Source organism: Homarus americanus, unplaced genomic scaffold, assembly GCF_018991925.1.
Source record: "Homarus americanus isolate GMGI-L3 unplaced genomic scaffold, GMGI_Hamer_2.0 scaffold24922, whole genome shotgun sequence".
Classification (NCBI taxonomy): Eukaryota; Metazoa; Arthropoda; class Malacostraca; order Decapoda; family Nephropidae; genus Homarus; species Homarus americanus.
The window spans coordinates 5131778-5253923 of NW_024722610.1; the positions used below are offsets into that span (position 1 = coordinate 5131778).

At 36.8% G+C, this 122146-nt stretch overlaps 7 protein-coding genes and 1 long non-coding RNA gene across 23 annotated transcripts in view; 6 read left to right on the forward strand and 2 right to left on the reverse strand.

Moving 5' to 3' along the window:
* Positions 1 to 771, forward strand: part of LOC121862923 (transient receptor potential cation channel subfamily A member 1-like) — a 16264-nt gene extending 15493 nt beyond the window's left edge. For both annotated transcript variants that reach the window (XM_042361350.1, XM_042361349.1), the window contains exon 9: positions 1 to 771. This exon is cut by the window's left edge and continues 1735 nt beyond it. The gene's annotated coding sequence lies outside the window, so the exon portion shown is untranslated.
* Positions 772 to 4315: 3544 nt separating this feature from the next.
* On the forward strand, positions 4316 to 11681 carry LOC121862924 (elongator complex protein 3). The gene is made up of 11 exons (XM_042361351.1): positions 4316 to 4518; positions 4764 to 5005; positions 5498 to 5701; positions 6243 to 6429; positions 6867 to 6996; positions 7333 to 7459; positions 7927 to 8144; positions 9042 to 9174; positions 9507 to 9634; positions 9834 to 10015; positions 10863 to 11681. Exons 1-11 carry the CDS (start codon positions 4497 to 4499, stop codon positions 10937 to 10939), a joined length of 1650 nt encoding a protein of 549 aa, XP_042217285.1. The 5' UTR covers positions 4316 to 4496; the 3' UTR covers positions 10940 to 11681.
* A 2567-nt stretch (positions 11682 to 14248) lies between these two features.
* On the forward strand, positions 14249 to 35238 carry LOC121862925 (ero1-like protein). Of its 4 annotated transcripts, none has more exons than XM_042361355.1 (14): positions 14249 to 14272; positions 21310 to 21429; positions 22342 to 22425; positions 24523 to 24630; positions 27187 to 27323; positions 27687 to 27881; positions 28230 to 28276; positions 29961 to 29978; positions 31853 to 31945; positions 32326 to 32463; positions 33101 to 33218; positions 33503 to 33656; positions 34022 to 34170; positions 34584 to 35238. In XM_042361355.1, exons 1-14 carry the CDS (start codon positions 14264 to 14266, stop codon positions 34636 to 34638), a joined length of 1425 nt encoding a protein of 474 aa, XP_042217289.1. In that variant the 5' UTR covers positions 14249 to 14263; the 3' UTR covers positions 34639 to 35238. The 4 variants fall into 4 exon arrangements, with proteins under 4 accessions (XP_042217289.1, XP_042217286.1, XP_042217287.1 ...); XM_042361352.1 differs by lacking the exon at positions 14249 to 14272 and adding an exon at positions 15876 to 16401; XM_042361353.1 differs by lacking the exons at positions 14249 to 14272; positions 29961 to 29978 and adding an exon at positions 15876 to 16401.
* An 11130-nt stretch (positions 35239 to 46368) lies between these two features.
* Positions 46369 to 50183, reverse strand: LOC121862928 (WD repeat-containing protein 89-like). Its single transcript, XM_042361357.1, has 3 exons — positions 50165 to 50183; positions 49967 to 50007; positions 46369 to 48542 (listed from the first exon to the last, which is right to left on the reverse strand). The coding sequence occupies exons 2-3, from the start codon at positions 49986 to 49988 to the stop codon at positions 47413 to 47415; spliced, it is 1152 nt and encodes a 383-aa protein (XP_042217291.1). The 5' UTR covers positions 49989 to 50007; positions 50165 to 50183; the 3' UTR covers positions 46369 to 47412.
* A 144-nt stretch (positions 50184 to 50327) lies between these two features.
* Positions 50328 to 83333, forward strand: LOC121862926. Its single transcript, XM_042361356.1, has 15 exons — positions 50328 to 50374; positions 52180 to 52368; positions 52745 to 52911; positions 53926 to 54079; positions 57816 to 62850; positions 66343 to 67084; positions 67928 to 68021; positions 68862 to 69092; positions 69261 to 70814; positions 75402 to 75547; positions 76092 to 76203; positions 76820 to 76999; positions 77470 to 77562; positions 78237 to 78380; positions 78897 to 83333. Exons 2-15 carry the CDS (start codon positions 52189 to 52191, stop codon positions 78975 to 78977), a joined length of 8913 nt encoding a protein of 2970 aa, XP_042217290.1. The 5' UTR covers positions 50328 to 50374; positions 52180 to 52188; the 3' UTR covers positions 78978 to 83333.
* Positions 83330 to 88163, reverse strand: LOC121862929 (dimethyladenosine transferase 2, mitochondrial-like). Its single transcript, XM_042361358.1, has 5 exons — positions 88066 to 88163; positions 85671 to 85675; positions 84643 to 84833; positions 84256 to 84381; positions 83330 to 83881 (listed from the first exon to the last, which is right to left on the reverse strand). The coding sequence occupies exons 3-5, from the start codon at positions 84757 to 84759 to the stop codon at positions 83660 to 83662; spliced, it is 465 nt and encodes a 154-aa protein (XP_042217292.1). The 5' UTR covers positions 84760 to 84833; positions 85671 to 85675; positions 88066 to 88163; the 3' UTR covers positions 83330 to 83659.
* Positions 88164 to 89017: 854 nt separating this feature from the next.
* Positions 89018 to 119385, forward strand: LOC121862930 (cathepsin F-like). 12 transcript variants are annotated; one of them, XM_042361359.1, is made up of 22 exons: positions 89018 to 89216; positions 90022 to 90063; positions 90588 to 90635; positions 91267 to 91311; positions 92808 to 93104; positions 93648 to 93692; positions 95714 to 95749; positions 95920 to 95961; positions 96313 to 96357; positions 97067 to 97108; positions 97799 to 97843; positions 100672 to 100713; positions 103099 to 103131; positions 103536 to 103580; positions 107808 to 108012; positions 108563 to 108711; positions 110532 to 110628; positions 111154 to 111305; positions 112039 to 112152; positions 112568 to 112661; positions 113941 to 114014; positions 118557 to 119385. In XM_042361359.1, exons 1-22 carry the CDS (start codon positions 89142 to 89144, stop codon positions 118629 to 118631), a joined length of 1842 nt encoding a protein of 613 aa, XP_042217293.1. In that variant the 5' UTR covers positions 89018 to 89141; the 3' UTR covers positions 118632 to 119385. The 12 variants fall into 12 exon arrangements, with proteins under 12 accessions (XP_042217293.1, XP_042217294.1, XP_042217299.1 ...); XM_042361360.1 differs by lacking the exon at positions 113941 to 114014 and adding an exon at positions 114596 to 114669; XM_042361365.1 differs by lacking the exon at positions 95920 to 95961.
* LOC121862932 lies at positions 114676 to 115551 on the forward strand. Its single transcript, XR_006088295.1, has 2 exons — positions 114676 to 115416; positions 115510 to 115551. It is a non-coding gene; the product is annotated as an uncharacterized LOC121862932 (long non-coding RNA).
* Positions 119386 to 122146: the final 2761 nt, after the last annotated feature.

Here is a 122146-nt window from a genome sequence, read left to right on the forward strand (position 1 = left end):
AAACTGTACACAGTGTTGTACTCTCACGGCCCATGTGTACCATATACTGTACCTACATTTTCTATATTCAAGCTGCACAGCATAATTTATAAACATGCCTATGCAATTGTAAACCTGTTTGACAACTTTACTGAATAATTATTATTATTATTCTCCAGTATGCCTTTTTTTTTTTTAATACTGTACACTTACTTTAATTGACATTCAATTATAAGAGCTCATTCATAATTACCTTCCCCAAGTCTCATAAATTGTGTGTTAAAAATCAAACTTTGAATCGGCAATTTCTTTTTCTGATTAAAAATCTTAACAGTGAATCTGCAAATATTTTTTTAATAGTCTTAATGCTAATTTAGTAATTTACCATACAGCAGAAAAAGAAAATGGTGAGAGCAGTAGAATTAATGTACCTGAATAGTTAGGTGAGGTTGCAGGTAATAAATACTCTTGAGATCATCACTGGTGTAAGAGAAGGTGGAGCACTGAAGAATGGTTAAACACAGGGGAACCAGACAAAACTAATGCATTCACAGGGAGGAGAAGTGCTGAAGCTATGATTGACAGCAAACTATTGATAATCTTGGGTCAGTTTTAACACTAATGCAGTGTATTTTTTACCGATGAATTTATGTATTGAACAAGTTGAAAATGTTATGTACTTTTTAGTGGTGATTCATTGTACTTATAATTTATGATTCATTGTACTTTTTAGTGATGATTCATTGTACCTTTTATTGGTGATCTAATACAGTATACTTTTTGTGAAATGTACTGTTTATTTTATTGACTCCAGAAGCACTAGAAGAGGAATATTAACCCTTTCATTTTGCAACTTTTCCATTTTTATATTGAGTAAATATGTTCCCACCACAGAAGAAGTTTAGTAAAATAGTTGGTTACAGGTATTAGGAGACTGTTGTATAGTATTACCCTGATCTTAATACGTGCAGCGTCTATATAGGGGGCCCCCCCAAATTCTCGGATTTTTATTTCGAGGTCCTCTATTATTTGCAGATGACACCCTGGATGTACCTAAGAATGTCTGTTGGTAGTTTTAAAGTTGCCGGCATTTTCGTGGCTGGGACAGAGCCATTCGTTCTAGAGACAGTAATTTCCTAAACCTGTATTGTATATATGTGTGTGTGTGTGTGGACACACACACACACACAAAACACATCCAAATAAATAATATTGGGGAAATTCTCTCACAAATAATCATTAACAAATTTATTAAAATGCAACAGGTTACCCTCAAGTCCGTGCTTTATTAATAAAGCACGGACTTGGGTAGACTCACATTTTAATAAATTTGTTAATGATTATTTGTGAGAAATTTTTCCCAATATTATTTATTTGTATGTGCTTTGTGTGTGTGTCCACACACACACACACACACACATATTATATACACTACAGGTAAAAGAAATAATTGTCCTAGGGGCAAACACATAAATTGAATACACATTTCTTTGTACACAAGTAAAAATGTAAACCCCCCTCCCCCCGGTCAGCAAATACTTGCGAATTTAGTGATTCGCGGGCATTTTGAGAACCTAACCCCCACGAATTTGGGGCCCCCCATGTATATAAGTTAACTGTAAACTTCTATAATGAAATTAATTAATATCTACCCAGATGCTCATTCTAGTACCTACAAGTGCTATACATACAGTGCTTATATTTACTCTACATATATAGACACCTACTTTACCGAGTTTTTCAGGCATTTAAACTTTGAGGACCACAATATAAATACATAAGAATGGAGGAAACTGCAGCGGGCCTATTGGCCCATACTGGGCAGTTCCGTGTAGTGGATTTCTCCCCTACAAACGCTGTTTGTCGCTGCCTAGCCGACCCCACCAATTCCCCAGTGTATGCCTCGTGGTCTAGGTCAACCAGCGCCGCCATACACCACGGAGCGGGGGTCAACTGCTAAGCCACGCCTACCCCCGCTATTTAAGACCTGACCTCGTGGTGACCTCCCTCTTTCTACCTACAGCCGCTGCCTGGCGGCCTTCCTCATCCTCCTCCGCCTGCCTGGCGGTCCTCTCTCCCGCCGGCGAGCATGGCGACCCACAAGCTGTCCTCCTGTGAGCATCCTCACCAACCAGCTCTCTACATCACGCTTGTAACCATGCTGCCTTCCCAGCACCAAGCTGCATTGTACATCCAATACAACATGTATATAGAGAGCACATTGTGAGTTTCCTTTCTCCATTCCATCCTGAGTGTGAACCAAATATCCTGAACCCCACACCCGTTTACACCCAACCCCTATTGCTCATATGAGCATCCAACCTATGTTTGAAGCAATTCAGCGTATTCGAGTTAATGTTGATATTTGGTAACTTGTTCCATTCATCCACTACTGTTTCCAAACCAGTGTTTACCTATTTCACGCCTAAATCTAAATTTGTCTAATTTAAAACCATTGTTACGAGTTCGCTCCTGGTTGGATAGTTTGAGTACCTTTGTAATGTCCCCTTTGTTTAGCCCTGCCTTCCACTTATACACCTCTATCAGGTCGCCCCTCGCTCTACGTCTCTCAAGGGAGTGCAAATTAAGATGCTTTAACCTGTCTCTATACTCAAGGTTCCTAATGCCCGGGATTAGTCTTGTCATTCTCCAATGAATTCTTTCCAAGGATTCTATATCCATTCTGTGTACGGTGACCAGAACTGAACTGCGTAATCCAGGTGTGGTCTCACAAGAGCAAGATACAGTTTTAGGATGACCTCGCTAGTCTTGTAACTCTCACTCCTTTGTATGAACCCAAGTACTTTATTAGCCTTGTTACGAGCAAAAACACATTGTTTACTTGGCTTAAGGTTCCTACTTATCATTACTCCTAAATCTCTCTCGCAGTCGGATTTCTCTATGGCATCGTTGTTCATCTGTTATCTGGTTTCCCTGTTTACATCTCCTATACTGAGTACTTTACATTTGTCCACGTTGAATTTCATCTGCCATTTTTCAGACCATTCGAAAAATTTGTTTAGATCTTCCTGTAGTTTTGTGGAGTCCTCGTCAGATTTAATAACACGTCCTATTTTAGTGTCATCAGCAAATTTACTTATGTTGCTGTCAATCCTTGTGCTATACTCGTAGCTCTATTATATTATATACTATATAATAAACGCTTACTTGTATCTGTAGTATATACCCACAAAGTATTTTTATTATACATGCGATTAATTCCCAATAAAGTATATAAATCAGTGGAATCCGGTTCTTTAAAGTTCCTTCTGGCGGCATGTTTGGGGACTACTACCAGCTTAAAATAATGATATTGTTAATAATAATAAAATTACGATCGTTTTCAATACAGTATTCTAATACTACTAAAAGCTGTTAATAAATGAAGTACATGATATATATAGTAAAACAAATTAAAATATTAATACAAATACTCATTTACGTCTTGGTTTATTATTCCAATGTTGATGTTTCCTTTATAATCAATCGGTGAAAACATTGGGGACAACAAGCCTTCAGTCTGAGTGTATTAGCTGAGAGTGTTTACCTTCCTGGTGTTGTTCGTTCAGTCTGAGTGTATTAGCTGAGAGTGTTTACCTTCCTGGTGTTGTTCGTTCAGTCTGAGTGTATTAGCTGAGAGTGTTTACCTTCCTGGTGTTGTTCCTTCAGTCTGAGTGTATTAGCTGAGAGTGTTTACCTTCCTGGTGTTGTTCGTTCAGTCTGAGTGTATTAGCTGAGAGTGTTTACCTCCTGGTGTTGTTCGTTCAGTCTGAGTGTATTAGCTGAGAGTGTTTACCTTCCTGGTGTTGTTCGTTCAGTCTGAGTGTATTAGCTGGGAGTGTTTACCTTCCTGGTGTTGTTCGAGTCAGTTGTTTACCTTCCTGGTGTTGTTCGTTCAGTCTGAGTGTATTAGCTGAGAGTGTTTACCTTCCTGGTGTTGTTCGTTCAGTCTGAGTGTATTAGCTGAGAGTGTTTACCTTCCTGGTGTTGTTCGTTCAGTCTGAGTGTATTAGCTGAGAGTGTTTACCTTCCTGGTGTTGTTCGTTCAGTCTGAGTGTATTAGCTGAGAGTGTTTACCTTCCTGGTGTTGTTCGCTACATAGAGTTCGCTGTTTATTATCGGGGAGAATATTTTCCTTTATTTATATATATATCCGCCTCACTTATTGGTTATTAATATAGTTTATATAACAACTCGCATTAAAAATATAAAAAGTGTAACTCACCTAAGTTTATTAATAAATTTATATATATAATTTTCCTATAATAGCTGTATAGGTTTATATTATTATTAAATATGGCTTAAAAATATTGTCAATGCAATCCGGAATTATTGATATTTTTAGTAGTGATTGTTGTAGAAATGTGAGGAAGTTCCCCAGAAGAAACTATGAAAAATAGAAAAAATAAGACGAACAATGAATAACATGGACTATAAAAGGTTTCTGTAATAATACGAGACAGAAACCTTGATTTAAAGTGTATATATTACTAAAGAAGACAATAATCGCCTTAAGTATGGGACAAAATAGGAAAAAGGGTAAGTTTTGACTGGTGTCATTCTCGAGTGTGTAAAGCTTTATGGGGTCAAGTGGAGGCTATAGTTATCTTTGTTTTTATCATAATGGTTAAAATATTACTTCAGTTAACTGTTAGGTAAAGGTGGAAGAGATGGTTAGCACCAGAAGGACAATGCCGCTTCAAAAAAATTGCATTCTCTGGTACCTGCAGACTTCTTAATTTTAACATTGAAATAATATTGAATGATTGAAATTTTTTTCATAGGGCCAGCGCTGTCCAAAGAGGAGCTGCGCATGCTTACTGTGGGTGAGATTGTACAAGAACTGATAAAAGCACAGAAGGAACAGCGTGATGTAAACCTCAACAAGCTGAAGACACGTATATCCTCTAAGTATGGCCTCCAGTCCTCGCCTAGACTCGTGGACATCATAGCTGCTGTGCCACAACAACACAAGAAGGTTCTCCTTCCCAAACTTCGTGCTAAACCTGTCCGTACAGCTTCTGGGGTAAGACGATAGTTATAAACTGACGTGTGTTGTAATGGAAGCAGGTCATTTTGTCTCAGGTTCATTGTATCTTCTGTCTAGGCAATGTATTCTCTTGCTTAGTTTAAATAGATGTTTGGGTTGACGGTTCATAAAGAATGTGAAGAGACTAGAAATCATGGGATCCTTAAATCCATGACTTTTGTGTAGAAGTCATAAAATGAGCAGAGTAAATTTGTTGTAACTCTTTGTGATGAAGTGAACACAAATGTGTTTAGAGATTAAGTAGTCGCATTGATAGTTTTCCTGCTCTCAGATAAATGAAGAGTTTGTTCCAGAAACAATATGAACTAGCCCATGTGTGGCTGGTAGCTACCAGCCAATTTCACCATTAACCACTTGGGTATAGGGTCTGCTCTGTGCTGAATCAAATCTTTTGGGGATAACCAAATAAAATAGTAATAGTAGCATCCCTATTATTAACCAGATGATAATGGATAATACTTTCAACAGATCGCAGTCGTGGCTGTGATGTGTAAACCTCACCGCTGTCCTCACATTAATATGACGGGCAATATCTGCGTCTACTGTCCAGGTGGACCTGATTCTGATTTTGAGTACTCGACTCAGAGCTACACTGGGTATGAGCCAACGTCCATGAGAGCCATCAGGGCCAGATACAATCCATATTTACAAACCCGACACAGAGTAGAGCAGGTAAGTTGTAAACATTTATCAGCCATTTTTTATTTTATCCTTTTTACATTCAAACTTTAAAGGTATGTTTTTTATTATATTATAATAATTCTTAAGGCTAAGGTTTTATAAGACTATCAGGTACCGTACAATATTTGTAAATGCTGTAAGTGATTCATAATATTCCACAAACTTTGACAAAAGAAATACTGTACAGGTACACAAATTTGAAATAAGTCACAAGTCACATTTAATCATCCCATTCTAAAGGTAAGTAGCAAGCAGTAGAGTCAAATGCAAATTATATTCCTCTATATTTTGAGGTAGCTATACTGTATTATGAACATAATAAATAGATTATAATGGATTTTGATAAGACTTGTTGCTGTACTGTACAGTATAATACTTTGATATAACACAAGATCTTGAGGGAGTTAAGTGATCAGTATTTTCTCTCCATTTCTATGGAAGCTTTGATTCATTATACTATACTGTATGTCTTCTTGACAAGAGGGGATTCTGGTTCCTAGATTGGCATGTAATAATTTGTGTAACCTTTCAGCTACAGCAGTTGGGTCACAATGTTGACAAAGTAGAATTTATAGTGATGGGTGGGACATTTATGGCTCTCCCGGAGGACTATAGAGATTACTTTATCCGCAACCTGCACGACGCACTGTCTGGTCACACATCCACAAATGTTGCTGAAGCTGTCAAGTACTCAGAACGCAGCAACACCAAGTGTATAGGTAAGAGTTTCACAAGAAGGGTTTCATACATTCTTATGATACTGACTTCTTTTATGATTACTTTATTACTACCCATGGGGAAAAATATTTGTTTTAAATTTAAATACAGTAAGTAGTTCTATTTTTCAGTGAATGAAATGCAAACACTGTTCTGTAACTTATCTTTTGCTTCAAGCTGTGGAAGTCTTTACAACAAGATGTGATATGGTTTTAGTTACTTTACCCAGTAAATATTTTTTATATCATTTTACTGACTGTAAATTAAGAATAGTACTTTTGGTAAAAATAATTTGTCATATTAATGATCAACTTAAACATTTGTTATTAACTGGAACATGTGATTTATTCATGTATTGATAGTACAGTATTTATCTTACTGTAGCGTACTTTTAACGCTCCATCGCTGTTGCAAATACTTACCACGTTTTCTGATCCAGGAATTACCATAGAAACACGTCCTGACTACTGCTTGAAGCGCCACCTCTCTGACATGCTCAAGTATGGCTGCACGAGATTGGAGATTGGTGTTCAGTCTGTGTATGAAGATGTTGCCAGGGATACAAACAGGTGAATTTTATGTGTGTGTAAAGCCCACGCTGCTTATAGGCTACACAGACTAGCGGTCTTAAAATTCCTAACCTGCGACTTTGCTGGGTTTATCCGTCCCCCACCTCACGAAATATACAGACCAGGTGTACAAGAACTTATAAAAGCACAGAAGGAAAAGCGTAAAGTCAATACTTACCCTCAAATACATTAGCATGGATAAATAACTTATAAAATATATATTCCTGTATATATATATTTTTTTTAAACCTATCCTGATATAGACTTAATGTAATGCACCTCTTGACCTAATTTTATAATACTGTATTTTAATACCTGGTTCTCTTTCACCTGTAGGGGACACACTGTGAGGGCAGTGAGTGAGAGTTTCCACTATTCCAAAGATGCTGGCTTTAAGGTGGTGTCTCACATGATGCCAGACTTACCCAATGTTGATTATGAGAGAGACGTGGAACAGTTTATTGTAAGTGCAGTATATATTGAAAATCCTTCTTCTGTTTTTGTTATGAGTATTACAGTTTATAAATATATTTTTTTTGTATGAGCTTTAGTGGGTGTGTGAGAGTGTAAAGTAAGATATCCCATGGTTGAAAGATAAGGATGGAATACCATAGGAAAAAAAAAAGGTAACTAGTATATGTGAAGGTTTGATTAATTGTTTCTTCATATGCAGGTTGAGGATATGATCAAGTACTGTACAGAACTGTACTGTATGTGTACAGTATACAGTACCTATATTTGTTATCTTAGCACCTACCTGTCACATCCTAGACACATCTTTCATCATTCCTGTAATTCCCTCTTTTATTTGATACTTTTTGTTATCCCTTGGTTCACCTCTCAAGCATGGAAGAGGAGTAAAGATAATAGAAGAATGACAGAAATCACCTGTATCATATATTTCATTACCATTTTTTTCTCTATTTTCAGGAATTCTTTGAAAATCCAGCCTTTAGACCAGATGGGCTGAAAATCTACCCAACTCTGGTTATTCGTGGCACTGGTCTCTACGAGCTGTGGAAGACAGGACGATACAAGAGTTACCCTCCTAATACCTTGGTCGACTTGGTGGCCACAATACTCTCACTTGTGCCTCCTTGGGTCCGTGTTTACAGAGTTCAGAGGGACATTCCGATGCCTCTGGTTAGGTGAGGTTCCCACATAATTGCAGGCTTCTAAGATAGCTTGATATTTTTTATGTAAAATTGTCACTCGAGTTTACATTTTATTCAGCAGATAGATATATAGACATTACAAGTATATGCAGTTCAGCATATATATAAACAATGCAGGTAAATAGTTCAGCATGTATATAGACAATGTAAGTATACAAGGAACAGGTATACAATTTATGTACTGTGCCTAGACATAGCAGGTATACAAACAATGGTAAACTGTAAGGTAATTCAACCGAGGATAACCAACAAAGCCATCAGATATTTATATCCAGTAGAGATCTTTACTTGGGCTTGGTTACTAATCAGTACAGTAATAGTAAATCTATAGGAATAAAATCGAAAATATGTGGATAAATGTAACAAGCATTACATTGTGGGTTTTTCTATGTAACAGGAGGGGGACTGGAAATACCCTGTACTGTATGAGTGTGTCAGGTGTGAAAAGAATATTTTGAAGAAATTTGAAGCAGAATTTTGATATTTGGCTCACTGCTCCCTTGTGCTGTCATCTTGGTTAAATTCAGTTATTATTATATTCCTTTATTTTGTGAAGTTATGGCCAAGTTGTAGTGAGTTAGCTGTTTTATCTCGTGGATCATAGTGATGGGATACGTACGTGGATTGATTGGATCTTGTATACTGTACAGTACTATAATTTGTCTTAATGATACAGATATCTTACAAGGGAAGAATATAAGTGGAAGAATGCATTGTGTAGGTGATGTATGTTACAGCAAAAAATCCTGTTACTGGAGCGATCCATCTTCTCTATCCTCAACTTGTACACACAATACAGTATGTAAAGTGAACCCCTGGTACTGCACTCCTCTAACCTAATTTATTTTTATTTTTTTTAATACTCAACAGTTCTGGAGTAGAGCATGGAAACCTAAGGGAACTTGCTTTGGCCCGCATGAAGGATCTTGGTACGGAGTGTCGAGATGTACGCACCCGTGAAGTTGGCATCCAAGAAATCCACCACAAAGTCCGTCCTTACGAGGTGAGCCAATTTATAGTCAAGTCTTTGTGTATTGACTTTACTTATGTTATTTTTTTATATTTTGTGTTCAGAATAGAGTATCTAGTGATTTAATTTAATTTCCTAATGCTTAAGAAATTTTGTCAGTTTGTGCTCTTGTGTGTAATAATTGCAAGACATTTATGGAGCAAAGCATTGAGATTACCTCACCTCCTAATTGGCCAAAGTGGAGACCTCCTCACATGTATGTCTCTCAGATAAAAAATGCATAAATTATGTCTTCTTTATGTGTTCTTTGAGTGGCTCTTGAAGTTATTATATTCACTATTTACAACTGCTCTTCCAATCCTCAGGTAGAGTTCATCCGACGTGATTATGTAGCTAATGGGGGATGGGAGACTTTTCTAGCTTATGAAGATCCAGAACAAGACATCTTGGTTGGATTGCTCCGCTTAAGGAAATGCACGGATCAGATTTTCAGGTTGGTGCTTTAATTAAATTGTGGCAGATTTTAGAGATTATACATTAGTATATGAGATATATATTTATTGATTTATTCTTTTTACTAATTGAAGCTTTTCCCACTACAGTACAGTATTTTACTATAGTACTGTATTCCCTTTGTACAAGATAGCTCAAATTCACAGACGCATAACTGAACCACTTCTTTGTTTCTTTAGGCCGGAGTTGGTGGGTGGAGTGTCAATAGTACGAGAGCTTCATGTCTATGGGTCAGTCGTGCCGGTGAGTTCTCGTGACCCAACCAAGTTTCAGCATCAGGGCTTTGGCATGTTGCTAATGGAGGAAGCAGAGAGGATTGCCAAGGAAGAACATGGATCCCACAAGATTTCTGTAATCTCAGGTGGGTTTGTGGTAATATTTATATTTATTTACTTATTTATTTTTTATTCCTTGCTGCTCCAGCATGGCAATATAAAGTATGTGGGTGGTGACCAGTGATGTAATGGTTAGCATGCTCAACTTGCAAGAGAGTGGTCCTGGGTCTGATCCCAGGCAGGGTGAAACAATAGGCAAGTTTCTTTATGTCATTTGCCTCTGTCTACCGAGCCTGTAATTGGGAACCTGGATGTTAATTGATTTGCAGATCGTGTTCCGGGGTAATGGTTAGCAAGTACAGTTGGCAAGTTGTTTGGTCTTTTCGTATTATTCCTTGACACTGGGGCATACAACTCATTAACTTAGGGTGTGGTTGCTGTGTCAGAGACAGCTTTTTCACCTTAAACAAATTCATGCTTTGGTGGCTCTAGGGCCAGCCATCTTCAAACATGATAGGCAACCAGTATGTGTACAGTATATATGAATGTGCATGTGTCAATCTTAAACAATAACCAGGTATCTAATGGATTAAAATTAAACTTGGTTTGCAGGTACTGTACTGTATATCACAACAATATCTCAGAAATAATCATTTATCAATATTTTCCATCTTTATTAATCAGTGTTAGGATGGTTAGGTTAGGTTAGGTTAAGGATTAATAAGCTAAGAAGAAAAATATAATATTTTATATATTGCTCAGTGTACAGTGTTGTTCATGTACAGTACTGTTCTCCAAGGACAAATATTTGTTCTTGATAATTACTTTCGGCTTACTTTTTCTGGTGAGGTGATAGTAATGTATAACATTTTTAATAATATAAATTACTTTTTTAATTACAGTAGTTTTTTATTTATTTATTTATTTTTACAGGTGTCGGCACTCGCAACTATTACCGGAAGCTTGGGTATGAACTAGAGGGACCATACATGTCAAAATTCCTTGTCTGATTACAAATTAAAATGTACAGTGATATAATGATTATAATAATAATAAATTATCTTTGGGGGTAGAAATGCAAAATATAACTTGAGTAATTTATATACCATTTTTATTAGAGAAACTCTTTCCTTTAATCTAAATATTTGACCCTGGACACAACAATGGTTTTATGGGATTTAATTTTTTAATACTCAAGCTGTAATGACAATTTATTATAAACCATCTAGGATTACTAATTCATTATTATCAATGTTGTGAAACCATCAAGTTCTGAAAATTTGGGTCATAATCTATGCTTATTTCTACTTCAATTTCATCTGAAGTTTGATGGTATATTCACTTGAAAGAATATGTTTAGATTAAGTTGGAGATAGATATGAACTCAGCTTTACATCCAACAGCTTACTGAACACCCTCTGGGTACTGAACTGTAAAAAACAGGAGGAAGAACAGAATCTCAATATTGAGTTTACTGTATAATCTTCTTAGCATTTTTATGATATGATTGTCATGCTGGGTTGTTGGAAGTGACAGAGATACATTAGATGGACACTTGGAGCCTTGTTGAGGGAAAGGGAAAACCCCAGGTGAGCACCTTATTATGTTATGGCAATTAAAGGGATTGAATGACACTAAATAAATAGAGTTTGTGTTACATTTTATTCCTGTTACAGTATCCAGTTTCATAACCTTATGGATTGTTCAAGCACAGAAATATAGCTAAATAAAAACAAAAACATTGCAATTGTTCTTAGTCTTTTATTTCTGTGATTCAATAACTAAGATCTTCAGGCAGATATGCCATCAACTTGGTAATCAGATCATGCAGTGAATGTGAGCACTCATTTAGCAGCAGGAACACTACCATCGGTGCCATAAGAATTGTCTTGGCACCAGTACTACATCACTCCTGCTCTTTATTAAACTGACTGGTTTTCAATCCTGAACCTGAAGAGAAGCCAAGGGGATCCAAAAGGCCTGGATTAAAAGCAATCGCGCTATTTCAAGATATATCATTAATCTATGTTGAACAGTTCCCGGTCACTACATAGTACAGTACAGTACAGTACAATACAGTACTGTGTATGTAATGTGCGCTAAAACAGACATCTTCAGTTGCTAAGTCAGATTCACCTCCAGACATCTGATATTTATAAAGCACATCTTGAACATTGATTATTTTTTTTATATAGAATAATGAAAGACTGCCATAAACCTGTTATCACTAAGCATTATCAAGAATGTTTATCTGTGTTATCTGTGTGTACGTGGGGTGATCTAGGATTAAAAAGATATTGACAGACCTGTTTGTTAGATCGAACGATATATTCCACTTTTGGATTATAATATACTGTATTGGTAACCATTATTAGATGCTAAATGTGTCTTAAAATCGTGTATCCAACAAACTCATAATAGTACTGTGTATTCAAATAAACTACCAATGTGTATAAATGGTCTTAAATACGATGCATACAGTACTGAAATCGATAGAAAATTGCCTGGTTGAAGCCTTTCCCAAGTCCTTGAATCCTCAACTACATTTCTGGGTGGTTTATGGTTGAGTCTGTCATACTTAAATGTGATGATACAAGAGTGGATCCAGGAATATCAAAAGGGGGGGTCCAAGAAGTTTTGGGTGGGGGGGGGAGACATAGCGAGCCTATCTAGCCGGAGGGTTTGGGGGGCACTGTAAACGTATAATTTTTTTTTTTAAATCTGATCAATATCATGGGCATTTTGAAGCCTTGTGCACTTGATATTAGGAGATATTCTGAGGTCAATAGTAATTACTTTTTACTATACAAAAATAAATGGATACAATACTGCATTAAAAAGTATAGGAATTTTTGGGTGAAAAGGGGAGGTCCGGACCCCCCTGGATCTGCCCTTGCGATAATGAAACGAGACGAATATGAAGTGAGGCAGAATTAATGAAACTATCAAGATGCCAGATGGTCCTATCAATTACTTACTCCCAGCCAGCCGCTTCTACCTAATAACTGAATAATAGATATGATCCATTGAAAACTCTGAGACATTTGGATCAGAATATTTCCTACAATTTTTATGTTAATTCATTTTACTGAGGGGAAACAGGAATGAGGCAAACCTAGATCAGTAAACATGTCGAAAGATAACAAACAACCTACCACTGTAACTGAATTTCGATTTATTTATCTTGAAGGTATATAAAATGTACTACAGGCACTTGAAATATGTTGATCTATCTACTGTATCTATCGATCTAATGTTTGTCTAATACAGTATGTATGTAAGCTAAAAATCAGCCTTCCTCGACTGTCATTACGCTGCTACAGGACGAACATTGGGTGCTACTATAGCGTGCGGACTACACAATGTTTAGGGTGGTTAGGTTAGATAAGTCAGATTGGGTTAAGTCTGGTTTGATTAGATCAGGTCAGGTCAGATTCGGTTATGTTAGACTTAAAAGATATCTTTGTAAACTGCACGCTATAGTAGCACCACCTGCACTATATTTATATTCCTGCACTGCCTAACCACATATTGAACCAATGAGAACCTACAGTATATGACAATTTTACTGAATATATACATATTTATAAATAAAATAAATATGGGATAAATAACTTTTTTTTCTCTGGGATACCTTAAATTAATTTGGAGTATCCTCATCACAGCAGCTGCTTTGATAGTTTGCTTTAAAGAATGTGCAAGCATTTTCCTGGTGTGAAGGTTGGCGTCATCCTATGTGGAGTGGAGTGAGTGGCTGCTTGTCGAGGCTTACTAGTCGTGCTCTGCAAGTTAAATTTAATCCACAAGTACAGGATGTTGGGAAATACCTAATGTGAGTACCATAACCACCGTGAATATTATTATCCTTATCATTATTTATATTATATTCGTGATAAGAACTTCCCACACTTATATTTATTTATAATTTGCTCCACGATTTATCAGCTGACTCTAACTCTTAATACTTAGGTGAATTATTTAGACTTCTGCGTTATACATTTAACTAAACGACTTGTAGTATCTTCCGACCACATTTTAATATAAACTGATGAAAATGCTTTTTGGTTTAACTTAAATGCATCGAGCAGCCACTATAATGTACCGCAGTCCACAGCCGCCAAAGTTTAACCTCGTAAGTGTTTCTTCTCCATTGACTTGTATTTATTTAGGTGTTGATTCTCTGGTCATATTAACGTAATTCATCTTGTTGGTAATCTTATTATATTATTCGCTTTTCTAGTTCACACCCGTGGCCGTCTGTACCTACGTGAGGTCAAAGAATAGAAGATACACTGCATGAGGTGACTGTACGTGACGCTGTCATCCTCTCCGTGATGGCTCTAGTAAGATATTTATTCAGTGTAATCAGTGATATCGCCATAAAAGTTTACATTTGTTAAGCATGCAGATAGATTGATAGATAGATGTAGGTATTTATTCAGTAACATCATAGTTTCACGCGGGTTCTGTATGTCCCTAGACAGTACAGATTATTGTACTCACACTGTACAGACAGTGCACTGAGTGCAGGTATACCGCTGTAAACAATATGTCAAATGAACCAAGGACAGCCCTAGTTAGACTTTGAGCCCAAGATAGTTGTGGGAAGCTACGGTGATAAGACGCACTTTTGCAGTAGGCGCCGTGCAGCGTTAATCATAGCAATAATTAAGTTATACTGTATGTGATAAAGTTTATCGTGACGAAATTAATTTGTAAAAATAAATGCGAGTTAAGACTACGTGCGTGAAGACACGCAGTACAGTGGTACCACTTGACATTGACAACCTCCACGTCAGCATATTGCTGCCACCGGTGTCACTGTAATATTGTATTTACTATATCTGGGCTATATTTAGCATTGTGTAAGATCAGATTTTAGTTTTAAGTTTAGATAGAGAATATAATATGAAATAAACCCTTCGAGCAAGCCAAATACAGATATATTATAAAGCGTGCGGTAGTGTTCGAGATCCAGACGAACCTGCTGGAACAATCTGCTGGAGTGGGAGGTGAGGAGTGACGCAGTAACGCCTCTTATAATGTTTACCTATATCACCTCCTTTCTCCTCAATATTACGATTAGTTGGGGAAATTTTTCAAAATATGATTTTAAGTCTTGCGACACGGAAATTAAATATGTGAATTAAAGCTCTGCGTGTACAACTTCTTGTGAAATTGTCTCAAACCCTATGATGACGATGGTTTAACCCTTTAATGACGATGATAAACTTATAATGATAAGATTTAAAACCCTTTAAAGCCGATGATTTAACCCTTTAAGTAAAGATGGCTTTTAAACCTCTCAGGGTGATGTTTTTAGCAGTTTGATGGCAATAATTTAACCATTGATGATTATAGTTCTACCCTCCGAGGATGATGATTGATCTTTTTGAAGACAATTAACCCTCTGAGGACGATTCACCCATTTTGTTCTCAGTGGGTTAATCAATGTTATGATATATTACTCACTGCCCTTCAACAACTAATGACCATCGTAATTATTCATTCACTGTACATCAATTAAGAGACCGGCGCTCTCGATAGATAGAACTTTTACTTTTATCCTCTTCACCACTGATCAGCTCGTTAGCCGCCTGGGCGCTCGGTCACGTCTCTGTTAGTAATTGTGTTGTGTATGGAAATTATTAGTGTATATGGTTAATGAATGTCGAAGGACACTATAAAGACAGGGAGATAGATAGGCACATAAATAGATATACAGTATACACCCTGACGAAAATTCAAGTTAAGTGTCCCGGGTTCACTACATGACTTGGTACACGTCAGTCATCGCCTACTACACATATTTCTCCGCTTATATCTATCATTAACCACATAAAAATACTTAATTTAAAACACACTTAAATATCAAGAAAATTAAACTGATTTAATAATTATTCTTTATATTAAATAGAAGGTAATGTTGTTTACACGTGAAGAGTTGTGCGGTAGGTTCCTCACCACAGCTGACGCAAGGTGGTGGAGGAGAGGCAGGAAGGAATGTTTTTACCCTCACACACACACTATCCCTCTCACTCATTACCGGTGTAGCTCCAGTCCAGTGAACACCTAGTACATGGGTGCTCTCTCACTATAAAGCCATTTGCCTAAGGAACGTTTGTCGACAACTATCACCTGAAGAAATATTTGATAGTAACAAGTATAGAATAATTTATTGTATCATTCACGGGAAGAATATTTATTATACCGGTGACATAAAGAAACAAGAAGCAATTAATATTATTTTAAAGTATTTATTATCATCAGTTGATTTTTATTATTATTTACTCAAGTTCGTCTTTGTGTTGTCAGTGAGAGTAAAAAAAAATACGAAATCAAAATGTGGTGGAGGACTTGTGTTTGTGTGGTGTTGGTGGTGGTTGTACACACCTCAAGAGCACAGTGGTTTGGTGGACAACAGAAAGCTTCAAAAGGAGACACAGCTGCTGGCGAGAGATGCTTCTGTCAGGTGAGGTGGAGGAACAGCTGTGATATGAGTTACTATGGAAGGGAGGTGGGCTAAGGTAGATGAAGACCCTGGTAAATTTTTTTTTTTTTTTCATGATTCTCTTGGGCTGAGTTTGCTGTACATTGAGTAATTATTAGGGAAAGGCAAGTAAATGATAAGAACTAGGTACTGTAATATTTATAGTGATAATATTTTTACACAAGGAAAGATTTGTGTTTTGGTAATACAGTAGTAAACTTTCTTGGGATAATATAAGACAATATTGCACGTTATCCAGTAACTTGAGGAAATTTTTCAATAGAAGGAAGGTAAATGCTTTCTTACCTCATGAAAATCCCAGTAAATTTTGAAAGAACTTTATTATTTCCCATTTTTTTTCTGTTTTGAACACTGCTCTTCCATGTCCATGCATTATACCATCATATCCACCCTTTTTATATTTATTTTAGGTCGTTTTGGTTCATTCACAGGAATTATTTGATTTATTGGTTATAAAATTAACCAACTTAACCTGATGTAACTCCTCTGTCTACAGTATATATCAGGTTACGTAGGTTGAGTTAGGTAGATTAATTTTGTTCATTTTATCGGTAATGGTGGAGGAGATGGCTAACACAAGAAGCAGTTGCATGATTTCTTTAAATTTTTCCACAGATGTTGTTTGGACGATAATTAGTAATGAAAAGATAACAATTGACAGAACCTGACCTAAGCAACCAAATTTTATTGTTTTCTTATCAATTAAGAGTTAACATCTCGATCAGGAAAAATACTTTGAAACTATTTGTCTCTTGTGTGCAGCTAATTGTGTCTACAACAATATCTGTTAAAGTTAATAAAAGTTGTTTGTTACTCTCAGCCAGTATTGAAAAGTTTTAAATGAATACATTATATTATTTCTAGATACAATTTTGTTCATATGGCTGATAAATTATAGAGGAGTGTTATTAGTGGTTTAGTTCCACCATCATAAGAATAATTTATATGTTGCAGGTGGCAGTGATCACAAGCTTTCTCACTATACTTGTACTGTATTTCTTTTCAACAAATTGTCTCCTAAAAATACAAGTTCTTAGTGAATTGTTATTAAGTGGTAAGTGTTAAATTATTATGGTAAGCCATATATTAAATATAACCTAAACCAACCCCTCTTAACCTAACCTAATCATCTGACAGCTTTGTCGGTTAACCTTGGTCAAATTACCTTACTATTTACCATTTTACTGTATAATGTACATGTATGTACACCATTTACCTACATTGTCTATACCAGTGGTTCTCAACCTAGGGGCCAAGGTCCCCAAGGGAGCCACGGCGAGCTGTTATATATTGTATGTTTTCAAATAATGTTGGGAATCTGAATTAAACAAAACGTGTATTACTTATTTTGACTTGGCAGAAGAGAATTTTCATAATTTTTTTTGTCATTTTGTTTAATCATAACGACAATAAAATTTTAATATTTACATACTCTGGTGCTAATTTTTTTTTATTTTTTACGGATTATTTAAGATTTCACAGGTCCAGTCCCTGTCTGTGTGACAGGCGCTGGACCGAGCTGCTGAACTGACTTGTTCAGTACGTGTCCGTGTGTCATCCCTTTGCAAGTGGTGATAGGACCGAATGATCTCAGTCTGGCCTGGGATACCATCACGAAAACAGTGGAGTGTATTGTCTCTGAACCATATATACAGTAGAAGTCCAAAAATCCGGACTGCTTGGGGATTGGGTCGGTCCGGATTTTCGGATTTTCCGGATTCTCAGGCAGTACTTTTAAAATTCAAATTTAAGGAAGAATAAAGAAGAGATGAACAGGTACATTTTGATAATTTATTCATTAGCAAATATAGCATGCTTCAAAATGAGCAGTTTTAAAGAAAAAGCTTTGAATTCTAGAATTTTATTCTTTGTCTTTTTTATATGATAAATTGCAGACTTTCCAATGTGGTATGTTTCCATTACAACAGTATTGCTCACACCACATTCTAGTTTCTTAATTATTTCAAGTTTGTCACTCAATTTCAACGTGTTCTTCTTTCTCTTCACACAACGAAGTTTATCTACTTTAGGAGCCATTATTATGGGCTTGTACTCTGTACATGGAAAGAGTAGGACTCAAAATTACACATGTTGTCACAGTTTGATTGCTCGTTTTAAAGTGGCAACTACGTGGTCGCTTGTAGTCGCTGTGCAGCTGTGGCGCTCACGCAGGCGCACATACACACAAAAGCCCGCTAAAAAAAAAAGTTTTTGTTTTCGAAAAGTCCGGATTCTCGGGTGGTCCGGATTTCTGGCATCCGGATTTTGGGACTTTTACTGTATATATATATATATATATATATACAGTTGTACCCCCACTTAACGCGGTCAATTGAACCCAGAGGGTCCCGCGTTAAGTGAAATCCGCGTTAAGTGAACAACAGAACATATGGGATTAATTCCAATAGAAACCGGCCCGACCCCCAAACTCCACTTTTTGAAGGCACATACCTATGTTGTAGTAAAAATAACATCTTAATTTTATGATGGTACATGCACACAATTAATACTTAAGAGAAATAGAGAAATACAGTCGCCAAGTTAATGTCCATTCAAATAATGGACTCAACTCCCTCCCCCTCTCACACTACACTGCCGGCTCTTCCCTCTCAGAGAAATTTTTGGGGAAAACCACTAAATTTTAATAAATAATACCTCAAACTAAAGTTAGGATAATACAATTGACATTGCTGGATTCCTTGTAAGACCAGGAATATTTTGAATATAAATGTCATATATTTTGCACAAAAGATAACATAGTTACCTAGAGAAAAATTTTTATCTAAAATTTGTATGTTTAATGCAAAATATATGATGTTTATATTCAAAATGATCACCAAATTATAAGAATTCCAGCAATGTAAATTATATTCTGACCGGGTAATTTGTATGAATTTTATGAGCTAAAACAAATATCTTCAGTTAATAAAAAAAAAATAATCTTCAGGACACTATCTGTCAATCAAAGTACCCCACCTTGCCTCCCCCCCTCTTCCAACCGCGCGGTCAGTCCCAACCCTCCCCCCCCCCCCACCAATCCTCCCTTCCAGAGTTTTTAACATTTAGTATTAAATAATACCTCAGATTAAAGTTAGGATAATATAATTGACATTGCTGGATTCCTTGTAAGACCAGGAATATTTTGAATATAAATGTCATATATTTTGCACAAAAGATAACATAGTTAATTTGAGAAAAATTTTTATCTAAAATTTGTATGTCTAATGCAAAATATATGATGTTTATATTCAAAATGATCATCAAATTATAAGAATTCCAGCAATGTAAATTATATTCAGACCGGGTAATTTGTATGAATTTTATGAGCTAAAACAAATATCTTCAGTTAATAAAAAAAAAAATAATTCTTCACTGGGTAACAGATGGTCGGTCGGTCCCTCCCTCCCCCCCACCCCCCACCAACCGTCCCAAGGAGATGTGTGGGATAACCACTAAATTTTAATAAATAATACCTCAAACTAAAGTTAGGATAATATAATTGACATTGCTGGATTCCTTGTAAGACCAGGAATATTTTGAATATAAATGTCATATATTTTGCACAAAAGATAACATAGTTACTCTGAGAAAAATTTTTATCTAAAATTTGTATGTCTAATGCAAAATATATGATGTTTATATTCAAAATGATCACCAAATTATAAGAATTCCAGCAATGTAAATTATATTCTGGCCGGGTAATTTGTATGAATTTTATGAGCTAAAACAGGCAGTCAGGCAGGGTGGCGGGTGGGGCAAATCTAAAAATAGCGTCTCGAGCCGGACACTCACCGCGTATATGTGGAAAAAATCCGTGTTAAGTGAAAGTTCAGCTCTGGCGAGGCACCGCGTATATGATAAAACGCGTTAAGTGAAACCGCGTTAGGCGGGGTAATACTGTATATTATTATTTTTTCATTTATTGGGCACCCCTCTACATCCTTGTGTAAAATGAAGCGCAAAAGCGTTTACAGCGTCCAACAGGGAAGCATGCTAAGTTCATGCTTGCCTTATGTCTCATGAATTAAGGGCGTAGAAGCCTGAAGAGTCGAGGGCGTAAAAGCCTGAAGAGTCAATGGTTTATGTCTAAGCAAGTTATTGGAAGTTCCAACAACTTGTCCCTGAATACGAATTCGCAACTTTCCTGAACCATATATTGTGTTTGAGCTTGATTTGAGCATAATATACTCCGTAATTGGTGTTACCTCTACTTATTTTGTTTCATAATTCATGTGGTCGCTGCTTTACGTGGGTGAAATATTTGTACACTTCCTTTATTAATTATTTCCTTATTTGTTGGTGCCGTTGTTGTTCATACTCTTTCTTTACTTATATAATCCTACCAATTTTAGTGCTAAATTGGTATGACTCACTATTCTTTTCATTCTTCCAAGTTGGGCAGTGCTTGTCAAAGGAGGCGTGTTCTTGCTTACAAGAAGTACACTTCAGCTTGCTAGTTTGAGTGTGAATGTTTACCTGTGTGCATGTTTGTGTATGACTGCATGTGTGAATGCATGGGCGTGTTATGTATGTGAATGTGTGTGTGTGTGTGTTTGCCATTCTAACTCTTGTTCTATTTATCTGTCCTTCTTTATCATTCTTTAGTATTTATCACTTGTCTGTTCTGGGAGAAAAATGAAGGAGGCCACGAGGATGTTGAAAATTCCTCAAGGGGGGAATGGAGTGAAAAAGGTTGAGAACCACTGGTCTATACTGTACAAGTATGTACTGTATTAATGCTGAACTGTATACTGTACAGTACTGTACCTGCCTAGTTTACATAGCTGCATGCTTACCCAATTTTAAACCTGTATGACAATTTTACTGAGTAAATATTATTATTTTTACCCTTTTTCCTTCCCCCCCCAGCTGAAAGGTGCTATAGACGATTGCTCCTGTTCTGTCGAGACAATTGACAGTTTCAACAACCTCAGAATTTATCCCCGGCTCAACAGCCTCCTACAGAAGAACTTCTTCAGGTACTGGAAGGTAAGTTGGTGGTGTTACAGCAGTAACAAAATGTATCTTATCTCTCTACTGTGTCTTGGGTTCAATCCCCGCCTGGAACAGATACAAGAAGGGTGTCATCCTGTGAGACACTAGCAAGCATGGCAGGTTTTCTCTGCATACTGTACTATAGTTTCCTCCTGTGCTACCATTGGCTCTTGGAGGGCATAACAAAGAACATGCAGTATCTCAACTGCTTGAACAGCTATTACAGTAAACTGGTGAACTGATAAATAACTAAAGGATAGTTGCTTGTGCCAAGGTCGGCCTGTGACAGGATGTTGGAGTGGTAGGAAGTGCAGATTAATTATTAGAGATTTTTTATTGTACAAATGATTTCCATCTCTATATCAGCTCATTTCCTGTTTAGGCTGTCAGTTTGCTACGTTGTTATGGCGATCATTGTCTCGTAGGATATGTTTGGAGCCAAGTTATGTGTTCCTGTGTACATTATTAGGCCTGTTTATTCCTACATTTTTTTATGTACAATCAAAGACAAAAGTCGTGTCGCGGTTTTGTTCAAGGCAGAGCGCACCAAAGGTTTAGCCCTTCGGCATATGTTTTCACCAAATTTCACAACACAACGTTTGTCTTTCAATGTACAGTGCAGTACTTTGTTTTATTGGATAATATCATGCAGTTTTGGAAATGTCTTGATTATCACATAATACTTTACAGGTACAGTACTGTGCAGGCATTTTATTTTTCTCTGGGTACTGTACAGATCTGTATTTGTCTTGTACTGTATAATTATCATCACCATCATGAACGTTTTTACTGTCATTTTCCATGGTTGAGTGGGTTACCATACACTACTATTACACTGTTACACTTGTCTTATCAAATGCTGGTACCTGTATATACAGTGCAGTAATGGCAAATCTTTCTCAACAGGTCAACTTGAACAAGAAGTGTCCATTCTGGGAGGATGACAGCAGATGCGCAATTCGCTACTGCAGTGTAAAGCCGTGCACTGATGTAAGTGATTCATCTTTCCATTTACAGTACAGTGTTAAGTCTAGAAATGAAATGATACAGGGAATAACTATCCTAAGCCAGAGGACTTACAACTGTCTTATACCATAGATATTAGTGTAGATATGCTGCTTTACATGTTAGATATGGAAAGATGTTCAATGATGATAATGTAAGAATACTGTAATCCAATCTACCGTCGAGAACTGTAACACTTCATTCCCCCTCAAGACATCACTAAGGGGTGGCCTCGTGTATAATCTTCCCACCTAAATATTTGCTGACAGTCTCTTCATCATTACATGTTATAAAATTCTCAGCATTGATACTTGAAATATCTTTGTTTAGATATTTTGTTGGTTGATTTGGCCGAGATGTGTTTGTATGTGTGTATGTACTGTATGTTTGTATGTGTGTGTACAGTATTTATACATGTTACAAGTGACATACCAAACATGTTTGGGTTAGGGATTAGTGAGGATTAAAAAATAAGAGAATTTATTCATAAAATGCATTTGGAAATCCTCTTATTACCTTACCCTAAAGACCCAGTATTATGAATAAATACTTTATCTTGAACATAATCCTAACTGAGCCTTCACACTGCCACATTTGGTACCATTTATACGTACTGCTGCGTACTGTAAATATATTGTATAGATCTAAGGGATGGGCAGATGGATAAGTCAGTCTAAACATTCATCTGTAAGTTTGAATCATTAACTCCTACACCAGTTTTTGATGGAAGTGTGAAGGCCAGTGTCATGATGGTTAGGTTAGGTTGAATAAAACTTAAGAAATTCGAATTATTCAAGTTATTTTTTTGAATTTGGTTTGGGGTGAACAGGAGTTATACCACAGTGATCAGAAACTATAAGTCAGGTATGAACACTGGTGGCAGGTGTTACACAGGTGTGATGTGAGAGAACATAACACAGGTGTTCAATAAATGGCAGGTGTGCCACAGGTTTCAGATATGAAAAGGTCTTTTTTTCACATGTAATATTTTGTAAAGTATTCTGAAGCAAATACAAACAAGATTTATTGTTTTTCTCTTGGTTTCTAATTTTATATACAGTACAATTTTTCAATATTTCAAGAGACTTTTTGGTTGAAGGTCATATAAACCTCACTTCTGCTGGTCCTAAATGTATCATTAACACTGGCCCTCTTAAGGTTTTTTTTTTAACATCTGAACTACACGACTTTATTCTTTGTACAGCACAGTACTTCTCCTTCTTCATCTGTCTAAAATAGTGTCTTTTTTTATACTTTCTCATCAATAAATGTCACCTGGAACACCTATCACCTCTCCCTACACTATTGTATCGTCTTATGAGAAACCTTAATATTCTCTTCTGATGATTTATTTGATTGTTCATTCAGCAGATGAGTCGTTGCAAACCATGTAGGTAACATTTGCTAATTTAATGTATAAATGGAATACTACAGAACTTACCCTGCCCTGCTGTGCTCCCCCATACTCATACTGTACTGTATTGTAAACTTTGTACTGTACAGGTGTCCCTCGGGTTACGGAAGGTTTACGGTCCTAAAAAATTCCTTGAATTTCTGTAACTCGAAGGACCCCTCTACAGTACTAAACATTTGCTCTTCTTTCAGTTCATTTGTCCATGACCTCCTTTATATGGTTAGATGCATAATTAAATATAATACAGTACCCATCGCCAACTGTAAAAGGAGGTTGTTGATAAGAAAGATATAAAAAAAGGCAGGAATTGAAACTTATTGAAACATTGCAAGTTAAACACTAGCTGGTGGATCTAGGCTAATACAGTATACTATGACAAAATAATGAAAAGAAGGATGCATGACTATATATATTTTTTCCAGCATTTCAGAATCTGTTTGTACATAAAATCAGCTGCAGGAAGGTTGTTGCTGGGTATACCTTAGTCAGCTCACCCAATGGCAGTCTTCTTTTGACAGCTTTACATGATGTATAAGATACTTTTTTTTTTTTTTTACTTAGGTATATTGTCTCTTGTGTTTTGTGAGTGTACTGTCGGCTTTTCTTTAGTTTTGTGCTATTATGTATTTTAAGTTTTATTTACATGCTTTCTGTACTTTACATTGTAGCAAGAGGACTCGGTAAATCCAACCAGGAACAAAGACAATCCTCAAAGCTTGGCAAGTAAAAGGACAAGTATGAATTTAAGTATTAGTGAAGGTGTGGATCCAGAAAAGGTTAATATGGGTGATAGTGTGAGAGAAATTCTACCCTGGTAATCAACTTCTTTCCATTGGTTATTTTCTTTTTTAAACTGGGCATTGGTTATTTGTCTCTATATTTAGTGAAATTGATCATTGTATTTTGAGAAAAGTTAAATTCATTACTGGGTTTTTGTCTGTGATTGTGAGGCCATTTGTCACTTTTATGGAACATTTAATTTGCAGTTTAAGTATTGTAAATATGAAATGAACTTTAGTCTATGTAATAAAGAGACTTTTTTGAAGGGAATAGTAAGAGTGTCAGAGATCATCCGTCATTAACGAGAACTACCTGTAGCTGTGTCGCTGCACTAAAAATGAGAGAATAAGTAATCATTGCCCTTTACAATATACACAGAGAGCACTTTTGTTTATTTGATGATACTGCACTGGACTTGAGATTTATTTTAGTGGTTGCACATAAAAATAAATTACAGTATTTTCTTTCAGTTCTTCATTTATTATGTTTTATACAGTATCTTTGTCTCTTATGTTATATCTGTATATGGAACATTGTATAGTTCCTTTCATTCCTTAATTTTTATGTTTCAGTTCTTTTTTTATTTTTTTATTTTATGTATCAAGTTTCTCCAGTAAATCCTTTCTTAAAAAAACACATTTATTTTCAGATTTTTGTTAGCACTTGTTTTGTTTTTTTAATAACCCGATCTTAACGTTTGATTACTGTACGTATTGTGATTTATTTTTCAGAGTCTTAGGCTATGATAAGAACCTTTGTTTATACAGGAAGATGACACAGTATAGTTAGGATCACATGAATCTCCACCCCAGTTTATTTCATCACCTTAAGATTATAACCACCTTAATACTATTAGGGGAGGGGGGGGGGGGTAGGTTAATGTTAGGGTGGTTAATCTTTAGGTGATGAAATAACCCAAGGTGGAGATTCTTCGGGTGATTCATTATTTATCTCGGTGTTCATTATGAAGTACAACTCGCTGACCTTACTGTGTGTGGGGGAGGAACTTGTTTGAATAGTGTTTATATATGATGTCTACAGTTCTTTTAATTTGTTTTCTAATTACCTGGTTAATTTAAGTATCTCTCTAGATTATATTAGAAAGATTAGTTAGGAATACTGTATAACGATAAGTTTTTGTGTACGGTATGTTGTTGTTTGATGTTAATATAAAATAGGGGAAAGTCTTACAAAAGTATTTAGTACAGTAGTAACTTGGCTAATAGAGAACTGTGTATTCAACATTCCTACTTCCTGGTTGTGGGACTTTTTAGAAATATGTCGTGGGATTGTGGCCTCGACTAACACTTACAGTCAACCCTCACTTTACGCGGTCCCACATTCCGCGTTTCCAAGTTTACACTTCCAAGTTTACACGTGCCCTGCCAGAACCCAGGATGCTCACATTCCGCGGCGGGTGTACCCCTTTACACGGGTGAAGTATAATTTTTTTATTTAGCTCATAAAATTCATACAAATTATCCGACCAGAATATAATTTACATTGCTGGAATTCTTACAATTTGATGATCATTTTGAATATAAACATCATAGATTTTGCATTAGACATACAAATTTTAGATATAATGTTTACTCTGAGTAAATATGTTATCTTTTGTGCAAAATATGACATTTATATTCAAAATATTCCTGGTCTTACAAGGAATCCAGCAATGTCAATTATATTATCCTAACTTTAGTCTGATTTATTATTTATTACTAAAAAGGTAAACAGTCTGGTATTCCCACACATTCATCTGGTAGGGAGGGTTTGGTAGGGAGGGACCGGCGACCGACCACCTGGCACCACGGTGTGAAGAATATATTTTTTTTTTATTAACTGAAGATATTTGTTTTAGCTCATAAAATTCATACAAATTACCCGGCCAGAATATAATTTACATTGCTGGAATTCTTACAATTTGATGATCATTTTGAATATAAACATCATAGATTTTGCATTAGACATACAAATTTTAGATATAATGTTTACTCTGAGTAAATATGTTATCTTTTGTGCAAAATATATGACATTTGTATTCAAAATATTCCTGGTCTTACAAGGAAACCAGCAATGTCAATTATATTATCCTAACTTTAGTTTGAGGTATTATTTATTACTATACCTGGTTTTCCCCCAAAAATTTCTGAGAGGGAAGAGCCAGCGAGTGTAGTGTGAGAAGAGGGGGTAGGGAGTTGAGTCCATTATTTGAATGGACATTAACTTGGCGACTGTATTTCTCTATTTCTCTTAAGTATTAATTGTGTGCATGTACCATCATAAAATTAAGATGTTATTTTTACTAGAACATAGGTATTATGTTGAAAAAAGTGGAGTTTGGGGGTCAGCTGGTCTCTATTTCATTTAATCCCATATGTTATGTTATTCACTTTACGAGTTTCTCACTTTCCGTGGTACCCTGTGGGTTACATTAACCGCGTAAAGTGAGGGTTGACTGTATTTTGTATTTTAATATATTTTGTTATGTTTTGATAACTGTGCTGTATATAAAAAAAAAATCTTGATCTGCATCGGGAATATAATGATTTCAGATCCCAGAAGGCATCAAAGGAACCGTCAGTCCCAATGGAAACGATGGCTCACACATGTTGAAGAAGAAGACCTCCCACACCAGTACACCAGACTGTGATGCCGAGAAGGCCCTGGGTTACCTCAACATGACTCTCAGGTACTGTGTAGGCTCCTTACAGTGTCTCTTTGCTTTGGTTCATTTGCTCAAAGTAAGTAGTAAATGTTAGCTATTAGTGTGTGGAGGAGGGGTTGCGTTTGTGTATTTTTCCATAACCGTTTGGCTATACTTATCATGGTGACAAAAGTGAAAATGGAAAATTGTCTTTATTTGGTTTTGCACATATTGTTTTTATTAAATGTTTGTTTTTCAAGTAGAATGTATAAATAAACATAGAGAATATTATATGCAAATTTTAGGGTGTACAGTGTTGTTGTTGTTGTTTTTTATTTATTGATGAAATATTTGTTTCATCTGTCCCATCTTGTAATTCTTTCATTTGATAATAATATATAATTGCAGCAAGGAGTCAATTGATGAGTTTGAGCGCTGGGCGGCCCACGACAGCGCTCAGGACAGCTTCTGTGATCTAGAAGACGAATCTTCTGTAGACAGCGAATATGTTGACCTCCTCCTGAACCCTGAGAGATACACAGGTTATGTTGGACCCTCAACTCACCGTATCTGGAGAAGCATCTATCAGGAAAATTGTTTTAAGTGAGTAGTACTGTACTTTATCTTGTGTTTGTTGTGATATTATACAGTACTGACATTTTCTAATATACTGTAACATTATATTCTGTCTTGACATAGTGGGTTTGGATGAGTTTTTATTGGTGTTTTGAAGTTTAAGGGATGACATATACTTTGGTGGTGCATATAGTAAGGTATATAGGCCATTGTACTGGGTGACTCACTCGCTCATGTAGCTTATATAATAGTGTTTTGTGTGTTTTCATGTGGTGATGGAATCACCCTGTATAAGCTAACTAGTGTGCTGATATAATTACTGTATAAAGTGTTGCTCTAAGGAGAACTCACCATCTATGTCCTTGTTGTTGGCAGACCTACGGGGCGTGTTCAGTCATACATGGACTTCAGTAATATTGGAGGTGAGTGAAAGGACCGAAACTGTAGTATTTAAGGTATTCTGTTGTGCTTTGTTTAAGTCTCTTATTAATATTATAATTTTTTCCATCAACTGACTAACCAACTGAAGTACAATACAGCTTTTTCAACAACTCTTGTACCACCAGTTGAAGTCCCTGATCTCTCGACCATGGGAATTGGAACTACTGTAATAAACCAGGCCAAATCCTTCCCATCATAACCAAATCCCTTTAAAAAAAAGACTTGGGTGTTGACAAGACTCTTCAGTGGCAGCTGTGTTTGATGTTTGACTAAATATTACTCATTGACCTCTCAAGAACTCCAACTTCGTGTGATTTCTAGCTAAAAGTGTTTTTAAAACTCTCTATCACTTCACTTGTGGACTATCAACTTGTAACTCTTACTTGTAGCATTTGTAGGTCTCAAGTCCCTCTCAATTCATGATAGTTTTGGGGCTTTGATATTATTATAGTACACTAACAATATTTCCTGTTATTAAGCATTTGGTAAATAATTGGAGTGATGAAATACTTATATTATGTCACTAAATTCATGGGATATAATTACGGTAGTACAACTAAATTTATGTGATATTATTAGATCATAAATTTATAAACATCACTAGCTCCTACCTTCTGTCATGTACAGTAGTGGACAATAACAGCTGGCAGGCAGGGACGGAGAGAGGTGGTGTAAGGGTTGGTGGAGACATGGCAATGTTGCATAGGGGTGGTGATGAAAAGTCTTTGATTTTCTTTACACACAACGAATTGATAATTTTTTTTTCAGTTTAATTATGAGACAGGCACGGTTTACATTCCCTGCCACAGAATTCTTTTTGTTCGCAACTGTACATGACTGTTAGGTCATTATTTCTACTTGTCCTGATCAATTACTGCTGCACTCTCACATCCTGCACATGTTTTACACTTCTCTTTCTATTATTTTCTCCTTTTTTGGGGTTGATTCTCTGTCCTTTGATTCATCACATGTGGGAGTAGGTTAATGAACCAATTTGTCTTTCACCTGAAGAATCTCCAGCCTAGCTTATTTCACCTAAAGGTTTACAATCCTAATTCTATCCTAACCTAACCAACCTTTCCTAACCTCATCCCTCAAACAGTGTCAGGCTGGTTAATCTTTAGGTGAAATAATCTGGGATGGAAGTTCTTTTAGTGATCCATCTTTTGAAATATTATAAGATTTTTCTTTTCAGATTCAAATGTATGTATGATTTTGGATATACAGTACAGTGTAATTGGTTTTAATATATAAGTCATTAGAGTGTAATATAGTGTGTCCTTGAATTGTCAGACCCATTTTAAAGTATAATAACCTCAAAAGTATTACAGAGAGAACAATACAGTTTTATACTAGACGGCCAACTCATTTGTTCTTTCTGTTTGTTTTAGTAGATCTTTGGGTGTACTGCACTGTGTTCTGTCTGTGGTATTATTGAAGTTCTTAAGTTTCAAAGTGGGTTAGAGTATTTATGGACACCTTGTAGCATATATATACATCTCTTTTAGCAAACAATTATAACATTTAGAGAGATTTTAGTACTTAGATTTTGATAATTTTGTCTTTAGAATCTAATTAAAAGTCATGAGAGAGCAAAAAAAAAAAGCAACTGTATCTTAGATTATCCACGCCCATTCTCACCCATGTTACCTCTTCTCTCTCCAGCTGATGATTTTCTGAAAGGTAAGATTGTTTTCTGTGGGTAGCAGGTAGTGTCTTGCCTGTCAGGGTTAGCTAAAGGGTGATTCACTCGGCAGTAACCCTGGTGTGTGGAGCTTATACAGGGTGGTCGAGAGGTAGCTGACGACAAGCATTAAACTTAGCGTAGAATTCTGTCGTTATTATCCTACGTCATACACCACAGCTACTTAACATACATCATACATACTACATAATATACTGTACATCATTAATGCTACACATACACTGATTTCTCGCCCACCCTATACCTGTACATATAACCTAACCATCGCCATTGGCTTTGTGTTACGGTCATGTGAGAGGGTTTTTTGTGGGTCGTCTTCGTGTGGGTTTATAAATAACTAACATTTTAGCATTACTCTGGGGGCTATTTGTGAGTGAATCGCCCTTTGGATCTAAACCCTGAACTCTCTTAAAATGTCAACTTTTCCACTACACTCTGTATTATAAGTTCTTTCCCATTTTGGTGCAAGGTGGCTGGAGGTAACAACAATGCCAAAAAATTTCCCTAATGACACCACGAATTCCCTCTTCACTTGGTGTCATTTACAGTATTCTCTTTGTCATGCCTGGTACAGTATTGTCTTTTGTTATTGACTCTGTATCATCAAGTAGCCTTTTTCACAACTAAATCTTTATCCTGCTATGGTGTACGCTGGGATCAAGAGCATTCAGTTATGTCACATCTACCTACTATTCTTGGAGCATTATTTTAACATTCATTCCAATCTTCATCATCTCTTGACCCTGTTACTTTGTTGTTCAAGCCAGACGATTTTATTCAGCTCAGAGGGGACCCTATACACAGGGTTCATTTTCCCTAAGGTGACTACTGCACTGGTATTATTTTCAACTCAAGGTGTTAGGGGAAATCTCAGGAGAGTTTGAGGGAATGCATGGTCAGGTCAGAGGCATTTACAGTACTTCATTGTGTCCCTTATAAATGGAACCTAATGGGATAGGGTTAGGGGTGAGTGAGGATTAGGAAATAGGAGAATTTATTTATTATTTTTTTAATTCTCTTATTTCCTAACTCTTAGTCAACTCTAAACAGCATGTATATATGGATAGTATCTCTTATTCCTAAATGGTCATCACTGTATTGAGTTGAATCTCTGGATAGTTCAGGAGTGAGGAATGCATAGACTAAATCCTTTTCTTTATTCATGTACACACATAACACTGACCTTGTTTTGTCCACTGAGTTGGGGTTCAAAGGTTAACGCATGTGTCTGTGAAGGTCAAAGCGTTCCCATTATCCTCATTGTGCATATGGTTAGTTAGCTTTAGTCTGAGACACTGGCACAGCATGTGACCAGTTGAACATGCACTACACCAAGTAAAAGCTCTACCAACCCTGCTGACTGACCATGGAAATGAACCTTTGTTGCTTGGGTTGGAAGTTGACTAGCCATGGTGCCAGTTATCCACACGAAGAGTCTCAAACTATTGTATATAGTAGATAATTATTGTAATCATTTAAAGATCCTTTCTAAGTGATGTCCATTCTTTGAATACATACTAAAGGAAGAATCCCTGCTTCCTCTTATGAGAAGTTAGACCAAAATGTTGGATATTTTGCAAAGTTGTAATGAAGCTGACATGATGCTAAATGGTGGATAATGTTATTTGCTGTGCATCAGTCATGCTGTGCCAACAACACAAAAACTCTCAGAAACATTATCATCATAAAGATTTGATTTACCTTCACATAGAAACAGTTGGAATATGATCAATATTAATATAAAGTCAGTCATGAGTATAACCTTTTGATATGAAGAACAACTTGCTGTGATTGTAACGCAGCTCACATGTATGATCAAATTCACCATCTATAAATTGTGCTACATTTTCAGAACTGTGTCTGGAGAAAAGGGCATTTTACCGAGCTGTGTCTGGCCTCCACAGCAGCATCAACATTCATCTTGCAGCTCGTTATCTACTGTCGGGTAATGGTTGTTAATTACTGCATTATGACTTATCCATCCAGAGAAATACTGTACTGTAATTGATAAGTTAGTAGTGAGTTGTACACTTTATAAATGTACTAAGTTACTTAATATAATACAGTAATTGATGTTTGTGCTAACTCTTGAGAGCCATCAGGTTATGGGCTCCACTAGATGATGGAACAACTGGATCAGTATCAATCTTCTATTTTTACAGCAACCTCAACTTAAGCTAGAGCAGAATCCTCTATGAGGTCCAGTTTTTGGCAAATCCACGCTTGATGGAGTTTAGTTTACTTTAGAATAAATGGTTGCATAAGAGTTATTATTATTGGTAAAGTATATGTTTTAGTATTTCAGTCTTTTCATTCCATCAACAGATAAGAATGGTTTCGCAGAGGCCAATGATGGAGTTTGGGGTCACAACGTTGAGGAATTCCAGCGCAGGTTTGACCCGGAGTTGACTGGGGGAGAAGGACCGCTTCGTCTCAAAAATTTGTATTTTCTCTACTTGTTAGGTAAGTAGTCAATATTAATGCTCTTCCTTGTTTAGGTCATATAGTATAGTACAATACAGTAATCTTCCCATTAGCCAGAATAATTGGTGCAGACCAGTTTCAGGTTAGAGAGATTTCCAGGCATGGAGATGAATTTTATAATTCCGGAATTTTTCAGGTACTGGTGAAAGTTTTCTGGGGGTCTAAATTATGCATTTCGCACATAGCGACTTAACTGTAGTTAGATACAGAGCTGTATTTGTTTATGCAAGCACATGTACATGTACAATGCGGTATGTTGCCAATAAACAAAATATACTACTGTACAGTACAGTATAATATAGTGTAGTATAGTATAGTATTTTATAAGTATATGACCCATCTAGATAGATAATGTTTAGGCTTCAAAAAAATTATTCACCACTCATTGCCTTACAGGTTTTCTTGGCAGTCATGTTAATGGTTGTATTACAACAGTAACATTCTCCTCACTTGTTGATGTGGGTCTGAGAATGATCACTGAACACTTAAAGGGATATGATTGTCCTCGCTTGTTGATGTTTGTTGTTGGAAGGAGTCTTAAAGGTCACTCGGTTCTTACGTTCAAGTTATAAAATGGGATTTTATACTTTAGACCTTAATTTTTGTTCTCTTCCAGAACTCCGAGCCTTGGCCAAAGCTGCACCATATTTGGAGAGTCTGGAGTTTTACACAGGGAATGATGTTGAAGACAGTGAAGTGCGGAAAGCGGTTAGAGATCTGGTGACTATAGTGAAGTAAGTTTTGTATTTGTAAACCTTTTTATGATACAGATGTTCAGTATGTAGTACCTGTACTGTACTTTATGGTAAATACAAAGGTTAATCTATCAGCTTTCGGATAAACATAGTCATTTCACTTTCCTTAGCGATGTTTAGTGCAAAGACAGTGCAAATACTTCATGAAAAATTGTATTGGTATATAATAAAAAAAAGAGAAAAAATATATTGTAGAGAAACTATGGATGGAGGTTGAGGGGGCTTTGGGAAATCTAACCTTTGTGTATCCCATTCTTTCCCAGGAGCTTCCAGGAACACTTTGATGAAGGCACGATGTTCACAGGAGGATTCCAGGCCACCAAGCTGAAGACAGAATTCCGGGATCACTTCCGCAACATCACTCGCATTATGGACTGTGTGGGCTGTGATAAGTGTCGGCTGTGGGGAAAACTGCAGGTAGGAAAATAGCCTGAAGAGAGAGTGTCAGTCTGCTTTCCCTCATTCCTTTATTAACTCCCTTTGTTACAGCAGCAGTACTTGAATACTAACCTTCAAGAACCTGCTTTATCACGTCACAATACAGTATACTCTACCAGTTTCATTCACCATACAGTTGAGTTGTTTGAAAGAGTTGTTGTGGTCAATACATGTTTCACAGTGGTTTTAAAATCATACCGAGACACATGTAGTGTTACTTGCATATACAGCATGTGGTGCAGGTGTGACAGTGCTGACAATGGCAACTAAAGTGTTCTTAACACTACATTTTATTATTAACCTGCCTCTTGCATTAGTCATTTACAAAAGGTTGGATATTACAGATTACTGGCTTGGGGACGGCCCTGAAGATCTTGTTCTCTGGTAACTTTGACCAGCCCCTGGATCAGCAGCTGGACTTATCTACGGTGAGGCAGACCAGGTTCCAGCTGTCACGTGGAGAAATTGTTTCCCTCTTCAATGCATTTGGAAGGTGAGTCATATGCTGCTGTGGTTCTTTCTTCTCCCCCCTCACCACTACCATCACCACTAGCACCATCACTACCAACACCATTATTACCCCCATCACTCCCACCACCATTATTACCACCATCACCACAGGTTTTTCAACATATTGTCATAGAAAAATGCACCATATTTATTAGAGAAAAAATAGAAATACTAAATTATGTAAAAAAAAAACTTTGATGTGAATGATATATTGACAGATACAAAGATACTGCATACGATTTCATTAGTACAGTATACAGCTTACAGCTGATCAAGGTATCCAATGTATGTATCTTATAGGTTTTTTATTGTGGGGAAGTACAGTACAGTATACTGTATAGTATAGGGGAAAATCTTATTAATTCATGCAGTTGATGTGAAAAACTTGTCTTCCAGGTTGTCAAGCAGCATCATGGAACTAGAAAACTTTCGCCACAAGAGCTTAAGATGATGAGTCAGTTTGGGGTGAATATTTCTGTGATATATATATATATATATATATATATATATATATATATATATATATATATATATATATATATATATATATATATATATATATATATATATATATATATATATATATATATATATATATTAGTTTAATTTCTTATCTTGTTACGATGATGGTAAATGTGGGAAGTGATTAAATATATCGAGCTGTTATATAGTTATCAAAATTCAGTTATCCTACATTGTTGTTGTCCTCTTGAATTAGAAAGAAAGCGGTGAAATTCAGAGATATGAAGCAAATTTTTGTAAAATGTTAAAATAGTACTTTTTTTTAGTTTAAGTTAATATTTTCTTCAGTGATCTGGTTTAGTTGTTAGTACTGTACAATGTTTGCCACAAAATGTCAAATAAATTTCTCTGATCAAGTGTAGGTTTATGTGGTTTTGTTCAGGCCTCTGGAAAAGGCTTCAAACATCAGCAACATGAACACGAATACAGGTGTAAACTTACATAGACAAATCAAATGACCGCCTTTTATTGTATTGTCCATCTTACCAGGAAGGAGATGTATTTGGATTTAATAAATATTCACACATTTCCCAAGAGTTCTTCAATGGGTTCTTGTGGTAGCTCAAGAATGAGATGAAAGTTTGGGAACTGTAGAACCTAGGCATACAACAAGCCTTCTTTGTTTCAGTCTGTATTTGGTATAGTTACTACATTAACTAAGTGACAATCATAAGTTTTTGTTTGCTTGCAGGGATAACGAAGGAAGTCTTGGTTTTTTGGTCCAAATTACCCCAAAAAATGGTTTGTAAAAAATGGACAGATGGGTTCCTGATTGCACTGCGATTTTTAATGTTATTCATGTAAATGTAATAAGTTATTGATTTAAGGACGTCAACTTGTTTAACAATAAGAAATTATTTGAATTTTTTTTTTATTTTGAGTACAAAAAGATGATGGGTTTTGATTATTTGTGTAAATGTAATAAGTTGTTGATTTTCTTTGTAGATTTAAGGACGTCAACTTGTTTAATAATGATAAATTAATTGATGATTTTTTATTTTGTGTACAAAAAGACGAGTTATGATTAATATATTTGTTTTCTTTGTTATGCATAATAGTGAGACAGGGAGCATGTTATTGTACTGTAATATGAAGTACAGTAGTGAGGGCAACATGCTGAGTCATAATATTTATGTTGTATGAGAAATTTACAATGATGTCAGGTTGCGGAGATTCCTCTGTGGTTGAGGAAACATATTTATTAATATTGTAATACTTAAATGTTTGAACAAACTGTAATTACTAAAACTTTTTCACTGATGTGGCAAGTTAGTACAGGTTGTACCTCTCTAGTCCGGCAACCTCGGGACCTGACCGGTGCCGGACCATGGAAATTCACCCTTTTCCTGGATAGATAGTGACTTGTGCTTATGCTTGGAAGCAGTAGCATCAATTTCTCTGCATCATGGTCTCTTTGAAGACATATTGAAGGGTTAAATGTCGTATAGTAGCTTCTCAAATTTTGCGAGTTTTTAATTCAACGTATTTTATTGAAACACACACAAAAAAAAAATAAATACAAATTTTGACGGCGGAAACTTGAATTTCGACGGGTTTGAACGGCCCGCCAACGTGCAGACGACGTGCATAATCGTGTAAACAGCGTCGTTTCTCTTATGTACAAAAGATTCATTATTATTTACTATTGAATGTCTTTTTTTATTGAATTAATGTTTATGTGTGCAAAATGAGCAATACAATTCATTAATAATACGTAGAATATTAAAACGCACGAGGAAATGACTCGGCAATGTTTTCGTTGATTACAAAACCAGTGACTGACTGGTTCTACATATAAAACTGAAGAAAATAAAACTTTGGTTGTAGCTGTAGTAAAATTAATATGGTTGTTTTAAGTATTGTTATTTAATATTAATAAATGGAACAATAGAAGTAGCTAACGATAATGGTAAAGAAAAAAGAGAGATCGCGTATGTAAGTGCACACACGTGAAAACATATCGTCATTACTTTACATAAGAATATGAAAGCAACACTTATTTACTGATCATATATATTGAAGGGTTAAATGTTGTACTCTGTATAGACAAGCAGAGAGAGAGAGAGAGCAGCCGAATTGCCGGATGTAAACAAACCTTAATTTCCTGCGGCTTTGTTGTTGTTTTTTTACGGGGATTAGCCCACCCGGGCATAGGTCACTGACCCACATTGGGGCCTGAGGGGCAAAAATTTAATAATCCTGTAATAATAATAATAATTCAGGTAAGTAAAAAAAAAATGCCCATCTACCTATTGGACAAACTAAAATCGTTCCGGACCACAGAATGCCGGACTAGAGAGGTACAACCTGTAGTACAGTACTGTACTGTATCTGCTTCTAGCATACCTACTTACAGTAACTTATGTCAGGAGCCAAGTTGTAATTGTTTACTTCATCAGAATTATATTTCTCTTATTTATGTAAAAAGAAATGCTGTTTAGGGATGTGTTGACCATATATTGATGTAACATTAAATCAATGCCTTAGTGACCCACACAAATAGTGCTGCTCAATTCCCTAATTATCCACAGCTTGGCTAATTTTACTAGTGATGCGCATGGATGTGATTTTTGTGTGTGTACGTCCACTATAAAGTTCCAAACAACAAAAATGGAACGACTTTCTATGTTCCACCAAATTATTGAAAGTAAACTGTCCTTTATTTTATTTTGGCCTTGTTCTGTCGTTTCTTAGTACTGATTGCCACACAATAACTACAATTCTTTTACAGTATATATCTACTGTACCCGTGTTATTTAGGGTTATTTTGCACATTGAAACCACCAGAAAATTAAAATTTTGGAAGACATACAATATCTTAAAGCTTTGGTACAGATGGTGGTGGTCCATGTAGACAATATGTGATACAGGAGACACAGGGTTGCTACCCTCCTCAATCTTGTATTGGCCCAACTGGTAACCTGACTAACGTGATATAAGGATGGTGTCTGCCTGGGCACCTCACATCCATGTTCCCAGTCCTTTGTACACAATTATTCCATCAACACATCATGTTTGTTTGTGTCATTTCTACTCGCCTGCAATTTGTACTGTTTAATTTAGATGTGATTTTGTATTAGTTTAAGTGCTCTAGCAATGGCTTTTGGTGGTGATTCTCGCAAGTCATTTTAGAATAGCTGAAAATAAGTAGATGCAGCAGAACGTAGGACCCTGCACACCCCCTCATCCAAATGCACATCATATCGTTCCTATGTCCACACTTGTTCCATCAACTTATTGTTCTTGTATGGTGTCAGCTTGGCTACAAATTTTAATATTCACTCTTTAAAATATGTATTTTTTGCCACTGGTATTAACCTCCAGTAGTGGGTGTGTAGGGTCCTAACAGGATGCTTCAGAAAAAAAAAAGAAGGCTGAACTTAGAGTACAGTGGTCCCTCGGTTAACGAATTATCTTCCATAAGAATCTTCAATTCGGTTAACGAAAACAAAATTGATTAACGAAATCCTTATGAAAATCACATTTTGTTTTGAACATCAGCTGATAAGCTGAGGAGGTACTCAGCCAATTCAGGGATCTCTTCTATGTTTACATTCAAACTAATCACTATCTTATAAAAATTCCAGCAATGCAAATTAAATTCACCCCGGTCACTTCTATTAAATTTTATGAGCAAAAAACAAAAACTCAATCTAAAAGAAAAAAAATAAACTAACAATTAAATACTTCACACCACAGGCGCCAACTGTCAAACATGTTCACTGTCACCCCTCCCTCCCTACCCCCCACCTTCCTGAGAAACGTTTGGGGAAAAGGACTAGGTTTACAGGTTTAAAAATAAATAAAACCTCAGACTAAAGTTAGGATAATATAATTTGCATTGCTGAAATCCTTACAAGACAGGGAATAATTTGAATATAAATGTCATATTTTGCACAAAAGATAAAATTTTTGCTCTCCCTAATAAAATTCTTAAATTAGATGTAAAATTTGTGTGTAATGCAAATTTTAGCTTGTTTATATTCAAATTAATCACTATCCTATAAGAATTCCAGCAATGTAAATTATATTCTGGCTTTACTTTGTATATACTTTTCTGTGAGCTGGAACCAATTACCCAATATCCCATTGAAACACTGGTTTCGGTTAACGGACGACCTTCTGGAACGAATTGTGCTTGTTAACCGAGGGACCACTGTACTACTATACAATTTTGCCTTGGTTTTGGCAAAAAAAAGTTAGGTCAGGGTACAGTACTTCTGGATTTTAATTTCTGATTTATCTTGTGTTGTAGATAATGAAGAAAGCAGTAACTTGTACTGTACATGGGACAGGTATGGTGTTAATAGTCTTGCATGCTGATCAAAACGGGTTCTTAAGGTGCAGAATACAGTATTTACTTTTTGGGACGAGCCTACCCCAATTAGTCCAAAGGTGAGTGTTTATGTACTGTACCAGGTTTCTTTGATGCTAAACCACTTGCTTATTGCTGTACTATTAAGTCTTACTAAAAGCAACTGGCAGTCCAGATCATATTAAAAATGTAAGACCTAGGTACAGTATTATACACTCGCATTTAGTTTATTTCTATGTTATAAAAGGAAAATAAAGAACATTAATTTCATAGAAAACACTAATAGAGGGAGAGGGTAAAAGACAAACGAATGACCCTGTAAACTTTTTGAAGGGCATTTGGGTATGTTTGATGAAGTGTCAGTATGACCCAGAGACGGACCATCTCACTCTATTACCTTTGATGGATATGTACTTGGAGTGTTAAAATTTAATGACAGGAGTAATCGGTGTTATAGGAATGTAGAGCTGAGGCACAACACTGGTCTCAAGAATTACACTTGATATGCTAATTAAATTCTTCATTAAAAAGAGAGAAATGTATGCCGCCAAGCACAACATTTAATGACGTTTGGGGTGCAAGATAAATGACTTATTTATTGTATATTTTAGATATACTGTACCAGATTTAAATGTTTCAAAATCCATAGATGGAGACTTAATGTTTTCAGTGATCAAATTTTCGAGTGTTGTCACTGGTTCAAGTCCAGGGCACCACCAGGTAACCCAGCTGTGAATGGGTATCTACCGGTAACTTTACAGTTGGGTAAATGAAGGCAGTTGAGTATAGTGCTAACCACACTGCCTCCTTGTGCACCAAAGGCATTATATACAGTGTACAGTAGGGGGCAGGGAAAAAACACTTTTATTTGAGTTGCAGGCTGCACTTTTCAGGCATCGTTTGTATGGCTGTAACAAACACCTGTGCAAAATTTCATGCCATTTCATGCATACTTACCCTGCCGCATCACGAACGACTTTTTGTCAACTTTTAGTGTATACCAAAAATTAGGTGTCATTTAATGTTTTCCAGGATAATGATAAATTTTACATGGGTGACATCGATTTAATTCACATGTTATTTTACAGGTACACCGTATAGAAAATCATTACAAGTTCATATTATTCTTTTTTGTGCGGAACCTTGGCATCATTTTCCTAGACAATAATCTTTGCCTAATATATCCATCTCTCGATTCGTATCCCGTCACTTCAGTGCAAGCTTCAGTCATCACTTTTATGCCTCTCTCGACCGCCTGAGTGCTGTTTGGCCACTTGGGCACCACTAATGGTGTCTCAAGAATGTCATTAACCTGTAGATTTGACAGAGAAGCAATGTAAGGAGGCTCAGTCTTGAGTTCATTCCTCCAGTTAATCATGGAATGATAGTTTTTGCTTGCCACTTTAGTTTCGGAGTCACCACCTTTCTCATGTTGACTACAGGAGGCACATCCTCATTCCCATCTCCATCTTTACCCTCCTCATCAGTATAGTTTAACAAATTCTCGTCAACAGCAGCATCAGAATCTTCCTCCTCCTCTTCAGATCTGCCAGTGCATTCTTCCTTTTGCTGATTCTCCTCTCTAATTTTTCTTATCATTGAGACAGCTTTTTCTCTAACAGTCATGTCCTCATCTGCACACATACCAAGAAGAAGTTGATCTGTGTGGGCGAAGTATGCATTTCTCTGGACAGCCTTCTTCACTATCGTCTCCTCCTCACTATTCAGGTGTTTCATATATAGCAGGGACTGGAATACGTTCCTTGAGCCGTGTGTTACGTAAGGGTGTATCTTGATGTAAAACCACATTGGAGCACTGAACTTTATTATTGTAATGACAATTCTTTTCAACTCATGGCTGGGTCTTGATGTTGCTACATACAGCCTGAGGATTCTACTCCATAAGGTGTTCCACCTTGACACACAGGGAGGACCTGGCTCAATAGCAGCCAAGTCATCTTCAACAACACCTGTGATAACTCCTTTACAAATCCTATACAGGTATTTCTGATCCCAGGACAGATCTTTCTCCACTTCATCATTAAACACAGGGAAATCAGGGAAACTGACTGGCTGGAAGGCGACAACTGGAAGCTCAGACAAAGACTCCTTGATCTGCTTTCCAATGGGACCACGCCAATGCTCAGGACCACTTGGTTTACCATCATAGTGATAAAAAACTGCGCGGAAAGGCAGCTCATTTCCGTGAAGCTGACATATGAAATAATGGAGCGGGTGACCAAGTAACATTTCAAGATGATGAATGACTCCATTTTCTGATCCTACATTTACATTGGTTCCATCACAACCAACACACACAATGGGCTGCTGGGTTAGATTTTTCTCCACCAGAAACTCGTGAATAGTTTTGGCAATCTGCTTTCCGTGTCCAGTCTTGGGAGTCACATGTGTGAGATATTCATTGCCAGGCTCAACCATGATGACATAATGATCTTTCACCATCATCCTCGAACTCCATTTCTCGGTCTTCTCATTCTTTATCATCACACGAGTGGCAGTCTTCTTACCATCAAAATAGAGTGACGTCAAATTATCTAAACTAGCCATCTAATTTCTTGCCTCTTAAATCGGTATTTTTGTCTCGCATCCCGCAGCTTATGTGGTCCAATAACCTGACTCTTGTCATCCTTTGTGATAATGCCATAGTCAGTTAAGGTGGCAGTAGCAATGGCAGCTCCAGCATAATCACTAATCAAGTATCGGTCACAAGCGGCAGCCAGTGTAGGGAGTCTTGTCCGGTTCTGTGAACTGGTGTCTGTCAGAGCCCTTGGATCAGGGACAAAATCAGCATCAGTATTGACGAGAGGAATATCTCTTGAATCATCTGAATTATCCTCAACATAAGGAATATCTCCAGCTACCAGATATCTATGTTTTTGCTCAAGCTGTCTCCTAACTCTGTCCGCATCATGCTTCTCTATTGCCGTCACTCTGTCCCACATCTTCGTCACTTTCATGTCAACCCCTGCAATCTTCATCTTCCTATCACCTCGCTGGTCAAGGAGAAACTGCACCTCACGTTTGGGAACTTTTATAACACAATTACATGCCAGGTGATATCCGTCACACTCCTTAACTATGCACCTCGCATCCTGACAGGAGGCAAGGGGACAATAGCACCATACTCATCTGCAACAAGACAACTTAAATGAAATAAGAGATATGAAAAAAAAGTTGATTAACACTGAACAGAACATTGCACCGCCACAGCGGCTGTTTGGCTAGTACTGTAGGTAAATTTAAAAATTTCAGTAGAAAATGCGGCAGACTAAACCTCGACATATCAGCTTCAAATTTGGCATGGAGTCTTAGATATGTATAAGGAACAATGCCTGAACAGTGCAGCTTTGAGCAAAATTTCACTGCCCCCTAGTGTACAGTGACCCCTCCATTAACGAACTCAATCCGTTCCAGAAGGTCGTTCGTTAACCGAAACCATTGTTTCAATGGGTTTTTGGGTAATTGGTTCCAGCTCACCGAAAATTTCCTAAATTCAACAAAAAATGGTAGAAAAGTTCACTTACTTTGAGGTGTGTATGTAGAAGGCTCCTGGATGATGATGATGATGGGAATTAGAATGGGGGTGGAGGAGAAGGAAGAAGAAAAGGCATTGGGGTGGAAGAGAAGTCACCCCATGGCACCATTTCATCCATAAAATTTTAGTTCTCTTGGTGTATTTCAAGATTATTTTCTTTAAATCAACACTGCACTGCATTATATATTGTCAATATGTAAAATATATTTCAAAATGACCAATAATTTGCTTGGAAACAGAAAAAAAGCGTTTAGTTGAAGAGAGTCTCAAGCAAGATGTTACCTCCAGTGAAAACAGAGAGAGACTAACTCCTGTTTGCTGTGTTAAGAGGCTGGATGCCGCGCATTAAACTAGTCACTTTACCTTCAATTATGTTCAATAATTGTTAAAATGACTAAAAAATTGAACATTAAACTTTTAAAATTATTGAATAGTATAAACTTCTTGATATTTACTAAAATAGTAAGGAATTTAAGCCCTAGAACCAATTAATGTATTGGCGGACTGATACTAAAGCTGGTTGCCCGGTCAGTGCAAGCGAAAACATATTGAGGTCGGTTCGTAAGAACTTCGTTAATCGAATTTTTTTTCGTTAACCGAATTGAAGATCCTTATGGAAGGCAGTTCGTTAATCGAAATTACGTTAACCGAGGTGTTCGTGAAACGAGGGGTCACTGTATTGTATTTGCACTAAACAGGCCATCAGGTCTCTGGGGTCCACACTCGCGTATTGTTCTGGATGTGGTCATTATTTTATCATAATTGCCGTGTCTGTTCACGAATCCTAGTCCTATGCAAAGTGAATCACACAACACGAGCACCATAAGAGAACACAAATCTTGTGTCACCAGTCTGATGTACTGTATTGTTCATGTCCAGTATTGGGTTCATCAAAATATCTTATAAATAAGGTTCATAAAGGAAGAGACTATAGGCCAGCAGTTCTTAACCTGGAGAGTGCCTCATTCAGATTGACATTGGCTGGTATAGGTCCTGGGAAAGGACTTTAGATTAGATCAGCTGGAGCCATCATCCTCAAAAAGGAGTGATCTATTACCTAGTTTTACCACCACAGCCATTAGTGTGGAGGTTCTACCAGGAATGCCATTTTCCCACTTCCCCGGGTGACAGCTGTGGTTGATACACACTCAAGACTTTACCTGAGCCTTCAGCTTCTTCATATTTCAAACATATGCAACATGGAGGAGAATTTATTGAGGTAATTGATGAGGCATTTATCACAGTGTAACAACAAGTGCAGGGGTGAATCCATGTGGTTATACTGTACAGAAAGTGTCATTGTTTATGGCCACATTCATTAATAACCTCTGGGCAGTTGCATTTATTTGGTCATCCAGAGTATAAAGGAATCTTTAATTCTTATTTTTGCCCTGGATCTGCCCCTTGCTAGTTTGGTTTTGCACATAGGTGTCACGGCCTTTACACTAAAAGAACAATATTAAGCAGAACTAGTGAATACAAACAAACATATTTACACATGTATGCTACAGTTGACTCTTCACATCTTCATTAACTTTACAATGATTTCATCTCAAAATCTGAGGGAAAATATTTAGAAAGGAAGCTAAAATAATGTTAATTCTTACTTTGTATATTGTACTGTACTGTATGCTGTTAATATATTATTGGTAATTGGAATGTACTGTAATGAGAATTTGAGATACTGATTAGTGAACCAATTTGCTTTGACAAATATATCTCAAAGTATTTTATACCTTCAGTGTTTTTCTCTCAACACCACACGCAGTAGCTAATGTGACTCTTGCGAAGTCATTTTGATATGTACTGTAATCACTTGTGAAATACTGTACTGTACTTTATATTTATACATGAACTAGAGATGTATATTGCCATTTAGAGAATAAATATCCATTGTTTGACTACATTATCCATGATTCATACAGTCAAGGCTTTCTCATATAGATTACACTAAACACTTGCTTATATGCAAGGTTGCAACCCAAAGGGGTTAATGTTAACATGAAATTGCATAATCAAATACAGGGTGTCGTCCATAAATTTTTTCACTCATTTAAAACTTAACCTTGGAAGTACAGTCAGTTCTCCCATAACGTGGTAGTTGCGTTCCTGAAGAACATTGTATTTTAGAAAAATCACATGAAAGAAGACCTAGAAAGACTTTAACTGTATCCATCCATTACCTGTTACCATTATCCTTTCTAGATAGGGAAGGCCAAAAATCCTACCAGTTATACATTCCCTTGGGAGGTCTTCAGGGAACATTCCCAGGGATCCCTCTGCTCAGGGTACTAGTAAGTCTTTTATCCTAGTGAGCAAAAACACTGTATAGTATATACCTGGGTTACTGGCTAAGGTGAAAGCTCAAGAAACTAATTGGGTTGTTATAAGTTAAAAACAGCAATTGCAATGTGCTATAAATAGAAACAACTTGCCTCGCTATAAATATAATGCAGTGGTTAAGCCCCGTCCACAAGATCGTGCAGCGCCCGGCAGGCTTTGCCATTTTACCTGGCAAAGCCTGTGTGTTGTTGTACACACGGGGGTGGTTGGCGGCAGCTAGTAGGTGGTCGGCAGTGGCGGGTGCGGTACGATCACCATCGTGTGTCTCAGGAATAATCGCCGGACAGTTAAAGTGAAGAGCATAGCGTTGTGTACTATAATAATTGCTGCTATGTGCAAAAAGAAGAACCAAATGCAGAAAAGGGAATGGTGCAAAGAGTGGTTAGATCGAAGAAAAGTATTGGGAAGTCATGCCACGATTTTACGTGAACTGCAAGATGGACATGAGCACGACTTCACCAATTACATGAGAATGGACCCCAACACCTTTTACAACTTCTAGCAAAAGTGGAACCATATATAAAAAAACAGGATACCAATATGAGGGAGTGTATATCTGTAGAGGCTCGTCTAGAGGCAACGCTCGTATATCTTTCAACTGGGTGCACCTACACGTCACTTCAGTATAGAACGAGGTTATCAAAACAAAGTTTGTCTCGCATAATACCTGCAACTTGTCAAACCATGTATGAAGTACTCAAGGAAGATTACTTGCAGGTGAGATTTGTACATAAAAATTCATTGAATAATGTTAGAATTATGACATGCATAGACAGGAAGCTATGGGACTAGAGTGAGGAGAGCGGCAGGAACGAAGAACACACACGAATGTCCTCATTACATAATACAAAAACAATCTCCCGTTTATTGCCATGCCAATAATGTACATTGCATAAGCTTAATTGGTGATACACTGGACATCTGGACCGAGAGGGGAACATATACATATCACATTTGCAGTACTCAGAGTCGTTGCTCCATATCCGGCAGCAAACCACCAGGCAGGCTGACCATGATTTTGCTCAACGACGGGCACAGGCACTCCGCTGGTTTGCCCGCCAATTTTGCCTGATAACGGGCATCTAGCGCGTGCCCGCCGGGCACTGCTCGATCGTGTGGACGGGCCTTTATGCGAGTAAGACATTAAAACTCACGAGTACAAAACACAAAAGAAAAGGTGCTGAAAGACTACAGTAGACATACAGGGTTTTCAATCTGTGGGCCTGTTACTTGGGATGAGCTAGGTGTTCAGGAAATCCCAGAATGGCTCAGTTGATGTGGCATCCTGTCTATGTAAACTTCAGGTTTGTCCGAATTGAATTTCATCTTTTTGGTAGATGGGTGAAGAGTTGGGGTAGTCTATTACAGTACATACAGCTGTATATCATTAAGTACAGTAAGCATTTACTAAGCCTCAGTGGGTCTTAAATTAATAAAATTTTCAATCAGGTACTGCATATGCTTTATTAAAAAATATTTATTCTGCATTACATCTTAGCCTAGTCCAATCCTATTTTGGATTACACTAATCCGTGCCCACTGCTATTTTGGATTACAACACAAAATTATCAAATAATATTTACTGTATTGTCAATGAAGGTTATAGGGAAAAAAATAATCTTTAATGATGATTAATTCAACTTTACTGTATTATATAGTATATCTTACTAACCTAATCCAATGAAATAAACTTATCTAAGTCACCACAGTTCTTCATCAGAAGGGTTATGTTCAGGTGTTGGGTCATTATATTAGGCAGAAGGATAAACACTAGGGTGAATCACTCACTGCAGCCCCGAAGCATCACTAATATATCAAATATTTATCATATACAGAATTAATGTTCTTTTGTTTTCTTCAGTAAAGTTTTGGTTGTTATATTTCCAATCTTCTCATTCTCTCTTGTTTATTGTCTCATAAATACCAGTTATGTTTGCATCACTCCAGGGCTCACAAATATTTCTGACCCTCTTAAACCATACAAGCATTCAGTTGATTTGACAGAGGTTGGCCAGCAAGCAGGTGTTGATCTTCTGACTATACACACAATACTTAATGGATACCCCATCCCCAGACTCCTCCTGAACGTTCCAACACCATGGATGTTGTACTGTACCGTACTTATTCACTGCTGAGAACAAAATTACAAATATACTGTAATAAACTAAATCATTTTAAATAGTAACTTACATGTAATGGATTACATTTCTTACATTAACTCTTGAATTTCTTTTTAAGTGACTGTCTAACTTACTTTTTCCTCACAATGACAAATAAGGAATGGATAGTAAACACAAATACATTAATATGATATTTCATTCTGGACAAGTAATCATCATCTATGTGATCCATCTTCAATGATCCAAGGACCATCTGAGATTTTCAACATGTTCTATACACTGTACATCTGAACTGAGTGTTGGTGTTAACAAGATATTACTTATATGTCTCATAAACAAAACATAACAGTTGGGAAATACTTCATTAAGCTAATATGGTTTTGTTCTGTTTTTTTTGGACAACTTCACAAGAGATTGTTTGCCAATACTTTCAGTGGACTCTGGTTTCCAAATTCTCACAACACCACATTCCCCAGCAGTGATATACGAGTCTGTCTCTACTTGATATAATGCCGCTCGTATCATCAGCAGCAGCTGCTTGGCCACGAAAGAGCCATGTGGCTTCAGCTGTCCCGTTTGCAGGTCGAGTTTCAACGTACACAGAGTATCGCTTCCTTCATCATTACGAGCACCAACCAGCACTAAGGGATTGTCCCCTTCACTTGACATATGCACAGATGCCAAATAACAGTCGTCCGGTTCCTTGAGCTTCATGGCTGCAGCTACATCTTCCCTGCTATATTTATGCATTGGTGCTGCTTCCTTGATATCCCAATACTGTAAAGATTCAATATCTGTTATTGCAGATAATCTTTCTTGTCGGCCATTCTGACCCAGCCACGATAAGTTCCCAGTCGTCACTTCAGAATTCATGCAGTATGTAAGAGCATCATCCTCTGTACTTTGTGAGATATCAAAAACATTAATAAGTCCATCTGTAGCTGCTGTAGCCATTGTATCAGCTTGTGAAGGGTTAAACTTGACCTGGGTGATATTATCAGTGTGAGATTCCCAGTAGCTGCCTAAAGCTTTGTCACCACGGATGTCCCAGAACAGAATAAAAACACCCGTCTCAACCAACTCCGTCCCCGCACACAATATCCTTTCATTACACGAAATATCAAAACAGGTAAGAGGCTTTGTTACAGAAGAACTTTTAGTCATTCCTTGAAACTCCTTCTCACATTGATTGGACCTGACATCCCACATCTTGACAAAGCCATCACTACTACTGGTCCACAGGCAGTTGTTGTTACCAGGAGAGAATTTCAACCCTGTGATACATTCTTGGTGGGGATCAAAACTGGACACTTTCTGAAGAGTTTCCCTCTTTAGCAGCGTCACAGAAAAATCTGACAACGCCACGGCCACGTCTTCCCAATTGGTAGTGTGAGTGAGGTGTAAACAATACTCTTCTTCAGAGAGAGAGATACTTGTCACAGATTCATACTTCACTGAAAACAATGTTGCAACCTCTGCTTCTGAGCAGGTGTTTTCTTCTGAAAATAAATAACAGTACATCATTAAAACAATGATGTGATCAGATTAAAAATGGGTCTCATAGGCATGACTACCCATTAGGAACACTGTAGCTACAGTACTAAGCCTTCAGTGAAATTGTCATGTAGTGTAAAGTATGCAGGTATACTGTACACGTATATAGTTCAATATGAATACAGGAGCCTTTGTTTAGGCAACGTAATTTTCAGTGGTGGCTCTAGACAACGGATGCCAAAAATTCAGAGTAATTACTTATTTAGTACCTAACTAAAACAAAACAATATACAGGATAAGCTATCACAAATAAATCAGTTCACAAACACAAAAAACAACCTAACTACAGTTCTGTTTATTAATACCTAACTACTGTAATTTAGCACCAACCATATTAAAGAAATAATAAAATATAAGTTAGGTACCGGGTACATTATCTGAAGGGACCATAGCTTTTGTATTGTGAGGGAGAGTTATAAGAATACAATACAGTACTGTATTTGTAAAAGTGCACAAGTGTAGCGAGGGATACTTGTAAATTGAAAAATATAAATTTTAAGACGAATGTAATATAACAAATTTTTTGCTCTATTTCCCTATATAAAAATCAATTTCGATTTCTGTGGTTGTCCTCTACTGATTCTTAATCATTTTTTTTTTTTTCACAAAATTGCCAAGACAAATGTTAAGTTAGGTTAAGTTCCATAAGATTTTTTTTTTTTTTGCATTTTTACCACACAATTTCCCTTTACTACAAAGCTGTGCCCAGTTTGTACGATCAAAATAACTTTCTTAAATTAACTTGAGTAAAAATAATGATATTATCGTTTCGGTTATCCAGCGGATTTTAAGTTTAGGTTAGGTTAGATTTGGTTGAAATTATGTTTTTTCGACAGTTTTTGATGTGTTTTGAACAACTTCCAAATAGGTGGACGACTGAAATGTTAATTTTACCCAAATAACTGTAAAAATTTAAATTTATGACAAAAATGCTACAGGGTAAATGAATATTATTTTTTTTTTTGGTGGGGGGAGTTATCACCTACAGCACTGCATAGAATCCTTGCCCTAACCTCACCTGATGTTTTGATTGACTGTGTATTGTACTGTACTATGTCCACAACATTTTCAGCAACCACACTGGGACACATGAGAAGTGTTATCCAGTGAGACTACCAAACATGGCAGGTTTTCCTCAGGTGATACAGTTTATTCTGTATTAACACTGGGCAGTAAAGTAAATGTCATAGCAAGATATAAAAGTAATGAATAACCACCTGTACAACTCGTGTGATGGTGAAATGTTGTGTATTAAGACAACTAGTACTCCAGTCACTCTTCGTTCTCTTCCACCTCAACATAATATTTCACATCAAACTAATTTTAAAGCATTATGAGCCACCAATAACAGAAAAATAGTAACACTTACCAGAATGATCAACGTGCGGCATCTCGACGGATCTGCCAGACCTGTGGAGATGATAACATGTAAAGTATTTAGTAAAAGCAACAAGTAATATCACAAACAGTTAATTCATGAAAAACGTCTAGAAACTAGAAATAATAATCAATATGTTTTTCGCATATGGTATTATATTAAATTGTATAATATCATAATAAGATAGACCTTTAATTTTCATGTGCTGTTGATTGATGACATGAATTTTTACATCAAGACAATAATTGAAAAAATCCAGAATGTATATACTTTTGTATTTTCCACAATAATATTACACTGTTTTAAATATATAGTTCTTCGGTATGTTATATATGGGTGTTTGTGAGGGAACCAGCGCCTCAGTCAACCTGCAATGTTTGTGTGTTTATTTTTGGAAGGGTAAGAACAACTTGACGCCCAATAACTTATTCTAGTGAGATTATTTCTTGACATATAGCCATACGAGGCCCGGGAATTCATAATGAATGGTGGTATTCAGTATAACAAAGTTGTTGAACCACGTAAAGTGTTGAAAAGTGGGGAATTAAGATGGCGGTGTGGGTTGTCCGCCTTCCAAAACTCATCTTGCAAAAAGTCGTGGGTGGAGGAGTCAGTGAATCACCTCTCTATATGAGGACCTCCACAATGTTGCACATGTGTGATTTAGTCTCTACTGCACATCTCTTCTGTAGTGTATGGTCACTGATATAAAAGGTGCAGAAGCTTTTCTTTAAAAATAAATCATAAAAATGTTATCTTCTGATGATGGGTGTCAGGACTTTACTTTGTCTTATGAGTATCAAAATGCCGTCTTTTATTACTGGATGACAAATTAATGTAATTTTCTAAAAGAGATAATAAGATTGCTTTTGTTATTTCTAATGGATGTAAAAATTGCCACTTGGTAATTTACTGGATGTTATAGAATGTAGTACAATACATTGACAGAACTAATGGGTACTCAGAAAAAACGAAGGATAATGTTAACCTTTCTCAGTGTTATATGATTCACCATCTGTCTCTTTGTTTAAAAAATGATAATTTCTGATTCAACTAATAAAGTGTGTGGTACCTTACTACGTCATATATTGAGAGTATTTCTTACTTTTGTACCAGAAAATAGATAATCGTACAAGAAGTGTTATTTTATATCTGAAGGAGAGTGTGGATAATATAGTGATGTGGATTGTGGGTATTAGAAATGGATCTAAATTCTGGTCTTACTAATCACTAGCTCTGGAACCTAAACTAACCCGACCCAAGATTTGAGTATGTTCCAATCTAAAGTAGCATCTTAGGTTCAGCGATATATATAAGTTGAGGAAATATATTGATGAGGGGTGAGAGTGAGACGTCAGCTTTAAGTTGTGAGGGAGGTGTAGGTGTTTGTTTACTGGGTGACCTGACTACCTGTGCTACACACTCTTCTCCCCTCAACACATTAGGTCACCAGGACATGAAAAACAGAGAAAATATGGGGTTGGTTGGATATTTTTATTGTTTACATTGACAAGGAACTCATAATCTTGCATGGAGGTTAATGATCAGTTTTTTCCAGTGTCTTAAAAGTGATAAATTTCTGTATCATATTAAATGAGGATGCTGCACTGGTAGACAAAGCCTTGTAAGGAAATATGACTGATTAAATGGGCTCCAGTCTTAATAGTTCTTGTCCTAACATAACACTTAGGATTTGGGCTCAGTTCAAAGGAGCTCTTAATTCTAAATGGTCTTCATAAGGTGCCAGTCATAATGGTTATTTTCAGGTGGGACATATTAGAACTTGGGCCTAATAAAACTCTTGAGCATTTACGGTGATGGTATAGGGAAATCTTTTGCTAAGAGGGATAGCTACATGTATACGTACAGTATTCCAATAGTCTTCCATTTCGGAAGATATGGATGGTTGCATCATCTTGATACAGTATTCTTGACGAGTGTTGATATATTATTTCAAAAAGGGACTCTTGTTATCCTCTTTAATTGTTAACACTTTTAAGATGAGTCATGTGTCGATCTTCCCGGCAGGTGTTATTATTTTTATAATGTGGGATGCCTTGATATCTTAATACTGTACATCTTAATATTTCTCTCATGGGGATGCATTGTTATTCCTAGCAAATGTGAGTACTACCTGTACCTGTACTGTGTTTACTTCTGTTCTGGGGAATATGAATGACCACATCATCACATTACTTTTACAGGACCATCAGATGGATAGAGAGTGGACATACCGCCCCCCAGTACTAGTGGGGGAGCGTGTAGTTTGGCTAGGTGGGTCGGCGGGACTCGGGGTACGAGACCCTTGCGAGTATGGTCCCCATCATGGTACTGTCAGCTGGATTGGCAGAGTTCCGGAGATGGGCAATAACTGGACTGTTGGAGTTCATTTTGTAAGTACAGTACAGTAGTATTTAAGAAATACTGATTGAAGATAGTATCACATTGCAGGGCTTTCAAAAGTATTTGTCTAGTTGATTGATTTTAATTGGAATACTGTTCAGTAGATAACAATTTGAGGGTAACAGTAAAATAAAGTATGGGTATGAACAACAATTACAGATTAACACTTATCATATACTGTAGTGCTGTATTTAACCTAACCCAACCTAAAATTACTAAGTTAATCCAACTAACACAGCTAACTTAAAAAAAGCTAACCTAACCAACCTACTGTAACCAAACCAGACCTAATATAATATCACCCAACCCACCCCAGCCTTACTAACTCAACTCAACAATCTTTATCAAGTGTCACACATTTTTCAGGAGGTTGATATGGTCGGTGGCTGTGATGGTTCCTGGAATGGGCGTCAGTTGTTTACCTGTCCGTGCACAAGAGGCCTCTTCCTACCTGTACTGTCACTTATCAAAGAAAAGGAATTTTATGGCAGTAAACACACAACTTCTGTCGGGGTTTCATCAAGTCAAATAAAGTAGGATTATCCACCAGTTTTCATAGTGTTTTATAAAGTTTTGTAATGATGTATTGCATATACAACCAAACACAAAAAAAGTATGGAGATTCCTGCATTAGCTTACGTTTTGAAATATTTAACCAAGAGTAATTGTGAAAAAATACCAACCCAACTGAACTAAATTTGTGACCATGAGACGATGTTTGGTGTATTATTGCTCTTGTTTGATGGGTATTTATACTCTTCGATCCTTTTGTATTAGAGTCTGTCACTTGTTTTCCTGTTTTCCACCAAATGCAGAATAGTTAGCGTTGGTGCATCTCTTTATCTGTGTTGGATTTGTTTCGATGATTTAAAGATTGGGGCTAAATCTCACACTGAGAATGTGATAAATATTTTAGCACTGTTGTCTTCATTATTTACCTGTGGCTTTTCCTTCTAATTTATTTTTAACGTTGCAATTAGTCTTGAGGCTTTAATGATGGTGCAATATGTATGTTTTTTAATATGTTTGGGGAATAACTTACAAACAGACCATATATGAATTAAATAATGCTGTAATGTATATGAACAGAAATTGTTTGAAAAACTTAACATTTCATTAGATATTTTTGGTGGAATTCTAGAATTTTTGCCTGATAAAAGTGATGGTGATGCTGTATTTAGCATAAATAATATTGTATTGCAATAATTTTAAAACAAATCCATAAAACAAAAAAAAGATTTACAGGTTACACCTTTATATATATAATGATTACTACTGATTTTGTTTGGACCTACTTATTTATCTGTAGACAAAGTATATCCACATAGTAGCTAAAGTGCTATTAGATACATTGCATCTAAATTTCATATTATTTTTTCCTCTTCAATACTCAGTTGATGAAACCAATGAATTTTGATCTCTTTTATAGGGGCATCATCCATTCCACTGACTGCTCCTTTTTTATAATATAATTTTGCTTTTAGCTATCTCAGAGGGTCAGTCATATTCAAAGGATGCATTTTTAGTTTTGATGAATTAATTTACAGAACAACAACACCTTCCTCCTCTTCTTCAACCACATCCTCAAGCTCAGACATACCTCGAGCTACCTTTGACTTAAGCTTGGCACCAGAACCACCTCCACAAAAGGCAAGAGTGACTGCACCCTCCTCTGACATCCACAGTAGGAAATATCTGAAGGTAAGGCAGTAACAAGTTATGGTCTAGACCACTGTGAGCATCACACTTGAGCTAGTCATAGGAGTTTTTGATCCAATATACTTAAGAAGAGCATGTCATATTGGATGTGTTTGAGCCTTGTTTTAATGGTGTCTGGTAAAATGGGTTCCAGTCCTGATAGCTCCCAATCCAACTGGGTTCCAGCATAACCTAACCATTAGAGTTATGTTTCATTTTTAATGAGCCTTAATTACATGATCCCAATCCTAATGGTTTTGTTAGAGTGAGGTCTAGTAGGACCAGGGTCTACTATAGATGGTGCCCATTTGACCTGAAAACATTGGATGACAGGCAAGTTGTAAAGTATTTTAGTGCTTATTTGCCGTATGGCTTTTGTAATTTGTCCTTTGTATTAGAAGTATGGCAAGATGATCAGTGTCAAAAAAGTACCAGGAACAGGACTGCAAAGCCATGTATGTACAGTATATTAAATTAAAGGTGACCCAAACCTAACCCAACAATCCTAGAGTAGTTTTGGTTAAGTTAAGTTAGATTAGGTTTGCTTCTGTCATAGCACTTGGGAAAAAAAGGTAAAATGGTCCAGCGTGTGTGTGGTACTTTTTTTTATCAACATTAATCATTTTGCAGAAATATGAGCGTGTTCGGGCATGTGCATTTAGTTTATTAATTTGGATGTAGCAATATATAGAAGTAAACAAATCTAATAAAACTTAAGCTATTTGAAACTAATTTCAACAATTTGAGGGTAACAATCCAGAGCAGAATAAAGACCCTCCAATCCTGCCTGACCATAGGATTGAACCCATGTCTCCTGAATTGGGAATCGAGAGCACAGCCAAGTGATCCTTGTTTGAAATCTAGGAGATTATCTATTAGTCCCCCCCCCCAAGAAAAAATAATCCATTAGATTATTATGTATTAATCCTAATTAAGAGTCGTGTATGTTGTACTTTCGAGAACTATGACATGAAAATTTTGTTTCAGATCACAGCAATATCAAGGCTCAGTTTTAAAGAATTTTCTATGTAACAGAAGCTGTACTCAAAGATTTTAAATGTTAAGAAACCAGATCACTTTGTGTCCACCGATAGTTTTGAAAATATGGTTGTTGAGATAATATTGGATGGGGATGAGGTACTCTGATTAGTAATCAGTTGGTGACTAGTTGTACAGCAGGTGTCAGTGATGGCCTGCAGGTTGCAACTCTGAGTTCACATATTTTCTTAAAAGAACGAAGCTCTTTAGATAACTGTGGTGTGTATGCATGGCAAATAACTATTATGCATGGCAGTAATCCAAGGCTGTAACTGTATTTCCTAATTGCCTGTAACTACTACTAAATAAAGTGATTAATAATATAATACATCTGCTTTTTATTAACTATCCTTGCATGAACACCAAGAAAACTTTATTTTTTGCAGTTTGCTTTGCATATCTGATTTCAAATTGCAGCATTTGTATCAGTTAAGGTTTTAGCAATAACAAATCAAAATAATAAAACACTTTATAAAGCTGAAGATTGATTAATGAAAACTGGGAGCTTATAGAGTAAATATTGTACTAGCAATGCAGTCCAAACTGTTATTTGAAAAAAAAAATATGCAGAAAAATACATATTAAGAAAAGTTTTTCTGTACTTACAGAACCATATTTTTGTATATTTTATTATTTTTTTAAAATGAAGAGCCTAAAGTACACATACTGATATTTTTTACTCTTTAATAGAACGTAGAATATATTACATTATTTTTGTGTGAAAAGTAACCCTGCCGTTTGTGTCAGCATTGGGCTGGGCCTGCTGTAGGCAGTCAGTTTGCCTGATGCCTGTATAATTTGGCATCCCTGAAAATGGTATTATGATCTGACAATATCTTGATTAGTTTAAGCAAATTTTATGCATATATTACCATTCAGAGTTACTGTAATGACTTACACCAGATATGACCACAAGTTTTCACATTAACAATAGGTGGAGTGTGAAGTCCAATCCCTAACCTGAGCTCCAGGATCTTAACTAAAATAAAAGAGTCTCTTTAAAAGTAAAGAAATATAGATTATCTGTTATTTTCTTATATTTACAATTACAGACTGTTCTTCTTATCCACCTAGAAGAATAATCGTAACTGATGCTTATTAAGTAATCTCCCCTTTAACTGCAATCCTCAATCCCCGGAACTCTCCAATAGCCGGAATGGAAATCCGGCCGTAAAAATTACGGGAAAAACTCTCCATTCCGGGTCTATGAATGAGTTTCTGAGGTTGAAAATCAGGCATATTCTCAGGATAAATTATGAGAAAATCTCCCCAAACTTCTCCATTCTGGGTTTGGGAAAAATTTTTCCAAGAGATTGCATCATGCACCAAACTTTTAGTTAACTATTCTGGATTATTGTTGTAATAAAAAAAAAAGGGTGTTTCCAGCTTATTAGAACTGATCTTATAGGCTCTGGTTTAAACATTTCTTATATTTTCTCGTATAAGAATTGAGTCCCCATAATTATATCATGTAAAAATATTTTGTTTAAGGATCCTTTATTGTAACAGTCTTGCAGGGAATTTATTCAGGATCATAGTGGTACCAAATTCATCTCTTTAACACATTTAGAACAGATGCTGTGAATAAAAGTTTATACACATTTTTGGTAGCCATAAATATTTTCACTCATACCTCTGGTCTAAATGTAATGGGAGAGTGTTTGTCCATCCAAGATGAATTGCGTAGTTTAGACTCAGAAAACTTTCCTTAGCTCCCAAAAACATTACTGGGATGTGCAATAATGTCTGTTTATGCAAAATGCGTAGTTTTACTCTCGGAAACCTTTCCCAGTACTGTACAGTATACTGTACAGTAGTACTACCGGTATACCCAGAAAAATTCCGGGATGTGGAATTTTGTTCAGTTACAAGTTTTCTTTCATAGTTTTTTATTAACCTTCATATACATTTCATTTTCTCTATTATTTAATTTCAGGTTTACTTTATTTCATTATTTTAGCGTTTCTTTATCTCTCGGTGCATCATTTCTTCAATTTTCCGTGTTTTGGGTTTATGTTTTAACAGTTAGGTAATAGAATATGGGAATTTTTAAAGGAACTGGAATATATCTTGCTTTATGAGAATTTAATCCAGTTAAGAGAATTTCCATGCAGAATTATCTACTGTATTAACTACACTGGCCACACACACAAATTAATCCTGTTAAGGGAAAACTCGTTGATTTTTGGCTATTTCCATTCGGGGCTTGGTGGTTGAACAGTGGCTTTCAGGCCTGGAAGAGCACTGGCCTTTTCAGATGTACTAGGAACTATTGTCATTACCTGTAACATTCAGTACTTTCATATTATATGTCAACACATCCTGTTGTCATCAATGGGTAATTTGATTACAGTATTACTTTTGCTGATGTTTATCACTGCACCCTTACACTCACCAGGTGGCAGCTGAGAATGCAAACCTACAAGCAAATGTAAGTTTATGATTTATATGTTTTATCCTACAACAGAACAAATATATATTACAATCCAGCAGTGACAAGTCATAAGAGTCTCAGTCCTACATAACCCTATTTTAACCATTAGGAATGGGACTAGGTACTAATGAGTCCCCATCCTAAGGGGTACCAATCCTAATGTTTAGGATTTGACCCTTAACCAATGTTTATGAGCTCTTTTTCTCTTGAGTGTATGACAGGACAACAAAAGAATGATGCAAAACATTCATGGGTTTTTTCTTGCAGCAAAGTGGGGCTGAGGTGGAACCTTCAGGGAGGTCGGATGTGGTTGGCAGAGGAATGGGCAGTAGCAAGATGTTGGAGCAACATAACAATGACAAGAGTGTAAATTCCCTCTCTGTCATGACTTCCTCCATATCTTCATCCTCCACCACTGCTGCTACCACCTCCACAGTATATTCTTCTTCTATCTACTCTTCCACGTGCACAAGTAAGAAGGAGCTACTAGCTGCGAGGCTTGTACAGAGTGGGGCTCAGGACACATCTCAGGAAAACAAGAATTTTAGCAACGAGGGAAATGTGAAGATGACAGCAAAGGGATCTGTGAGGAGAACTGGACTGAGTGGAGTGGGCCGAGGGGGTAGTGATGAGGACTGGCTTGATGCCACGGCTTATTTTGGGGAAACAATGGTAAGAAAATCAACACTCCCATCTGGGGGCAGGTCGAGTGAGATTTCGGAAAGATTAGGGCAGAATCGTCAACCCAGTGTGTCAACACCATCAAGTCCAACACTTAATGATTATCAAAGACACTATGGAAAAAAGCTGAGTTCTTCAAGTACTTCAACAACAGCAAGTGATGTGTCCAAGTACATGAGTTCTCCTGGTAGGTATTCCATGGGTGATAGACCCTATCCTCTCAAGAGAGAGAAGACCTCTGGCTTCCTTAATATCTTCCGTTGGTTTAGAAATAGAGACAAGAAGAAGAGATCTACATCAGTGGATCGCATGAGCAATGCGAGTGGAGGGAGCGTGAACAGTCTGTCAAGTTCTACAAGTGGCTTTTCATATGTACCTATCATGAGAAGTAAAAGTGCTGACACTCAAAACAAGATGATTGCTTCAAAAAATCAAAATCAACCTAAATTTGGTATTACCCGGCGATATAAACTGTTTCAAAGGGACTCTTCACTTGGACGAACAAATTCAAGCACCTCAAATGAAGAGGGAGGCAGGAGACTCTCAGCAGTGAGTGCATCTTCGGACACATCGTCAAAACCAGAGTCTCGAGGGGCAACGATGAGTCGCAAAAAGAGGCCAGCACCACAACCCCCTGGATCACCAAAGATGAGTGACACTGGCTCACTAAGATCACAGAAAAGTTGTACAAGCCTACCAGCCAGGGAGCTGAGACCCAGTATTACTTCAGAACAAAGTTCACCAAGTTCCATTAGTCAAATACCTGAAGGCAGGAGGCTGCAGAAATCCAAGAGTGAAGGTGTAATATGTGCCAAAGCCAAGAGAAGAGCTCCACTTCCACCAGTTCAGACCACTGGAGGATCAAACACACTAAATAGTAATAAAGAGAATTTGTCACCACTCACAAATGATGGTCAGAAGAAACGCCAAGCCCCCAATGTTCCTGCAGAGAAAAAGGATCGACCATTAAGCACTGTTTCCACTGGAAGCTATCTGTCTCAGTCTCCATCATCAGCTTCCACCACACTGAAATCTCAGAGCAGTAGTGGAGCAACCAGCAGTCAATACTCTGCCGAGTCCATCAGGCTGGAGAGTGGATTTCTTCGGCAAGACATCACTAAATCTTCTTCAAGCCCAGCCATTCCTGACACCAGTAAACTGACCCTGTCTCCTCGTCCTTGGTACAAGAGAAAGAAAAATAGGGATAAGGAGAACAGTAAAGACTCAAAAGCTACAAGTAAAAAAGATAAAGTATATGACAGTTGGATGCCCGATATCCAATTTTCACGAAGTAAACTTAGTTTAAGTGGGACTTTCAGGAAGAGTAAAAGTTTTGAATATGGTGATGAAAATACACAAAAGAAATCAAAAGATGATGATAAGAAAGAAAAGAGAAAATCTCAGGTATCGTTGCTGGCAAATATAAGTGAGCTTGATCGGGCAGCTACAGAGCAGATGCAGCGAGAACTGGAGCAACGGAAAGCTCAAAAGAAAACGTACGATAACAAGTTTTATAAGACCAGTGAGCCTCATATACTTACTCAGACAGACTTCCTGCCAAGAACCAAAGACAGAGGTAGAGTTGAAAATTTTGATATGAATACTGTGAGTTCTTCTGGGACTGCCACTCTTGGCTCATCAACAAGTGACAGAATAGAAGTTGGAGAACATGGACTACCAAATTCCCAGAATGGTATTTATGATAATCTTAGTGATTCAGGTCTTGACTTAACTCTACCTCAGAGCTATTCAAAACATGCAACACTAAGAATTGAAGAAAAAGAAGGCAACTTTCGCCATTCCATTGGAGGTAAGTTGATTGCTTCTGATGCTCTTCAGTTTGGTTTATCAGAATCTCATAAAGGGTCAAATTCTCCAAAGACCAAGAGAGTCACCTCAAACCTCACTCAACCTTCCCAAGCTTCCCCAGAGTCATCTCCACCTCCCACACGGGAATCACCAATGCGCAGAGCAGCGTTTGATGCAGAATTGTTTTATCAGCTCGCTAAAGACACTCATACTACTGCTGAGCCAAGGAGTAAAAATTCTCCTGTACTTGTTGGAGTCCGAGAAACTCGAAAAATGCCATCATATGAGGAAGTTAGTGAGGAAGAGCTGGATGATGATCCAATAGTAGTTCCTAGTGATTCTCCAGGTCATTTTTGTAGACCGAATAAAAATTTTGGTCTTCGTATGAACAACTTCTTCTCGCCAGATGTTTCCACCATTATTGAAGCCTCCGAGTCCATGACATCAAGTGCCACCACTCCAGCTGATGATATTTATGAAGACCTTCCAGTACCCTCATCCATCAATGGAAGAAGGAGGGAATCTGTTCATGATGAGGCAAACAGTGAGGCTAATTATGAATTTCGTTTAAATTCGACAAATGCTCGGGAAATCATGCAAGAGTTGGCGGATGTAAGACATGAAATACAAAAAATTAATGAAGAAGAAGAAGAAGCAGCGAAGAACAGAGAACAGAGAAAATCAGATAAAATTCGTGAAGAGGTCCTGTCGTTGAGAGAGAGGAGTAACTTTGAAGTTTGGCAAAATGCAATTGGACAAACAGGAACCAGTAATATGGATGTGGCTCCACCGCCTCCCATTGAATTGAATGAAGGAGTTGAGCGTAAATTGAAGTGGGTGTGTGAAGTTTGTACTCTGATCAACCTGCCGTGGAGACTACAGTGTGAAGCGTGTATGAAACGGAGACCTCTTCACCCCAAGCGGGTGGATGAGGATAACAAATCTTTTACTTCAGAATATGTAAGTTCCCAACCAAGTATCTCTGATGAGAGTCCTGTGACAGTGATCCATGATGAAAGTAATGCAGAAGGTGCAAGAGAAGCAGTGGGTGGTGCAGAGGCTGCTGTGCCAGACACTGGCCAGCTTCCTGATAATGATCAAAAATCCCACCATGACAAGAAGAAGAAGGATATCAACTGGGAAAGAGAGTTACAGAAATATTTCAGAACATTTGATGAGCATGCCAAAGGTATCAATGATACAAAAGATCTTTCAGCAGCAAGCTCTGAAACCAAAAAATCTACAACAGTTAATGTTTCTGAAACTGAAGAAAGGTATAGAAAACTTAAAAAAAGCTCACGGAATGAATCGATGGTCATGCCAGCCTGCATTTCCAAAGAGGCTGAGGTTAGAGGTAAGGGTGCAAAGCCAAAGACAACATTTTTTGGTACAGCTCAGGGTCCACCCGACACGTTCATTCATAACCCTGACTCTGAGAGAGAAAATGAATCAAAAACATTAGAATTTACTGTTAAGAAATCTCATAGCAATGAAGGTTTAAATAAAGAGCCAGATATGGACCAACTGAGAAGAGCTAGGCTTGCAAAATTTGAAGGAAGTGGCTGTGATGAGGATGAACAACTGACTCAAGATGAAGTCATGCCATCTGCTGTAAAGAATGAAAAAAACTGCAAAAAAAAATGTGGAGACAGGAAAAAAAAAAATAAAAAAATAAAAACTGAACTCGAAGAAGGTAGTAAAGAAGGACCAGGAAGAAACCAGGATGAAAGTTCCCAGAGAGACCAACACTTAATGCCTGAAGAATCAGATCACCAAGATCAGGAAGAAGATAAAACATTTTACCACAAAAATTACCGTAAACCACAAGTGCTAAAGCCAAGTGGTGCTGTACGTAATGTAGTTAGTATATTTAACCAGTTTGAACAACTACAACAAGCAAAAAAAGAAAAGCCACAAGTAACACGCAGGAGATCATTTGGAAATGTTGTAGGACGGACACAGATTTTTGAACAGTTGAATTCCGAAACAAATAGTCCAGAATTACCAAGATCCAATAGGGAATGTAGAGAATGTCTCAGACCACAGCCCAGAAGTGATGTTCCAAGAGATACTGAAGTATTTTCAGCAGTTGCTAAATTTGATGAAATGGCTGCCATGGCAGAGTTAGACAAAATTGAAAAACAAAGAATGAGGAAAGAAGCAGCCAGGAGAAAACCAAGATTATCAGCAATATCCCGTTCAAATTCATTACAAATTTCCATAGACTCTGCCACCACCACCGCTGCTAGCATCAGGCAACCTATGAATGGTGTTAACCACTTGAATCACACTCCTACTACACAGCCATACCCTCAACACAATGGTAACAGAGAACAACTACATGGAAAGCCCTCTTTTGATTCCAAATCAAATTCCCATCCCACAGACCTTTCTGAGGGAATCATCAAAGGAGGAGTTCTTTATACAGAACAACGTAAACGCTCAATGTCCATTGGATCAGGAACCTTCGAGTTAATCCAGGCTAAAGATTTTGAAACGATTGAAGCTCAGCACAGTGAGTGCTCACCAACTGCTGAAAGTAGGAGCATAACCAGTCCAGCCACCCCCTCACCAATCACTGAGACAACAAGCATCACCAGTCCAGCGAACCCACCAGCAGGAGCTGTAGTACCTCAAATTATTATTGAACCCCATGAAGACCATATATCTCCTTCATCCCATTCTGATAACTCAACACCTTTGGTGTCTGAGGTGGGGGTGAAGTGTGTGGGTCGGGGGCAAATGGAAAAGAAAGAGGTTGAGAGACTGAGTCGACAGCTCACAGAGGCTGATGGCATTGCTACATTTAAAGGTAAGCGGCAAGACTAGTGGATCTACCCATTTTGGTTTTGATCAACTTAAGATATTTGTTTATTTATACAAACCATATACTACATATATTTAAAAATATACAGGTATTTGCTGTACAAATTTTGTGCAGTATACTGTTCACTGTACAATATTTGGACAGTAAAAGTTTTACATTCCAGCTAAAATTGTTGGTCATCACCAAAGAGGGTAGAACCACTATGCTTTCAATATTATTATTATTGATGGATCTTGGTAGACAAACATCTAATCTCACTTTACCAACCATGTCTGAGTCAGTCAACTCCTCCAGGTAAACAATGAAAAAGAAAAACTTAACAGGAAGAAATGCATGTTGAATTATTAATGGTTCATCAACCTGCTGATGACTTCTGTGTCATTTACTTTTCAAGCTAAGTCGTCATTTCCCAGTTATTTCAATGTAGGCGATATTTTGTCATGCACCAGTACCCTTGTGGAGATGGATTTAACAAGATGGCCATCAATACAAATACTGTATGCAATTTTGCTCTTATATCTGTATTTTATTTTTATATTTTTTAGAAAACAAAATGAAGCAACAGAACCAAAACCTCAACTAAATAGCCTAACTTCACTAAAATGTATTCTAAAATCATTAAGTTAGGTTAAGTTTGGTTTGTTAGTTTTGGATTTTCTAAGAACTTTACTGTACAGTACGTACTGCACTGTAAATTAGCACGTCTGAGTTGACAGGTGGTTTACTTACCTTATTTAAATATATTTAAAGAATTATATGGCTTATGCTTATCATTAAAAAGAATACACACTGTTAATTTCTGTCAAGTTAAAGAAGGGCAATACTCTGGTCTTTTTAAAAGTCTCATCACCACATTTGTACATCACTCACTCCTGCTGGGGAAGTACCTCGAGTACATTTTTTAGTCTCCTACTTTAAAGCTAAGATAAAGAGTTGATTCAGATATTGGGTAAATGAAGGTTAGACACCGAGGATAAAGTCACTTGAGTTGTGGAAGTGACCGCAAGGTGGGGAGTGTGTGTGTGTGTGTGTGTCCCGATATTTCAATATAGGTCACGGGTTCTCTTGAGATTTGGTCGTTAAATTTCCCCAGTAATTGAAGACATAAGTTTGTGTCTCACTGGCTGACTTGAGCTACAGCCAGCATAAAAATAATGAGCATAAATATTACACAAACTCAACCTTTACAATACTGTACATTATCAGAATCTACAGTAAGTGAGGAAAAGAAAATTAACGTACCAGTGTTTGAGAATCCAAACAAATATAAAGTGAATTTAGGTAATATGAAATCATGTGTGTTAATGATACGCATTTCTGTGCTTTTGTTTTACCTCATGATTCCTCTTCCACCCCTTGAAGCAGGGAATGGCGTGAGGTTAATGGACTTGGGATGAATAGAGGAAAGACATATTATTAATTAAAAATCTTGCAAGGAAAGAAAAATGCTTTTGCTATACTTTCATCTGTTTCTAAAGAGATCTTCAGTTAATACCTTAGAGATGTATTGAGAAACAGAAAAATATAGACTCTACATTTCTCTTTCCTAATAAGATTGTTGAGTCACTGTGTTCTCATGCTGAGTGTGGATTTATATTTATAATTATTAGATACAGTACTTATTTAATGCCTTAATAAATTGTACAGTACATTAAATAATAATATTAACATTAAATTTAAAGAAAAAGTCTGATATTCTGAGTGGGTCAATTTTTAGTCCATTTTTTTATCTTCATTGGATGATTCAGTTCATTTTAATTCCATTGAGTAATTCTCTCTCTCCATACTCTTCTGTTATTAAAAGGTCTAAGAGATTCATGAAGAGGGAACTGTGCTCAATATAAGGGAGGGACACAACACAGAGCTTGAGGTGAGGGATCATCACAGCCAGTCATAGGGTAATGATGGTCATTGTGAACATAGCTGCTGTGAATTCCAAGCCTGCATCAGCTGCTTGTTTTTCAGTTTTAATGTATATCTTATTTTCTCTCAGCCAGTTTTGGTTAAAGAAAATTGTTTTAGTTGTAGATTGAATAAGTCGTAATGCTAATAGGCTTTAGGCCTACTAAGCTCCAACTAGAAATGACCAATAGGGCTTATGACTATAGTAATGGGATAAAATGCTGATGTATTACCATTGTTTTTATTTTTTCTCGTTCAATTTATAAAATAATTGTTTGTGGAATCAAATTAGAGAAGACTTACCTAGAGTTACCCAAGTATCCCATTTTCATTAAATAATTTCATTCAAATTCCTATACTGTACTGTACTGTACTGTACTGTACTGTATTACAATAATCACTCCCACTGAACATCATAATCACCCACAACACACCACCATCATAACCATCCTCACACCATCTCATAACCTGTACAGTACGGCACTCACCCCAACACACATGAAAAAAAAAGAAAACTCAAGTGTTCATATGACCAGTGGGATGTCACAACATTCCACCAATGACACATAGCAGTACAGTACAGTGTTTCTCAAGCACGTACAGTAGCAGGTATGTCCTCTGGTTTACTGCTTGGTGTTCTAGGATGTACAAGGTACGTTCTCTCACTGTAAGGGCTGAGGATGCAGAACAACTTTCTTATGTTTGATATTCCACTTATTACATGAGAGTAAATGAGGAGAAACTGGATAATCAGGCAACTGGCTGAATGACTGTGCTGGTGCACTTGTCTCCTGTGAATTTGAGGATTGTAGGGGAACTATGACACACTGAAAGCTTATTTGTAGATAATGGAAGTGTTAGGGAATAATGAAATAGGTATGTGAAGTAAGCACTGTATTAAAAGACAAATTTATTATTTTTTGTATATTTTCATTAGTACAGTACAGTACTTAGGAAAAAATTACAAAAATAGTGAGAAAAAATCACAACTATTGTACAGGATTTTTGTTCTTAAATCAAATCATGTTACTGTACTGTATCATATATCTTTTTTCTTAACTTAAAATTTTACTAAACCATTGAAATCAGGGACTGCCTGTGCTGTATATACGTACTTAATTTTATTACCCAAATGACCGTGTGAATGGTATTGAGTTACACTTGACTGCCTGCCTCTCTCTGTGTGCAGATTGTTGGTTAGATTATATTTGCTCATGCTCTCAAGCTTTGTTGTTTGGAAGTCAAAGCTTTTTTTATATACTTTTGAAAGTTTTTCAATATGATGTTAAGCTGATGATGAGCTATGGTAGATCATATTATTTAACATGTCAAACTTTACAATTATTGATATCTTAACATGATTTTGGAATTACTGTACAGTAGTTTAGTAAATGTACAGATACTGTATGGAAGTAAGGTTATTCTTACTAATGATGAAACTTAGATGCGATAAATTATCACTTTTATTTAATAAAAGGTACATGTACAGTATTTATGAATAGTCACTTTTACTGTACTGTACTTTATTTATTATTTACCCAAATTCTTGATTACAGTTAAGAATTTTGTCCACAGCAACTTTGCGAGTTGAGGAGCCAACTTTAGGTCAAGTCAACACTCTCAGCATCAATCGACTCTTGAAACGGCTTGAGGGTTCCATCGCTTGTGGAAACCATGCCGAGGCTGCTCGGCTGGCCCACGAGTTGGCTGAGCTCAGGGTGTCCTGCTCTGTCACACGCAATCCTAAAACCAAAATCGATGATGAGGTTACCATGCTAACATCCTCCCTCCTCCCTGCCACCTCACTCGTGCCATCTGAGTCTGAACATATCTTACCCGATACTAATCCAAACATTGATTTAAACGGAACTCGAACTCCTACCAGTAATATGTCAGAATGCTTTTATGATGCTTCAGAAATGTTAGACCATGAGGATATAAATATAAATGAACCTGAGGCTCAGTTAGACTTAGATGATATAGATATTATTGAACACAATGTTGATAAGGTGCAGTTGCCTGACACAGATATTTCAAATGATTTATCATCAAATGCAACAGAAACTCCAAGTATTGGATATCTCTCTCCAACACCTCTGCAGACATCAGCTTCTGCAGACTCTATTAATGATACTCAAATAGGATCTGCCACTGGGGAAATTCAAACTACTGGTGATGTTCAAGAAGAAATCATCACCAGACGGGACACTCGAGTTGATCCAGCAAGACGTGAAGTTAAATCTGACACCATAAGTAAATTACCTGATGGACCGCCAGTTTATATGAAAGATCTTAGTGAGGCTCTACTGCCTTTCAAGTAAGTTACACTAGATTATTTTTGTTTTTTTATAAGTTTGTGTTGTTTAAATATTTTTTTCCATGAATTTTAGAAATTGGACTCCTAATGACTTAACGTGGACAGTTAATTGACATGAAGCTTTGTGAATCAGTATGGAGGGATAGGAATCACTTGGTACTCTGTGTCTTGAATTTGTAAGGAAATACTCCTGTCTATGTACAATACTGTATGTATGTGCGTGCGTGCGTTCGCGTTTCTGTTCTTGTATTCTTAGCCCTTTTCTGTCAGTTTCTACACTTGTTTTTATTGTCTCATCTTTACTCTTTCCAGCTTCTATTGAAGTTCCTATAAACCTTGATTCTTCCCACTCAAACGGAGTAAAGGATAATTTCCCCATCCTGTGTAAAGAGAACTACAGGAGCTATATTTTCTTTAAAAATTCAAAAACTACCTGAAAATAATATGAATATTTCAGGTGTGACTGTTACCTGTACAGCAAATCACCCAGGAATGTTAATTTAAGCAGTCAGTAGAGATGAATCTTGAATTAGTGAGGTAGATGACACTGCCATATAATAAGGGCTTTGATTTTTGGGACATTAAATGCTGGTTGCAGGACAAATGGACCATAGTGGAATGCAGGTCAAATGAGCTTCCAGTTCCAATGGGTGCCATCTTAACCTAAGCATTAAGATAGGGGTTCATAAATATAGGGAGTCATTTGGACTGAGCCCAATTTAGTTTAAAAGGTTGGAAGGAAATGTAATGATGACAGCTTGTTTGTGTAGGTTCTGTAGTTGTTATGTTACGTTTTTATAGAGTCCTAGATGATCCTTTCTTATACATTTTTTATTTTGTCAGTGTGAAGATGTATGTGGAGGACAAGAACAGTCACCAAGGTCCCATCACATTTACTGTGATGGCTTCCATGACTGTGGGAGAACTGAGAAAGAAGGTGAGGAACAATGAATGGAAACACAGATAAAGATTCAGCAACTTGTCCCAATAATAATTGCAACTAAAGATTTAGATAAACAGTATCATAAAGGCGAAGCCTTAACCAAGTTAAAAGTAGACGTCAAGGAGCTTTCTAAACTGACGAGTACCTGTTACATTTACTTTACAGTATACCTGTATATCAAAATTTCTCTCACGTTTGGGCTGAAATGCTAGATTTTAAGGGTGTTAACCCCCCAAATTTAATAAATTCCATTAGATTTTTTAACACTATAAATCAGTAAAGATTTCCATGTGGTAAAAAGTTCATTGTGTGGCATCCTCCTTGCCATCTCTACATGAGCAGGGCACTGAAGGGGGGTTCCTCCTTAATTTTTTACTAGCATGTGTAGCAACCAGTTCCAAGAAAATATAACTAGTGAGAAAACATTTAAGCCCAATGTCAACAATTCAGATTTGCTGCTACTAATTTGTATTTAGGCAAAAAACACATGATCTACATAATCAAAATTGAAAATAACTTAGAATAGGGAGTGAGAGTGCCTCTATCTCTTCATTCTGTGCTGTTAATTTAGGTATCATTATAAAGGTTTGAATTTCTGCTTCACCTTATAAAAAAAAACATCAATCCAATATAATATTAGTAATAAAACTATGCTATACCTTGTGGCATATCAAGGAGTTGGACTTGTTATAACATCTAAATACGTATAAGAGGAGGAACGAATACCCCCAGCAGCCTCCCCTCCATTAAAAGGATGCCGGTTTGTGGTGGAAAAATCTGCCAGAATAAATGGAGCTTGGGATTACAAGGCAATTCTTGGTTCTCATGTTTCAGGTGTGTCAAGACTTTGGATTCCCACCAGAGGTTCAGCGATGGATCCTGGGAAGACGCTTGGCAGACGACGACAACCACACCTTGGAGCACCACAAGGTTACCACAGAAGGTTGTCCCATTTTTCTCTACTTAGTGGCACCAGATTCACAGCCCAAGGTGCAAGCACAGAAGCCCTCCATTAGAGCTGCTGCAGTAAATGGTGTTGATGCTCCTGGAAGTCATTATTCACAGGCAAAAACTAACCACACCTTGGAGCACCACAAGGTTACCACAGAAGGTTGTCCCATTTTTCTCTACTTAGTGGCACCAGATTCACAGCCCAAGGTGCAAGCACAGAAGCCCTCCATTAGAGCTGCTGCAGTAAATGGTGTTGATGCTCCTGGAAGTCATTATTCACAGGCAAAAACTGAGAGTGGACTTGCAAGGTACTTACAGGTGTCTGATGAAGAAGGTAATATTGAATATAAATTTTATAACCCAGAAACAAAAATATATGAAATTAGTGTTGACATGGATGATAGTGATTATAGTGAAGAAGATGATGATGATGATGATGATGATGATGTTAATAGTGATGATGAAGACACACTCGAAGAAGAGGATGAAAATATGTATCAAAATGTTAATATTAATAAACGAGATAAAGAAGAGAATCCTCAACTTGCATATAGTGCAGTAGCAACTAAAAAAACTGATTTACAGGAAAGTGAAACAAAGGCACATCAATCGACCTCACCTCAATTGCAAGATGGTAAATATTCATTACCACAGCCTCTGAGTGTATCCCATGTTGCCAGCACTGCAACTAATGTTTCTAGTCAAACCAATGATATAAATATACATTCTAAAGCAATGTCTACTAGTCAAACAAATAATAATTCTGCCACTGAAAGTCAGTCTGCTTGTGATCAAAGTAATGTACAGAAACACAATCAAACTCAACCACTGGAGAGACAAGTATCCAGTTCTACACCAAGCTCGAGACAGCAACAACAATTACCGCAAAAACAACGGAAACAATCTCATGATATTACAATACCTAATGGTCAACAACAGCAGCAAGTGAAAGCAACAAATCAATTCCAACCACATCAGAAACAACAACAATCCTCAACTCATCATCTTGCCATCACACCAAAATCCCAGCAAGATTCAGTCAGCATTCAAGATGAACAACAACATGCTCAAAATCCATCGCTTAACCAGTGCAGCTCAAAACAATTGCACTTGCCAAAACCTGCTCAAACTCTACTAAACAAAAGTCAGCAGCCACAGTCACGACAGGATTTACCTCAACAACAATCTCCTCATCTTATATCCGGTCAACCTCGGACAACTCCTACACAAACAACTTTATCCAGTCAAACTCAGGGCACACCTATGCAGACACCCATTTTATCCAATCATATACAGGAAACACCTACACAAACACACAATCAGTCACCACAACCTAAACATTTATCAAAATGGCAACAGCAAATAAGCACATCACAACATAATGTGAAGCAACCATTGCAAAATCATTCTACCCAGTCATCAGAGGAGCATCAATTATCCCAATCATCTCAACATAAATCATCCCAGTCATCACAGCATCAATCATCCCACTCATTGCAACCTCAGTCACCCCAAACACTGCATCATTCTTCCCAATCACAGCATGAGGTAGGACAACTAAAACACCAGACTCGGTCATCACCGCCCCAGCAACAAAGACAAACAAAAAATAAAGATCCTTCCAGTCCTCAGTTAAGAAATAAGGAGACAGGCAAACCACAATCACCAGAGCAGCAGGTGGATGTGACGACAGAGCTTCCATCACCCACCAAGGTCCACGGTTGGGTGTGTCCGAGATGTACCTTAGTCAATGTTTGGACCCGGCCCGGTTGTGAAGCGTGTGCCACCGAACGCCCGGGCACTATGCACGCACAAGCCACAGGGACCTCGGACAAGGTGAGTTTGCAGTTTCTGTTGTCTCTTAGTCTCCCTGTTATCTATATTTGTATCCCACTTTTGTATTAGGTGAACCAAGGAGTATAAAGTCTCAAAAATAAGGTAAATATATATTTTTTCTATACATGTACAGTATGTATTTCTCTATATCTGTCTTGGCCTACTTACCTATTTATCTATCAATATATTTATCTGTCTAAGCTATGTATCTATCTCTTATTACTCGACTATAATCTATATCTATCTCTGTCTATCTGACTGTATGTACACTCGCAACAAAAAGTATCGGTGCATACTGTAGTGTGAACAATTTGAGACCAGTGACGATAGGTATTGGGAAAGTCGAGTTGTTCCAGCCATATGTTGGCAGCCCTGATTGTCAGCCATATGGCAACACCTAGTAAAGGGGGGGGTGTTTATGAGGGTACACTTACCAACCTTCCCGACATATCACAGTGTATACGTATTGTTTCGGAACTCATCGATCTCACCCTGCACCGATACTTTTTGGTGCGAGTGTACATCTCTATTACTCTATCTTTTTATTATCTTTTTGTGTCTCCTACATTTGTGTGGGATGGTTAAAGGGTGACAGGATCCCAACAGAAGGGGCAGGAAGGGTAAGTAGTAGTGTGAGAAAAATAAAAATAAGTGGTAGGAATGGGCTGACAAAAATAATGCAATACAGTATTACCCCGCTTTACACGGTTTCACTTTCCGCGATTTCTCATTTACGCGGTACCTTGCCAGAACCGGACTTTCACTTTCCGCGGTGCATCTACTCATATACGCATGAAGTATAATTTTTTATTTTTTTTTATTTAGCTCATAAAATTCATACAAATTACCCGGCCAGAATATAATTTACATTGCTGGAATTCTTACAATATGATGATTATTTTGAATATAAACATCATGGATTTTGCATTAGACATACAAATTTTAGATCTAATGTAATAATTTGGTTTACACAAAGCAAATATTTTATCTTTTGTGCAAAATACAGTGGCCCCTCGGTTAACGAACTCAATCCGTTCCAGAAGGTCGTTCGTTAACCGAAACGTTCGTTAACCGAAACCATTGTTTCAATGGGTTTTTGGGTAATTGGTTCCAGCTCACCGAAAATTTCCTAACTTCAACAAAAATGGCGGAAAAATTTACTTACTTTGAGGTGTGTATGTAGAAGGCTCCTGGATGATGGTGATGATGTGCATTTGAAGTGGGAGGTGCAGGAGGAGAAGGGAGAAGAGAAGGAAGTGGAGGTGGAGGAGAAGCATTTTACTGCTTCTTGGAAGGTGAGTCACCTTCCATGAAAATGTCAGGAACCTCTGGACTGACAGATTCTCCACCATGAACATCCTCTCTCCTTCTTGAAGTGGAAGGCTGAGGGCTAGCATCTTGTTCCCTCTGCCTTTTACTGAAGAAAGTGTCAATTGTGGTCTGTGGGGCATCTGTCCTCCTCACCATTAACTTATGTTTAAAGAAGGAGACCACTGAGTCCTCAACATGACACAAAGTTAGTTCAGTTTTTTCCACTTCTGGGTGCTTTGAAGCCAGTTCCCTGAACTTCTCCCAGTGGTAAATCACATCTTTCAACTGTTTAGCTGACATATGGTCATCACTTTCAATTTCCTCCTCACCACTGTCAGCCTCTACCCGTAACATCTCATCCAGTTCCTTCAAGTCATTAGGAGTAAGTTCCTCCTCATGAGACATCACAAGCTCTTCCACATCCTTCTCCTCCACTTCAAGACCCAATGACTGACCAATGGACACAATCTCCTGGTCCAACTCTGTGTCATCCTCAAATCCCTCAAAATCATGGACTACTGATGGCCACAGTGCTTTCCATGAAGAATTGAGGGTTCTATTGGAGACTTCTTGCCATGATGACACAATCAATTTTACAGCCTCCAGGACGTTGAATTGTGTCTTCCAGAACTGTTTCAGTGTTAGTTCAGGATCAATGGAAGTTGCCTGATGACACCTCCTAAACATTTTCTTCATGTACAACTTCTTGAAGTTGCTGATCACATTCTGGTCCATTGGCTGTATGAGTGATGTAGTGTTTGGAGGCAAAAACAACACTTTCACAAAGTCAAATTTATACTCCAAATTTCTGGCAAGGTCAGGGTCATGACCAGGAGCATTATCCATGAGGAGAAGAGCCTTTAAAGGAAGTTTATTGGTGGTTAGGTAGCTCTTGACAGAGGGGCAAAACACATCAATAGCCCATTCATTAAAGAACTGTCTTGTCACCCATGCCTTACGGTTGGACTTCCAATAAACTCCAAGCATTGTTCTTACCACTTTCTGTTGCTTGAACACCCTGGGGTTTTCAGAGTGGTAGACAAGCATAGGCTTCAGTCGGAAATCCCCTGAAGCATTGGCACCAAGCAATAGAGTGAGACGGTCTTTCATGGGTTTATGCCCAGGTAAAGAGGCTTCATCCTTGGTGATGAATGTTCTTTTGGGCATCTTTTTCCAGAACAGCCCAGTTTCGTCAACATTGAACACTTGCTGTGGAAGATAATTTTCTTCTTCCATCAGTTTTTTAAATTCAATTAAAAACTTTGCTGCCCCTTCTTTATCAGCACTAGCAGCTTCACCATGCCTAACAACACTTAAAATGTCACTTCTTTTCTTAAATTTTTCGAACCAGCCTTTGCTAGCCCGAAAATCTTCAAATTCTGTTCCTGAAGAACCAGGTTGATCTGTCTTTAAATGTTCATAAATCTCCCTGGCTCTTTCACAAATGAAATCACCAGAAACTGAATCACCTTTCATCTGTTTTTCCCTAATCCAGATGATAAGTAACCTCTCAGTTTCTACGATTAGGGATCTACTTTTAAACACTCTTGTAGATTTGTCTCTCACGTTCACTTCCTTAAATTTGTCTTTTTGTGCAAGAATTGTCGACACAGTTGATGCCGACATGCCATATTCTTTGCATAGCGCATTTGATTTAATACCTTGTTCGTGTTTTTTTATTATTTCCTGCTTCATTTGGATTGAAATCACTTTTCTTGATCTCTTAGGCCCCATGCTGGATTCAAACAATGGCAACACGTATTTTTCAAAGTTAAACTAGCTGTAAATAAAGAATATTTTCTTTAAAATAACACTGCACTGCACTATATATTGTCAATATGTAAAATAATTTTCAAAATGACCAATAATTTGCTTGGAAACACAGAAAAAAAGCGTTTAGTTGAAGAGAGTCTCAAGCAAGATGTTACCTCCAGTGAAAACAGAGAGAGACTGACGCCTGTTTGCTGTGTTAAGAGGCTGGATGCCGCGCATTAAACTAGTCACTTTACCTTCAATTTTGTTCAATAATTGTTAAAATGACTAAAAAATTGAATATTAAACTTTTAAAATAATTGAATAGTATAAACTTCTTGATATTTACAAAAATAGTAAGGAATTTAAGCCCTAGAACCGATTAATGTATTGGCGGACTGATACTAAAGCTGGTTGCCCGGTCAGTGCAAGCGAAAACATGTTGAGGTCGGTTCGTAAGAAGTTCGTTAAGCGAAATTTTTTTCGTTAAACGAATTGAAGATCCTTATGGAAGGCAGTTCGTTAATCGAAATTACGTTAACCGAGGTGTTCGTTAAACGAGGGGTCACTGTATATGAAGTTTACATTCAAAATATTCCCTGACCTGCAAGGAATCCAGAAATGTCAATTATATTATCCTAACTTTAGTCTGAGGTATTATTTATTACTAAACGTTAAAATCTAGTGTTTCACCCAATCATTTCTCAGAGAGGTAGGGGCCAGTGAGCTGGGAAGAAGGGGGGGTGGGATTTGAGTCCATTATTTGAATGGACATTAACCTGGCGACTGTATTTCTCTTAAATATTAATAGTGTGAGCATACCATCATAAAATTTAGATGTTATTTTTACTACAACATAGGTATTGTGTCGGAAAAAGTGGAGTTTGGGGGGTCGGGCCAGTCTCTATTGGAATTAATCCCATATGTTCTGTTGTTCACTTTACGCGGTTTTCACTTTCCGCGGTACCCTGTGGGTTCAATTGACCGCGTAAATCGGGGTACAACTGTACGTTTATTCATCCACCAGCTTGTATGTGCAATAATTAAAATGAATCTTTATCTTCAACAAGGTGTCCTAACACTTCCTTATCAGTTCACAATTTGTAAACTTTATTTTTTCTGGTATGGTTCAACAACTTATTTGAGTCTACTGTAAGTCTGCATATTTTATTTGTTTCCTTTGTTGTGGGGGATTGACATTTTGCTAATATGTGATGCTGGGAGTGATATATGATGCAGGAAACAAACCAGATGGGTGTCTTAAGGCATATTGTGGAAGGAGAGCACTGTAGCAGAACAATCTGATAGGGCTAACAGAGAGATTGATTCATGCTTTCGCTGTGATTTCCACGCTTCATAATTTTATTCTGGCAATTGTCAGGGGAGATTTTATTCAGCTTAGGGAAATATGCAGCCAAAGGGTTATGACAAAGTCTGTGCTGGTCTTCATTCCAGTTTTATATGGCAAAGCAGTTGTAGAAGTAAAAAAAAATGTTCATTTACATTAGGTTTATTTTCCTTCAGGGGTCTGGGCTAGGTGCTGTGGTATCTGCACTGGAACGCCAGGGTTATGTACCCAACCCAGACCAATTTGAGTGTCGTGTCTGCTTTCTGGACGTGGGAGTAAGTGAAGGCGTTGTACTGCGAGACTGTCTCCATACCTTCTGCAGGTGAGTGTAATGAACATTATCAGAGCTGTAAAGCAGGATGAGAATTTTCGTAACTTTCCCAACAAGAATCAATTGAAGGTGTCATATTCCCCTGGCCATAACTCACCATACCTGTGCCAAAGATAATTTGCAGTGCTACATATTTGGTATGTCCATATTGCCTAGACATGTACCAAGTTTACATCTTCAATCCTCTTCAGTATTGTACTTGTAAAACTTGAAGGGGACTCAAGGGTTGCTCTCCATCTGTCTGTCTGTTCTTGTTATTGTGTGTGCAAAAATTATGATATATAGTACAGTATACAGTACGTGTTCATGATATTTTCTCAGCAAACCAGTTTCTGCTGTGGTACTGTGTGGCTGGCCAGGTGCTGATTTCCATATTCTTAGCATTCAGCTGCTAGTGAGTTTCCATACTGGATCTGATAGTGTACAGGTACTCATTTATTGCTAGTGTACAAGGGCTAATATACATCACAAGGAAGGAACAGTATACTCCATTCTAGGAACAATATAAAAAAATTTATATTTAATTTTTATTCAGGGATTGCTTGGCGAGTGCTGTCAAATACTCTGACACAGCTGACGTGAAGTGTCCCTATCGAGACAACCAGTACTCCTGTGATTCTTCTCTGCAGGACAGAGAAATCAAAGCTGTAAGTCAAGTAATTTTGAGTTTTTTGCTTGTTTCCAGTTTAATCAAAGTAATGTGAATATAGGGCTTATTTATTCAGAAACAAAGGTAACTAAGCATTGGCTGGAAATTATGTCATTGTGGGCTTTTCATAAAGCTAAAAGTATACCTATAATATGAGTGTTTTCAGAGTCACTTTTTGGTGTTTATGTGTTATTCTGGATGTACTGAAGTAGTTAGACACATTACATTTCAATTCTCAGAGAAAAAGTGTTTTTGGCCTAAAATCCTATAAGGCCATAATCTTAATCTCACAGATTTTGTTTACAATCACAATACTGTATATGTACTCCTGAACATGCTGATTTAGGATCTGTTATCTGTATACAGTAATTACTTGTCCAAATGACATCTCAAAATTTTTAATTATACTCTTCTAACACTAATTACTTTTCTAATACAGTAGTACTAATTAATTGCCACCTATGGTTTTCAAGGTCACTTTTTGGTGACAACCACTCATTTAGAATGAGATGTTGCCTTATATACTATACCTGTACATATAGTAAAATAATTAATTGTTGATGTGTTTATTGTATTTTTATCATGGTACAGTACAGTATTATGTTTGGCTTCAGCTGGTGACACCGCAGGAGTATGACAAACATTTGACCAAGTCTGTCAAGCAAGCAGAAGGAACCATGCAGAATGTGTTTCACTGTAAGACGCCCGACTGCCCAGGATTCTGTCAATTTGAGGATAACGTCAACTCATTCCACTGTGATGTTTGCGAGAAAGTTAATTGCCTCACTTGTCAGGTATGAAAAAACAATGTGGTCAAGAATCGATATAAGTTCTCTTTGTTATTCATTCAGGATTTGTATTTGTAATGTTGAGTGTTGCAACAAATAATAGGAGATGCAGTATATAAAGAGACTGGATTTTTTCAGACATACAGGCAGAACATAGTTTTCATTGTCTTATAACTGTACCCCACCACAGAATGTGAAAGGTGCAAATATGATTGCCCTGTTTGTCTTTCTGTTCGTATAAAATATGATTCTGTTGTATATAGTGGCTTGAAGAAAGCCTTAGACTGAGGTGAATTATATATGCAGCTTCATTTCATGAATACAGTACAGGTATCTTGTCAGAATTTGATAAACAGCAAATCCCAACTTTGTAAATGAGTTATGGCTTGTGTACAGTACAGTACAGTATAGTACAGCACAGTATTTGCATAGTATGATGATGTACAGTTAGGCTGTACAGTACATGCTATTTGCAGGCTCAGCATGAAGGCACCACATGCCAGGAGTATCAGGATGACCTCGCTCAGAAAGTGGATGAAGCAGCCATGAAGACCAAAAAATTCTTTGATGTAAGTACTGTACCAATTTGAATATTATTTATAAACAATAAACACTTCCCCTTTAATGTCCCTAGCACTCCTGAGAAAGGCACTAAGGACTTCATGCTCACTGTTTGTGACCATCTGCTTGTTTGAAGTTATAAACATAATTAAGTTACAGTACAGTACTGTACTTGAACAGTGATTGATTTTAACCAAATTTCAATAATCACCTTTTTTGTCATCACTATCCAAGGTTAAGGGCCCTTGGACTTTATTGTGGCTTGGCACAGGAGGTGTTCCCAATTGTTATCAACCTTGTTTTCTTTTTTATTCTTTTTGAGACAGCCATTGACTGGCTATGAAAGCTCTTGTGCTCTATCAAACATTACACCAGATTTGCCAATTTTTCTTTAACTATATCATATTTATTTTACTTTAGTGTGTTAAAAATTAGATTTTTGTTATGCAGAACTCAGTCAGCAGGCACTCAACATTTTTATGTCTCTCGTCAGTCTAGAATTACTCTTTTCTAATTTTAGAATTTTGACTTTTGCCATTTCCCTAGAGAACAGTCCACAGCACCATTATCTGCTTTACATCTTCACCAGAGTCATTATATTTATAATTTTAATTAACAAACCATCGTGCATATCACAGGATATTTCTGATAGCTGAGATCCTAAGTACCACTTTTTCTGTAGGATATGATTCGTCGTGGAGATGGGCTACCCTGTCCAAAGTGCTCGGTGATGCTAATGCGAAAATGGGGCTGTGACTGGATGCGTTGTCCCATGTGTCGAACAGAAATCTGCTGGGTTACCAGGGGACCTCGGTGGGGTCCTGGGGTGAGTAACAATTGGTTTACCTCACAGTGGTGAATAGGGGACCACAGTGGAGCCTCAGGGTGGGATGAGTGAGTGAGGATTTTGGTACTCACAATATAGAGAGTCAGAAAGGTTATAAAAACACATTACACTTACTGTACATGTAAATGAAATGACCGTACAGTATACAGTTTATCACTTCAAGACATTGGCAAGATGTTACAAAATACAGTTCTACAATAAGATCATTTTCAGTTAAGCTTCCCTCACAGTTGGCATCCTTAGTAATCATTTCAGTTTATGTAAGTACAGTACTACTGTATATTGGTTTTGGGCTGCGACCAGATATTGGTGACTGTCTTCATGTTGATTTACGTTCTTGAATGGATACCTAAAAATTGTTTTAGTCATCATGCAATAATTTGTAGAAAGTAACTTTCTCAAATCCTAATTTATTAAGTCCATATTGTGTACCTGTGCACTTTTTTTCTATTTGATGTGCAGCAAAACTTTTACAATATTTTTCCTAATCCACAGGGACCAGGAGATGTGTCTGGTGGATGTAAATGTGGAATAAGAGGTCAAAAGTGTCATCCAAAGTGTACCTACTGCCATTAATACTGCTGCTGAACTAGCTGTAACTGGTTTGTATAGGAGTATCCTCACTCTAGGTCTGATAATTCCACTTCTTGGTGGACAATTCATCCTTTAGCTTTTGTTTATTGAAAATGAGTATATACTGGTCTGTACTCTGAACCCCTGAAACATGTGGTCAGGCAGTTGGAGGGGTGATGTTCTGATATGGTGTGTGCTGAACTTTTCACTTGCCATGTCAATGCCCATGAGCAAGCTCACCGTTCTTGTATGGAGAGTGCCATAAACTTTGGGAAATGGTGTAAAAGATATCAACTTTTTCACCCACCAGCGGCTCATGCAGTCATTTAAGAAGTGAGAAATTTCTGAGGCTGTTTTGTTATATTTTTTTTAGTGGGTGAGTGTCATGACCGACTTTTAATTGTTATATGACCAAAGATTAAACCGTGTTTAGCCTTGCTCAACTAATTCCTCAAAATAAAGCTATTTGTGGTCAATTAAAAATAATATGCTATGCAATACAACTTTTAATGTAACCCTTAACCTGGTCAAGGTCACGAAAATTTGAGAATTTCCCACATATAGTACAGTGTTTACACAGGGCTTTCACTAAATTCTGAGGTAGAGGGCTCAAAGGAGATTTGAAGAGGCTGGGGATCAAAGGGTCCATGGTTTAAGTATTGTAAGGTAAAGTGTTAAAAAATGGGGCAAGTACTGTACAAGGTAATAATTTTCTGTTGTCACATTAAGAGTTTGTTCCAGGAGCAATTCGATCTGACATATAGATGTTAGGTGAACAAGTTAACTTGGTTAGCAGTTGGTTCTTAATAAAACTGTGTACAACATAATTACTGTCATATCTGGTGACAGTGAGGTTCATCTGTTGCTTCAAATTATTGTACACCATATGACTAACACTATACTCTGTTGTAACTTGTACTTTACTTACAAATAATATGTGATTCTAGTCTTACTGACAATGTCTAGTCTCTGGGTGGGGAAACTGGGCAGCATGTTATTTATAAGAAATAATGATACTACTGCCATGTTAGTTATGAAGCCCAAAGGAGATTTAAAGAGGCTTTGGGATCAAGTGGATGATGACATACTTAGAACAGTGAATCTAGGTGATTAATACACATTGGTTTTAAGATTAACTAATGTATGGATACGTATTAGTTTTTCTATTATCAGATACAGGAACCCTGTGTTTAGGAGCAGCTGAATGTGTCCAGAAGTCACATGAATTTGGCTAGCAGCTGGTTCATTTTGAAGACTATCTTAGTACACTACTTACACTTTTATATCATAGTAGATTTTAATATTTGAATGGATCAGAAACAGAGTCTACTATCTGACATTAATATGGGAATGTGAGGTAGGGGAGTAAAAGGCCTGGTATACAGAGATATATTTCTTGCCATAGTCAACAGTCTTCAAGTTTTGCTAGTGGCTGATAAGTGGCACCTATACAAATGCCAATTTGTTTTTAGATTCTGGCTTTGACCCTTCATGATTACAAGGTGGATAATTTGACAAAATTGTCCCTGATTGTGGCCCAGAACAGCAAAATTATGCTTAAATTTTCTATATAAAATCATAAAAATTAACAAATAGTAAGAATTTTGCTGACTGCTGCCACATTATGAAATATTTGGTAAAGGTGCATTTGAAGATTCTTCAAATGATTCCTGACTGAAAAAGAATTTATATTTATTAAAAAATATTTGTTGGTACAGTACTATGTAAATTCTTTCTTAATACTGGTCCTAGGTCAAATGGACTCCAGTCTTAGCAACCCCTGACCTAATCATTTGGATTGGGGCCCAAGGCTCAAATCCTAATTTAATTATTAGTTTAGGTCAGGTTCAACTGAGGCCTAGTCCTAATATTAGGACTAGGCCTCATTTGGCCAGTTACCTCTGTACTTCAGACTATATCAGTTTATGAAAGAGTTGTGAAAACACAATCACACTTACACGACATATCAGGAAATAAACTCGCAAATGGAGAGTTTGGAGACTAAAGTCATATTGAGGATTTTTTCTCCAACTTGAATAAAAATTTAATCAAATTATTGCATCTCCACATGTGGGTTCTATTTAAAAAATAAATCAGGTGGATATCATGTAAAGTAAGATAAAGTAGTATTGTATCAGTGCTCGAGAATCTTTTTATATCTATAAATACTTTTATATATGGGGAAAGTTTCAGTAATCTATAGATACCATTTTCTACATTTTTACTTTTGCACATGGTGCTTATATTGCATCTATTATATCATTAATAATTTGAGTGTACTGTATTGAAATAAGTAAAATATCTATACGCTAGTGTGTTGACTCTAGGAACTAGTTAATCCGATGTATCAAAGGGCAAAATAGGTTAAAGAATAAATAGTAAATTGTGCTGTGCCATGATGAACATTTTGTAGATGCTGTTATGGGATTTTACTTAAGCTTCACTAGGGGAGTACAGTACAATACTCTGTTGTAAAAAAGTAATACAGTAATACCGGGTATTTCATCCCTTGTATCCTCAAACAATATCTGTAAGTTTAATTAATAACTTTATTCAGAAATGGATCCAGTACTCCATTCCACTGTTCCCATAATATTAGGTGGGACACGGTTCTGTAACGTAGTTCAGTCCATTAAATCTGCATACTGAAATATGAAATTCTGGATTAACTGGGTTCTAGATGAAGTATTGATGTACTCTCACACATAAACTAATTTGACAAAAGTTTGACAGTTATAGTTTAGTGATGACAATTTGTAATGTGTTAACCGAGTTCTGTGCCATGGAAATAAATGTATCAATTGTCTCTGTCATGGAGATGTGTACACATTATTGATTTTCTTTGCTCTGGAATTGTGTACTGTACTGTACTGTATATCAATTTCCTTTTTCATAAAAATTTGGATATTAGTATTCTATGCCACAGAAAGCTTTTTCTTTAATTTATTGTCACGATAACACTGTCCAATTTGCGTCTATGAACATAACCTGTGATAACAATGACTCAGTAGCCTAGTGGCCCTGTTAATTTAATTTGTACATAAGTTGATGTTGCATCAATAAAGTTGTGTATAAGAGGTAATGAGCCAAAAAAATAAGTTACTGCCAAGAATTTTCTTCTCATATTTGTAATGTAAATAGTTTTTGTTTTTTAAATTTTTTGGTAGAATTGGACAATACAGTACACTTCTTTTTCCAAGGTTTGATATTATCTGTGGGCAATAGTGCTGGTGGTTTTCTTTCAGCTACTGTGACTAATATTGAAGGATAATTTTCTAAGTATCGATTTAATTTATTTCCTCAGAGGCATTTCAATATGAGTGGTATAAAAAATCCACTGCATTTTGTGATTACTTTTCACCCAATAATTCAACAATACTGTAATGTGTTTTATCTAATGTCCCAAACTCCTAAATCTGTTCCACTTGGTGTTTGGGACTTTCTGTATTGTGGTATCAGGGCCCACTCTACACTGTTACATCTATTAGCTTAATTGCCGTTTCATTTGCCACTTTTCCGTTTTGTCAATCAATTATTTTGCTTGAGGGTTCCATGGGTCAGATGGCAGCACTCTTGACTTCCAACCCATGAGACTTGGGGTTCAGTCTTCTGTCAAGCAGGATTGGTGAGGTGTTACTCTGAGTGGTTTGTGCCACATAGGCCACCAGCAATGTCAATGCATTGAGCTACTCAAACTCTGCCAACCCCAACATTATGGTGTTAGGATTTTAGCTTTATTTATCATAGGTAAAATTTATTTTATATTCATTTACTGTATTTTTATTTCTAGTACCTTTGATTTCACCCTTTCAAGCCTCTTTTCACTATTTTGTAGGATGGCTGGAAGCAAGAGCAAAACACACAAACACACACTCTCATTCACTGCCATTTGTTGGAATAGATGTGTTATGCTATGCAAATTTTATCTTATGTATTTCAAAATCACAGACAGGTTAGCAAGTTTGTGTATATATTACACTTGTTTGCCAGTCCAGTTTATTTGTTTTACTGATTTTTATTAATTTATTTAATTATTTATTCGCTTGTGGTGTACAGGGGAATGGGTAGAGCGGGCTCTCTATATCAGTCTCAAGGTCTTGATACTGATTTATATGTTGCTAAGTACAGGTATATATCAGTACCAAAATATTTGTGCCTCATCATGTACTGTTTTGTGATCTCCCTTGAATATTTTAGGTCATAGGTAAATGTGGTTATTTATGTGCAATACACAAAGTCAGGATTTTACAAATGTATGTATATTTTATCATATGTACAGTGAGCCATTGTAATTGAATATTTGACTTCTGTATGGTGATGATGATGCTCTTGTGGTGCTGAATAAAATATTTACAAGAATTTTACATTTTACTGAGCATATTCATATTTTACTACAGTACCTTCTTATATAATTACAGTATAATGTGAAGATAAGACCTCCCAGCTTATTTCATCTTATAATTTCTGCTCTTCCACCATGAATTATTCAAGCTTTTCTCTTTCCCTTCTATACCTTTTCAATCTTCATTTCTTAAAATTTAGATTTCATTTGAATGGACTTTATATTTTCTTTTGGAGTTCTGGTGCTTCAGATCTGCCCTATTCTGAATCTGGAAAATCCTTGATTTTAACAACTGCAAGCCATGGTTCCCTAACCAGTGAAGTTACAATATTTGCATTAAGTTTCATGACTCCAGCAGTTCGTCTTCCTCCATATCAATAACTTCCTTTGCTATTTTCAGATTTGAGATTTCCTCATCTTTCTCTCCAAGTTTAGCCGCAAACTGTTTACAGTGGTAATGAAAAACTGATCCCTCGTATAAAGGCAAACTGGTGAATATTCTGTATGCCAAAAGAAGTTGCTCAGATGTCAGCTCCCTTGGATGACAAAAGACACGTAAACCATTCTGAAAGAAAAAAGTTTACTCAAAATTTACATGTTGTTACATCCAGATTTTTTTGTTCACTCTTGCAAAATATAAAGCAATCATAGGTGCTCTTCATTTGTTGTTCTTGCCATACTCTAATTACCCATAAGTCACTCAAGCACCTAACACCACTGTGCTCCTATTATTCACATACAGTACATTGCTGTTTCCTGGGAATAGCTTTTCCCACTATGGTGCATGGTAGCTGATATTCCTTCATTTGCTGTCAATATATTCTCCTCTAGCTGTCTTATATTGAATGTGTTATAAATACTGTACTGCCAACTGGCCAGATACAGAAGCAGGAAGACGATATGAAACACTGACTGGGATGAACAGTGTAGAAAACTTACCTTGATAAGTTGGGGTCCACAATCGGGTATCCACCTCTCTAGGCACATGATTAGCGTGTCTACTCTCTTGATGCGAGCTACTGTGTTCATGAAGTAGTGGAAACTCACCAACTCCTTTTTTGACACCTGATGTAAAAAAAAGTTGTCATCAATATAAAAATGGGGGCAACCATAAAAGTATTTGTAATAAAAAACAAAAAGATATTCTGGTTAAAATTTTGCAATACTGTACATGAAACATAATTGGTGCCTCAATATTTACCTGCAAGTGTTGGTCATCAATTGCTACCTGGCTTACTGACACAAAATGATTATGGCTTTAAAAATAATAAAAAATTGAGCCCTAATATGGTTTTGAATACTTTATTAGCACAGAAAGTTACTGACCTTCTCAAATAGTTCCAAGTTTGGAGAAATCTTGACCAGATGCAAGGAGTTAGTCACAGCTGATCTCTCTTTTAAATTCCGTGTATCAGGTGGGTAAAATGCTTCCCTGGGGGCCATATCCAGACACTCCAGGCGGAAATAATATTGGAATGGAATACTTATGTAGCTATACACAACATGATCTGAGTCTACTGCAATTCGATTATAAATTTTTGATGGTATGTATAAATACAAAACTGGAAAAATTTCCTCATAAAAACAGCACTGAAAAGCAAAACTTAAAACTAATCTAATAACAAACTTGAAATCAAAAATTACACCAACAATTTTCACAGGAGATATCATTTTATCTCTTTTAACATGTAACGGGCTTAGGAGTTTATGTATCATGTTTTGCTCTGGTTCACGCTGGTCGCCGATATAATATGCATAAAACTTTTCAAGGTCAAGATTATACACTTGTAAACAAGAATGATGCTGGGGAAGCAGTGTTTTCACTAAATTGGTTCGTAAAACATCGTGCGGTTCATAAACAATCACATTATTATCTGTTTGTGTCAGCAAAGTTTCTGTGAGTACACCTGGACCAGGACAAGATTCCACAATAATATCACTCTCTCCTAAATCTTTCTTTAGATGTTTCACTAACTTTTGTGCTGCATCTCGATCCAAGAGATACTGGCGACTGCCACTTTTGTTTACCCGGATTTGTGTCCTGAGTTTCTTTATAAGTTCTTTGATATTTCCAATCTCAGGTTTCACATTTACATCCAATTCTTGGGAGAGAGCAGTAGGACCCAGAGTCATTTTTGAGTCATCAATCAGAGTAAGCATATCTTTTTTGGACAATCTTTTCCTTTTCTTTGTGACTGGATTAGCAGATGATATCTCACTTCTTGCATGATTTACCTCAGATTTTTGTACAATTCCCCTGAGAGGACACAATATCTGAAACTTAACGTGGAAGCAGCATGACAGGGGCTGTACAGGGAGGCCATTCTGTGACAGTCTTCTGAGAGCCAACATACTGTATCTGCAAAGAAATAGTTTTAGTACAGTACAGTAACTACACATTTTAATACATCTGTATTCCAAGTTGATGTGTGCCTAAACAGATAGATACATACTGTAGATATAGACTTTGTAATGTTGTCCTACATGTTCACATTAGTTCATCATATACAGTCAAGAGAGTAATTTCATTTTTCCTTGAGGAGACAAACTTAACATATGGACCAGGCTGTGCAGATTAGAAGTGCCCGGCAGCCCGGGCAAGTGATTTTTCATGTCCATGTGCCTGGCACTTACCCGGTGGACAAGTTAATATTTTGATAAGTAAATACTGTACAGTACAGTACTTAGATGGGAATTTGTCGGATACTACGTGACCCCATCTCACCATACATGTTTAACCAGAGAGCTCCGTCAACAGGTCATCTGTACAGTTTGCTGTTACCGGTATCATATAATGTACCAGTATCGGATATTTGACTGTTGCTAGTTTGGCAGACGATTTTAGTCTTATTTTGCTCATTATTTGATGCTTAATGCAATGGGGATAGTATTTTTTTGTGTGGAAATGCAAAAATATTGTTTTTTCAACTTCCGAGTTCAGAATCACGGCCGTTTTCCATTGAAAAGCAACAAATAATGAGGAAACTGAAACCAAAATTGAGTCAATGATTAATACCTAAAAGTGATTTTGTTATAGAAGTAAGTTTTTGTCAGCGGGGAAGTTATCGACTGAAGATGGTATTGTCTCAGTCCCTATGAACTCTGGATCACTCTCTGCACTAGCCACGCTGTGACCACTGCGAGACAACTGATAACATGTAGGATTGGTTAGTTTAGGTCATAATATCGTAAAAAAAAAAAAAAAAAAATTACTTCATGATTCTCAACTTGGAATTTGAACAAGATTTTTTTTTAGTGTTTCCACAAAAAAGGGCTACCTCTATTGCATTAAGCATCAAATATTAAGCAAAATAAGAATAAAATTGTCTGCTCAACGAGCAACAGTGAAGATCCAATTACTGTAGCAGTATCTGGTACTTCTGAAAGATCCCAGTCCTGCCAAATGTCAACAAAAGTCCTCGTGATTTCACACCTGTTAAATACAAGATTTACACCCCAGCATAGCTGATCTCCCCACTACAGTTGTCATAAATCTAAGTTACATAACAAACACTGCCAGAGTTGACCACTTTATTTTTGGGGTAAATTTAAATTTTCGACCAATATGGCTCTCGAGTTGAGCTATGTGTTTTTTTCTGATTGTTTAGACAATTTTTAGACACTTTTCTTCTTTGACGTTCCCTTCGCAAATGAATCAAACATACCGGGCGATCCAGGGGGGACGGAGCCCCCGGTTAGGAGGTTAGAGGCATTTTTTGTAAGGCGTTTTAAGATGCACGGAATAGCTAACGCATTAGCTTTCCAAGACTGTAATTAAAAAATATGACATTTGTACCGCGTCTTGGAAATAACTGCTGTAAAACACAGTCTTCAGAAAACAATATAATTAGAACTGCTATTTGGACACAATACGGGAAGAAATAGTGAAGAAAAATAAGGAAAAAAAGACAAAAAGGAAAAAAGTCAGTCAACAATAACCATGGCTTGATTTATCTTTTATACAGGAAAGGTGCTCCACTATGTACTGTATGTCCTCTCGTCTCGTATCTTATACAGGAAAGGTGCTCCACTATGTACTGTATGTCCTCTCGTCTCGCAGCTACATTGCATTTACAGGTATTTGTCAAGCCTTAATTTTTGCACTTACAGAACTGTAATAAACTTTTTCACCCTTATCCAAAATTTCTTATGAGTAATAATATTAAAGTTTTAATCTTATTCGCGTAATTATTAATATTGTTACACCAAGGTCACCAGCGGCTAATGAAATCAGACAGCGCCCACTTAAAAATGGGCGGAGCCAAAAATGGTTTCAACTAGGCGAAATCCTTTTAAATTTTTTCATGCCATACACTTTGTGTTTGGTCCTAACCAATATACTACCGTATATAATAATTTTTATTATTATATCAGTTTTTTATTGCCTTACATGCCCCCAACTCTTCAATATTAATCAAAATATTCTCCATAAGCGGCCATGACCTGCGTATTGTCAGTGGGAGAAGCTCGCTGACCGCTGCCTGATCCAGGTGTTAGCTTCTCCCTCTGAACGTGTCATGCACACAACTCAAAAGCAGCGTCTGTGCATACAGAATAGCTAACACGTTAGCTATTTTATGCACCGAAAACGCCTTTGGTTACGTTATTTGTGAAGGGAACACCATTGAAGAAAAGTCTTAAAATTGTCTAAACCATTAGGAAAAACACATTGCTCAACTAGAGAGCTATATTGGTTGAAAATGCAAATTTACCACTTTTTCATCACTCATATATACACATCGTTCTTACGTGAAGTTTTCTACGAGTAAGAATGTAATCCTAACTGCTTTAGCGTAATGTATACACCAGACATTCTGTACCCAGGTGTCAGGCAGCAAGGCGACGGATGCTGTACATTTACCACGAACACAGTTGCTCAAATATTGCAGATTTATCTGAAGAAATGAGAACTAAATTACCATTTTAAAATCAATATGATGATTTTAAACCATAAATATTTGGTTATTTGATGGAATAATACCTGAATAAATAAAATATTTGGTGCTTAATTTCGTGGTACTTTATTAACACTGCCAATCTTACTTTTAATGTGTTATTGTTTTGGTTGTAACCCACGCCTTATGTTACAAGGTTTGTGATTGGGTGAACTCAAGGTGTTTGTTGATTGGCTAACTGCTGAGAGGGAACAGTAACATCACCTCTGTACATAATATTATCATTACAGCTTGGCTACCATCACAAAAAAGTATTATTTATGTTACTAATTATTCGATTTGATATTCTCGCTTGAATACTAAGAAAACATTTTTGAGGTCACATCATCACAGATTATGACGTCATGATCAGCTGACTTGCGGCAGTGGTAATAGATAGTGTTGAGAATATACCACGAAGATATTTGTCTTTGTGTAACGTTGACAATTGATAATAATATCCTGACCCAGACTATTCTAACAAAACTGTATATCAAATTGTATTGGTTTGGATAGATTGGGTTTTTTAGTTTGGTGTTTTTTGTCTGCAAATATGATCAAAATAATTTAGCTACCATTATTTCTTTGGTTCTACTTTGAAAGCAGGTGATAAGAATCTTAAATAATCTGATTGACATAAAACATACTATGGTTCTTTTATTATTTGGTTAGGTAAAATTTCACAACTGTAATATCTCTTTGTTCCGAGAAAATAATATTATGAGGGAATTACTGGGTGATGTTCGTGGTGTGGTTTTAACATTGATCATCTACACTGCGGTGCGGTAGTGAGGCGTCTCCAGATCACTGTGGTGGGCGCGGACATTCTTCCCATCTGAAGCAAGTTATTTTATCACTATTTGAAGGAGGATATCCTTCCCAACAAAAAGGATGAAGATCCTTGTGGTATTTAGCGCCACGTTATGGTGCATAACGTCCGCCCAACTGCTGAGGGCAGACAAAATGGTAAGGGTTTGTATTGGTGCTGGAAGACCCTGGAAGAAGGAATTCCAGTGTGATGTATTCCAGATTTTTTATGGCATCTGGCCATTTTCTGTCAAATGCCTCGACAAATTGACTATTATCTGTATTATTTTTGCCTTGTATCTTTAAATAGTGTTAGTGTTGGACCATATTCTATTTATGATGAGTGTATATTGCTAATTCCGTATGAAAATAGTTTCTTGGTACAAATTGTTACTTTTTAACAAATATTAAGAGTAACTGGCAACTCCTGCTACTGTGGTTAATAATATAGATAAGCTCTTCTCTTGCTGTAACTTCATCTGCTGTAATAGAAATAGTGTAGTGTGTAAAGGTTTACCATGTTTTTATCCTATCAGTGAAAAATTGGTAAAATTTTAGTTTAAGTCGTCCCCTTGTATTTAGATATCAAACCCAACCTAACCTAAACCTAACCTAACCTAACCTAAACCTAACCCAACCCAACCTAACCTAAACCTAACCTAGCCACAGGAATCAGGAACTATACCCTAACCAAGACCCCCTCCCCCCCCCTCTCTTGTGGTGGGGGTTAAATTCATAATTCTCCAATGACAGTTACTTACCATGTTCTGTAGTATAGTAAGAGAATAATAGATATATATTCTTATTAACCTTAATCATCATGCTCATGCTCCTTAGGGTGGATGAGCATAAACCTCCTGCCTCCAATAATCACTTAAGTGCTGTGTTTCAGAAGGCTCTGTTCTTCTTATTACAGTTATGATAAAAGTCGTTGCAGGAAATAAGGGTTTAACCTATTTTTCAGAATCTTGGAGTGTACAACCCTGAAACAAAGCATTATGAAAAGGTAGAGTAATGAGTTAACAGTGTAAAGCTTTAACTAGTGTACTGTAGCCTTTAATCTACCATGCTAGCAGTTGGTGTATGTCTGTCTTTAATACAGCAATTGACTTTTAAAATTAATTCTTCTCAATATTTAAGAGAATTACATGAACCAAATTTGATGCAGCCAGTCAATCTGTTGTGTATCATCATATTTGTAAAAGATGCTAAAAGTGGGAGGACCTTAGCACATGGATTACTTGTGTCTTTAAATACAAATACAGTACAGTACTGTACAATAGACCTACAGTGTCCAGTTTTAGTTGTTGAATAATACACTACTGTAGTGTATAGGCAGACTTGTTATTATGGAGCCTTGTGTCTGACATATTTTTGCTTGATGGACATGAACAAAATTATTTTAATAAATACAATGGAGTTGCAATAATTCTTGGGCTAGGTACCAGAAGTGACAGACAGAAAGGATGCCAGTAACAAAAACAACTAGAATTTGTGTTATTACTGTAATATTATTTTTTATCATTGCAGCAGCCTCAGCTAGGACAAGATGGGCATGATCGGCAGCACCATGGCCAGGTGAGCAGCTTTATTCATAACATATTATTTAGTCTTTATTCCTACTCATCATGTCTGAATTTATTTGTGGTTTTCCTAATGAACCAGGCCCAGCTGCTGACCAAACTGACTTCTTCTTCTCACATGTAGGTGATTCAAATTGCTTCTGGTCAGTATGCAAATTCTTGGTTGTCGTGTATGGTACTGTGATATTTTTCAAAATTAGATTTTTTTTAGCTTGTGCAGATACAGTACTTTAAAATGGAGGATATTAGGAAGTGTGGATGGAATGCTCCTAATTTTTCCTTCAGCACTTTCTGTAAATTTCTTGCACTTCATTCCCCAACCATTTCCTCCCTGTCCCGTGGTGTCTGTTTCCTATGATCCACTACTTGCAGACAGTGGGGGAGAATAATTCAGATTGGTAGGCAAAGGAAAAATCTCTTCCACCTGGATTAATTTAGATTAAAGTGTGTACAGAGTATGTCTTCAGGTGTCCTGCACTATCATATATTTTTACAAGATTTAGTTTTGTTAAGTATGTCATATTGGACAAATTTGGGTAAATTACTTCAAAGTCCATAGATATATTGAACATTGTGTGTAGTATAGTAAAAGCTTTTTATTATTAATCTGAATTTTCTATCCACAGCCTCTCCTGGGCCAGGATGGACATGACCAGCAGCAGCATGGCCAGGTGAGCCCCTTGCCTATGTTATAGGTATTTTCTCTATGTTTTATCAATGGGGATACTGAATTTTTTGGTGACTAGTCAAATGAGCTCCAACCCTGATATTTTCCAAGATGGTTTATCACTACAACAACATCATGGACAGGTAAGCACCAGTTTTATCCTGCTGGTGTTTAAACACTTTTCTCTTATTTTCCTTAATCTATAATGGATATCACGCTTGTAAAAAATTATCACTGTTTGTCTAATTTTATCTACCCACAGTTTTTGTTGTAGTGTAATTCCTTAATTTAATCGATTCCTTCTCTTCATAATACTGTGTTACTTAAGCAGTGTAATAATATCTCCGTTAGCTGGAACAATTGGTGCAGAGCACTTCCGGGAATGAGAGATTTCCGAGTAACAAGACGACTCTCAAAGCCGGAAAAATATCCCCCATCCCCGGAATTTTCCGGGTACTGGGGAAATTTTCTCAGAATTTTCCAGAAAATGTGCCCCTTGGAAAATCGTTCCTAAAGCCAAAATTTTCTAGAAAATTACGGCTTTGGTAACGATTTTCTGAGAAAATTTCAATTTCGGCTATTGGAAAGTTCCTGTTAAGAGGGAATCTGATTAACAGAGATATTACTGTACAGTACTAGCAACATTGAGAGTCTTGGCCAGGCATTTATGCACTCTGGGCAAGTTTCACTATGGTGCTCCCTTTCATTTCTCTTAGTTTAATAGCCTCATTTATAATGACCACTGACTAACATATTTCAATATTTTTCAGTGTCTTACCTTAAAAAAAAACTTATTGATTTGGACCAGTTTTAACAAGATAAGAATAAAAAACACAATTTATTTTACTTAAACACCCATGTTCTTTGTGTTCACTTTCTGTTAAACTTTCAAATGCAAATTGTCAAAACAAGCACTGTATGGTGATGTCTAGCCTAGGCTGATAACTGACATATTTAAGAAGTGTTTTATTCTTATTAAATGTATTGTTTTAAGAATATTGATAATTCAACTGGCAATAGTTTATGGTATAAAACATAAAAGTTCTGCATTAAGCTACACAGCCCACAGCTGTCAAAATCAAACCTCACACACCAATGTTCAAAAGGCACTGAGCCAGTGAACATTAGCAAGTCTGGTTCTATTCACAGATAAAATGGTTAAGCCAATAAATTTTGTAATCTGAAAATGGCATAACATAAAAATATAACTACTGTATCATAAGATTGAAAATTATCATCCAAGAAGCAGCTTGCTAAAATTTAATTCACACGTTGAGACATGAAGAAGACCTGTGCCCCTCCCGCCCTACAGTAGCTACAGCACTGAACACTGATATACTGTATGCTCTTCATAACTTTACAGTACAGTATTTTTATAGTTTTGACTTCCTCTTGAAAGAGTAGGGAAAAAATTATTAACCCTTGGTGATTTTTTTTGTTTTTTAGCTAATCTGAAAATTTTCTCCATTTAGAGTATTTTTGTTTGTTTGTCTGTTTTAGCCACGTATCGGAGGAGATGACCATGACTTGCGACCTCACGGACAGCCACTTCTTGGAGGAGATGACCATGACTTGCTACCTCACGGACAGCCACTTCTTGGAGGAGATGACCATGACTTGCGACCTCATGGACAGCCACTTCTTGGAGGAGATGACCATGACTTGCTACCTCATGGACAGCCACTTCTTGGAGGAGATGACCATGACTTGCGACCTCATGGACAGCCACTTCTTGGAGGAGATGACCATGACTTGCAACCTCATGGACAGCCACTGCCTGACATTCATAAAACACAGGTAAGTCTCCGTACATGTACAGTATGCCAGATATAAGCTGCCTGGGTTTTGTCTCTTAGGGTTTAAGTGGCCAGTAGTTAAATTGTCTGAGTAGCTGATTTGTTTGTTTCTCCAATTAATTGAAAAAGTATTTGAAAGTTTATGATGCTTGTGTTCTGTCATTGACAAGTACAGTACCAATCTTCACATTATTTATTTCCTTACAGTAAATGAATCTATTTCTCTGCCTTATGAAGTTAAACATTGCATGTGTACTCTTGTGAACCACTGAATTTTGAATGCATTTTGTTTCTGTATTATTGTTCAGTTTTGATATTTAGGAGAGTTATTTGGAGCTTGGGTGCTGGTTTGTTACAGTGTTTTTCCTCATTATTCAATAAATTTTTATCTTGACTACAGCTGTTATAGCAGCAGGAATATTTAAATTAATGAATTGATAATTCCAAAGTGGGAAAATGCTTGTAAGGGTGAAAAAAAATCTATATATAAATTTAATTAGTTGAATTATACTGTAAGTTGATAAGGCCTTTTTATTCTTTAAAGGATAACCTAGGAGGTGACAGCCATTATAAAAGGGACCACAAGAAGGTATGTCTCTCTCAGTAGACACAAGAAGAAATTAATACATTATCTAATACAGGAGTTTAGGCTACTGCATGTACAGGTCACAAGGTGCTTTATTTTCTTAACCCTATGACCTAATGATATCATGTTGATTTACTTTGAGGCAGATGGTAGGTTTTCTCATAGTACTCGCACAGATGATGTCAAGGGTGTGAGTTTGTACAGGAAGAAAGTGGTGCAAATAATTCACATGGGGAGTATTATGTTAAGGGTTTCTCTCTATACTGTAGCTTTAAGAGTCCATGGTAATCTTTCTATGATTTTATTAGTGCATTTTAAGATTCTCTCATATTTCAACGTCCAGGTAAACACAGACGATGGCATAAACCCCGATGTAAAGAAACATGACGTCATTAAGTCTTGTTTTCATGAATGATCACTTGGTGCACCTCCAGTGTTTTTTATGTTGTTTTCACCTAGATATACTTTAAGCTTGAGAGCACCTCCAGCTTTATCTTAGCTAAACAGTAGTAGATCACGCGCTTGTTAATGATCATTGAACTCTCCGTATTATCCTTTACTCGGGAAGCTAATATGAAGGATTCACTCGGTGTATCCTTCCGTGTGTTATTTGGTGATGCTGGTGATGTATAATGAGACCGGGATAAACCCGAAGGATACTGTGTACAACATCAGGGCTTAGTTGTGGAGGGGAAGTTCTGCAGCCAGATTGGTAAGGCAGCTATAAAATGAATGAGTGTGTGTGTTAAGTTTGGATAAACCGGTAATTTTCTGGAAATAATCCACTGTAGTCATATTTAAAAATGGGCAGATCTTAGTTGATAGTCAGTTAGTCATGAGATGGATCCAGGCAAGTTGGTCTATGTTGTATTCTGCTAATAATGAGTTATATTCATAGACCTGCCTGACAGTTGAAAAGAGACTGGGGATACATGGATATGATGAATTAAATATATCCGTAAGATTGAATGGGACAATGTGTGTTCAGGGTGTCATATTGATTGGATGTTCTGAATGTATTGATCTCATTGAATCTGAATGTATTGATCTCATTGAATCTGAATGTTGTGAATGTCTTTTGGATAATGTGGAGCTAGAATTTGGCTGTGGGTGTCATGAGACAATGTGGAATCAGAGTGGTTATTATATTAGCTTCTGTTTTCAAAATATATCAAAAATACATTTCAAATGAAAGATATTGAATTTATTATTTTTTCTCATAATTTTTTACAAGTACAATTGTGGCTAAAATTCCCCTGACTTTTGCACCATCTGGCAGTTACTTGTGGTTGATGTCTGTGAGTGATTTATAGCTAGTTATTTTTTTGGTCAATATATTATATACTGTGTATTGCCAAAGTAACATGAGGAAACACCCACTGGAATATAAAGAAATATAATTGAATATTTAAATCACAATCTCACTTACCTACATGATATTTAAGGAGATGCCAGACATTTTGGCCATAACTGTACATTCATGCTCATGCCGCCAAAATTAATGGAAAGTGGTCAAATGGGACCCAACCTAACCTATTTGGATTAGGTTCATTAGGACTGGGGTCTAATCCTAATTTTTAGGGGTTAGGTTAGGTTCGGGTCCATCAGGATTGAGCTCTAGTAGGTTTGGGGGGGTCCATTTGACTAGTCAGCAAAATAACTTAAACACTTATCAGATGCAGCAGAAAAGAATGGTACAGTACTATATTGATATTTTGCAGATTATAATTGCATGTTATTAACCTAAGAGTTGCCTTGTAATGTACATTCACCTGTTATGTATAATCCTGTAATGCACCCAAGTTTTACTCTGTTAAGCTAGATATGAGTGAAAGTCCACCAATCAGATTTTGAGCCTTGTTTTGGAAATAGCATTCTTTCTGTAGGATATAATGCATAACTTAGCTAAACCTGACCAAGCCCTAGCCAGGTCCAACAAACCTTGATTGATGGACTTTTGAGCGTACTGTACTGCTAATTTAATTTTTATAACTCATCGTTCAACCTTGCTGCTTTGTTTACAGAAACATGGCAAACATAACAAGCACAAGGGAAGAAAGGTATGTTAAGTATTGTTTATGCCTATTGCCTGATAATGCCTGGAATTTAACTGCATTCCACTGTAATGTCCTTAAAAAACAGCTTTTAATTCTTGATATTTAACACCAGTTTGGATAAGTGTGCACTGTACTTCCCAGTAAAAGTAATAGATGTATTTTCCCTCCCCCAGGTTCTTGGAGGTGATGATCATGATAAAAGGCCACACGCGAAGGTATACAGTTGTATACTATTTTTTATTAAGTACCATACAGTATATTGTTCACATGTATCATAGGGCCTTCAAAGTGTTTTTCTCAGGAGATATTTTGTTGTATTTATGGTCCTGAATAGTACTGCAGTGAAATACCTTTTCAAGAATGATTGGAGTTGTTAGGGGTAAAGATATTGCATTTTATCTGGAACTATAATAGTGACAAATCTTAAGTGCTTAATACTCTACCAGTTGACTGTGAAATCCCTGATTAAATATTACTAATATGTACAGTATGTACTGTATATGTGAATATTAACTATTGATAACATTATTTTCATAAAGAATACCTGCATTGTTTTTTCTCTACAGCATTTGCTCGGTGGTGATGACCATGACCGTCAACCCCATGGCAGGGTGAGTGAGTGTGACTGTTTAGTTCAAGGATTGGTTACATGATAAATTCAGTACCATAAGCTGTATGTTATAGGCTGTTTTTAACCTGATGGTGTTTTCTACCTATAGGAAAATTATATAACTAGAATTTTACCCATTTAAGTGTCCTATTTATTCAATTAATTTTGTCAGTAAATTATTTGAAAATTTTTCTCAACTATTCGAAGTTAAATTTTTTGGATGTTGCCATGGTGGTTAGTGTGTATGTGTTAATATGATCATTGTAGTTCTTTTCTCAAATTACACTGGTAACATACCGTGCATAGTGAGACAGACCTCATGTGCAAACTCTTTGAAGCCAGTGCTGTACTGTAGATATTAGCAAGAGTGGAAGTTACATTTGTACTGTAATATAGGATATTTGAAGGGATCAAAATTACCCATTTATCAGAATTAAACAGATTTAATTAGTTTATTTGCCACTTGAAATCAGGCCTATTATAGCCTCATGCTTTGCATCTTAGTGGACATTTTTTCTTGTTTGGAGAGCAGCTCATATTGATATAATTATTTGTTATGAAACTTCATCACATGGAAAATTTCCAAGCATAAATTGAAGTCTGTATTAAAGGTGAAGAGCCACAGCTGAAGGTCAAAAGACAAATATGACAACAGATACGTTATATTCCATTAATCATGTTCTATTGATGATGATTGCATATACCCCCAGCCTGTGCTTGGAGGTGATGACCACGACCATCAGTCACATCGGGTGAGCATAAATTACTATACTGTACATGATCTGTTCTACTGGAGGTACTCTTTTAACTCATCTCCAAGAAAATAAAACATTTATAATATTATGTTATGAGGTCAAATTAATTTTTGGTTTTAGGGAATTACAGTCGACTACTGTTTTATTGACCACAGTAGAGATAACCCTCATGGTAACTCAGTGCCAAAGTGTATGGTGTTCATATGTCAGAGATTCAGAGTGTTTTACTTTACAAGGTACAATACAGTATTTCATAGTGAACAGAATGCCCTTCCCAGAAATGTTGGGGGTCAGGAGGGGGACTAAGATATTGCTTGTAAACTGGAATAAATGGATAGTTTTGGTGGTAAAAGTACCTGTTCCTGGTACCTCTTGAATTTAAACCCCTGATACAGTATATAACTTTCCCCTATGTACTAATCAGCCAAAAGTGCCTTGATGTGCAAGATAAATAGCGGTATTTATCTGATACCTTTTATAGCATCTATCCTTTACCAATTACATAATTTAGTAAAAAAATTTCCATGTATTAACTGTAATGTAGCTGTTGATATGACCAAATTGAATTTTTTATTTGTAATATATTTTTACTTATTTGTTAAGAATAATGAATGAGAATTATATAAATGTTTTGTCCACACTTTTGTTAGACAGAAAAGTAAAAATTTTGCTCATGTGTCTCCCTAGCGTGTGCTTGGTGGTGATGACCATGACCATCAGCCTCATGATAGGGTGAGTGTTCTGTAATGTGTACTGTGTTCATTCTCAGCATCGTGACAGGATGAGTGTTAGTGTATATACGGTATGTTCAATCACAGCATCATGTTAGTATAAAACTGTTCAATCACAGCATCATGTTAGTGTAAAACTGTTCATTTAAAGCATCATGTTAGTGTTTGTGTATACAGTATTCCCTCTATATACTGTAGAGTGCTCCTCAGATTCCAGTATTGCTTCTCTATACCAATGAAATTACTATATACCGAACCCTCTACTAAACCCCTCCTCAAATATGATAGTACAGTACAGTCTTAATAAAATAGTAATAATAATGACTTGACTTTACCATCTTACGTAAGGGAAATCTTGTTTTTAATTTCACTGTGTTGTGTCCTTCATGCACGGAGAAGCTTTTATTTTTCAAGTGCTGGTATTTAGACCAAGGAATTTTTATTTTTGCATAACCACTTTATTTGATACTTTCAGCTTGAGAATAGCTTGGGCTTTCATACAAAGTAATTATATATATATATATATATATATATATATATATATATATATATATATATATATATATATATATATATATATATATATATATATATATATATATATATATATATATATATATATATATCAAAAAATAAAAATATATTCCAAAATGTCTTTGCCCACTTTCTAGATCAAAAGTTTTCTCTGGCAAAAACTGTGTGCTGTAGACCACTAGATGTGGAAAATTACGAGGTTTCCAATGGTGCAATCAGATTTCTGTTGTGACTAATACTTTTGCTGTACTGTAAATTATGACAAACTGAGCGAAAAGCGTAAATAATTTGCTTTCTTCTATTTTTTTTGTACACATGCTATGAGTACCATTATCAAATTGTTTTGTAATGTGTGGTAAGAGCTGTCACTAGACAGTTTAGATCTATTTATTGTTTGTAGCCATACTCTTGTAGTTACTACTGGAGAATGTATGTCATTTGGTGATTTAACTGCTTGCATTTATACCTTTATCCAACAGCCTTCTCATTTATTGTTATAGTAGGAAGCTAGAGAGTAATATTAAAAGACAGGGGAAGGGGTGTTGGGGGCACAAGGGTAGCAGGTAATAGAATTTTTGTTAGTTGGTAATTGTCATTTTTTCTAGATAATTATTTAAACTTTTAAATGATAAAACCCATTCACCTTATTTTTAGATGAGTGAAACAATAGACAACTCAGCTTTAAAGAATGACATCAGTTTAACCTTTGGCAGCTTAAAAATGAGAAGGCTGGCATTGTACTGTAGTGGTCAATTTTCATTCTTCTGACTAGTGTGTTTTGTAATACTATACCACTTATTGAAGTCCTCAAAAATGGTCCCATTTTTAAGTAAAAAGCTTTTTGTATGTACTTGTATCCAATTTTATCATGTATTTTGAAATATATAGGGTAATTGATTGACCTAAATCCCTCAAAAGTTGTTATGATAAATTCATACCATAATTGGAGATGTAAGAATGTATCCATCTGTCTTATATACGAGGTCTGTCCAAAAAGAAACCGAACTTTTTAAATAGCGCGCAGAGTACTCGCGGCGGGAGCACTGTGTAGCGGTGACCTTGACCTTTAGTCTAACACTAGCCGCATCACGCCACATCAATTAGTCATCGAGCTACACGTGCTAGAGTGAACGTGTGTTTAGTGCACTTGGCGATTTGTTGCAAGTTGAACAATGAAGGATCTTGAAGAGCAACGTGTTTGCGTGAAATTCTGTTTCAAATTGGGAAAACTTTTAAGGAGACTTTTCAAATGTTGCAACAGGCTTATGGGGAGGATTCTTTGAGCCGTACGCAATGTCACGTGTGGTACCAGCGTTTCAAAAGGGGAAGAACATTCACCGAAGACGATCCCAAATCTGGACGTCAGAGCTGCTCAAATGTGGAGGTGATGTTGATCGTCTTCTTTGATTGGAAGGGCGTCGTTCATCATGAGTTTGTTCCTCGTGGTCAGACAGTCAAAATAGAGTTTTACTTGAAGGTCCTGAAGCGTTTGAGGGCGGCAGTGCGAAGTAAGAGGCCCGAGTCGTGGACAAACAATACCTGGATGCTGCACCATGACAATGCACCTGCTCACGCGTCGCTCCTTATCCTTGACTTTTTGGCGAAACACGAAACGACTATCGTCCCCCAGCCGACCAACTCTCCGGATTTGGCCTCTGCGGACTTTGTTTTTGTTCCCAAAGTTGAAATCCACCCTGAAAGGTTGCCAATTTCAAACGATAAAGAGATAGTTGAAAATTCGCTACGAGACCTGCGCACCAGCCCTCAAAACGCGTTCCAGGACGCTTTCCAGAACTGGAAAAAAACGTTGGGAGCGGTGTATCAACAGTGGAGGGGAGTACTTTGAAGGAGACAAGTCTGATTAAGTTGTAAGTAAAGCAAAAAATTTGTTTTTTAAAAATTCGGTTTCCTTTTGGACAGACCTCATAGTGTACACTTTATTGTGAATTAATTATTAAAATTACTGTACAACAAAATTGCTGAGAATGCCACATGTAAATGAGTCCTCGAGTCCTCTTGTACAGTACCCATATTATAGGTACAGTACCGGTAAGAGAAATAACATTGGGGGGGGGAGGGGGGGGTAATAATCTTTGAGAAGTCAGGTCTTGATTCATTTGATTATTAGTGATAACATTCTTTGGTAATGAACTAACAATAATTGTATCTATGTATTTAGAGACTCTTGACCTAGCCTAACACACTTAAACCTTACCTTATTTAACCTTACAGTATGTAACATAATGAAACCATCCCCTAGTTTTGAATTTACACTGAATTTATTTATGTATTTAGAGACTGCTTGATGATGATGGTTATGACAAATGGGAACAGAGGGTGAGTTTTAATGAAAGTATTCAATCAGTATTTAATTTTTTTGGTGTGTGTTTCTCCTCATGCATGATCTTCAAAGTTTTAATGTGCAAACTCCACGCCTTATTAGTTATTGTTTCTTTGGGTATACGCGTATGCTTCATATAATTTTGTCGAGTGCTTCTTTATTCATCTTGGCTGAGGGTCATTTAATTTTTTATATCACACAATTAAATAACATGTCACAGTGTAAGAATTCACAATATTGTACTGTACTGTAGTTTGAAGTACGTACTGTACAAGAAAATGTTTTCCCACACTGTATATTGCATTTTCACTGGTTTTTCAGTTGTTCTAATGATATCCAGAAGGTATTGATATCATTCTGGAGGTACAGTAGTTCTCAGGAATGGACCAGGGTCTGAGGGCTAAGTTCTTTCACTTCATACAGTATCAGTGACAAGCTTAGGCAAGTAATAGTAGGTAATACTGATGGACTTGAAAACCCAGAATATATACAGTGGGGTATGCTATAACGAACGGATCCTACTACGAATATTCCTATAACGAACGGTTTTACCTGTAAAATTGAGAATGCTATAACGAACGCAACTCCTACAACGAACGCGGATGAATACCGGACTATTTCGCCTGGCGCATGAATATTGTTGTACCGCGACCCACAACAAGAGCGTCAGGCGCCATCTTTGTCTCATTGTGTAGCCAGTGCACCACTGTTATTGTTGAAATTTCGTCTTTTGATGTGGAAATTCGCGTTATTTGTATAACTATTTTGTTATACAAGTATACAATTGTAACAATGAGTCGTCCAAAGCGAGTGAGAAAGCTAATAACCCTTGAAACTAAGAAAGAAATTATAAAGAAACGTGAGAATGGAAGAAGCATTGCGAAACTTAGTGATGAATATGGGATGGCTAAATCGACTATATGTACGATTTTGAAGAATAAAGAGGAGTTAAAAACTGTGCAAGTGGCTAAGGGAATCTTTAGACTTAGCAAAGCAAGGTGTAATGTGATTGAAGAGATGGAAAATTTACTCTTAGTGTGGATAAAGGAGAAAGAAATGGCAGGTGGTAACATTAGTGAAGCTATAATTTGTGAGAAGGCTAAACAATTGTTTGAGGACCTTAAAGCCAAGACTCCCAGTGGAAGTGATAGTGATGTGCCAGTGTTTAGGGGTACCTGCATGCTGAATAACACTAAGGTAAGATAAAGTACCGTATTTTTTACATTTTCCACAGAATTTTTTCAGTGTTAAGCGGTTGTATTTGGGGGCCTGGAACGGATTAATCCTATAACGAACGAGGTTCTGGAACCAATTACGTTCGTTATAGCATACCCCACTGTAATGGTAATTCATTTTCAAATTTTTATTACAACTGAACAAAAACCTGAGGACGTTGTGAAGTGACAGAAGTTCTGTTTACAAACTAATCTACTGTAGGTAAGGTTGGTCGCTTCTTAGTTAATTTTATTAGAGGTTTCAGTACTGATGGATACTTGATACTTGCCTAAACTTATTACTGATGCTGACTGAAATGCAAAATCTTAGCAAAAGAAAATCTAAGAACACAATAGCTGTGGGCAACTGTACTTGTAAAATCTTCAGTCATTTTTCCAAGTAATGATATTTCCTGATTTCACTTTCCATTTTACACTTTTTACATTGTATTGTTTCCAAGTCTTTCATTATGGCAAAATGTTTGTGGTAAAACTATCACATTAACAATCATATGTGGAGCTCAGCAGCTCCTACACCCAAGTTAGTCTAAACATGTTTCTTCTTTGATAAAACATAATGTACTTGAATAATATTCCCTGATACTAAATGTAACTTTTTTCCAATATTCCATTTTTTTTGCACTGCGACTGGTGGTAAAATAAAACATTGGCTAAAATTATGAAATGCTTTTTAAATATTGTTTACTGTATAATACTGTATATGGTTCAGATTGCACTTGTAATATGGGTCAGGCTCCTCACTTGGTCATGACATTTTTAAACCTTCATTTAGTGATTATTTAAGGAAATGTTTATAAATACATTCTTTAAGATATTTTTTAGGGCCAAGTCTATTGCATGATTGATTGGAGTATTATTGATGTAATAAAACAGTGTAATTACTTGAGGATTATTGTTCTTCACTTGCTAAATAATAATAATAATGGCCTTTTACTTTGCTTGACTGATAATACATGCAATGATCAAGGGTATGGAGATTCTTACTTGACGTTTTACACAATTTTGTAAGGTTGTATTTCAAGAATGATAAATGCTGTGTGAGTTGTCCCATCACTATAGGGAATTGGGTTCTTGTTAGTCGCTACTGTATTTAATTTATGATTTCACAATTAATTTGAATTTTCTTTGCTCCTGGTCTCTCCTCAGGAAATGGCATCTGATAAGAAGGTACACAAGAAGGTAAGAATTGATTTTTATTTTTATTTTTCAATGTATAGAAGTAACTAGAAATACTGTACTAAAACTAAAGATTTAAACTGGGAGTGGATACAGCTCTTTCATCCTGTGTTAAAGATTTATTGTTTGGTCTTTGGGCTCCTAGTTTTACGGGTTGGGGAAATGAAGGCTTAGTAGTAATGTTTATAGGAACCATTTTGTTTACACTGTAACTCAGGAACTCGCTGGACATGTTGATGAACAGTTGTTTGTGTTGTTGATGACACATTTACACTCCTTGTTATTATACTCCTATCCCGTGGAAAAAGCTGTACTTGTACGGTTTTTCTGAATTAATTTTTTATTTGGATTTGTTAGATTGCATTGTGTATTAAAACTAAAAAGGTATTCCTTCATATCTTTTGCAGCGTACGTTCGGCCAGGGAATCCACGACCACAAGAAGCACGGCAAGGTAGGCATCTCTCTATTTTAGTCTTGGGCTAGTTATTTATTCTTGTGTGTGTGTGTGGTTGTGGTTATCAGCATATACCTAGATCACACGCACCTACAGTGATTTACTTGCATATATATATATATATATATATATATATATATATATATATATATATACACACACACACAGTAGTACCCTGATTTACATGATTTACGGATTTACGCGGTCAATTAGGTCAATTGAACCCACAGGGTACCGCAGAAAGTGAAAACCTCGTAAAGTGAACAACAGAACATATGGGATTAATTCCAATAGAGACTGGCTCGACCCCCAAACTCCACTTTTTCCGACACAATACCTATGTTGTAGTAAAAATAACATCTAAATTTTATGATGGTATGCTCTCACAATTAATATTTAAGAGAAATACAGTTGCCAGGTTAATGTCCATTCAAATAATGGAATCAAATCCCCCCCCCCCCTCTTCCCAGCTCACTAGCTCCTACCTCTCTGAGAAATGTTTGGGTGAAACACTAGATTTTAACGTTTAGTGATAAATAATACCTCAGACTAAAGTTAGGATAATATAATTGACATTTTTGGATTCCTTGCAGGTCAGGGAATATTTTGAATGTAAACTTCATATATTTTGCACAAAAGATAAAATATTTGCTTTGTGTAAACCAAATTATTACATTAGATCTAAAATTTGTATGTCTAATGTAAAATCCATGATGTTTATATTCAAAATGATCATCATATTGTAAGAATTCCAGCAATGTAAATTATATTCTGGCAGGGTAATTTGTATGAATTTTATGAGCTAAATAAAAAAAAAATTATACTTCACCGCGTATATGAGTAGATGCACCGCGGAAAGTGAAAGTCTGGTTCTGGTTCTGGCATGGTACCGTGTAAATGAGAAATCACGGAAAGTGAAACCATGTAAAGCGGGGTAATACTGTGTATATATATATATATATATATATATATACAGGTAGTTCTGCTATAACGCGATAATTGTGTTCTTGTAAAATATCGTGTTATAGAAAATCGCGTAATAGAAATAACAGGGCTTATGGAGAAAATAGGGTTAGGTGCAGATTACTCGAAATCGAAAAAATTTAGTAGTTAGCCTAACACAGTCTAAATAAAAGTTACATTCATATCTAATAATGAAATCATACAGTAAATGTAACACTTTACTTGATGGGGGAGAAGGGTGATTTTGAGGTTGATAAAATCGAGCTTCTCTTCAAGTGTTATATCCTTTCTTTTACGATCATCACCGGGAATTCTATCACCAGAACGCTTCTTGTTGATATTCTTCTTTACTCTATTCACAGTTAATACAGTACCACAAAATTGGAGAAATAGTAAGCAAAAATCGCGTTATAGCAAACAAGCGTTCGCGTTATACAAATACCGTTCCTAATTCACAAATCGCGTTAGAGCAAATTCGCGTTATCAAAACACGCGTTATAGCAGAACTCACTGTACAGTATTACCCCGCCTAACGCGGTTTCACTTAGCGCGTTTTACCGTATACGCAGTGCCTTGCCAGAGCTGAACTTTCACTTAACACGGATTTTTTCATCATATACGCGGTGAGTGTCCGGCTCGAGACGCTATTTTTAGATTTGCGCCACCCGCCCGCCTGCCTGTCTGCGCTCATCTCCTCTCCCTCCTCCTCCCTCCGCTTGGGCAAGCGGCGCGGTAAGGTTGCGCAGTGTGTGTCTTTGTTGCGTTATCACTGACGTCATAAGATGTATCGGACTGTGATTGGCCATGCATCCCTACCCCTCTCTGCTGCTAGCTGTAATTGGCTTAAAGTATTATGACGTGACCACCCCGGGGAGGGAGGGAGGAAAGACGATGCTTGACCTAGCCGCGGCAGTTTCATCCCTCAAGGCCACACCGTGTAAACGCGCATCCATTGTTCCGTAAAATGGCTTCCGCCGGACCACCACCGCCACCAGAGAGAGACCTTTCCTTACCTGGACCCAGCGGCACTAAGCCAAAGAAGACACGACGTTCCTTAAGCTACGAGGTGAAGTACCATATTGTTCAAGATTTGGAGAAAGGAACACAGCAAGTTGATCTCACGCGCCAGCATGGCGTCAACGAATCTACGATTCGCACGATCAAGAAGGATGCAGCCAAGATCAAAGAGCACATGAAAATCACAAAGTCTGCAGGTGCTTCATCTATCAGGTATTGCCAGAACAGGGTGCTGGCAAAAGTGGAAAATTTGCTGGTGAGTTATTTGATTCGTCAGGCGCGACGCAACATGGCGGTGGACACGCGCTCAGTGCAGGAGTACGCACGTGAGCTATACGCAGGAGTGTCACGTAAGCTGGGAATTGCAGAGCCCAAACCCTTCAATGCTTCCTCTGGTTGGCTGCATAGGTTTAAGAAGAGGAACAAGATCACCAACATCAACATTGGTGGTGAGGAAACGAGTGCTGACCGTGTGGCGGCTAGAGATTTTCCTCCGTTCTTACGTGAGATTATGGAGGAAGGACAGTACACTGACGACCAGGTGTTTAACATGGACGAATCTGGTCTTTTCTGGAAAAAGCTACCTTCCAAGACCTTCGTTGTCCAGTCTGCCAGCAAGGTAAGGGGTCGGAAGTTGCAGAAGGAACGCATCACTGTCCTGTTTACCACCAATGCCTCCGGTACCTGTAAACCGAAGTTATCGGTGATTCACACAGCCTGCAAGCCGCACGCCTACAAGAATATGGACATGAACAAGCTTAATGTCCACTGGCTAACCGCACGTAAGGCGTGGATGTCCTCTTCTCTGTCCCTCTTCTGGTTTGACAACTGTTTTGTTCCCGACGTGAAGAAATTCTGCGAGCAACAGAATGTTTCATTCAATATTTTGTTGCTCCTTGACAAGGCACCTGGACACTCGCCCCTACTTATGGATCGTCACCCCAACGTAAAAGTGGTCTTCCTTCCTCCCAACACTACGTCATTAATCCAGCCCATGGACCAGGAGTTGATCTGCAATGTGAAAGCTGCGTACTCTGCAAAGAAGTTCAAGCTTCTGAACGACTCTACCAACACCAAGGATGAGTTGCGTAAGCTGGGTGACACCGACAGCGAGAGCAAAAGCGACGAGGACAAGGAACAAGAGGTGGTGACTCAAGAACTTCTCGTCAAACAATTTTGGAAGAAGTTTAACGTTAAACAAGCTGTAGACTTCTTGGTGGAGGCATGGGATCTGCTGACTATTGCTACGATTCGTCACGCATGGAGACATGTGTTGCATGGCATACCAGGTGAGAGGAGGAGTGAACCTGTGACTGGTGAGGTTCAGACTGTTGCAGTAGCAGTGGACCTTGCCAGAGAAGCTGCGCTCAATATTACAGCTGAAGGCTTCTCCGAGACCACCAACGAAGACATCCTGGAGGTGATCAGAGATCCTGAAGTGACTGCCGACGAGATGTTGGAAGAACACGCCAGTGAAGAGGAGGAAGAAGGTGCGTCATTCTCCGAAGAACCTAGTTTAAGTCATAGTGATATTAAGTGTGCCATAGAGTTTGCAGAGAAAATGAAGTCCGTCCTTTCCCGCGACAATGACGATGACCGCTATGAAGTCTTCCATACCCGGCTGGTGCAGGCTATGGAGCCGTACATCACGGTGTATCATGACAACATAAACACCAGCCGTCAAAAAAGCATAACCGAGTTCTTCGCCCGCAACCCACCACAGCCAGCCCAAGCCAGTGATAGTGACAGTGAAGTTGACTTTGAGGGATTTGTCAGGGAAGCCCTGACAACTGTAAGTGACAGTGATGGTGATTCACCTAGTAATGGTGATTCACCTGAGGGCCAGTAATCTGCCCTCTGCCTCGGAACCAGCCTCCATCCCCGTATGCCGACCCATCTCTTCTACTACCGTAAGTGTTCCACCTAACTTTTAGTTTCTCTAACGTAACCTTTATTTTTCCTAACCTAACCTCTTCTATATTACTTGTTTTTTCATACCATCATAAAGTTAAGATAAAATTTTTACTACAACATAGTTATGTGTCGTCAAAAAGTGGAGTTTGGGGGTCGGGCTGGTTTCTATTGGAATTAATCCCATATGTTCTGTTGTTCACTTAACACGGATTTCACTTAACACGGGACCCTCTGGGTTCTATTGACCGCGTTAAGTGGGGTACAACTGTATATATAGAGAGAGAGAGAGAGGGAGATTTTTTGTAAAGGAATTTGTGATATTTCTCACAGAAACTTGGTGGAGGCATACATGACCTGACTCACATCGGTGTGTTTAAGAACTTCATGAAGCAATACAACAAGTCATACAAGAGCCAGGCAGAGTTTAAGAAGAGGTTTAACATCTTCCGCCAGAACATGAAGAAGGTTTACATCTTCAATGAGAAAGAAAGAGGCTCAGCAAAATATGGACCCACCAAATTTGCTGATCTTACTGGTAAGGGAATTTGTATAAGTACAGTATACAGTATTGACTTAGTGAACCTAACGGTTCTCTTAATAAAGACAGAGTGTATTATGAAGCATAAATTACTGGGAAAGTTAAGGATTCACAATATACTATACTAGTATTATACATGAAAGTTGGGGATTTAAGTATTATGTAGAGGGTATTTCTTCTTGTTTTCTTAATACTATTCTGTCACTTTCCACAGTTTTCTTTTACTTTTCTCCAAATTATTTCATCTGTCCTGCAGAGTTTCTAGTCCCCTTGAGCCACCTAACATATGAGTGGAAGGTAAATAAAGCCAATTCTATATTTGACTATAAGGAATAGTTTCATATAGTCATTTATTTTCGTTATTTGGTCAGTTTTGACAAAGAAGTATTGTCTTAGTGGGCAGCAATCCTAATGGTTAGGTTGGGGTCTTTTATATCTGGAGCCTCTTTGACCCGCAACTATTACTATTAATTACCTTATGAGATAAAAGGTCTTAAAATTCTTGCTCAAGTATACCATACCATGTGATCAATGTGTCTTCTGACAGAGCAAGAGTTCCGCAAGATGCTGGGATTCCGTCTTGACCTGAAGCCTGAACTGTCATCAATGAGACCAGCTGTTGTCCCTGAAGATACTGTATTACCAACTGCATTTGATTGGAGAGACAAGGGTGTTGTTTCACCTGTTAAAAATCAGGTAAATTGAATAAATTATTGTGCCTTAATCAGCCATATATGAGGTGTGATTAGAGTGTTTGGTGAACATTAGAATAATATCATTTTACTGAACATTACACATCTTCATAAACCATTACAAGCATTTCGTGTGTTTCTGTCGCCGTCTTGCCAAGTTTAAAGCAAAATTTCATGTTTGCACGTTGTTCAGGCTGTGACATTTCTATAAAGGCGCCAGATGCTACAGACACGTCCTTACACAAGGTAATGCTAGAGTGCACTGGTGCCCCCTGTGATGGTGTCTGGTGGCTACTAGCAACTGGGAGGGATTACCATATATTACGGCCTATAAGACGACCTTAATTATTTCAACTGAAATTGTTGATTTAGGCCTATACCTGGTAGTTAAGTTGACCTCGTAAACTGCACCAATTGTTCCGGCTAACAGAGATATCACTGTACTAGCGGTATACAGCAACAGGCACACTGACTCTTGATACATGATTAAAAAAGGTTATCTTATTTCACCTAAAACTACAAAATAAAGCATTCAATTATCAGTACTTAATATTATTAACGGTAGTATAGTATAGTACACTGTGTTGGTAGTATGCGGCAACAAGTGAACGAAGTCTGCAGTCTCAGGTTCTGGTAAATTATTAAAATATTATCTTATTTATAAATAGAACAATACAAAAAAAAGTTTCTTTAAAGTTAAGTTAATATTTAATGCAAATATAAACCATCCAAGTTTGGAAATCCTTCAAATTCTGTTTCATCATTATCAGACAACAAAAGATCATCCATCTTATGGGTCTACCGACTTTGCCTCTGAATCACTGGCGGTGATGGCAACACTGGCTGAGCTGCCACAGGTCAGCCAGCTGTTCCCGCATTGTTTACAGCTTTAAACCACATTCGTGTAAACGTTTACAAAATCCAGGTGCATTACACGAATATACCGGAACTTTATTTTTTAGCAATTTGACAACAAATATTACAAGTAACTGCCCTAGTGAACTTTGTTTGTAAGAAACAGTAGTTAACACCGAAAGATATTTTAAGTTTTGAAAGGTGTCGGTATGACTAGTGTAAACGTGAGGCCAAGATCAGCAACAGTTACCCTTCTGGAAAAATGCTGGTTAGGTAAAACTTATTTGTGAGTGCTGGAAATTAAGTGACTGAGAGCTACCATTAAGGTAAAGTAAAAATCTGAGGCTAGTAGTGGAGCATACTTAGAGGTTGATATTTTATACCTGTTATATAAGACTACCTATAGTTTTGAAGAAAAAAAATTGGAGCTTTAGAAGTCGACTTATAGGCCGCAGTATATGGTATGTCATAAACCACACCCACTGGCCTCACTAATGTTCACACATTCATTTGTAACGGTACCATTCACTGAATTTTTTGGTCACACCTCGTATTTTGTACTTGATGCTACAATTTATAAATTGTACCAAGTTTATTATTGATTGATAAGTAGATGTTAAGTAAAAATGTTTGTCTCTAGAGAATTAGGTTACAAGTACTGTACAGTATTTGGTATTCATGCTGATAGAACAGTGTTTTCTGTATCTAAGTACCTTGTTAAGCATGTTTATAGTGTAACTCATAAATAGTAATAGCAACAGTTTTCATGCAAAATTTATTTATTAATGCCAAGAGCCCTAAAGATGAAATATTTTTGGATGCTGTCACAAGTTTGGAAAAGGCACCAACTGACACGAGTTGCAACACATACGAGAACATTCTCTCTGATAGAAAGAAGAGTTTTATTACGTATAAGTCTTTTATTGCCTATATGTACTGTCCTGTAGTGTAAAATATTTTGTCTATCAGGGAATGTGTGGTTCTTGCTGGGCATTCTCCGTCACAGGCAACGTTGAGGGACAATGGGCACTTAAGCACCAGCATCTGTTCTCTCTGTCAGAACAAGGTAAGACAGACACATGACTCATGCATTGCTCTTTAGGATCTTCATAGTATTGGTTGGTTACATTAAACTAACAGTCCAAGACATTTTTAACCCTTTGGCCAGATAAAGTTGAAGGGGGGAGGCATTAATTTGCTTTTGTGTCTCTTGAGGTGGTTGCTGGCTATGTCAGTGTCCTGAGCTTTTGAGGAATTATCCCATGGATTATGGTATAAAGGATGTTAGCTTTGTCGCTCTTTTGAGCCGAGGAGTCAGGTTTCCTTCCTCAATTACAGATTTCATCTTTTCTTTATTTTTCAAAATCATTCTATAAATAATTTCTGTGAAGTATTTTTAATATTTTTATAATTTTGTTGAGATGCCATTGCATGCCAAAATTGGTTGTATTCTGACATACCCTTTGGATTGAGCCCATTAAAACTAAGTTAATTTGGACTGGTCCCAATCGTAATGGTTAGAGTGTGATTGATATGAACCAGTCATCTTGCAACACCATGTGATAATAATAGTCAATTTATCTCACTTCAGAACTAGTGGACTGTGATAAAACAGATCAGGGTTGTAACGGAGGAATGCCAGAGAATGCTTATGAAGCAATTAAAGACTTGGGCGGCTTGGAGACCGAGAGCGACTACCCTTACGATGCTAAGGATGAACAATGTCACTTCAATAAGACTATGGTGAGGACCATTTATCATACCCAGTAATACATAACTCTGTATACGGTAAAAACCTCGAGTACCGGACACGTGAATTTTAACCCCTCAAAAATACTATGAGTATATCGTTCTGTCCTTTACTTTTTGCATAAAAATTAGATCATGAAAACTTGAACTGTACTGTACACATACACATCATTCACTTCATCTCACTCTGCACAAGGCCATCCACGCCAAATATACACGTGCCAGTACGTCGGGACGGGAGAATCTTCAAAAGTCTTTGTGGCTCTGAGAGCTTCTATCTAGAACCTTCCCTGGCTATTTTTTAACAACTGTGCCTTCCTGCTGACATGGACATCCGAATAATGGATTCCATTTGAGTAACGACATTGCTGCGGCTTAATTAGTCCAGTACTTGGGATCTTTGCTCTGTGTATATTGTACAGTAAAATATTTGAAACAAAACAAATTTTTTCTTATTGTATCAATGTATTATATATTATGTCATGACACAACATCTACATTTGCAGATGTCAAATTTTCACTTCCACAGATATAAAAAATCTGACCTCCGATCTGCACTAGACTAAATTCCGTTTAATGATTAATTAATTGTTTTATTTTATTCAGAGGGACACTTCTTTCTCATAATCATTCATATCTTTCTCTCTTGTCTGTTTGTCTACCTATCTGTTTTTCTCTTTATGCTAACCTCAAAACATTAATTGCTTGATGAAATGTTTAATTGCAGGTGAAGGTAACAGTCAATGGATCGGTGGAGCTGCCACAGGATGAAGTTGCTCTGGCCAAATGGCTAATCAAGAATGGACCTATCTCCATTGGTATTAATGCCAATCCCCTTCAGGTTAGTTTTACTGCCCATAGTCTTAGATTAGTCATAGTCTTAGTTGTACTCAAGCCTGTGCATTTACTCTACCTGATACCCAGGATTATTATAAGTAATATCTATAGTAGACTTGGAACTTTTTCAGGATTAGTTCTTGGGCTAGCCAGAAAATTGTTGAGGGGTGATGTCCCAAGAAAACACATGAAATTTAAGGTTAGGGTTGACACACCATCTCCACATTGTGTTTTGGCTGCATTCACTGAGCTGCACTTGTTTCCAGTCATTACTGTACAAAATTTTTTGGCTTGTCTCCCCTTTATCTTGAACTTGCAATTTTACATGCAAAATAGCTTGAACTATTTGTACATTAGTGGGAGAAGGCATTCAACAGAAAGCACTGCACAAACACCTAACATTTATTCATCATTTGCAGTTCTATATTGGTGGAGTGTCTCATCCTCTGAAGTTCCTGTGCAACCCAAAGGACCTGGACCATGGCATGCTTATTGTTGGCTTTGGTGTACACAGTAAGTTGTTCAACTTTACTTTTATGAATACACTTTGGGCTTCTGTTTATTGAAGTCAAGGTAGACATAACCACTACTTTTATTCCTCTTCATTGAATATTGAACATTAGAAAAGTATAGGATAACCTGTTGGTCAGTATAAGATTTCCTTTTAATAATTTAAGATGTTTTTTGCAGATCATTATGGAATTTAGCATCTGGCTCCATGTGAGAAGATATACTTAAGCCATTACTCTGTGTTTTCCAACTTTATTATCCATAGGTAGTTCTCTCTTTAACTTTGAAGATTTTTACAGGAGCAAACATGATTGCTTAGTAAATATTAGCAGCACTTAGAATTATTTATATTTTTATAGAAGCAAACATCAGAGTCTATCTAAGGACACAACATATTATCCCTCCCTAGATAAACATCATTCATGATTTATTTGGTTATTATGTTAAAATAATGGTTTTAAATGAAGATAGGACGTGAACGTGAATGCTGATACTGAAGCCCTAAAGTGAAATATGATTCTTCAGTTAACCAGTGGATGGAACCAGGAGAGCATTCATCAGTAACGGTCTGACAGAAGAGAGGTTGTTTGAAGAATTACATCTTCCAATTCTTAATAGAGATGTGAAAGTCAAAATTTTTATGAATAATTGATGTTATAAATTTAGAGCAGTGGAGACTGGTAATTTTGAGAAATATTATAGGATTTTGTAGGGGAAGAATTGGAGATGTAAGAATATATGGGACTGAAAAGTGTTGAGAGAGTTGACTGGATGAGAGCTCCCTAAGATATTGTTATATGGGATACATGGCAGGTGAGAGATTCCTCTGACAGTATGGTGAAGGAATAAGAGCAAGATATATATGGACTATATACTGTATGTTGGTAAATTTATGAGGTCTAGAGGTGACACAGTGGATAAAGTTTGAATGGTGATCAAGAATTGTATTCATTGGGGTTGTATCTTGCATGGTTACAGTGAATTGATATGAAGCTTTGAATCAGTTTGAAAGTTAAGGAGACAATTTGTGTACTGTTTGTGCAAGTTGGGGAAATATGCAAGTGTGTGTGAAGTATTTTTACTTCTTGATTCAGCCTTTTCTTTTCAATTTTTTCGTTTGTTTAGCTCCACTATCCCCCACCATTCCCCAATTCCTTGAGGATTTTGTATTTCTTGATCAACATTGCACGAAAGTAGGAGAGGAGTAAAGGTAATAGAAAGAATTCAGTGTCTTGATTCCAGACTTTGGTGGAGGTATATAATGGTGACTTTATTTCTTCAGCAACCAAATACCTACACAGAAAGCAGCCATACTGGATCATCAAGAACTCATGGGGGGCTGACTGGGGTGAACAGGTATGTACTGTACCATAATATTTCCTGTCTGGACAGGATCGAGGTCTGCTTCTGGAGTTATGTTCATAAGGAACAAGGATTATTCCTCTACAGCACAAATGTACCTAGTGAAATAGGCCCCAGTTTTAAAAGTCCCATCCTAACCTAACTGTAAGGTTGAGGCCCATTGCTGATGGACCCCAATCCCAGTTGGCCCATTTCATGTTGGTCAGATCAAGGTGGGTCATGTTAAGACTTGGGACCCTTTGATCTACAACCGTTGTACTCTTGTGTTCTGATGACACCTTGTGTACAAGGGTCATTCATATAGAATACTGTTGTACATTTTACCCACAGTGTGGAATCTCAAAGATTTGTATATTTTATTTTCCCTCTAAAACTGACTGTGTGGGAATGCATCTAACCAGCTTACATTAGCTTTGCTACAAGGATAGATGCATTCTCTGATCCCCAGTTAGAGGAAAATGAATAATTGTGAATCTTGGACATTTTGTGCCCAGAATACCAATTCCAGTTGGTGGATCTCATCCTGACAGATTAATAGTTGTAGTTGCTAGCTAACTGTATGGGTTTCCTTGCAGCTTATCCTGTGTTCAAGAAGATTCTGCCATTCTGGATTGTTAAGAACTCTTGGGGAGAGGATTGGGGTGAACAGGCAAGTAGTAATGGAGGCTCTTAACGGTTGAACTAATGGTGACCGGTCTAATGGGTTCCAGTTTTAAAAGGTCCTAAGCCTAATGGTTAGATTAGGTCAGAGTCTTTTAAGGTGGGCCCATTTAACCAAAAATTATCTAATTGAAGGTGGTATTACATTGGCCAATAGATGTGCAGACTGGTATTAATATTGTTTGGGAAAATGTTTAATATACGAACAAAATCTCGTTGTTCAGTACAGTGGTCTCTTCAGTAAGAAATAGGATGATAAAAGAGTGAAATTCATGCATTAAAGAAGTTATTTCTTAGGGTAGATGGCGGGTTAGGTTGAGGTACATCAAAAACATGTACGTAGTCACTTCCTAGATAGGAGTATACCTGTATATAAAAAAAAATGCTTTTATAGGTAGATAAGCATTTATGGGTATGAAAACTTATGCAAAGCAAAATTGTGATATTGTCATAAATCAAAACAAGTTTATTGACAGTTTGGTCCTCATAATAACCAGGAAGAGGTTGATTTATTTTGTTCCCAATGTGGAGTGATATACGAGTGTACACAGCTCTCACCTTCTGTCCTGCGGATTATTGACACACACCCAGAGAACCCCTAGTCCATCTAGCTGTGAATGGATACCAAACATAACACTTTTAGAAGTCAGAGTGGTTGAGTGCAGTACAGGTCACACTGCCTATTTGTGTACTGAGGCTCAGCATATGTTGTAGTGTACTGTACTGCCCCTAACAGGTTTCAGAGTGGTTGAGTGCAGTACAGGTCACACTGCCTATTTGTGTACTGAGGCTCAGCATATGTTGTAGTGTACTGTACTGCCCCTAACAGGTTTCAATCATATGTAACCTACTCTCACTTTTCACTGCAGAGCAAAATGAAACCTGGAAATAATGTATGAGTTATGAAGGTGATCCTGTATCTCCGAAACAAATACAGTATAGATAAAGATGCTTATCTGTTGTCCAGTGCTACCTCATGTGGGCCTGTCAGACAAATTTAATAATCATATTTTGTCTTTATTTAAGAGAATTACTGCGGTAATTTTACTTTATCTATGAATTTTTCCATCTCCCGGGGGACCTGGATGTTATTGTTTATTGACTGTAAATATTAATGACACATTTATATGCACTTTTCACTGTTTTACAATTGTGTTGAAATAATTACTGTACAAAGAGCCAGTTATGCATTAGATTATCTGCAAAGGATGTCCAGATTTGGATTCAATTCTCATGTTCATTTTTTAATGGTCTACTGTGATACTGCCTTACATGTGATGTGTTATGGCTGACTGATAGATTAGTAACTTACTGCATTTTAATTAATCTCCAAATAATCAGCTGACTGGAGTTTGAACCCAGAAAGGGGATACTCACTGATATGAAAATATTATGAAAATCTTTGGGACCCACGTATAGTACTATTGTATCTCAATGAACAAACTTTAATGAGATGTAATTGTACATATTAGGTATACAATACAGTAGATTGTACAGTATAACAAAATTTAATTGAGAAATATCCACTTGTTCTGCAAGGTCAAACGTTAAAATGAAAATAAAATATTTTTGTTAATAGGTAACAGATCTTGATAGCTGGTATTCTGTATTCAGTGTTGGCTGCCATTATTTGTGTTATATGTTATTGTGTGTTGTGATGTGTGGTTTAGCCTCATAGTTTTAGTTTAGTGGCTTAGACTTAGTTTAATGGGTTCCCACACTACCAGGAAAATCGGAAACACCCGGGAGGTTTGACTTGCTGTTTCTGATTGGGAATTGTTCCAGAAATGTGTAAGAATTGAAGAAATTATAGATGACACTGAGATTATTAGAAGTTTACTAACATCAGCTTGAGGAGGATTGTAAAGTTAGGCCTTTTATATTTAAATTTGGTGAAAACTGTTTGGTAGCTGTAATGTAGATATCTTGAAGTATGCCCCAGTGTCTGAAAAACCTTAATATATAAAATTACCCAAAGTGTGGGAACCCTGAATCTGATACATGTGGTCCAAATGATTTATACATTGGGATGCTAGTGTATATTTTCCACTGTTCACTAAACATTTCAGGCTAACTTAATTTAACCTGAAGTAGTGTGGCATAGTATAACAAAGTCTATCTGTTTTGCATTACAGTAACATAACTTCTCTCACCACTTCAACTTCTTTTCATGTTCTCTGTCTTCACTGCTCCTGCTAGTCTATTCCTATTCATCCATATATATATATATATATATATATATATATATATATATATATATATATATATATATATATATATATATATATATATATATATATATATATATATATATATATATATATAATTGATTTAATTTACTAGATGTTCATACCCCACCATCTTTCTGTATTGAGCCTTCATTTGCAACATTTCTGTTTGTATTACAGTAATTCTTTATTATTGTCCCAGTAACAAAGAATTGCCTTTTGCTAAAATGGGTACAGTACAGGTCCTATAGTTTCACTGTTAAATCCATGGTGGATTGGTGGGGGATGATGATGGATGTCCTCTTGATTCTCCTTCATTGCACTACACTACTGTAACTCGACCCCACATCAACCTGCTACAACTTTCCAGACCCTGAGTTAACCCCTTTTGTGATGCATGCTGTACCGTTGTTGTCACCTGGCTGGTTCACAGTAAGGAGGGGATAACTAATTCTTTTAACATACATTTCAATGAGTTTTCCTAATCAATCTCTGACAGATACAGTATAATGGTTCATATCTGTGTCATCCATCTTACTCACAGTGAAGACATTGATCATATATTGTCTGTTAAGTGTGTACATTTTGGTGGCTTTTTTTATCTTGCATTTATGATGGTAGATGTTAGAGATGCACAATTTTGCATGTTCACTCATCAGTTTTAGAATTAATGTACAAATTAAGGTTGATTAACTTTGTTTCCCTACTGATCAAAAAGGCACAGGGAATATTTGTTGTCTTTCTGCATACTCTCTTGATTTTGTGTAATAACTAAAGTTCTTTCAAAGGCATTTCAGTTAAGTTTCATGTTTAGGTTTTGGTCATGGTTAGGAGATCAACATATCTGGCATCCCATTAATGGCGCTGGTTTTATTGGGTTGAGTTTTAAGTAGTCCACTAAATGTCGCCTATATTTTGTTTTTACTTTGGAGCATTAAAATATCATACCGTGGCTAGATAGGTTTAACTGTTGGGATTGTATTGCACCTCAGATTTATTACATGATGAGCATTATCACTCTTATGGTAGTGAGTAACAGTGAGTCTTTGCAAACCCAAATACATCAGCACACGTGCCACCATTATAGATCCCAACCCCACATATCCATGTTTTTTCAATTAGTAGATTAAAATAGAAAAAAAAAAGAACAGACTTACAAATTAAATGGACCTAATAGACCTTTATGTAATGTATCCTAATTATTAGGATTGCAACTCATTAAGGTTGGGGTTCATTTGGACTTCAGCCCATCAGGACAGGAGTTAAGGGCCTATTGGGACCTGGGCCCATTTGGCCAGTTACATGGGACTTAATTTTACTGCTTGTTTCACTTCATTATTCAACGAGAAAAACTCAGACTACACATTGTTAGTTGAAGATCTCTTAACAATAAAGAATACTCTGTTAAAGGTTGTTGTAGATGTGCATGTATTTTTTTAAATAAATGGTATAGACCAGAAGTAATTACCAAATTTCTCGAGATATCTTCCTCATTTGGTGGTAATGTAGCTAGGAAGAATGAGTGACAGCAAACGTGAAAAAGGTTGTGTCATTCTTTATTCAGGCCAGCCTCTTATTGTAGTGGGAAATTGTTTGAAAGAAAAGTAAAGCAGCTCTGCAAGTTGACTAAAACAGTGTTATATTTCAGGGCTACTACCGTGTGTATCGTGGAGATGGTACTTGCGGCGTCAACCAGATGGCTACAAGTGCTATTGTACCTTAAGCCAGCCAACTTATTGTGTTATCCATGCAACAGCAGACTGGCACTGGAACACCTAATACTATATGTGTCACAGGGGTTTAAGCAGATGCATTATTGATGACTCGTGTTTGCTAGTATTTCACTTGTTCTTAATAACTTTAATTATGGATATAATTGAGTCAGTATTCCCCTGTCTGCCATACAAAGTAGTTAGTGTGAAAGAATTACTCAGAACCAGACTGTTAAACCATCTATTTTCAGATGAAACCAACCAGACTTAACACACCCAAAAACTTCCCTCGGGCTGTTGTGGTAGATTAGGTTAGGTGCAAGTCAGCTGCTTAAAAAAACAAACAAAAAAGGTAAATGGTTTAGCAGTCATGTTTTTGGTACTTCTCTGACATTGGTCATTGTGACACTGTTCAGGTAATAGAAATACTCCCCACAGTAACATATCATAAGTTATCTTCATCACAGCTCTCAAGTAAATATCTAGTTTCAAGATTGCTTTTATCATTCATAAAAGTGTCTTGATGTGTCATTATCTTTGAAGGTTTGGATGTTCATCGTATTACCAAATGATCCAGTAATGGAGTAGAAGTTTTAGGAAACTACAGTAAAACCTCGATTAACCGACTTTCTGATTAACCGCCGATCCTGGACCCCTAAAAAAAAAAAAAATACGGGGATTAACCCACCCAGGCACAGGTCACTGACCCACACCGGGGCCTGGGGGCGATAATGTAATAATAATGATAATAATAATAATAATAAAGAACCATAAAGAAATGCAAAAATGAAAAAAAATCAAGAGTGAGAAATAATATACCTGTATGTATGTTGTGTTGTCAATAGTAAGAGAAATAATTGAGACCCTGCAATTGTGTGTAAATGAGGCAGAGAGTCAGATCAGCAACCTGGGACTTGGTCACAATTTTCGTGATGCCATATGTTCTTTTTTATTCACGGTTTGTGTGCTGGTTCATATTTATTTACTAAAGTGGTTAATGTTTTAAAGCAAATTCTATTGAAATATGAATGGCAAATGAACAAAAATGAATAGAGGGACTTAAATGAGGTAGGTTTGGGAAAGGTACTTTGAAAATGTGTGTTTTATTTCCGTAGACTTTATTTGCTGTTAACCTACCTTTTGGATTATCCGTCGGCCCCTTCCCCCCATATGTGGGTGGTTAATCGAGGCTTTACTGTAAATGGAATATTGAAATGTGCCGTTTTAACTTTAGCCTCACTTTTTACATATCCATATTGCTTGTGCTGTATTGTACTAGGGAAGATAAAAGCTTGCTTCTGCTGGTTACGTAATTTAGTAAAATATTAATTACTTTAGGGTTCCCTTACTACTGGAAGAACTGGAAAAAATAGGAATTTCAGTTTTTTATGTCTGATCCAGAAAAAAATTGAAATTTATAACTTGTTTGAAGACCATGAAAAATGTTCATTCACTTTGAAAACACCTGGAAAATATTTTGAAATTGAAAGAGCTTACAGTTTGGGAACCCTGTTACTATAGTAGCTACAGGTATTCTTGTAAGATAAGCCTGTCATTGTTTGAATCTATTCTTTGGATGTAAATTTTATATTTACAAGAATTTGTTGTATTTAGTGGCAATATTGTATTAATTAGTCATAGTAGCTTTGGATGCCAACATACCGTACCACACCACACAGTGACTCATGATTCAGTTGGTAACATTCTAGATTCCCAGCCATTGAAGGTGTAGGCTCGGTCCCTTGGCTGATGAGGTGTAATTCTGCTGTTGTGTGTGTTGAGATGATCCTAACTATGTCAATACTGTATGGCTAAAGTGGTTCTCTTCACCTGAAGGTTGGTGTCCTATAAATCATTGGAGATGGCATAAGGGATGTCTTATTTACTCATCAAAGTCTTAGATGTAATACAAATTGTTCAATGTTGGATGACTACTACAAGTGACTGTTAAAATATTTTTTTTAAGCAGACAACAGTAATCCACCAAACTTAGATTTGGTTCATGTCATCTAAAAATTAAATGGTTTAGCAATACTGTAGAAGTTTTCTAACATTGAATATCATGTAATCTCATAGCCATAGCAAGCTTAATGAAGTAATATTCCAGGTTTGGATGATAATGTTTGCAAATTCCAAGTTTTAGTGCATACAGTACTCTACTGTATTTGAGCAAGGTGAACAAAATATGGCAGCTGCTATATCAGAAATACTCACATTATTCTATTATAGATGGGTGATAGGTGATTCTCCTTCAAATTATTGGTTCGTGATTCTCATTAAAGGTAATTAATGATCTTAAAAATGTTGAGGGTATATTGAAAAATAATTCATAATCTACGTATACTTAAAAGTAATCGATAATTCTGCTATAGATAAAATTAATAATTATTTTCAAAGTCTCCTCATGAGTCTTTTAACTCCCCATAGAATTGATTGGTGGTTTCTAATTCTACTTAAAAGTGATTATGGGCAGAATAAGGTTGTGAGTTTGATTATCATGATACAGATTGTAATTGTTTAATTATTATTCTCACAGGTGTGGTATATTAAGCTTTGTTGTATCAGCTTTTGATGTTGAATTTAAATAAACACTGGGAAAACATTATTTATAGTGATGCCCTATTCTCATATTGTTTTAAGATAGTTTGTGTTTTAATTTGTTAATGTGATATGCCATTTTGTCTCAATGCGTCAATGATAGTGCCAATTGTTTTTTGTTTTATAAACTATGAAGATATTTTTATGTATAGATTATCTTCAACAGCTTTTATTGATGTGTCAATGATAGGTTGATCTATACTTCACTATTGTTATAAGCACCAGTTATATGCTAGGATGTTTTTAATGTTCACAAGTATTTAATTTTGTGCATTATTGGAAAAACAATAATTATTTGAACTTTTAGAATCTGTCTGAATTATTGGTATTATTCATAATTCATCTGATATGTAACAAAAGGGAAAAACAAAAACAAACAAACAAAAACATTTATCATGAAATGTGACACTGCATACTTGTCGGTCTGCTGGGGTCAGTAGCCATAAAGTTAACTGATGTACTGATAATAAGATTGCTGTCTAATTTTAGATTTTGGAAAAAAGATTATTGAGAAATCTTACTTTTATTGTATTGAATATTTTTAATATCCTTTTGATATGGAAGTTCCATATAGTTCTTAGCAAGTCTCCAATTAATATTTATTAATTAATTTTTTTTTTTTTCACCAATGTTGTAGTCATGCAGAGTAGTCTTAAGGTATCATGAACAGGACTTAAACTATATTTTCAAGATGTCATGAACCAGTCAAACTAAACTTAACCTAACTAAACCTATTATAACCTAATCTAACCAAGTAAAACCAAGCATGAGCAAACAACCCTGGGAATTACTGAATAAGTAGGAGTAGGTTCATGTGAGCTTTAAAGAAAAACAAATGGCAGTTCTTCATGCAGTAATTTTCCAACATTGACCATCAGGCCTTATTTATGTTGTGAGCTGCACTAAATACATAATTTTATTGTATGTG

What these genes read in the sequence shown, in the direction of transcription:
- LOC121862924 (XM_042361351.1), top strand. Translation starts at nt 4,497, where the DNA reads ATGGGACAAAATAGGAAAAAGG. An exon ending in CCCGACACAGAGTAGAGCAG is followed by an intron (nt 5,702 to 6,242) that starts GTAAGTTGTAAA and finishes GTAACCTTTCAG; the next exon opens with CTACAGCAGTTGGGTCACAA. An exon ending in ATTCCGATGCCTCTGGTTAG is followed by an intron (nt 8,145 to 9,041) that starts GTGAGGTTCCCA and finishes AATACTCAACAG; the next exon opens with TTCTGGAGTAGAGCATGGAA.
- LOC121862925 (XM_042361352.1), top strand. Translation starts at nt 16,273, where the DNA reads ATGTGGTGGAGGACTTGTGTTTGTGTGGTGTTGGTGGTGGTTGTACAC. An exon ending in AGCTCGTTATCTACTGTCGG is followed by an intron (nt 31,946 to 32,325) that starts GTAATGGTTGTT and finishes TTCCATCAACAG; the next exon opens with ATAAGAATGGTTTCGCAGAG. An exon ending in GTATTTTCTCTACTTGTTAG is followed by an intron (nt 32,464 to 33,100) that starts GTAAGTAGTCAA and finishes GTTCTCTTCCAG; the next exon opens with AACTCCGAGCCTTGGCCAAA.
- LOC121862928 (XM_042361357.1), bottom strand. Translation starts at nt 49,988, where the DNA reads ATGCCGCACGTTGATCATTCTG. An exon ending in GCCGCACGTTGATCATTCTG is followed by an intron (nt 48,543 to 49,966) that starts GTAAGTGTTACT and finishes ATTTATTTTCAG; the next exon opens with AAGAAAACACCTGCTCAGAA.
- LOC121862926 (XM_042361356.1), top strand. Translation starts at nt 52,189, where the DNA reads ATGGATAGAGAGTGGACATACCGCCCCCCAGTACTAGTGGGGGAGCGT. An exon ending in TGTCTCCATACCTTCTGCAG is followed by an intron (nt 75,548 to 76,091) that starts GTGAGTGTAATG and finishes ATTTTTATTCAG; the next exon opens with GGATTGCTTGGCGAGTGCTG. An exon ending in AGACCAAAAAATTCTTTGAT is followed by an intron (nt 77,563 to 78,236) that starts GTAAGTACTGTA and finishes CTTTTTCTGTAG; the next exon opens with GATATGATTCGTCGTGGAGA.
- LOC121862929 (XM_042361358.1), bottom strand. Translation starts at nt 84,759, where the DNA reads ATGGCCCCCAGGGAAGCATTTTACCCACCTGATACACGGAATTTAAAA. An exon ending in ACTTGGAACTATTTGAGAAG is followed by an intron (nt 84,382 to 84,642) that starts GTCAGTAACTTT and finishes TTTTTACATCAG; the next exon opens with GTGTCAAAAAAGGAGTTGGT. An exon ending in GTGGACCCCAACTTATCAAG is followed by an intron (nt 83,882 to 84,255) that starts GTAAGTTTTCTA and finishes TTTTTCTTTCAG; the next exon opens with AATGGTTTACGTGTCTTTTG.
- LOC121862930 (XM_042361359.1), top strand. Translation starts at nt 89,142, where the DNA reads ATGAAGATCCTTGTGGTATTTAGCGCCACGTTATGGTGCATAACGTCC. An exon ending in AAACAAAGCATTATGAAAAG is followed by an intron (nt 90,064 to 90,587) that starts GTAGAGTAATGA and finishes TTATCATTGCAG; the next exon opens with CAGCCTCAGCTAGGACAAGA. An exon ending in ATAAAAGGCCACACGCGAAG is followed by an intron (nt 95,962 to 96,312) that starts GTATACAGTTGT and finishes TTTTCTCTACAG; the next exon opens with CATTTGCTCGGTGGTGATGA.